The sequence below is a fragment of the Malus sylvestris genome, chromosome 8, assembly GCF_916048215.2.
Source record: "Malus sylvestris chromosome 8, drMalSylv7.2, whole genome shotgun sequence".
Taxonomy (NCBI): Eukaryota; Viridiplantae; Streptophyta; class Magnoliopsida; order Rosales; family Rosaceae; genus Malus; species Malus sylvestris.
The window spans coordinates 25,222,482-25,323,728 of NC_062267.1; the positions used below are offsets into that span (position 1 = coordinate 25,222,482).

The following is a 101,247-nucleotide window of genomic DNA, read 5'->3' on the forward strand; positions in this document are numbered from 1 at the left end:
TTAGGTGGACAGGCAAGCATATGGCGGCATGTATAATGAAATCACTTGAGTGAAACACATTAACCAAAACTTATGAGTGAATGAGTGTATGTCTTGTGAGAAGCTCACATGTTTGCATATGATGATTTAAAGGAGTTTGGAATTGCATTGACATGGCTAGCTCACACATGGTTTTTCAACGTTTTGTTTGAAGGAAATTTGGTTAATTATTGGATGATGTTTTGAGCTCTTGATTAATTCTTGGTTGTTTGTTTCATGATTAGCACTTATCTCTGAAATCGTAATTGAGAAGTTGCCTACTAAGTTGTTGAATCTAGTCTTATTTGAGTTTGTTTTGTTTTGTGTTTTGTTTTGCTAGAGAACTAGCAAAAATGCAAGTTTGGGGGTATTTGATCACAAATATATTTCGTACATTTATACCATCTATTTCTAAAGTCTTTGTGATGTTTTTGTGTTAAAATTGTGGCATTTTACCTTACCTTGTGTTATTGTGCAGTTAAATGTGTTTTAGGATCAATTTCAATTAAAATGAAGAAGAGTGAAGACACGGACAAAGAATAACAGAGAGGATGGCAGGAAACAAAATGGAAAAACAGCATGGAAGAATTCTGACAGAGTGGAGAGAGCATTGAGGCAGTGCGGAAAGGAAGCAGAAAAAAAAAAAAAGAATAAGTGACGCAGCAATGGGAAAGGGTACGGACTGGGTGAGAAGAAAAACAGAAAAAGAAACAAATAAAAAAAAGACAAACTGGCAGACAAAGAGGTGTGGAAAGAAAAGAAAAAAAAATAAACAAATAAAAAGATGAGCAAAGAGAGCAACACGGCATAAAGAAGAGCACAACAGAAAATAGAAAATAATAAAAGAAGAGGATAGTGGGATGATGGTTGGTTTCCAAATTACACAATTACATTCTTAAACAACAATATTTTCTATTTTCTATTTTTTTAAATAAAAATTGACTATTATTAGGGAAGGAGAAAGTTCGAAACTATTAAAAATACGGTCTAGCACACAAACTGTCATAATACAATTAAGTGATTTTTTTTCTTCAAATTTCCAACGAATTGTATTGTTATACTTAATGTATCAAACCTTGTTTTCGACGCACTAAAAATTTTCCCCATAAAGGGACCCTCATAAGAGCATTGGAATATTCGTGATGCCAAATCCATTGTGCTTCATTTCTCTCTCTGGTTTGCTTCTCTTATCTATTTCTTTGAAATTCAGTGCTAATATACCATGAATTGATTGTAATTTAGTTTTTGTTGGAACCCTTTCGAGCATTATCCTTAAAATCATGTGATGAATTTCTGTTTTTGTAGGCGGACTGGTTATCTTCCAAGAGTTTTGATGCTTGCACCTGCTCGGGAGTTGGCAAAGCAAGTCGAAAAGGAGATGGAAGAATCTGCGCCTTATCTTAACATAGCTGGAATCGGAGAGGATTTCGGCGACATCTTGGACGGCCTGGTGGGGGAGGGCGGATGAGAAAGAGAGGATTTCGAAGCAATTTTTGCTTTCGGTAGACCAAACAATAATCCAATTCACTCAACACACTAAAGGGAGAAAAAACCCTAACTTCCCCGTAAAATTCTCAGGAATTTCGTCAGGATCAGCTACTAGCTTCTCCAATTTTTCGGATTTTCCTCAGAAATCAAACAGAGATCAAATTCAGTGAAATTGCGTGTGCGTGAGTGAGAGAGAGGGAGGGACCTGGAGGCCGGCTTCAATGTCCAATTCGGCGGAGAATTGAGTGAAACTTCACCTGAACCTTCTCTCACCTACTGCTCAGCTCCTTGGCGTTTTACCGCAATGACGTCGTTTTCGGGATTAACACAGAATTTTGAAATCAAGGGAGACGCTAAGTTCTTGGAGCCGGAAGAAGAATTTCAGGAGTGGAGCAGCAGCGGTGGTGCTGATTGCCGAACTTTTTTAAAATTTTAATTGTCCACGTGCACTCACAGTGCCACTGTGCCAAGTGGATGCACAGTCAACAGGAAGAAGAATTTGGTTGTGACCGGAACACGGGATACACTACGTGTTTTTATATAAATTGTGGGAAAATTTATTTTTTATGTTATTACATTTTTAACACATATTTCACCATTTATATACTAACACGTGGTGTACCACCCCCGTGTACCGGTCACACTGAAAATTTTCTTGTGGTGTTGATTGCCAATTTTTTTTTAATTTTTAATTGTCCACGTGCACTCATAGTGTCACTGTGCCAAGTAGATGCACAACCAATGAGCCACGTCATTAGTTAACTATAAGTTCCTCACAGAAAGACTAACGTAAGTACTAAAACATTAAAAAAATTCCAATTTTTGGCATGAAAGCGGGTGAAAAAAATCTTTTAAATATGAAAGTTAGGATTTTAAAATGTTTAAAGGTGGGAAAGTGAAAAACTTTTTAAAAACTTTTCTTAGAGCTTTAAAAATATAGAACACATGACATTTTTTTTTTGTTAGGCTTCCCTTACCTAAGTATTATCCACCCTTGAGTAAGTGCTATTTAATTTACAAAGTAACCATTTATTTATTTATATGATTTGAACCTTATCGGTGTTGTCCAGGACTTGCCCAACTTGAAATATATCGAAATTCAAGAGTACCCAAGTCTTCCAAATCTTGTGGTGTTGGTTCTTCGGTATTGCAAGAATTTAGTTGAGATACAGTTGTGTGTTGTAGTCCTTAAAAGGACCAAAAGTTTTGGACCTTTTTGCCTATGAAAGCATTAAAAGCCTCCCAAATGAGGTTGAAATGGATTCTCTTGAATCTTTAGATCTTGCTTGCTGCTCAAATGTAAAAAAGATTCTAGAATTTGGGGAGCAGATGAAGAATGTGTGCAGGATTGACTTAGGTGGGATTGCGATCGAGAAAATACCTTCGTCAATTGGACATCTGGTTGGCCGTAAAGATTTGAGTCTATGGAATTGCAAAAGTCTCTTGAACCTTCCAAAGGCTATTTGTAATTTGAAGTCTCTTAGAAGCCTCATTGTGAAAGGATGCTCAAAAATTGACGAACTCCCAGGAGACATGGATCACTTAAGAGACACTTGAGCAGTGAGAGAGCCGCTTATGGGTATGAAAAATCTTCAACGTCTAGAAATTGTAAAGAGTAATCCTGATCCTCTTCCTTGTTGGCGTTTGCGGTTGTCTCTATAAATCATTTATGCTCTTTGACACACATAGTGATAAGAGACTGAACTCTATGAGGGGGATATCCCCGAAGATATTGGTTGCTTGTCCTTTTTGGAAAGTTTGGATCTTAGTGGAAATAATTTCGTCAGTGTACCTGAAAGCATTAGACGCCTTTCTAAGCTTTGTTCTCTTTATCTGCGGAGGTGCAAAAGCCTTCAAAAATTGCCACCTCTTCCATGACATAGCGAATTGTATGTATATGTGGAGGATTGTACTTCCTTACCAAGTTTGTCAGATCCATCCAAGTTGAGCCGCAGATTCACCATTTTGTATGATTTTGGGTTCACTTGCAAGAATTGAATTGCATTGGTTCCAGATGAAGGCTGGATTAACACAAAACTCTCAAGGATTCTAAGATTTTCCACTCGGTAATCTCTCTCTCTCTCTCAAAATAATTGATCTTTCTTCTGCTGTAGGACTACTCACTTTAAGATGGGATTTGTAATCCCTGGAAGTGAAATTCCCGAGTGGTTCAATAATCAAAAGTGTGGGACATTCAGTAAATGTGGAGCTTCCTCCACCATCATGAACCAACTGGCTGGGGATTGCCTTTTTGTCTTGTTTTTCAAGATCCTATGCAAACTTGGCCAATCCAATTGCCCTTCCTCATGATCATCATTTCCGTATTCAACTTATAGGGGATTTCCTTTTGCATTGGCATTGTGAAATAAGGTCTCTTGTGTCAGAACACCTTCGGGTATTTTATTCGAAAGTTACTTTGATGTGGGAGAAGTAAAAGCAGACTTGAACAAGGCCGAAGAAGTGTTGGGCTCGTTTGGTGTACAAGCAAGATTTGGAATAACTCAGCCAAACACTAAAAATCCTGAATGAACACATGAATATCGTGATGAGGCAGCTCCAAGTAGACCTAGAAGTGCTAGTTTCAACGACACAGAACAATTCTACAAAAGGCATTATTACTAGTCACCATCTTATAATAAATGCAGGTAAGTCGCCATCGATTTATCCCATCAACTTCAATGTCTTTCAAAATATTTATTTTTTATGCTTCGCCATCTTAGTCAATGGACTCAATCTCACAAGCTATATGTGGAGCCAAAAATATTCAATAGGCGACACGTGGACTTTTGGACAAAAGAGGACAAAAATACCCTCGAGGCATACCGGGTTTCCTACACGCGAGCAGTAGAGAATCATTTTTTCAACCAATTTAAAAGTGCCCAAAATAGGTATCAACTTAAAACCTAATTTATTCATATATTTCCCATTTCATTATTTAGCTAATCAATTAGCTAAATAATATACTTATTCCTTTCATATTTCATAAAATCATAATAATTGACTAATTAAGGGATTAATTACCTAATCAATCCCTTAATTGTCAATTTGAAACATCCACTCAAACCTAAAAACACAAGAGGGCCGGCTATCCCATTCAAAACCTAATCCATTACCTTTTTTCTACCTTTTCCCACCATTTCTTCCTTTTTATTAGCCAATTATACAAAAAACCACCAAAACATTCATTTTATGTTTAATAGCCAAATAAATTGGCTAATTAAACCTAAAAACCCTAGCCACCTCCTATCCCTATAAATATACTCCCATTCTCACCAAAAAGCTAATTCCAATACTTTGGCAAAAATCCCAAAATTCTCTAAACACTCTTTCTCTCTAAATTCTAACTTTGGCATGGGAGGTTCTTCGGCCAAAGCCCCCCCCATTCATCGTGGGCGCGTGAGGCTCTTGGCCTTAACCTAAGGTGTTAATTGTTTTGTAGGTGCAAAATCGTCCAAGATCGAGGAGGAAGAAATTTGCATCCACAAATTGGTGCTTTCATTGAGAGTTGAAATCCATACTCGTAGAAGACTCTCGCACAAAAAGGTTTTTTTCTTTATTTTCTAGTCCATTTGAATATTTTTCATACGTTCTTATTATTAGAATTTTTTACTTGCAAAGGTTCTTTGATAAAACGTATAAGCAAAATATAATGGCTAGAAATTTAGAAAATTCCATAAGTGAAAATTCTAATATACAAGAAATGAGATTGCGGAGATCCGTGAGGCAAAATACGACAATAATGGGAGCGGCATCACCACCATGAGTTTCCACCATGGGAACCACCGTGGTGGCTACCTCGGTAGCCACTCGCGGCGAGGTCCATGGTGCCTTCACCACGGCCACCATGGGAACCACCGCGGTGGCTACTTCGGTAGCCACTCGTGGCGAGGTCCATGGAGCCTTCACCACGGCCCGGAGATCCATGAGGCAAAATGCGACAATAAGGGGAGCGGCATCATCACCACAAGCTTCTACCATGGGAACCACCGTGGTGGCTACCTCGGTAGCCACCCGCAGCGAGGTCCATGGTCCCTTCACCACGGCCACCATGGGAACCACCGCGGTGGCTACTTCGTTAGCCACTCGTGGCGAGGTCCATGGAGCCTTCACCACGGCTCGAGCCGTGCCATCCAAGGCTCACGGTACCAAGACCACGATCCAAGCCGTGCCATCCAAGTTTACGTGGACCCAAGCCCAAGCCTCGCATTCACATGCACCGCGCATTGAGCAGCCTGCTCCCGTGATCCAGCCTGCTCCCGTCAAGCAACCCACTCTCACGGCCTAACCTGCTCCTGTCGAGCAGCCTGCTCTCGTGACCCAGCCTGCTCCCGACGAGCAGCCCACTCCCGTGGCCCAGCCTGCTTTCGTCAAGTAGCCCACTCCCGTGGCCCAGCCTGCTCCTGCTAAACAGCCTACTCTCGTGACCTAGCTTGCTCCCTACGAGCAGCCCACTCCCGTGGTCCAGCCTGCTTCAGTCGAGCAGCCCACTCTTATGGCCCAGCCTGCTCCTGCCAAGCAGCCTGCTCTCGTGACCCAGCCTGCTCCCGACGAGCAGCTCACTCCCGTGGTCCAACCTGCTTCCGTCGAGCAGCCCACTCTCACGGCCCAATCTGCTCCTGCCGAGCAGCCTGCTCTCGTGACCCAGCCTGCTCCCGACGAGCAGCCCACTCTCACGGCCCATCATGCTCCAGTGGCTTTCCAAGCAGCTCAAGTCGACCCAAGACTATCTCAACCATCCGGACCTACCATCGAGCTGGGGGCATTCTCACCATATTTTTTCGTGGATTTGACATTTCCCAATTCAAATCTCGTGCCCGGAGTCTACCACATTTCCACTGCCCAAGGAGGCGCATTCCTTCCAAGCTCTTCCAATCCAAATGGCGAACAACACTTGTCTCGACAAGTCATAGAGTTGACGAGCGCCCTTGCACAACAGACAACTTTGGTGAATCAACTTTTGCAACGCATCGGGATCCAACGTGCCCCTGACGAGGTATCCCGAAGTAGGACAAGGGCAGACGAACCTTTCCAGCAGCGTCCCGGCAAGCAGCCATTCGACCAGCCACGAGCCGAACGTTCAGGCAGTGTACATTCCCGATTGGGCCCCCGAGATAACGTATACTCCCGTCTTAGCGCGCGGAGGAGCGTGTACTCTTGACTAGGCCCACGGATGAGCATACATTCACGGTTGGGGTCATACTCCGATAGTCAACATGAGCAACCTTCCGGACAAAGTGTTCATTCGCGGCTAAGCCCACAAAGAGCATCATCCACCTCACATCCGAGTAGGCAGCACGACGGACGGAGAGAAGCATTCACTCAATCCAGCTCAAGTTCAACCAGCAGCCTGCGAAGAACTCGCTCGCCTGCTAGGAACGCACCACATGCACTGCATCTGCGGCGTAGACGAGCCAAACACATGGAAGAGCAGCCTAGACCAGCAAGTCATGGTTGGGGGCAGCCGAGAGCTCCGCTACCCCCAACAAAGGCAAATTCAGGAAGAAGTAGAGAGACTCTTGACCAAGCGATTGCATGATTTCCAACGCAACGAGGTCACCGACGAGGCACTACGACGGAACATGACCAACATAAGCAGGTCACCCTTCACGGACGAGATCGAGCAGGCAGAGCTTCCACGAGAGTTCAGCATGCCACATTTCACATCTTTCAAAGGGGATGAAGACCCGGAGAGACACTTAAAGCGCTACCGAAGCGCAACGATCCTTTATCGAAACAACGATGAGCTTATGTGCAAGATATTCGCCACCACTCTACAAGGCGAGGCGCAAGATTGGTTCTACACCCTGCCGCCACAATCCATCCGGAATTTCTACGAACTTTCTTTGGTTTTCACCAAAGAATATTCATCCTATCGCTCGATCAAAAAGAAATCTGATCATTTGTTCAACGTCAAGAAGAACCCAAAGGAGTCACTTCGCGACTATGTGAGGAGGTTCAAAGTAGAGAAGGCAAAAATAGTCGAATGCAACGACTCGATAGCTAGAGCAGCCTTCCAAAAAGGACTTCCAGCAGACCACTCGCTATTCGGAAAATTGATCATGAAAAAAGATCTAACTCAGGCAGACTCTTTTGCTTTGGCAGAGAAGTATGCACTTTGGGATGAGGCTCGCCAATGCACATTCAAGGACTTGAAGAAGTACCCGACATCACCTCCCTAGAAGCAGCGGAGGACTTATTCACATGTTTGACGGTATCTAAAGTAGCAATAAGCTCTACCATCATGCGAGAAGAGATGGAGGCCCGACTACTTGTATTCCACAATTACCTGTATTCTACAGTTCAAAAGCTCTCCTCGATGTTATTAAAAATTCAAAAGCTAACTTTGGCGATAGTTGTTGCAACCCAGAAGCACAAGTTTTACTTTCAAACGCATGCAATCATCCTAATGACGTACTATTCTGCCCAATCCAGACGCGCGATGATAAAGGCGTAGACCCTGGCAGATGTAAAGTTTTCTGACGAACGCAACACTGGAAGGACACACTCGAAAGCAAGTTTTGTCCTCGTCACCCTAAAAGATTCTACATATGAGCAACATGTACCGGCAGTTGAGTACCATTTCTTGCTGCACATCACACGGCCCTAGCCAACCTTTGCTCAATGATTCAACTCTAGAGTGGCCCAATACCGGCAGTTGAGCATCTCCTGTTGCGTATGACATGGCCCCATCTCCACAGCTCCGTACTGCGTCTTCACGCCGAGCCTAGGTGACGCAACAGAGCGGCCCAACGATGCCTCAAAAGTAGCCGAGCACACTCTAGCTGCGCCTACTCCACCCGATGGAGACTTCTGACATTTGCATGTCGACGACGCAGAAAAGCCTTCATCACTGCCGGCAGAGAAGGCTCCAAAAAGATGGATCCCATCTGGGAAGGTCCGTACAAGATCAGCAGAGTAGGGGGCAAGAGTAATTACACCCTCACCACCATGAAGCGGCAAAAAGATTGAAAAGAAATGGATGGCCTACAATCTGAAGAAGTACCATGTGTGACCTCCCGCTACATCAAAACTCGAAGACTCAATAAGCTCGACGGGCACCACCTCACAAGCTGAAGACTATCCAGTTGTTATGTAGTTCCTACCTTACAGCTAAAGTTCTCGTTCGTTTCACTGGTTTTTCAATGAGGAATTTAGAAGTAATCACAACTTGGCTTGGCTGTATGCTTACAACAACTAATCACTCATGCACTTCAAAAGAAGACTGCGCCCTTCTTAGGGACTCATCGCAGGAATTGCACCCCCTGAGGGACCAACCATGCTCTCCAGTGCGAGAGGGTAAACCAATTCTCCGACACCCATATGGGTCAACTCTCCAAGACGGGAGGATAAACTTTACACTCCGAATATCCAGACGTGGATGAGCCTGGCTGCCCTAGTCTAACTAGATCCACGATGGCTTGCGCCGGGATTCCTAGAAGTAGCCGCAATGGTCTTTTTCAAGGCTTAGCTAACTGAAGGATTTTGGGTCTCTTGGCCTAATCCGTGGGGAACCGAGCCCTAGAGACGGAGAGGGCACATTACGCAGTACAACCGATGGACTGCTGCCCTGGAATCCTAAAGCTGCTACCGAGTGCACTAAGGTAGCCTACGGATTCCGGAAGACTGCCTACGGCTTGCCCTTCGAGCAGTGAAGCCGCACTAGACTTATACAACCGCACATTCTTGTGAAAGGTTAAACAAGCTAGCGCGCATATACGAAGTTTTATCCACTGCCGACATGCTACGTAGTCGATAAGCTTCACCTCTGCCAAGCGCGGAACAACCTACACCAAGTCCTAAAATGTTGTGATACTTGCTACGCAACCTACGGAATTGAAGAAAGTCAAGGTTAACAGCCTAGTGGTTACGCGGACTTGTCTGCTTCTGTAAGTAAGGCATCCGGCTGCCAACCCTATGGCTAACAACTTTGCAAAGTTCTACACCAACATCTACGGCTGCATAGGCTACGCGAGTTTGTCTGCTTATAAAAAAGTAGCATGCCTGCCATTGGTCTATCAAGTCTAAAGGTTAGGGCATGAACAAAAGAAGTGAAGATGAAGAAAAACGAAGGAAAACATGTTTATAAACAACTAGCAAAGGCCGAAGGAGTTCAAGCAAAACAAAAGCTACAAGGAAAAACAAGGAAAATCCTAAAGGCTACCTAAAATACTACACTACAGTAGCTTGGACATTCCACGACTACTCGGTCGCCACACCTTCAACAGCCGTAACGCTCTTAGCAGCGGCATCATCCGGCGCTTCACCCCCGGCTGCCCCAGTCTGGGCACTAACTTCTCCAACTACTTCACCAATGGAAGCCTTAAAAGTAAAAGCAAGCAAGTCTTCCAGAGAAATAGAGAAGCTCATCCACTCTCTTCTTAGCATAAGTAGCGAAACGAAGCTCAGAAATTGCAAGCTTAAGATCTTGAATCTGAGGCGAATCAATCTCAGCAGCAAAGGGAGCAGGCTTTGGCGCCACTTTAGCAGCAGAGTCCACCTTACCACTCTTCATAATAGCAAGTCTCTACAAAGGTGAACATGACTTGGCTCCCAAAGAACGTCCTGGTACAGACTTCGGCACTGGGGGCATGATAAAACTTTTACGCTGAGTAATCTTATCCACAATTGTACTAGCCATTCTCAACATGGAAGACGCCACATGCTCAGATCTAGCAGCCTTACATTTCTTCCCATTGGAAAATCATGTCAATCACATACCTCTCGGTAGCAAACGGACCCTCATGAGCAGCAGAATAAGTCTTCAGTTTTTTCTTAACTGGCATCTCATGAGCAGGCGGGGAAGATCTCTTCTTTCCATCTTCATTCATAGTAAGCTCCATGACAGCGATCAGACGAGCCAATGCATCCGCCTTGATCCTCTTTACCTCCTCTTTCTGGAGCAGCCCACATTTCTTTCAGCAAAGAGGACTAAGCAGCCAACGACATTCATGGTACTCAGCAGGGGAGCTCAACCCAGCATTCCAGCAGGCAGGAGGCCTGCATGCCCAACATTCCAGCAGCCCATGAGACCCGCAATCTCCTTATTTCTCTCAATCACCAGCCTGGCCCGAGTCAGGTCCAAGAGCCCAAAGGACATGAGCCATGCGGCTCGCCTAGCACTGCGCCCCCGCGCCACAATCCGCGACCCTAGTTGCACAAGCTGCCTTTTGGCTCAAGCCAAGCCAAGCCAAGCTGCCCAAGCAGTGGTCCCTGCCACAACATCTCCTCGGCCCATGCCGAGCCAACTCCTGGCCCTTGCCAGCCGATGTGCCGCACCACCCCGACGGCTGCCCCGCAATAGCACTATCCAAGAATAAGGCAAGAAAAATTAAATTTTTCTTACATCGGTGCGGCACGAAGAAGACGAAGAAAGCAACGAAAGACGGTCCTTTGCACGGGCAAGATGTAGAAGATTACTAGAGGAGGGGGAACAAATATCCTCTAAGCTATCTCTCTCTTGTAGGGTAGAATAAATCGCTCTCCAAAGTTGATTTAATAACCCACTTAAGGTGGACTTAAATAGGCTTTGAGAGAAATTTATTTCCCTTTCCTAGAAGGATCTAATTTCCTATTAAAGAGAGAATCAACATCAAAATAGGAAGCAGTCTTAAGTTTCCTAAAGCAAGAAGATCTCTACACCTGCTGCCCTTTTTTGCGAGCAGCCCAACAGGTGTGGGGGCATTTGTGGAGCCAAAAATATTCAATAGGCGACACGTGGACTTTTGGACAAAAGAGGACAAAAATACCCTCGAGGCATACCGGGTTTCCTACACGCGAGCAGTAGAGAATCATTTTTTCAACCAAGTCAAAAGTGCCCAAAATAGGTATCAACTTAAAACCTAATTTATTCATATATTTCCCATTTCATTATTTAGCTAATCAATTAGCTAAATAATATACTTATTCCTTTCATATTTCATAAAATCATAATAATTGACTAATTAAGGGATTAATTACCTAATCAATCCCTTAATTGTCAATTTGAAACATCCACTCAAACCTAAAAACACAAGAGGGCCGGCTATCCCATTCAAAACCTAATCCATTACCTTTTTTCTACCTTTTCCCACCATTTCTTCCTTTTTATTAGCCAATTATACAAAAAACCACCAAAACATTCATTTTATGTTTAATAGCCAAATAAATTGGCTAATTAAACCTAAAAACCCTAGCCACCTCCTATCCCTATAAATATACTCCCATTCTCACCAAAAAGCTAATTCCAACACTTTGGCAAAAATCCCAAAAATCTCTAAACACTCTTTCTCTCTAAATTCTAACTTTGGCATCGGAGGTTCTTCGGCCAAAGCCCCCCCCCCATTCATCGTGGGCGCGTGAGGCTCTTGGCCTTAACCTAAGGTGTTAATTGTTTTGTAGGTGCAAAATCGTCCAAGATCGAGGAGGAAGAAATTTGCATCCACACTATATATATTAAGATGGTTATATTTATTGAAGGGCGAGGGGATACGAGTGTTGGTGTATAAACTCTTTTGCAGATTACTTGGGCATTAAGAAGATTGATTTGGTATTTGATATTAAACTTGTAGTATGGACCATTGGATCATAGTCTACGTGAACTCTCAGTTTCATAGTTGTCTTATTTGGATGTGTCATAGCTTATATAATGTGTAAGCATCTCATAAGATGACTTATTTGGATGGTTAGGATTATATCTTGCTGACCGGTCCCAAATCAACCATCATTGTGTGAAAGGAGAAATATAATTTCATCTGAAATTCTGTGTGCAATTCTCAGCCCTTCCCAGAAAATCCAAAAGCCAAAAATCCAATTCCAAATTCTTCCTCATTACCAAATCTAAAATATTATACATAAATCTAACACTAACAAAGAAAAATCTTCTCAATTTCTCACTGCATTAGTTTTTCATTTCAGTACACTGTAAAGTCAGTTGGATCATAAACTTGGAAAGAATTGGCAAAGGCGGACTTGAAGTACAACAAATACTATCCGAGCGCCGTGGAGTTGGCCTCTATGTTTCTTCCTGGTACAAGAATGAACCACAAGTTACTGAACACCAACGTGATTTATCTATGCTTAATGTCAGTGCTAATCTTCCCCACCCACTGGGAAAATTGTTTCTTGTTATCGTTGTTGTTGAGGTTCATTTTCTGAAAACACCATAAACGTTAACATCAGGGAGTTGAATTCAACTTTTTATAGAAAGGAAGAATTGTCTTATTCAGCTTCATGGAAACTGGACATGCCAATCCTATCTAGCTGCTGTACCAAATCGTGATTAAACAGACAAAATGCTTGAGACAATGCCAATCGTGATTAAACAGACAAGGAAAAGTTCTGTTAAACAAACTGAGCATTTCATTTCCAAACGACATCAAACAACGCAAGATTCCAAAACAACAAACCTAATTTCTCTGTTACAAACTGCACTGAAATCCTACTAATTGTGAGGTTACTTGATCTATTATGAGCTACTAATCCTTGCCAAAGTGGCTCTTATGGCAGTGAAATCTCTCTTCTTCACAAACACAAAACAAATGACACAAACAAATGCGAGTATGGAGACAACAAATGCAGCTAAACCTCCCAACCCAAGAGGCATCTCCACTTTGCTTTCATGGGAATGATTTTCCGGGCTGCTTTTGGTACTTGAAATCTCCACTTTGCTTTCATGGGAATGATTTTCCGGGCTGCTTGCTTTCATGGGAATGATTTTCCGGGCTGCTTGCTTTCATGGGAATGATTTTCCGGGCTGCTTTTGGTACTTGAATCCTCTGGTGGAGAGCACATGAAGCAGTCCCCTTTTTCAAAGGCATCCGCAGGAATCCCAGGTGGAAGAGACCTGAAAGTCTTGAATCTCCAATTGGTGACCCTGTGAATTGAAGCACCCTGTCCATTTGCGGCAGAGAAACCGACACGCATGAACTCCTTGAACTCGTTGGAGAGGTCAATCTGAGCAACAAGAAGAGGCGTTGGAGGCCTAGTTGACGAGTATGCGACCCAAACCCGAATCATCTTGACAGCATCTCTGTACTCAATCCAAGCAGTAATCTCCCTCCCACTTGTCAAATCAATCCCTCTAGAAACAACTCCAACAGTGGCAACAGACACAACTGTGTTCAAATCAATACCTATGTGGTTACCGTTTTTATCACCAACCATAGGATCAAACCTAGTATCGAATTCCACGGCGAAGAACGATTCTTTCGACACCGAGGATGGCTCCGGAAGTCCCATATACCCCCTCTGTATGACCCCAGAGAATCAACATCGGGGGTGATCACAAACGCAATGCCATCTCCAGAAGAACACAATCGGGAACTTAGGGTGATTGAAAAAGAGAATCGGCACAAGAAAGAGGCAGTTATGTTGGTTTTCGAGTCAAGAAACCGAATTGGGTAGGCGTAAAATGCTCTTCCAACGCCAGAAGAAGCAGAAGGGGAGGAGGGGCATGTGGTGAGTTCTTGAGTGAGACTAATGGAGTTGTTGGTGATTGAAGCGTCGCCTAAGAGGGTGAGGTTATTGTTCGTCGCAGGCAAGAACGGGACAGAAAGCGAAGGGAAACTGAGGTTGGAGACGAAAAAGAAAAGGACCCAGAAGAGAAATGGACGAGATGAATGCATTGCTGTAAACCCAAATGCAGAAACTTTCTCGGGAAAATGAAAGGCGTAAACTTTCTCGGGAAAATTACAGAAATAGTGATAAAGTAGTACCAGTATTTTCTTACCCTCTGGGTTTCTGCGGATGAGTATTTTCTTACCCTCTGGGATTTTGCGGATGTTTCTGCCAATCTTGATACTTGAAAGCTTGAATGAGAGAGAGGGACAGGGAGACGGAGCGATTTGAGAGGGAAAATTGCCCCATTTGATTGATTGACGGAAACCCAATTTTAGGTCCCAAGTTAAGAGTTTGCTATGTCGTACAAGAACTGGGTTGTCGACATCCTCGTTTCCAATTATAGAAAGCCCTCCGATCGAGTCTGAAGGTGGTTTGATTGTCGAAGGTCAAACGACCTATTTATATACCAAAATCATTGTTACAAGTCCTCTTTCTTCGCGTGAGCTACCTAAACTCAACCCTGTATATTCTTCCGTGAGCTACCTAAACCCTAATCAACCCTGCATAAATCGTTCTTTTTACAGCATGTTTACATGCTAAGTGCGTGAGCTACCTAAACCCTCGTCAACCATATTCTTCCCGTGAACAGTAACTTTGGTTGATGCCACAACTTCGATCGTCAATCAAAATTGCCAATGTGTGAAACTCTGCTCACTAGGTTGGGCAGAGCAATGGCAAGCTAAAAACAAAACAAAAACAAGCAGAATAATTACATGTAGTGCAGGATGTAGAATGTCTTTTCCTCATTGCAAATCCCAAGCGACCCAAATCTGGATGGTAAAATACTTGGAGTTGGAATTAATAGGATAGACTGAAACACGGATTTTTTTTATTAGATTGGTATATCTGACTTAGTTAAGAAGTAGTTTAAGACACAATCATTAGGAAATTTCTGCAATTGAACGTAGTTGTTTTATACCCCTAAAAAATACTATAATAATTATATATATTAATTTAACAATTTTATACCCCTAAAAACTATAATAATTATATATATATATATATATTTTTTTTTTTTTTAAAATTGGTGACCAATGGATTGGCTTAAATATACATATCATTCAATTTCTTAAGAGTTATACGTACAAATAAATAAATTTAAATATACTTAATAAATATATGGCTTTTTATTCAAAATTGTCCCTGAGATTTGCATAATCCATAATTTTGGTCCCTGAGATTTAAAATCAATAGAAGTAGTCTCTGAGATTGTCCACCATCCATGATTTTGGTCCTTCCGTTGAAGCTTTTGGCCGGAAGTTTGGGCAATTTTCAAAGCTTCATAACTCAATCGTTTCTCAACCAAATTTGACCCATAATATATCAAAATGAAGATAGGAAAGTGTAGAATAAGATTATATCTATTTGGAAGCCCAATAGTTGCCGGATATGGTCGGAAAATAGCCTCAAAGTTGACTGGTCCGAGAGAAATCTGGAAAACTCGCCGGAAATTGGGTAAACTTTAAACGTTCGTAACTTCTTCATTACTCAACGAAATCAAGTGATTTAAAAACAAACATCATACTTCTCGACAAGACGAAGATAATGGTACCTTTTTCAACAACTAAATTGTCGTGGTTTGGCCGGAAAACGGCTCGAAAGTTGCTGACTCGTTTTTCAACAGCCACTTTCGATCCATTTTCCGGCCAAAACACAGCGAGTTAGCCATTAAAAAAGGTACCATTATCTTCTTCTCGTCTATTGGTATGATTTTCGTTTTTGAATCACTTGATTTCGTTGAGTATTGAAGAAGTTATGAACGTTTAAAGTTTACCCAGTTTTCGGTGAGTTTCCGGCAAGTTTTTCAGTTTTCCCTCAGACCAGTCAACTTTGAGGCTATTTTCTGACCATCTCCGGAAATCATTGGGCTCCAAATAGATATAATCTTATTCTACACGTTCCTATCTTCCTAGCAATAATATGGTTCAAACTTGTTTGGGTGAGAATCGAACCTAAGATCTCTCACTTACAAGTGAAAAATAATATCAATATACCATAGTACTAAGTGACATATTAGTATGTGTTACTTAAGTGTTAACTAAATAATTTCCCATATTTATATAAATGTATGTATATTTCCTTTTTATATTTACTATTTTAGCTTTTGCATATTCAAATTTCCAGCACGTAGCGCTTGAAGCCCACTTCTCCTCTCATCAGCTTTCCTTATCTTCTTTGTGATCGAATTGATATAATAATAGAGCCATCCTAGTATTACTCCATGAACACCATGCATTTGTGGCAAAGAATCACAGGTTGTATTGTGTTGCAAGCTCAAAATTATTTTATTCTATCTTTTTCTTTATTTTAAACGTAATACGAAATTTTATTTTAAAAAAAAAGATAAGTACATATAAATATTAATTTTTTTGAGTGATTTCAAATTAGTCTCAATTTTTTAAAACATTCCAAATAATTACCTAATGTTTTAAAAATTAGACATTGAGTCAGGGTCACATACGTTAAATGAGGACTCTACCGACATTAAATGATGATGTTTCTAGCATTAAATGATAAGGTGGAATAAAGTTGCTCTCTACTAATCGTTGTCTTTGAAGCCCTAATTCCTCAAATAGACTAATTTTAGCCAAGTTAAGTCATAAATTTGCTTCACTTAACTGCGTCAATTTGAAGATTGAAAACACCAAAAATGACTTGAGGGTAAAAAACCGCTTCAATAATTGTCCACAACATCACTTAACGCAAGTGAGCCTAACAAATGTCTATTTTTCAAAATGTTATATAAATATCTAGAATATTTTAAAAGGTTATAACCAATCTGAAATCACTCCTAAAGATTGGATGGTTATCTGGATTTTTAAATAAACTTGGTAAAGTTTTTAAAAGTGTTCTATCGCTATATTTGGTAGCCAACAACCATGATTTTACTTTTGTTTAGAAACAACCATGATTTTATTAAAACACTATATAAAATAGAGGGGAGCAACGTGCATTCAATATTTAAATAAAAGAGAGTAGCAACAGGTTTCGAACTCAAGTGATTAATGAAGAAACATTCACCCGATTTGCGCACACACCCTACAAACTCAACGTCTATTCTTATTAGGTTAGTCACGAGAACAACGCCTATTCTTATTAGGTTAGTCATGAGAACAACGCCTATTCTTATTAGGTTAGTCACGAGAATCGATCCCTTCTTTGTTTATATAAGCCAAACATCCTGACAATCCCTTCTTTATTTATCATAAGCCAAACACTACTGACAATCAGGGCCGGCCCAGATCCAGTACGGACGACCGTCCAGGGTCTAAAAAAATTAGGGGCACCAAAATTATTAGGGTGATATATTTATATATGTTTTTATAAGAGTATAAATTTATAAAATTTGGTTCAAAGACACAAAAATTTAACTAGAAGTGGTGGTTTGTCATTTGAAAATAATGAGGAGGTCTTGGGTTCAAAACACCATGTGTGCTTATTTACTTTCCATTTTTTACAAATTTCTTTTTATAAGAGTATAAATTTATAAAATTTGGTTAAAGGATCAAGAAGTTTAATTAGAAACAATGATTTTTGTTGTTTAAAATTAACAAGAGGTCTTAAGTTCGAAATGCTATATGCATGTTTATTTTTTTCAATTTTTATTTACTTTCCATTTTTTACAAATATCTTTTTATAAGAGTATAAATTTATAAAATTTGGTTAAAGGATCAAGAAGTTTAATTAGAAACAATGATTTTTGTTGTTTAAAATTAACAAGAGGTCTTAAGTTCGAAATGCTATGTGCATGTTTATTTTTTTCAATTTTTACAACTTTTTGTTTGGTTGTTAATTTATTTTTAGTTACTATCTAGTAGCTATGTGGGTTGTTATTTTTAAATATTCGTTTTAATTCAAGTCTAATCTTCAACAAAGAATAATACGTAGACCAAATTTGCAAATTATGTGACGTGTCATTAAAATGTTTAATTTAGTGCCCATTCATTAATAATACATATCAATTAAAGACTTGAAAACATCATTATTTTTTAGTCCCATATTGACAAGGTTAGTAAATAAGAAAAAAACATCTCACGATTTATTCAAAAACACATTCAAAGTTCAGATGGAAAACAAAATTCATCATTTATCTACTTGTAAGCCCGAAGTTTTTTTGTTTCCCTCTCTCAATACAAAATAAATTAGTCTTTCTGTGTTTCTAAATTATTGAGTTTGAAGTGTTTTTCTACGTATAATTTTTTCGATGTCTTATGTGTGAAAATAAATAATTTTCTTACATGAAGTTAGGACACTTTTTTTGACCTCGTCCCGGGCCTCAAAAATCTCTGGACCGGCCCTGCTGACAATCCCTTCTATATTTATCATAAGCCAAACATCCTTCAATCTCCCAACCAATGTATAAATCAAGTCTACATGAAATATGCCAACCCCGAAAATGGCAATTTCCAGAATACAATACCACCAAGGTCGGTCCAGACCACTTACCTCAGTTTGTTTGCACTGTCATTGTAAATGGACAGAACTTCGAGACGGCCGAAATGTTTCGGTTCTTTAGACGACCAAAACATTTCGGCCGTCTCGAAGTTCTGTCCATTTACAATGACAGTGCAAACAAACTGAGGTAAGTGGTCTGGACCGACCTCGGTGGTATTGTATTCTGGAAATTGCCATTTTCGGCGTTGACGGTTTTTTTTTTCTCTATAGCTTTTATCCATCTTTATCAAGGGACTAAAATTAGATTTTGATCGTACTCATGATTTTAATCTAAAAGTCATCTATGTCAAGGATTAAAATGAAGTTTTCTAATTTTTTTATTAGATTTGTATATCTAACTTAGTTAAGAAGTAGTTTAAGATGCAGTCATTAGGGAATTTCTGTAACTGAATGTAGTTGTTTTCATGAGGTCGATAAATACAATGAGGTGCTTCTATATCAACAGGTACCTATTAACAACCCAATTAGTTGATTTGCCAACTCTAAACGGTACAAGATAAAGGTTTCCATGTGGGCAGGAAGTCATCCTTGTCAAAAAAAAAGGGTCCAAACTACACTTTACACCCTATATATTTGAGTTGGTTTTCAAAAATGAGTCTCGAGTTTCAAATTTGTTCACATTACACACCTTGAGGTTTTAGAATTATATTGATTTACACATTTGTTTATTTGAACATGTAACTCTCTGTTAAATTGATGAGTTTTTAATTAATGTGGTGTATAGTTTGCATTTTTTTTAAACAATTATTATTAATGGAAGAGAGTTTGAAACTATTATAACAATTTGGGAGAGAGTTTCAATCCTGGAACGGAATATGTTGACACTCAAGACCCTATCCAGTAGGAAAGGGGACTGCATGCAATGTAGCTTGCATATCAAACCTATTAGGAGTTCTATGCTCATCATGCCATCAATTTAATGAATATTCAAATACAAATGCATAAATTACAACAATTTCAAAACTTCATATTGCAATTTGAGAAAATTAAAACCGCATGACACATTTTAAAAAACCACCCCAAACTTAAAAGGATATAAATGTAGTTTAGAGATAACATAGAATTAAGGGAAAGACTGCCGACGGATAACGTTGGCTTAGTCACGGGAAGGCAATGGTTTAGGAGGGAGAGATTCTACGTTCATTTATTTCAAAATTTATATTTGAATCTATGTACAGATTTAGGGAAATTAACCGAGAGCTCTTCAAATTTAGGACCCTGTTTTCTTCAGCTCAACTTACAAAACTATACAACCAGCCCCTTGTGGCAAATAGTATTACATCCCGAGGCCGAAGACCATCAAGGCGTGAGAGATGGCTTCAACCCGCATTGCTCGAAGTTAGTCTGTCTTCTGCTGCACAAATGCACGGTCTCGAAGCGATACCAAGGGATGCATCAATCTTCCTCGTGCGTCCTTGGATGATGAACATGGCACCTGAAATCCTTCTTTCTATAGTGGCCACCCGACTAGAACAAATAATATTGTCTCATTTTACTCCCCTTCTCGACTGGGGTTTCTTAAAGCCGCCTTCAAGGAACCTCTCTGGAGGACAAAATGTTTCCCTCATTAAAATCTTCGTAGGGCGAGGATCCACTCGAAGAATCACTCTCGAATGCAGTGGTCTCCCTTGGCGAGGATGCGAGTGAATCTCTCTGTTGCGAGGATGAACCTTACAAAGACGAGAAAAAGTAGAAGTGATTTCAGTTTCAATGATAAAAATCATCAAAGCAGGCATCCAACATTGCCAGAAAAAGGGAGGTCGGACAGACAAAGACAGTTTCTATAGGATCACCTACTACCTACTTATCGTCTAACTAAATGGCATCCCTAAGAATGAACAGGCCATGCGCTATGTTATTTTCTACGTCCTTGGGGAAGAATAAAAAAGGACAAGTGGACAAAAAGAAGGCGATGAGGTGATTGATCATTTTACGAAAGTGAACAATTTGACAAACCTTTTCTTGAACGGAATTTTTTTGTATGCCGCCGGATAAGTCTCTTAGCTTTCGTTATAGTGAGCTGCCTAGCAAATGGAGAGAACTCTGCATCACTTTCACTCCAATCTCCTTGGAAATCATTCTCTGCTTCACCCCTCATGGTTCGCAGTACGAATGCCTTGGCCTTGCGACGTTGAGTATTAAAAAGGCCTCTGATGGAAGTGACAAATCCATCACCTGCTCCGTCACTTGGACGCTTGAGAAACGGTATAGGATTCTGGTCAGGCTGTTCTGGCTGACCTTCATTGTCACTGAAATTAAGGTCACTATCAGGAACACCCGATCCACTGGGTTCCCTCTGACTATTAGCCTTGTCCTTGAACTTCTTACCCTGAAAAAATTGATGGTGATCATTTAAAGCAGGTTAGAGATCGATGTTTTCATAACAATTTTCCTGCTGTTAAATTATAATAGTAGGGAAAATTCAACTAAACTGTGGTGTTAAAGAGGGAAGAAAGAGCCCTAGCTCATTGGATTTTTGTACGGATAATAAGCAGGGGTAAATATTAAAAGGTATAAATGCAGACCTGCATTCCCGTCACAGACTTCAAGACTCCCCAAATGATATGCTTCTTAACCCGCGAAAAGAGTCTCCGCCAAGTGCCGGTGAACTCAACACGGTGAAATGTATCCATCAGCAACTTAAGATCATTTACAACAAATCTAGATCCTTCGTAAGTAACACATAGCTCAACCTGTGAAAATACGATATTAGGCATTTGAGTAAAAATGGAAAATTAGAGGAATTTGGAATTGTAGATAATGAAACTGAACCTGGCTTATCTTGATATTGTGAAACTCCATCATCTTTCGCGGCCTAGATCTTTTCTCTTCTTGTGATTTTGTTACCTTCTTTTCTTCATGGGATGACCTACCAGATTTGACAGCTTTGGGGTCTTTCAATTTATTCTTTGAGGACTCATCTGGTTCAATAGAACCAAGTGGCCCAGTAATGCTCTGTAAGACAAGTTCTGTAGCAACTGATTCTGCCACAGTGTCTTCCCATGATCTGTCAAAGGAAGACGTTCTTCTTAACTCTCTGGTTGGACTACCGCCAACTGTTGTCTTTAGGTTTTGCAATTTTGATTCCTGCACAGATGAACCAGGTCAAACAAAAAGATCAACAAAAGGGCAGTGTGGCTTTAAGATCACATGGAAGAAAATAAACAAACACAATAATTTCTCTATATCCATTCTAGTATAACATCAAATGTTGATTTAAAGTAACCGTGCAATAAAAAATAAAATAAAAGGCATCCATTAATCTGTTATAATGATAATCTAGAAAATAAGGAAACGGTAATCATATTGTTTGATAAAAGAACTAGCCCAAAAAATTAAAGGAAAGAAGAGAAGGAATCTCACTTGCACAGGATCTGCATGAACGGAGGATTGACTGGTAGCAGGGGCAGAGGCACTTGCTTTGGATGAAGCCTCAGACTCTTTATTTGTTTGACCGCTTAATGCAGAAATCTCTGGGACTAATGAGCCTTTCTTCACACGTTTTGCACCAGCAGTTGTTGAAACCTTCCAAACTTCCTGCATGTGACCAATTGGACAACCATTTATACCTCTGAAAAGTTCTAGCAGTCACAAATTTCAAATCAGTAACATTTCCAATATACCTGCCGTCTTTGTGAATCTTGTTCTTCTTCTGGGAATAAATATCCCCACATCATTCTGTACATTGCCTCAGTTAAATGAATCTTGAGAGGATAGATCTCTACCTACAGTATTAAAAATAAATGTTGAGCAAGCAAATATTGGTTTCCCAAGGGAACATACACAAACCCAAGCCTCTTTATTACCAAACAAACGGTTGATATAAGGCAAGCTAGATTCCATGCACTGCATACATGCTCTTTTATGATAGTATTACTGGTCAAACACTCTAGGTTATGAAAGGAATTTGGGTGCCCATAACCCGACCTTCTCCCAAGTAACTCTCCTCCGCATATCTCTCTATCCAACCAAATTATGCAAAAGAAACATATACAACAGCACAATTATACAAAATTCTTGCCCTACTTCTGCCACTGAAAGAAGGATTACAGAAACGAAGAGTTTGTGTGGGTACATTCGTCCATCAAAAGAGAGCTTTTATAAATTGAGTATCTAAAACAAAGTGTGGTTGTGTGGTTGTGTGGTTGTTATTACATCCGCCAAAATGCTCACTCCACCCTCTTAAAAAAAAATTTAAATACAGTTTTATCCTCTTGCCAAGGAGAAGTTTGAGATTTAAAAGAAAACAAAACCATGGATTCTGTGAGAGCATCTGTGGCAGTCACCGACTCACCATAAAGATCAAACCCAAAATAATCAAAAGCAAATGGATTAGTATTTATAGTTAATTGACAATGACAGTGGATGCGAGAGAAAGAGAACCTATTACCTGAAAACGTTCAAGAGAAGAATTTCCATCCTTAGGAGCTCCTTGCTTTGCATCCACGCGAAGCAAAACCTTCCTGTAGCCAAAATCGTATATCTTTAATTTGTGAACAATTATAGAAAACATTTAAGGAACTACCAAATTCTTCATATTTAAATGATGTGATTCAGAGGGTGGACAATTTTTATTTACGCAATGCCTAACTAAGCAAATTTTTACCCAACAGGTTAATTACCATCATGTTATCACACCATATGCATACCTAGTTTCTTCCTAAGCATATCAGTCCACTGCTTTTGTAACATAAGAATGGCTGCATGTATTAATATATGACAACTACCAGTACAAACTACACATTTTTCGTCAGGAAACATAAACGTTTAATAAGCATATAAACAAGGTCACAACTATGAACTACACATATGCAAGGTATTGTTCTCATGACTGACATATGTTTGCCAGACTGGATTTGGAACACGTGTTCAAGCAGGAATCCCTCTGATGAAAGGTCCAGATTCACATCCTGGAAAGATAACATTTACGCATACTTTTTATATTGACATGAACATGAAAAACATGTGTATATTCAAAATTGTACCCGTTGACAGCAAAACTTCTCATACTAACCTTTAAAGCTTGTAACCGTTTATGGGACAATCATGAAGTCATCAACATGGGTTTATGCCTTACAAATATGAATCCAAACATACAATTTTTTACTAACTAGTACAAAAGATAAATACGGGGATCGTTAGGTAAAGTTTTGTTTTCTTTCATCCTTAAGATAATGATTTGCAAACAGTAGTTGGATCACCTAAGGGGAGAGGGAGAGGGGGGGTTGGCTTAGGATTCATATAAGTCTTGAGTTAGATTACCTCCAATGGAACCAGAAAAATTAAAGGTAGAGAAAAAGAAAGATTGAGCATTTCTCGATAAAGAAAACAGAAGAAATGGTGAAAAGATAGTGATAATAGTGCAAAATATAACGCAAGGGCAACAAGCTAGTAACAAATTTAAACAGGTTTTTTTATCCAGCTTTTATTTTATGTTTAGTCATTCATTTCTTCTTCACCTCATTTATTTCTCATTTCCTTCCTTTCTCCCTCCTACTCTTTATCCCAACAGCAGCATTGAACCCAAAATCAAACTGCTGCCAAATGAAATTATTATTTAAGTTGAAATATAGTCAATTTCAGGGAGAATACCCACACACACACAAATAAATAAATAAATAAAATACTGAGAAAAAAGGCACTGGAATGTTAAATGTCAAAACACTCAAAAACCAAACATCCTGAAATGTTATGAATGACATCCAGGGTAGAATATTGAGAAAACAATAAAGGAAATTTTTGTATAAGAGAGTATTCTTGAAATTTTCATGATTAAATCAAACAGTGGCTTAAAGTTTCCCTTTCCTACGTGACAGAAACCAAAGGTTGTGACAATTACAGCTAGTCTTTGGGGACCGTTATAGTCCTCTCCTTGCACTAAACTATGATGAGTGAAGGCAAAGGAAAAAAATTCATCTAAAACAGAATAAGCATCCATGTTGGGTGTATAAAGTAAGAAATATCAATTGTTACTCATAAACAATATTCAGGCGAATTTACTCAACTGAACCAAACAGAATCAAAATTAAAGATGGAGACATGAAAAATTTTTCCAGAACGAGAGCCAAAGAGAGTGCCTTAGGGCAGCTACCAACTAAAACGTAAAAACCAAATTTTAAAATCACTAAAATTTATTTGCATGATCTAATCTGAGTAACAACTTCTGAAACATTTTATTCAACAGTGTCACACAGGTGAAAGGAGGAACACAAGAATACTGTATGGTGGTTCACACTGTACACAGAGAAGAAAGCAGATATTAATGTGTGGAAAGAATAAGTGTGATAAAAGCAGAGTAGATTAATAGAATAAGCTATGCTTTAGGCAGGGAAAATGCGCATACTTTTCCCATTCAGTAGGAGGATTCCATGCTGATAAAAGCATATCTGATTTGGCATTTGGCAGGCAGTTTCTGACAACAAAATTTTTTGTTGTAAACTGAGCAACACCAACATCTTTGTAATCCCGGTCAAAGTCATAAATCTATGAGGAGGAAAGAGAAAATCGCATCAGCCTTCTTGTTGCAAATATAATGCTTAGAAAAACACAATAAATATATCATACATAGCATACATTTATGAAAGTTAACTGACGTGAACAAGCAACGACAGACAAAGAAGAATGGCATCAGATGAAAACAATGTGGGCAAGGAGCATCTTTACTTAATTTCTTAAAGAAACAATATGTCAAAATGGATACAAAGAAAAACAAAGACCAACCAATTACAAGAGAACTACAACCAAAAACTATAGCAACCAAAGTTATCCTATAGCAGCCTTCCAATAAGCAAACCAGAAGAGATTATTAGATCCCTAAACTCAAAAGCCCAGAGAGAACAAAAACATCATCTCTGCCAAACTACTTCTAAACACCCCCCCTTCAACCACTTCATCGATAACACCGACAAAACAGCCTTCTTACCCCTCCCAAAAGCAACAAGAGTTTCAGTGAACAACTCGCCAACCCCATCAAACCTCTTTGAATAATACAAATCATAAAGACATTATGCACACACCTGTAAACAGTACCTTGGAGTTTTAACATTTTGTTTAGTGCCATTTCAGTTGCCAAATATAAGCAACATGATCAATAGGAACCAGTGGCATGATAGTCCTCAAGCAAGTACACCAAACAAAGGAAGAAGAAAAGAACAAACTGGATATTTATCCTAGCCTTAGCATCCTTCATAAACAACACACCATACTACAAGGTTCCAATAAAAAATTGTGAAACCGTTCATTAATGCCAAGAAAAACAAGGCAAGCTTATCCCCCGCAACCCCAGTACTGAAATCATTTCTGTCATGACTCACCTACCTAGTACCTCCCTGTATTAATATTATTTTTCTTCCTGCTACTGGTGGCTTACTTGTCCACTTCACTGTACAGTGTTTGTTATTAAAAAAAAAAAAAAAAAAAAAAGGTTCCTAAACAAGAACAATAAGCTCTCTATGTTTCTACAACCATAGAATACAATGATGCTCAGTTCTCACCATGTCATTGATCTCAGCCTCGGCAAAAGATTTACCATCAACAATCATGCTCCAAACCACTTTGTTAATTTGCAAAGAAATGCGCATAGCATAGGATGGACTTTTGTTCTTCTCTTTTTCCATCAGGCGTAGCTGGGCAGCCTTATGTAGAGCCATTCTTAATGATGCATATGATGCTTTCCTTGACTTTTTGGAATTCACAAGCTCTCTTTTAAGTCCTTGCACCTGGAAAGAGAAAACCATGGTTTTTTAAATCTCTAATTATGTAATGAAGAACAAAAAACTAAAACAGCCATACAAGTACAATAATAAACAATATAAACGAGATGTTAAGACAGATTCTTTGCCAAAAAAGACCATATACTAGTGATGAAAGAAAATCAATTCAAAGTAGCAAGCTTCTGTGCAAAAAGGCCATCATCTAATGTTTGAAACTACACTAATCCTTATAAGCCTTAGAATAGAAACTTTTGAATAGGAAACTCATATTTGATGTTTATTAGTAAGAAACTGGGCAAAACTTTCCTTTAGAATAGCATGTGCAAGAAAAGTATCATTTATTAGTTATTATAAATTACGAGTCAAAAGGGAGAAGGAAAGGGGCGCTCCAATCAGGTGGAGAAGTTTAAAAGAGACATTCAGACCCTGCACATGAAACTGAAGCCTAAGATCTATGTCTAAACAAGTCAGACCCAAAGCACTTAAAAAGCATGGTGTGTTAGAAGAACAGAAAACATAATATTAGCATAGGATGGCAGATACCAAGTATTTTTAAGAAAAATCTGGCTACAATGATCATTCAAGTATAACACACATGATTGTAGCCTTGTAAGGAGGCTGATGCCATATACCTACAACTTGAAAATCAAATTGGACAAAAAAGAATCCTGCAATGGTGGAACCATTAACCACATGCAGAAGAAAATATCGGAATAAAAGGTCAATGATACCCAAATGCTGGTCACTTACTTATAGAAAAATTCATTTTACTATACTGTCAAATAGGAAATAGATTTTAGTAAAACTGAAATGCAGAAGTGCTTTTCTTATTTTTCAAAAAGAAAATACTATTCCATACCAACCACATAAAAATAAAATAAATAAAATTGGCGGGCTTGAGGAATAGTCGAAGCCATAACCAACCAAAAAAGGATGTTATCCAAATGCATTTCAAGTAAACTATTCCATGCCAAGTAAAAATAAAAAAAGTATAAACAATTACATTTTCCATTAACTTCAGAGTTTAAACAACTAAATGTAAGGCTACACAAGCAAAATCGACTAGCTTTGACACACCTTACCAAGTTATACATGTTGGAAAGCACTTTACCACTATTTAACACTATAACTTCAACCTAATTAGCAGATACAAAATTACAATCAGCACCCAGAGAACCCTAAAGAAAACCTATGATAAAAGGTATCAAATTTTGTCTAGAACTAGTTGTATAGTATATTCCATCCCTTTCTTATTATAGTTATTTTGATTATCCCCGCACATCAAACAAACATGACTTGAAAAAGGTAACATAAAAATGAAAAACTACACAATGCAATGCTTTGACCGACTAAATCACACTATTTAATGCTTTCACTGACTACCACAAGATCCAACTTCAGTGCAAAGTTTGTTTCTTACCAGAGTGGATCTTGTACAATTTATCATCCACAAGTCCCCTTCCTTTTCTGGATATAGGTCCCCAGTGGTATCACACCGAAGAGACAATTTCCTTATGTCACCAAGAACCAATTTCTGCTCCCGCTCTTTCTGCTCAAGGTCCACTTTTGCAAGCTCTACCTCTTCAACACCATCAGGAACAACCTCATCTGCCTCCTCCTCCACATCTTCATCATCTTCAGCAGGAAGAGACAGACTACTTTTTCTAGGCCTGAACCAAAAGCATAATTCAAATCAATCGAATATCTATAAAAAGTAAAAACACATAACCAACAAGCTTTTCACTGGAAGTTTCACATTTAATTTGAGATCTTTATAGGGAAAAGGCCATTGGAGCTGACTAACAAAGTACCAGTACTGAAACAAATCGTACTTATTAAAAATTCAGCCAACAACATTTTATTTGCTAACCAACAATGAGATCATAAAAAAGTGGACAAGAAGTAAACCACAAAGAAAACAGTGAAAATCAAAATGTGAGGGGAAAAGTACAAGAACTAACTAACTTCAACTCATGAAAATTAAATGAAGAAATCCTATACAATTTTCTATAATTATTGTCCATCTTTGTTTGCATAGTTTTCTAAATTTTTTTGTCTATTGTTGTTTATCCCAAAAATATATAATATGACACAATTTCAAAAGGAGAGAAATCAAATTAAAAATAAAAAGTATGCCAATCCTCACTTGGGAAGCCGTGCAAAGAGAAGATTTGTTAACACATCCAGCATAACCTGAAACTGGCGAGAAGTCATAGTTGCTGTAATATTACGGGAATTGAAAGTCAGCTCTTTCAAGGGCTTAACCTGCAAGAAAAAGATTCAAATGCGAGGAAAGTGCTTAATAAATGTGAACATTCACACACCAGGCTGGGATAACAGCATCAATATTGAAAGATGATCACTTGGATATGTACGTTATACCAGACATACACACCTCAATTTATGCAAATAAATATACATTCAAGCATACATTTACCTACGATATATATATAAAAGGTGACCAACATATGCACATAATGAAGGGCCAAATCACCTTTAACTCTGGAGTTCCACCTTTGTGCCTTGTGTACCGGAAGTACATATCGCAGGGCATAAAAACTCTCTCAAGTAATGCACCAGTACGTTTAACTTTTGGAGAACTTCTACGAATCTTTGGAAGCCACTGCAATCCAGCACCTGGATCAACATCTGTTGGCGCAACATGAGCTTGAACATGTTCCAACATAACAGAAAACTCCATGCGTTTCCATGTCATTTCAGGTTCACATTCTGGAATATTTACATTCCCAGTACCAAGTGCTTGCTCGAGCATCTCAGAGCCAACCTGAAGGACTGAATGAAAAGACCTAGCCAAGACCCGGCCACTAACAGCAGCAAGCAGAAATCTTCCCTGTTTAGGGAAAAGGCAGTCATCCTCGGATGGAAATAACATTTTTTTTATTTCTTGCATAGTTCAAACAATTGAAGAGTGCATAATGCATGAGCACATATTTCTCTCATGGCCTGGACCTCCCAAAAATTTAATGTTTTTCCAGTGAACTTTACGGACAACAATTTCTGATAATGTAATGACATACTGAAAATGACAAGATACTAACAATCTGACTTGTAACATTTTCTTGTTAAATTTAATAGAGAGAAAGATCTTTCTATCTAAAACATTATTTGATAAATATAGAAAGTAATAAGAATACCAAAACATAAGCGACGAAAATTCTAAACAACTCACATTTGCATCTTCTGAGTGAAGATTAAATTGGGGCTCAATAACATTCACCATGAAATGACGAGTCCCCTCCTCCTCAGAATCATTTGTGTCTCTATTCTTTGCTACAATCATGGGAAACAAATGCCACTTAGCAGAAATTTTGGTCTATAAAACAAATTAATGTCCATGACATTCATCACAATATAGTTAACAATATTTATTTAAAAAGTCCTGTTCCCTTTTGTTTTTTTCCCTATAAAAACAAAAAGAAAAGCTCAGGAAATCCAAAAGTACACTTCTAAAAACAAGTTTAACACATTCGCATATTGGACATAAAAATATAAGTAATTCAGATTTCATGGGGTGGAAAATTTACCAACTACAGCAGATGACGAGTTCCCAACCACAACAGATGGAGAGTTACCAGATGTCGCTGATGATGAGTTCCCAACTGCAACAGATGATGAGTTCTCGGTGGCTGATGATGAGTTTTCTAATTTAACGGGATGTGCTGGAGATGAAAGTGAACCAGAGGTCTCTGCATGCTCGACGGAAGAGGAAGTAACACCATGGCTGGTAGTAGAGGGTTTAGAGTTACCATCTTGTTGCATTTCACCACCAGTATGTGCCTGGTTCTCCTCGTGTAATTTCCTTTGGGCATACTGCCTAGAAGGAGAAGGTTTGGATGGCTGAAATGCTTTGGATAAACCACCAACAAAAGACCAAACAGCATCTCTATTCTCAATAGTCCACAGAAGCTTTAGCCCATAAACAAATATACGCTGACAATTGTCAGCTATTACCACATTGTATCCATCATCATCACTATGATCAGACCGTGTATGCTCATCACTCTCACTCCCATTTTCAAACTCAGACCTCACATATGTCATCTCAAGATTTTTTCTTCCAGCCTCTTGCCAAGCTAATAACCTGGCTGGGTCAGCTTTTGGCGCCTGCCTTCTTATTGTGAAATAATCAGATGACAATAGAAATCCATCATCACGATGCTTCTCTGTGCAACTACTCACATAGTTACTTTTCTCATTGGGACCTCTATCCGTAGATGCAGATTGTGAATTTTTTATTGTCATTTGAACCACTTTTGCAACACTAGTACTTTCTTTTTTATTTAAAAATGCCTTAGGCATATGAAGGTCAAAACCCTGGTAAACAAGATCAAGAGGCTCACGCTTGCATTCAAAAGTATACTTTTGCTTACCACGACTATAACACATTTCACATTTGAGCTTAGTCATATTAAATGTCAGTCCCTTAGCTGGATCATCATCATCTAGCGGCATATGTTTTAAACATGTAGGTGCAGCATCAATGCGGAGCATAAATTCTGTCATTACTCTGTCCAATGACAAGTTACCAGATCTAGGAACTCTTGGAACTCCAAAACGAGGCCAACGAGCAAAGGACCGCAATTTGTGAGGAGGAAGATAATTCATGTTCCAAAACTTTATCAACCATGCTAGATCATGAGCGCCAACATTTAGTGTCGGTGAAAGAACGGAAACATTGTCATCTTTATGAGGAGGACCATAAACAGTTCCATCTACATCACCATTACCTGCCTCGGTAGAAAAAGTGCTTTGCTTTTCAAGTGGAGAGGGCCTAAGAGAAAAGGTCCAGCGAAGGGATAGAGAGGTGGATCTGTATGGATCAAAAACCTTATCACGAGGTCTTCCTTCAGCAGGAAGTGCAAACAAATAATGATTCATGGGATTTCCAGATTCACATTCCCAACCTAATGTAACTTCAACTGTAAAGGCTGGAGCCTCTAGCAATGGACCGGATACACCTTTAGGAAGTTTTAAACCACGATTATTTGCCAAACTCTCCAAACTGCTTAAGAAAATCTTGAAAGCATTTGCTGATACATAAATACGGCCATCAGACTGCTGAATCTCCATAGAACCAGTTATTATTTGAAGTTTGTCAAGCTTTTCATAAGGATCGGTAGTCGCTAGTATATTAAATTTGGCTTCTGAAAATAATAAGGTGATGTTTCCATGAATATAATTTCTCATATCATCCCACCATGGTAAGCTCTTTTCCTTTTTGGGAGGAGTGGGAAGTGGATTAGGGTTCCTAACAGATAGATTAGCCCTGCGAAGGGCCACAGAAAAAGCATAAGTGACATCAGCAAAAGCAGGTTCATACCCCACCCCAAAGGACACTTCAGCTTTCTGAAAATGTAAGGATAAATCTGTAAATGTTTTCATAGGTGGAGTTGTGCCACTAGCCGAACGAAGCATGTTCACCTTTCTCCATCTCCCAATATAGACTTCTTTGTATACTTGAGGCTGAAAACTTGTTGCCTGATCCAAAGAAATAATTTCCAATTATACAGCATACGCGCACAAGTTTTGCATGTAAGGACATGAAAAAATCACATCAAGACCCAAATAATCAATCATGATATACATACAAAGGTTTGATACACTTTCAAATATCACTACAGGGTCTGATCACAGAAGACAGAAGAATGGTTTTTCATTTTGACAAGAAGAAGAACCTGGGAGTCATTTTATCCAGGAAAAGAAAAGGTGAAGGATATTCAGCACCTTTTGATGAATGATATTGCTAGGGTCTCTAGGCAATTATTTTTCATTAGTTTTCACTCTCTTTTTTCGGCCTTGGGCCTCAACTGGACCCCAACAAAAGGTGAAATACAGGCAATGCGTACAAGCAGTCTACAGAAGATATTAAGGCAGCTTATGTGAGCAAATCCAAAACAAGTATTTTAACCTAAGAAATATGCACACAAACTCCGTTTCTTTATTGTCCTTTAGCTATAAAAAAATGTCTCCTTTTCAGAAAAGGGAAAAAGAAATATGCTACTTAAAAAACAGGAAGGACCAGGTCATCTAAACCCCACAATGTCCTCTAAGACTTTTTATGTCAGCATGCATGCACATAGCAATAGATGCAAGTATTTAGTCCTTAATTATCCAAGAAGATGGATTGTATGAAATCAAATAAACTTATAATTCCACTTCACAAACAATATTCTTAGCGCATGACCAAAAGGAGATGCATTGATAAAAGGTGGGTAATATCCCCGCATTTGACATTTTACAAGAAATTTACACTGGTTCTTGTCCAAAGAGTGGGGACAACATTACTGACTACTTCAACATGACTAAATGAAATGGCATATTGGCACATTAACTAGCTCTTTAACTTTTTTTGAACCATATAATCACTAATCGACAATCACAATTGACGACTTGATGTTGGACCAGAAAAACCACTTTGAAAGTGTTGGTTAACCCAAAGGAATGATCTTTCCACATAGTAGATTATTTAAGCTGTAGAAAATTAGTAAATCTTTACTTTTATTTCATAAAGAGACATTACTAAAAAGAAAAGAGGAGAAATTAAGCTGGAGGATATGAGTATTTCTTCAGCTACTTTGTCAAACTATCTGACCAAACGTCAAGTTTTGCAGCACAGACGTTCATCACTTGCATTTCCAGTTTTGTTCTTTTTTTTCTTCTTTTTTTTTCTTATCATGGTAGGCTTGGCCAACAGAAAATAATTGGAAAAAACCAATGTTCCTGTAATCAAGAGGCGTCTAACGATTTTCTTTCTTTTAATATTTTCTGCCCAAAAATAGCAACTGGCAAAGCAAATTTACATATGCTAAACCCAAGAAATCAAAAGAAGGGTAACAAACGGAATGTCACTTTGCAAATTACCTGCTGTGCAAGTACAAGACGACCTTCACATTTACCAGAAGTACCACACAAAAGAGGAGATGCATAATCACGTAGCTGAACGACCAGAGAACCTGCGTGCAAGAGAATATTACTCCCATATAGTCGAGAAAATGGTATATCATTTTCACAACAAACCGGATCTAGCGTCTTTATGACCTCTATCATCCCATCATCTCCACCATCAATCCTTGTCAAGGTTACATCTAAGTCTCTTGCTGTTATGGAAAGAAGAGAAGTCCTAGAAGTACTTGGCTTAAAACCAGACTGAAACCCTTCCCTACAGGCACCTGAACCTTCAGATGGTGCTAGATTTTTGCATGCCCTGTAATAAGATTTGAATGATTGTTTATAAATTTCTCCTTTCATCTCATTAACTGCTGATGGATCTTGTACATCAATCTCAACTCCATTAAAGAAAGTTTTTCTTCCTTGAGTAGAATCTACTGTTTCGGTTGTTTTAGGAATCTGGTTGGCTTTGGAAACAAATTCATCAAGAAACTTCAACCTAACAGCTAACTCAGATGCCTCATTCTTCATCAGCTGATAATGTTCATCAAGCCAACCTTGCAGCGGCTCTTCTTCAATATCAGCAGTTAACTTTCGTATGCCAAACTTTAAACAGCCAACTTTCATTGAACCAGGCTTCTTAGGTTTTGAGGTATCTTTCTTCGTGGGAAAGATGAGGCTAGTTCTAGCAGCACTTACAAGCTTCAAAGCACGCAACATTTCTTCAACAGAATCATCAATGGCGCGCAATTCTAACCTATATGGCAAGCAAATATGAACATCAAGGCCTTGAATTACCCAATCCCATGTTGTAGCTACAGGTGTTTTTGCGTCGGAAGGGCATGAGGCACTAGGAACACGTGAAATTTGCATCCGGCTACTTTTTAATACTCTGGACCCATTAAAACTAAGCATAAGCCCTTCAAGAAGTACACCTATACGGGCATTCTCAGAAAAAATTGATTGTACCTGAACCATTGCATCAACCCCATCACCAGCCTCAGCAAATATGGACAGCATTTCCACATCTACAGCAAAAATAGATTCCCTCTTCTTGGGCTTGTCTAAATTCACTGGTTCTGCAATGACTTCTTTTTTCTGGTCAGAACCTTTCATGCCAGGGGCATCTTCACTACCATGTCTCTGAAGCTTCTGATTATGTACAAGTAACTTCAACTGTAGTCCAAGTTCAACTAGTGATAATTGTACATCAGGTTCCCACCTAACTGTAATATCAGTAGCACTGAAAAGAGAGCAAACAGCAACCTCTTTCAGACCACCAGAACGCCGTACAAATTTGGAATTCTGGATGTCAAACAAAGCCACTTTCGTTTCCGGTTTATCTTCCTCCAAGTGGTCCTGATAGATAGATCTGGCTCTTTCAAGTTCAATCTGTGTGGATTGTTTCTCCTTGTTCACGCGCAAACTTAAATGGAAGATGTCAAGAGAAATGGAATACCTCAGTTTCTTGCGTTCATCAGATGTTGTGGACATTATGTCTGCAACCCGGGGTGTGCCATCATCTGAGGTACTTATTACAACTCGACCACCTTGTGATCCATAGTTCACACGCTTAGGATCTGCAACAACAGTATTTTCTAAGCCTGCCTCACCACAAAATTTCACAGAACATCGTTCAAGATTTAACTTCAACAGCTGAGTCCCTTTCCCTGATGGTTTGGACGGACGCCCTCGGCTTTGTGATGCTCTTCTTTCAGAAGAAGACAAAGTTTTCAAAAGTGCTTGAAAGGACATTGCAGTTGATATAAGCGACTCAACACGCTTGAATGTAAAAAACACACCCATACCAGTCACATCAACAGATAAAACCAATTTACATTTCGGACCGTCTTCTTTGGATGATTCCATGTCCTTTTTGCCCCAGTCCAGACTAACCTTTCCAACATTAATTATAGAACCCGAATTTGATTCTACACCAAAAAGGCTCTCTTTCAAGCATTCTTGGTATTCATCTGCCATGTGCAAATTTAGCTCACCAAGTTCCATATGTACAGTGGTTCCCGTATTTGATATGTTATTCGCAAATATGTGCGATGATTGAGAGCAACCCTACACCAGAAACTCAAATGTTATGACTTGTAATTCATAATTTTATTTTTGAACTAAAAAAAAAAAAAAAGATTAACGGGAATAGGAATACATGATTAATGACAAATAAAGAAGCTGAAGCTAAAGAAGAGCAAGAGACACAATGGCTACTTCACCGGACAGTGAAAATTAGACGGCAAATCAACAAAAACAGAGCTCTATCACCTACATATATGCAAATGGTTTACATTATAATATGACTAAATATTAATTGCTTAAGAACTTAGAAGTGCACTTGGGAGAGAATGGTACTACAATGTTGTTTTCTTTGATCTAATACAACTTTTTTCTTAATCAAAACAGAAGGCCCTACTATGTATGACCTGCTGAGGGGTTTTAATATACACCACACTTTTACTCATTTTAAAGGAAATAGAATAAAAACCACTCTGAATTTTTGCAATGGCGAATGGATGGTTTCATATCCTTTCACCTATGAGTTCCCCATGTACATAAAATGATATTCAAGCAAGGACAAGAAGAGCGCTCAAAACTCTACAAATATCAGGAAATTCTAATAATAACCCATTTGCTTACTACACCTCTCATCTCCTTTAACAAATTAAAGATTTGCTCGATAACCAACCTAATCCCAAATGCCCCCAATTTGTATAAGGGATACTGATCCTTTTGGATTAGATCATGCCCCCAGGGTTAGATTGCTGGCTTCCCTTTGTCTCCTTGTCAAAGCACGCAAGGGATGTTTCTTTTAATTTGATCCATGTGTATTGGTCTGCCATTTTAGTCTAAGTGGGTCTATTTTCTCTAAGTCCGGAGTGGGGTTTGAGGGATGTTTGAAAAATCACTGCTTTTTAGGCGTTCGTTTCCAACGGTCTTTTCATTTTATTTTGTATTTCTCCTTTGCCCCTCCAATAAAAAGATTGGATTCTTAGGTCTTATCACACAAATAGCTACAACATCCTTTTACTCACTAAACCAACCTATGTAAACTTTTTACTCATTATATCCCTCATAACTCTCAAAACTCTTAACTATGAAGACATGAAAGCCACTGCCATCACAGCCCACCGCTGATCCACCGGGTCACTGGACTTGAAGAGCTACCACACATTTCATGAGACCTGCTCACCCACTCCCACATGACCACACATCTAAGCTTTTAGAAGCACCTTTTTGAATTTCATCTTCAGCGAAGACCTAGGGTGAATCTTAAATCTAAGCTCATTTGTGGTTTCTGTAACTATTTTCATTGCTTATGATCTTTTTTGGCCTTTGTCTGTTATGATTTATGTTGGAAAACATACTCCGTGTGTGATTTAAAATCATTTAATGGATTCAAGGTTTTTCAAACATCAAACACCCCTCCATGGCCCTTTTCCAGAGTGGCAACTAATAACTGAGTGGTATGTGATCAAATACGGGAAAATGAATAGAATTTACCCTAAATGATTTTAGGAAAGTTAAATCTAGAATGCACTTACATAAATTCACTACCACTGTAATCACTTGTTTGGTACCCCCACAGATTTTCCTCAAAATGTCTAATAAAATCACTCAAACTTATGGAAGTGCTGTTTAAGCATCTCTCCCACCGCAGTCATCATAACTGGGAAAGAAACTGTTGCGCATCACACATACCCTAATCATATAATATGAATCTACGAGGAATGGAGATGTGGGAAACTGTACCAGAATTGCTGCCCTGAACTTTCTTATGATTTGATACATTCCTGCTTTTATATTGTCTTTTCCTATGGTAAAATTTGCATAAAATGCTTGATAATTTATATAACTCAATTTGGCAAAATAAATGCCTTTCAGTGTTTGTTGTTCCTGGTTGGCTCTATAAATTTCACATTAGATAATTATATAACAGAAAAAAACTGATATTGTACAGGAAAATTTCACTTTTTCCAAAGTTTCTTACATGCACAGACAAGAATATCTTACTCTTTATACTTTTCCTGATTTTTATAACTAATTTTATATCATTGATTTCGATCCCATGGCTTGCACATATGGGTAAATGCCCTCTGGGCACAATTTTTTGATAAATTTACACATAAATAAAAAAACACAAAAATATAAGTTGTTCAGTGTAACCTCAAAAATATGATAGTGCTAACAGAGAGTCGTATCACTTACATGATACAATGGCAACCCACTGATGCTATAAACCACAATAGTCATCTCAGGGGCTGAAACAGTACATGTCCACATGATGGCTTTGGTATCATCGGTTGGCGGTGGCTTGTCAAGAGTGGAAGTTCCCTCCCGAAGCACCATTCGTTTCTTTTTTGAGAAGTGGAGGCGCAACCATGGCTTTAATCTATTCATTATAACGTTGCATTGTGTACCTCCAAGCTTTACATCCATTTCAGCTCTGACAGGCAAGGTTGGCTGAAAAGTTAAAAGAGTTCCAAGTCAATAAATGACCCCCACCACATCAAAAATGCAGTGCCTGTTTCCAATGAAATATTGCATAGGGAATTCCATGGGAAATTCCAGATTTGATTCTTTTCAAAAAAATATATATACATCGCATGGGAAATTCTAGATTTGTTGGAATGGACTGTAGCAGTGGCCCATGGATCTTATCATGTGCTTCGTTGCTTTTAGAAACATTGTTTTCATTTATTTAGAGACTATGTCCTCAGTTTCTTTCTTTATTTTCATCATATAAATACATTCCATATTAAACATGGAAAGCACTACTAGTAAGTATAAACCACAAACCTTCAGTGAAAAACCACAATCAAATAATCCTTGAATAGTGCTAAATCAATGATCCATCAATATATTCTTCTCAACAAAACATAAAAAAAAACAATCCATCAATATATTCAGTATCAAAATTAACTGTACATGATGATATGTTTAATTGGATATATTTACCCAACGTATGCAAGAAGTATAAAATATAAGCAGAAGGAAGAGATTAACTTTTAGGAGACACAGGTTGAACAACTTAAACTAAAAAAACTTACCTGTACTGGAATGTAAAAGAATGATGCAACATCAACTTTCAGTATCTCCAAAACAGAAATGCCAGCTTCTCTAAGCAACTGAAACATAATGTCAAAATCATCATCGAGAATAGACCAATATGCAACGAATGTGAAAAGTAAAACACTAAAATCATATTAACAGTGTCAAAGTTACATTCATACATGAATCTCACTGAAATCCAATTGAACATCAAGGCGTGTAGTCTCCCCCACATCTTCACTGGATTGTGATTTGGTGCTTTTTAATTGGATACCCATTATGTTATTCTCGACAGAAAAATCATATTCCCGATGCACAAATCTCACGTCCAGTTTTGGTAAACTGAAGGAAACCTATCAAAGAAGTAAAATATTAATTCTTATAAGGAACAATTTAATAAAAGAGAAGTTACACAAGTGGATGAACCAGACGTTGATGAAAGCACATAAACAAGAACAAGGAAAGATTCAATTGTAAATAATTGCATGATACTTAATATGATTCAAGAGGTTGACATGGAAAATGAATTGCTAATATCATCACATTCAGTGCAACAACTCTGAGTAATAGATATAGGGTAGAAAGATGCAAGAGAAGCTGTCAGAAGGAAATCACATTAGAGTCCGGTGACAAGCAAAACATGGCATAAAATAAAGGTTGGTCAGAGTTTTAAAATAATCTATAGCCCACTCACTCTACTTCAAAATAGGCACAAAAAAGTTCATGACTCCTCTACCCTTTATGACTCTTTCTGGACAGGGGAGATATCCTCCAAGGCACACTTCTGGCACTAGTTTAAACTTGTTTCAGCCTCTTAATACTGTACCCTAAATTACTGCTATCACATAACTATTCGGGATTTCACCTGACTGGTAAGGATAAAGGAACAGCCTGGGATATGGGTAGGTGTTAGTCCAAATCTTGGTAGGAGAAAATCTATACCATCATATCGCATGTAATTACACATACGTATAGTCCAACAACTAATTCTTTGAAAATCTGACAATAAACCTTGATGCTCAAGTAATTTCTTTGATGCCTGTGCAATTAAATTGAAGTGTGTGTGCGTGTGTCTTTGGAGTTTCATATTTTTTAGGAAATTATTTATCAAAAAGAAAAGAAAACATCTACAAAAATGAACATGGTATCAAAACCAACTGTGCAATCATAACTTACATTCACTAAAAAGGAATATCCCAAAATTCTTAAATAAAGATGCCCAATATAAAGAATATAATTCTGTCTAGAAGAAAACACTTAAGAAAATTCATGTTTAAAGGAATCTGAACAGAAAGAAAATGGCATTAGTAAAATTATGACAAACTGAAGGGGGGAAGAGACAGACAGATCATGTTGAAAGCCATATTAGTTGACAAACCTTTTCTGGAAATAGAGAGGTGTACTTTGAGAGTGCAACAATCATTTGTTGTTTTTTGTGTGGCTTTTTAGAAGCAACAGAATCAGTAGAGGACCCTAGAACGTTATCAGGTTGAAAAGAAGTTTGTGATGAACTTTTGCTTTTTGAAAGCAACTCCTCATTTAGGTTCACAGTAATCTCTCCACAGGCAATGTCCACATTCTTGATCATTACACCGACTTCCCTACATCCAAATCAAGTGAATAAAAAGATATTAGCTGGTTTACCTTGCCTTATCATTGGAAATTAAAAATTAAAAATAAAAAAAATCTAATGATAGAAGAGACACAAAAAGTAATATAAGAATGAAAGTCTCATACTCAAGAAATCATATGCCACATTAAAAGCAATTAACTATGCTTTTGCATCTACAGAAAGAAACATATTTCTCCAAAGATAATACCTATCATGACCAAATTCACAAGAGAGGATGAAATCTTCACAAATAAAAAGAGCAGATGTCCTTTCCATCATGGAGGATGATGTCTGGCTTGCAGAAATGGATCCTCCAGTGGAAAAATTGGATAAGTCACAACTAACCCGTGGGTCACTCCTCAGAACAACAATAGGTGATATCTGTAGCTTAACAATAAGATTTTGCTTGGATGCACCATCTTTAGATATGTCCACTTTCAGTTCCTTCACTTCTATGGATGCTTTGGGCATCTGTAACATTTCAAAAATTGTAACGACAAAATAAAGTCCATGGCACGAAAGATACAACTGAAAAATGAAATGAATAGACTACTAGTTAACGAAAAAAATTAAAAAGTACAGCCTCTTGAACTTGATTATTTCCAACCTAATATTTGTACACTATCAGATTCATCCCTTTTTCTTGTCGATGACACAAAATATGTCCAACTTATTGGAATAAAATTTTGGATCGCCTACATAAAACCTCACAACTATAGGGTCTATTTCAAGTTGGTATCCGATCTCCAGAGGTTGGATAAAATGGTAAACAAACTTAATAGTACCTACATATCCGATCTCCAAGTGGGTCAGTTAAATTCTTATGTAGCAAACGTGTCCCATGTTCTATGATTAATCGGACTCCAAATGTGTACCATGCATTTAGAATGACACGTGAAACACAAAACAATAGAAAACTAGAGAACATTTTGAAAAGTCATCAGAAGATGAAATTTAAATCAAAAAATAACATAAAAAACCATAAATCTAAAAGAAGGACTAAACCTCCTTCTCTTTTCTCTCCTCTATCTCTCCAACAGCTGCAGGTCGTGAGAGAGAGAACATAAGGGCATAGAGTGTCCAAGAGAGGGAGGTTTGTTCTTCCTTTTTATTTTTGTGCTTTGTTTTCTATCTTATTTATTCCACATCGCATTAGTAAATACACATGGCACACTCCAGATAACCATTAAAAATGAGACCCACATTTGCCATGCAAGCATTTAACAAGCATATTGAGGGATTAGTTGACTATATTTTCTTACTTACCAAATTGTGATCCTGTACCAACTTAAAAAACAATCCTATATTTTGAGGGGGTGGGAGGTATATAGTTTAATATATTTTTTTATTTTAAAAAAAAAATGGTGTTGCATATTCTTTCCACTTTTTTCAGATGAGTTAACCTTGAACCGGTTTTATTCTTCAAATGGCAACTACAAATATCCTTCAAAAAGTTATTCATGAACAAACTTCTACGCATTAAGAACGAGTAAAGCAAACAGAAGGTATTCTACAGATAAAAAGGGATAAAAATACTAGTACAATCCAGCATACCTTCAAAACCAAATCTGTGATGGAAACCGACAAATATCTTGCAATATTAGCCACAACCATCCACTTTCCCCTGCCTGAATTGGCCTTTGTCGTACGAGGTCTTCGAGGTTTAGCCTTTGCTGTACTTCTACTCGAAGGCCTCATCACAACTTCTAAGTCACATATTAACACTTGCAGCTTAGGGTCTTTAGAAATAAAACCAAACAGTTTGACCAAGGACTGACGTAAGCTGAGTTTAATTTCACCAACAGAAACAGATTCAACAGCGCCCTGCAAATTACCATAGTCATAAATAGAAGAATGTCAACATCTAATGGGCACTAATCTGCTGACCAAACAAAAATTTCCTAAAGCATTGACAATCATCCAACAAAATTCCAAACAGCATATGGAGGGCCCAGGGAGGGTTAAGAGTAATCCCTTCATTTTCTTTTAGGTAGACTATGATCCACTATAGATGAGTGTAGTAATCAAATTTGTAGACATAACTAAGGACTAGATCTACCACTCGGAGCACTCCAGAGAGATAAATCACAAAACCCCAATTAAACACATCTACAAACAACATACACACTTGCTTTGTAAACAGCTGCTTAGCTCTATATAAAAACCTCAAAACCATCCAGTAAAGGAAAAAGATCATAAAGAACTTCCCATTGGACCGAGAGCCTCAATTAGAAACTTCATTTTGCAGAACAACCACTGAGTTACATCACATGAGAAACATGAACAGAAATTTTCTGGCATGACTTATTAATGAGACTAGATTTATATGGAATTACTAATTAAAAGATGAATCCATTTTTCATTAGTAATTATTGTGAAGTCAGGATAACATAGGTCTCATAATACTTTTATTAGCTTTCAACTTAATATAAGGAACAAGAAAAACCCCTTTACTCAACCATGTCATGATAAATAAATAAGTAAACTGAACCACTGAAGGAAAAAGTGAAAACCTTTTTGAACTCCACCACGAGATCCCTTATACACTTCCATCCGCCAAACCGGAATCTGATAGATGCTCCCACTACGCGGCTCAAAATCCAAGCCAGCAACCTTGAAGAAAATCTGCCAAAGATGCTTAGTGCAAAAACTTGGCAACAATAACCTATCTAAATCACTTCAAGCCCGGAGAAAGAATGAAAAAGTTTATCCAAGTAATAATGAAAGAGTCCTATTTTGAACCCATAAAATAACTCATCTTAATAACTGATGCAATTATCATCGCCCCGGTCAGCCCTTTGTTTCTTTATTTCAATTTTCAACTAAGTTCCAGAATGGTTCCTTTCTGTATACTGTTCAAAACTTCAAACTATACACCTACACTCCATATACACAGAAACCCCTACCCACTTTCACACACACATTGTCTTCACTGGTTTCCAGGGCTGCTAAAATTGTCCCAGCATTGCAAATTCGATATCTAAAGCACGCCTGTATGACGAATTTCATTTCCAAAACTAGCAAATTCTTAAATTTATCCCATTTCTAATTCCACAGGCATTGCAATTGGCATCAAAAACTGAATTGCACCCAACAAAATTCATAAAAATAAAACCCGAGTTCAAAGCATTCACATACCATACATACATACATACACATATACATATAACTTATATGAATGGGTTGTGGAGATGGGGAAAAGAGGGACGTACATGAAGAGGAGCCATAACGTGATGCAAATGACCAAGAAACAGAAGAGGAAATTGACGGGCGAAGCCGCCATTGTCGTCTGCCGGCGACGAGATTGATGATGCGATGAATTTCAGTAAATTGCAGCAGAGAATCGAAAAGGGGAAAGCATTCTGCGCTCATAACTTGATCATGTCATCAAAACCCTAATGGAAAATCAAAGGGAACCCAGCGACAGAGAGACTGACAGTTTTCTTTTTCTTCCCTTCCGTCGCGATCGCTTTGTAATTTTGTATGAGAGAGAAACTTCAGAGGCAGAGCAGATCCGATCCCTGAGGCACAGATCGAGAGAGAAAGAGAGAGAGAGAGAGAGAGAGAGAGAGAGAGAGAGAGCGCGTGGGAAGGCCTGGGATCAGGTGCGTGGCGAGTGTACGGGCAAGTGTTCTTGAGGAGAAAATGGCGAACATGTCCTTTGGAGGTTGGGGCGGGTGAAATAAGTCAACGCGCGGTTTTGATGTACCCTCTAAGGATTGCCATGAAGAACTTCCCTTTCAATTATTATTACTCTCCGTTTACACGGGGAAAATAAAGTTGGAACTATAAATATAGAATTTTTAAATGAAAAAAGTTTTTCAATTGCCAGTTTAATTTCATGTAATTAGTTATTATTTTCAAATTTTCATGAATGAGAGTTTAAAATAAAAAATAAAATAAAATTCTTAATCATAAGTGGCCATCACAACAACTTCTATTAGCGTTGCCTCCACCATCATCATCGTCGTCACATCACCACCATAGTCACCGAGGCCATCTTGACCACCACCTACCGTCTGCACCACCACTTCCGCCTCTACTACTATTGTCACCACCACCTAGCATCACCACCGCTAGCACCCCACCATCATCGTCATCCTCTGTGTTAATAACGATGATAAGTGGGGTCCCTACCTACACTTCGTTAAGCATGGCACACTTTTTTACCTTGAAATCAAGGATCAAGACGTAGTACTATAGTGTGATATTCCTACTGCATTTCAAAAGATATATTGGATAATCATAACAATTCATCTTAAGGGTAGTGCAATCGGAGGTGATCAGAAAGTTGTTGTGGAGATATAACTTTGGAAGACAGTAGCGAGGGGAGGGCTTTCGAATGAACCAATGCTCAGGCTTGTTCTAGGCATGCTAGTGGGTGCACAGCTATAGGGTCTTTGGACGTTTGTGTTTTGAAGGGCTCGCTCAATTTACTAGCATGTCAAAGGTGAATTCATGCAATGATGATGAAGCTTGTCCCTCGTGATGGACATAAGCAAAGCGAGGTGAACTTTCTTCGTTCCCCATGTTGAAATGAAGGTAAGGTTTTGATAAAGATCGGTACTTAGCCTAGCTAAGTTGAAGATAGTGTATTTATCAAAGTGTTGTTTTTCTGGCAAATCCAAATACGTTGGTGCACAAAATCGAGTGGACTTTAAGTCAACGTAAAGTGGAGTGTGAGAACCTTTGTGAGGATGCTTCGGTCACTAAGTGATGGTGATATGTGAGAGTCCTATGATCCAAAAGAGCTTAATTGTGAGGGAGAAGTCTCCTTTCATATATGAGGAGAGTCCCACATTCTTGTATGTGATCGATGTGGGACTCTAAGAATGTTATTGTAGTTTTGCCACATGTCCTTGAGCAAGTGGGCTCCAAGTTAGAGGAATGGATAACTCATTTGATCAAGGTTGTTCATGTGCTTCTTTATAGGTGCCTCTAGTGGCTTATCATAGATATTTATCATGCAATTTCTATCAAATATTAATACATCGTCAAATAACCCATAAATAGTTAAGGATTATGAGTCTGACTATAGCATATGTGTCAACCTCTTTCTTGTGTCAACCAAAAATCTTCAATACAATCACAGGTTAGTGGCATCTATAGCGTGCATGCGCACAAGTACCACTTGCAATTCACATTCCAGTACAACTTCTTCTCAACTAACAGTCACTTTATTATGTAGATCATTTGTCGTAAAACCAATTTTCAGGTAACCCTCAACTTGGTTAACCATTTACTCGTACATATTGCAGGTTTCGACAAAAGTTTAAATGAACCCGTTATTGAAAGAAAAATAGTGTGAAATTAGAGGATTTATTGAATAACTCATGCTTAAGATCAAATTAAAGGCGGAAGCTAGATATGCATATATTAAAAAACTAAATCAATTTCTCAAAATCTTCAAGGCGTAAAGGTTGAAGAACCATTTTTTTTTTTTATAAAAAAAAAAGTTATAGAGATGAGATGATTACTCTTGAAGACTCTCTTTGGTTCCTAGAACCAAAGTTAAACATCTTTGAGGAAAGACTTTCAAATCTTCATGAATGTAGTTTTCCTTTGTTTTGACGAGGATTCTTCAAAACTACCAAAGAAGATGATTTTAACTCTCCACCCGAAACATGAACAAAAAAGAAGATGAAATAACCATAAAGCTCCTCCTTGTGGTGGCCAATTTGTTTTGGTGAAGGGAGAGGTAAAGGAATGCTAGCTCTACATCATTCTCTTTCATGCACTCAAAATCAGAGGCGGAGCTACTAAGGGACTAGAATAGTCCTGGGCCCATCGTGCCTTTTTTCTTGCTATAATAACATATTGTTGTTGCTGCTGCGTATCAGTGGAATACCATTAAATTCAAATGTGCCATTCTTAATCTAAACTCTTTTTTCCTTTTACATGCCTCGTTTTTCACTTCATCTCTCTTATTTCAATGCAAACTCCCCTTCCCCTCCTTTAGCTATCAACTTTTCTTTGTCATCTCTTTTGTCCTTTTGTTATATTTTCAAATCTTTCATGCTTAACTCTTACCTCGTATTCAAGTGTTTGAGTTTGAGTTTGTACCATGTTTTTTGTTCTCTATACTGAATTTGATTGGTTTTCCCAATGTGCAATTTACTACAACTTTTCATGTTGTGAGGCCCCTCCTCACATGAAATTCTGACTCCGCCATTGCTCAAAATCCTAAAATCTTTTGAACAACGATTAAAAGGACAAGTGGTGGGTTGTGAGTGTGAATAGACTTCTTCTTTAGCCAGTTGCATTTGGTGTGTAAACTTTTTTTTAATAAATATATGAGGTATCCATCACAAATCACACATTGATAACAACCTAATTTTTTTTCATACAATTTGGTATAACAAAAGACGATAGCGTACTTTTGACTTATGAGTTCAATAGTATGTCAGAGCAGGAACCGCAGCTCTAAAAACCATCTCTTATGTTAGTATAGAGTGAAATAGTATTATTGTTTGTAATAAATAAAACGATTATCTTGGTTTTATAAAAATAAATAAATAAAACACCTCAATCATTTCGATCATAAATAAATAAAACCTCTAAAAAATAGAAAAAGAAAACGAAACCTAAAACCTCAATAAAATAAAACGAAACCTAAAACCTCAATTGGAAAGTAAGGGTGCGTTTGGTACGTGGGACGGGACGGAACAGAGTGGGACGGACGTGTTCCGTTCCACGTTTGGTGCGCTTAAATTGTGTGGAACGCCTGTCCCACGGAACGAAAAAGGGTGAAATTTTGGTTCCACGTATCTCCCCTGGAACGGGTTGTTCCATCCCGTGGAACACAAAAATCATAAAATTTTAAGACAAAAATACCCCTTAACTTTTTTAATATTTACATCATCTATATCACACAACAAACCCTATAAGGCACCGGATAGTACTAATAATACGGTGTACGGTGTTTGGTGGTCGTTTGGATTAAATAGGCACCGGATTAAATAATCCGGGCCCACCTTTTTTACACGGCGTTCACCCGCTTGCTTATACCGTCCATATTCACGGTATAACTTAGGAGGGTGTATTCAATTAGGATTTTGAGGGATTTTAATTCTTTTAATGAATCTAGGGGTATTCAATCAGGAATTTAAGTGATTCTCTGAAATTCAATGTGTATTCAATCAGGATTTTAAGATAGTTTATAAAAATCCTTAGAAATCCGGGTGTATTCAATTAGAATTTTAAAGAAGTTTATAACATTCCAGTTGTATTCAATTAGAATTTAATTTTAAAGAATTTGAGAAAGTTGAGGAATTAGAGGGAATTGGAGAGATTTCGTAGTGTATTTTGAGCATTCACAAATCTCACCTCCCCCAAGAGATTTCGAGGGAATTGAATCAAAATTTTACATGGAATCTCTACAAATCAATTAAACTCCACAAAAATCCATGGATTTATAAATCCATTAAAATCTCTCAAATTCTCAATTGAATACACCCTCCTTAGTCGGCCTCGTCTCGATTCCTTTCCGCTCTCGCTGTCGCTCTCGCTCTCGCTCTCGCTTCCTCTCCGCTCGCTCTCGCTCTCGCTTCCTCTCCAGGCGCTCTCGCTTCCTCTCCAGACGCACTCTTCCACTCCAGGCGCTCTCTCTTCCTCTCCAGACGCACTCTTGCTCTCATCCCAGGTTTGTCTTCTCAAATTCTTCTTCTTCGTTTGAATCACAGTTCGTCTTTTCAGTTTTCTTCTTATGGGATTCCACCCCTCCCTCTATTCTTCCCCCTCCTATTTTTCTTGCAATTTTCTTTCAATTGATTGAAGCTAGTTATTATTCTCTCTAATTATGCAATTGATTATGTAATTTTGTGTTTTAATTAAAAATTTTTAATTTTAGGGTTTGCTATTGGGGTCGAATTTAGGGTTTGTTGTTGGTTGTCTCTGGCGCAGTTCCCGTTTCACTTGTTGTCTCGCAGCTGCAACGCAACCATACGGACGGTAAGCCAATTTCTCTTCGCTATTATTTTCTCTCTAATTTTGCACCTACTGGGATCAAATTTTGGTGGGTTTTGTGAATTGGGCATCGATTTCTGATGCTTTTAGAGAAATGGGTTGTCAGTGATGTTTTGATATTTCAATAGTTGGACTTGTGTGGCTGCATGCGTTTTTTTATTTTTGCTGGGTTTAGCTAACTGGGTTGTGCGGTTAATCTGTTTTTTCTCCAACTTTCTTACGATTTAAGTGCTTTTAGGTGAAGTACTTCCTGTGCCTATTTGTTCTGTCTTAGTAGCTCAGAGGTATGAAATTTGATAGTATTTCGTGTTAATTTTTAATTGAACTTGAAGAATGAGGAATGCATATCTTGCTTGTGATTGGGTAGAGTGGGAGTGGGAGTGTGCTTCCTGTGCCTATTTGATTGCGTGTTGAAGTATTGCTTTGTTATGATTTCCTTTTGGTCTGGCATTCTGTTGGATGGGTGTTGAAGTACTGCTTTGTTTTGGTTTCGTTAGCAGTTGTGGTTTACTGAATAGAATTGTTGATTGGATGTTGAAGTATTGCTCTGTTGATTGGGTGTTGAATAGAATTGTTCTGGTTTCGTCTAGTGAAGATGTTATCCTGACTCGTTTGACTGTGTTTCTTTGCTTGTTCTTATCCTTCCTGCTACTGTTTTTTCTTGCTGTTGGTGCAATTTTTAATCAGCTGGTGTGGTTTTCTTCTGTCCGCTGAGTTTCCTAGTTATCATTTCACCAAAGTTTTCAATGAAGAGAGCTGCTAATGACAATGATCTTGCTGTGACATTTAAAGAAATGCTTTCTGAATCAGTTGATAAGTTGGGTGAAGTTTTACAAGCTGCTTTTGGGAAGGAGTGGATCCAAAACTTGAGATTGCTTTAGAATTGTCAAAGATTGTAGTTGTTTTTTGTGTATCTTTTATGTTCCTGGAAAATATTTTGAATTTGATGTATGGAATTTACTTTTTTATTTTATTTTTTTGTTATTTGAAGATTTGTGTGGTTTTCAATAGGTATAAATATGAGAAAAGTTCAACAAACAAACAAAGATTTGTCAATTTTTTTTTTCCCTTGTCCTATCCGGTTCAATACCAAACACAGTATAAATAATACGGTCATTAGTCCGATACTGCACCAAACGCCCGACTAATTTAGTCAGTACTATCCGGTGGCTATTTATCCTATCCGACAGAAATAGTCAGTACAGTCCGAGCTGCCAAACGAGGCCTAAAACTACCATTTCTCTTCTCTCTGCCGTTTTGTGAACTTGTTCATCCCATCTCCCCTTCGCAACCTTCCTCCTCATCCTCTTCCGTGTAGCCTCTCCGTGAACTTTCAGCTTTGCATCTCCCTTCCAGGTTCGATCTAATTGTGATTGTGTAGCTTCTCAGTCTCTCTTTCTTTGTATTTTGTAGTACTTTCTCTCTTGGTTTGGTGTTTGCTGTACATTTGAAACTAAATCCCATATATTCTTACAAATCCTCCAATCTTATCTTTAATTAATTTTGATGTAAATTTGAAATGACATTATTATTCTTTTCTGATTTGCTTGTTTCGATTTCATTAACCAGTTCCTAATTCTGCTGAATTTCTTTGTATTCTTTTCTGATTTGCTTGTTTTGATTTCTTTGTATTTTGTAGTGCTTCGATCTGCCCAATACTGCATCTGCAACCAAAGATCCGCCTCTGTTTATCTCCTTCCACTCCCCCTATTGAGCAGTACTGCATTTAGAGGTATCTCTCTATCTGGATTCATTTTTTCAGTGTTCAAGTTTCGATTTTTATGTGCTGAAATCTATAAATCTGATGTCTTTGGGTTCTGTTGGATTGGATTGGGTTACATGTTTTGGATTTTCCTCTGTTGGATTGGGCTCTCTGTGTTGGATTTTCCTGTCAATCCCAATCTTAATGGTGTTTCTGTTAATTGGTGTTGTGTCTCACAGTTTTCATCTTCATCGACTATTGGGTTGGATTGTAGAGCTTCGCTGGTTCTCTAAAATTTGTGTGTAGCAATCGAAACTAATGCCCAATATCTAACTTCAAACATTTAGTTTTGTGCCATTGAAACTGCAGTCATATGTAATAAGTCGATGAATGTAGTTTTGTGCTATTGAAACTGATACTCTGTTCACCTGACTTGCTATCGGTGTAGCGGTATTACTGTAAAGAAACAAGTTCAAACTAGTGCTCTGTTATAGCAGTTGTTTCAAACTTCAAACTTTCGCGTTAAGTTTAACTTCACAACATCAAGAATTTGATTAAAAGTTGTAAATTCATGTCCTCATATTGAATTATCTAGTGATTTTTGTGTTCCTGTGGCAGGCAACGACTCAAGCTTCTCTCTTCCTCCTCTTCTTCTGATTCATCTTCTTTCTCTCCCATCGAGCTTTACGTTTTGACGATCTTTAGGGTTTTGAAATCTGAAGCTTCAAAACCATGGAAGACGCTTCAAATTCAAACCCAATCTCTGAAAATAGAGTAAAGCAGTGAGTTCAATTTCTCAATCTGCAATTATGCTGATTGGGTTTCGATATTCGAATTCGGTATGATATTTACATTCTGTTGCTTTTTGTTTTTTCAGAGAAGCTCCCCAGCTTGCTGCTTTGTTGAGAGAAATGAAGGAAGGATTAGATACAGTGAGGGCAAAAGTCCAAGCTTTAACTGCAAAGGTAAACGAGTTCCCTCTTCTGGGGTCGTTTTAGTTTCGCTATCAGTTTATTTCGGTCAAGAAATCTTGTTTCGAAATTGTTCTGCCAGTTTGTAGGCTGTAGGAAAACTGTTTCTGGATTGATAGTGTGCTTCCTTGAGGTTGAATATTAATTTGAGGGATAAAAACCGATTTGACTAGAAAGCTATGTTTTTTTTTCGAAATTTTCCATTTTTTAAAAGGCACTTGTTTCATTTGTTTTCTTCTCCATGTCAAATGTATCAGGTGAAAGCAAATAATTATCCGACAGCAGATGGGATAAGCTATCTTGAAGCCAAGCATTTGCTGCTTCTAAACTATTGCCAGTCACTTGTCTATTACTTACTTCGTAAGGCTAAAGGGTTTTCAATAAATGGGCATCCCGTTGTTCGTAGCCTTGTGGAGATAAGGTTGTTTCTGGAAAAGGTATGGGCCTCTGGTGATCTTTTTTTCCTTTTCTTTGTCGTTCTAGTAACCGTGTAGTCAGTTATCAATCAATTCTCACCCTTTTTGTGTGCAACAGATTCGACCCATTGACAAGAAGCTCCAGTACCAAGTTGAGAAGCTCACCAAGGTTACCACAAGCAAAACCGAAGATGTAGGGCCAAGTGGGAAGGAACCACAACCCAATGTGCCTCAGCAAACAGATGATTTGCTGAGATACCGCCCTAACCCTGACATGCTTGTTAGCAAAACAGATGTGAATTCTAAGGTGAAATGTGCATCAGTACAATGTTTGAATTCCTCTTTTGTCATCTGCCAAACAATACTCAAGGTTTCTTCTTCTATTTTGTATATTGTAGGCTGGTAAGGATGTGTATCGACCTCCCAAATTTGCCCCGACTTCGATGGATGAAGATAAGTTGTCAAAGCATGAAAAAAATGCATTGAGAAGGGATAAGAATACTTTACGACAAGCTAAGCAGAGTGCTTATGTGAGGGAACTGGTGGATGATTTGGAGGGGAGGCCTGAAGAGGTTTGTTGTGGCCTGTTTTTGTGGAGTTACCAGGCATGACTGCTGGATATACCGTTCTTGTAACTGCTGTTTTTTATGTCAATTACAGATTGTAGAAAGTGTCGGAGCTGAAAGCATAGAACTAGCGAGATACAGGGCAAAGAGGGATGAACGTGAACGGCAAGAAGAGGAACTTTTTACGCGTGCTCCTATTACAAAGAAGGAGAAACAGAGAGAAAAACACTTAAAGAAATCAAGAAATGGGTAATTGACATTTGAGAAATTATTTATGATTTTCCTTTTCAATTATTCCAAATTTATTTTTCTGTAAGATCTGTTGATGGATGGCTGTTCTGAATTGTTTCTATCAGGTTGCTTGGTTTGACGGAGAATTTCTATGATGAAATTAAGGGTTTACCCTTGGACAATGAGAATGATGAGCAGGTTGCAAGCTCCCGCAGTGCTAGGGGTGGAATGGGGAGGCATAAGAAGCGCAAGGTATATCATAATCTCTTAAAAAGGAATCAAGTTTAGTTTATGAAATATGTGTCCGTCTTTTGTTCTGAACCAACTGCATTTGTGAACCTCTGTTTCCCTAGGACATTTTCTAACGTGCAAATTCAACGTTAACTGTTTTATATTTCCATGAAGTTGTTCGTTTGTACTAAATATGTGGGTATAAATTTAGGACGCGAATGGCCGTGTTATAGAAGCCTATTGGAAAAACGGGACAGCATGTCCTGTTCTCACAGGAATATGCGTGTATAGACTTCTGTAGGCAGACCATTTAGTGATATATGCGTCTTTATATTGAATGCTCGAGCCTTTGTATAATGTGGAAAAGTACTGTTTTGGTATCTGAACTAAGACTCTGCCGATTACTGATTGTACCATCTTCATTAGAATATTTGATGGTGGGCTATAACTTGCCATGCTTATGCATTTCTTACCTAGTCGCAACTCATCTAGGAATGCCTGCATTTCTTTTTCTCGTTTATGTTTACTTATGGTCAGAGTATTGAAGTTGCACAAAACGACACCTATAAATTTACTGCAGAACACTTCCTATTGTTCTCCCTTCTATCAATCCATATCATGCATGTGAATTTTGCTTGGCATTTCATGTAATATCTTGATAGAGCAGCCCAGCTGGTGAATGTTACGTACGGTAAATCAGTCTAGAATCAAGACCTTCACTGAAATTAGTTACAAGATTGTTAGGGTTTTGTCGCAGCCGAGTGATCTCTAATGTGTATAATTACCGGGTGTACCAATTCCTGAGTGATTAATTGGGTGAATGTTTATCTTAATTCTCAAATCCTTTTAGCAAGCTGCTGGATTATTTCTGTTTTTGCCCGAACCAGTACCATCGAACCTTCTAAATTATCCAGCTGGCTACTCGGGTTTTCTTGTGTGCATGAGTTTCTAGTATTCAAATTTTTTCTTCTTCCATATTTGCTTTTATTTATTCATGGCTTCAGTCGGTTTTATGCTTTATTTGATTTTATGATATTATCGCAAAGACATTGACACTTTCGACTGATTGTGCAGATGAGGCGTTGAAGGAATAGCGTATGCCAAGCTTGACAACGCCCAACAATTTATTTGCCGGGCAAAGCTCCGATTGCTCCAGTAGCATGAAATAGCTTCCTACAAATCTCAAGTGTTTTTCTTTTGGCGGCAGACCAATTAGGGAACAAAATTTTGTTTGGACCGATTAGAGTTGTTTGTTTTAATCTTTTTGTTCTTGCATCTAACCCTACACCAAAGAAAATTTACTTGCTTTATCTCGTGTCGATCTTACATGCAATTACCAGTACGTAAATTACGATTGAAGCTCCATAATACGACCGCATCTGTACAAGTTTTTCTTTCGATTCTTGTTCAACATGACCCGTTTGAACGAGGGCGGAGCAAAATGAGTTATATTCCAGTTCTTAAAGAGAGCGTTAGGGAAAAGGTCATGCTCTTTACTGGGATTGAGTAGGATACAATGCTGGACTGGACGTGACTAGAGATACATTTTTTTTTTAGTATAACGATATATTTTACATATTAGACGAGGGGAAGAGTTAGGATAAGCCACACAATAAGCAATCTAGTGTGGTATCGAATTCGTCATCTACAAAATTCAGACCTTAAGTCTCTCACTTATGAGTGAAAGAATACTACTAGACCCTAATATTGAGTGACGACTCGAGATACAAATTGAATATCATGGATATATAACATCTTTCAACACTTGAGTTGGTATTGTAAACTAATTTCAAGGCACATCCTTGGCAGGCAGGGGTAATGTCAAGTTGTCAATTTATGCGCTTGATGTGGTCATATTATCAGGTAATATGACCCTCCCTCTTCCTTGGGAGTCCTCCTCTCCTTTTTATTTATTTATTTTTTATTTATTTATTTATATAAACTCCTATTTAACTATCTAAATCAAACTTGAAACGTCTGTAACTTCTTTGTCATCGCCTGGATTTGCAAACGATTTCGCATACGCACTCGTGTGATCGCATTCTATTCGAAAACACTAGGGGTGATCCCCTTCATCTACGGATTTTATATGATTATTTTCAAAAAATCACTTTGTAATTAAGTAATTAAAATCTAAAATAAATTAAATTAGATTAAATTCACATAATAATATAAAAGCCCGTAAATATGAAATATGTAAATTACAATAGTGAAATCCAGGAATAAGTTTTCACATTGAGGGTGTTTGATGAGCCGATATTATACTATATATTTTACCGTATGTTTTGGTATTTATTTTGGTTGAATTTTTATAAATTGATTTATATTTCTAATATAGGACATTCAACTTCCTCTTGAGAAAAAAGTATTCAAATGGATGAATTTTGGAGTGATTTCAATAGAAGGATGTTTCTAAGTCTCTTAGCTTGTTCGTGTCAAAGTTACAAATTTTTCTACCCAGGAATTTATTTATAGTGATGAAATCAAAAGAAGCATCGTGCAATGCTGTTAAAGTGATATTTTGGGCTTATTTGGGCTTTGTGGTGTCTAAGATTGTGTCTTTTGCTATTGGTTTCATCTTGGAACTTGGTGAGGACGTCCTAAGCTTTAATTCAATTAGTTTTGGGCTTGATATGTAGCCTTGAGATCCAGAAACATGGCTAATTTTTGGCTGGGCAAATTTCCATATTTGATTAGAATTATGTTTGTTAGTTTCTCTTATTCCATTTTGTTTCCTAGGTTTTGAAAGATCTGTTCTAGGCAGGATTTTATTTTGTAGGAGTATAGATAAGGTTGTTTAGCCATTAGGGTTCTGAACGCATCAATTTGGAGAACTAGGCTAGGCTTTGACGATTTGTATTCTCAAGATGTTTTCTATCCTTTTTCTAGTTCAATAAAATTCCTTTTGTTTTATGATTTTTTGTAACTAATTTTCTTTTGTAACGAAGTCATGAGCCTTATCATGAATATGTTGTCTTTTATTTAATTATCTATGATATTATGCATGCATACTTTGAATTATTAATCACCATATTTAAACTGTCTCTATATCTTAATGATCAACTACCATTAAGATGTTTCGATAAGTAATCGTATGCAATTCGATCGGAATATCATCTTAGGATTGAGTATTGCTTCTTGTGATTGATAATTGTAATTTCACATATTCGTAAGGGTTGCATGTTTTTTCAAAGCGTTTTTACCTAACTTAATGAGTTTTGCATGTTCACATTTGATCTAAATACCACATACGTATTGCATGTTAGATATACGTTCTTACTTGAATATGATATATCACGAGGAGAATATGTATAAGAAAAACCTAACATTCAAAATTGCATGTTTAATTCATAAGTAATTGGTAAAATTACATAGGATTATTAAAGTGACTACGGAACCCTAATACTTTTACAACTTAATTTTTAAAAATTGTTTACTTTTACTTTCCTTACTTTGACGCTTTCTCTACTTGTTTTAATTTAAATTTGTTTTTAATATTTTAAATTCCAAAATCAACGTTTTCTAAACTTTGTTTTCAAATAATTAATTAAAGATTATTTTAAATACAAATTATTCATTCAATTCCTGTGAAGGACGACATTGCTTAAGCTGCTATATTATGCTAAGCTTCGTATATTTATGTAAATTGCTACCGCCGGCTTTAATATGGTGTCGTGTTGTTTCAGGTACAACACTAAGCACATGAACGGGTTTTTAGGTGGACACTGCTCTATTTCTTAAGATTTTAATTATGACAAACAATTTTATTTTAATTTCATATTTGGTTTGCAATTTTAACAAAAATTATGCATAGTTCAACAAAATTAAATTTAAAATTACAAACCAAATATGAAATTAAAATAAAACCGTTTGTCATAATTAAAATCTTAAGAAATAGAACAACGGGTATCCACCTCAAAACACGTTCTTCTGCTTAGTGTTGTACCTAACACAACACTACACCATATTAGAGCCAGCAGAAGCAATTTCCAAGAACAAAATATACAAATCAAAATATGTTAAAAATAATAGGGACACTTGGTTTAGGTCCTTCAACACTAAAATCATGCCTCTCCTAATTGTAGTCACACCGAATGTTCTGGTCCTAAATGCCTAAAATTAGAGCATATTTTGGTGAAGCCTAAAATGGCTTTTTTTTTATTTTTTATTTTTTTTTAAATTATAAAATTTTTAAAGAATACAATTTAATTATAAAAAAAAAAAGAAAACTGTAAAAATACAAACGCAAACGCGTTTGAAACAATTTGAATTGCTTAGTACCCGAGCTGCCAAGGGTGATGTTTGACATATTAACCCACATGTCAATTTCAACTACCACATAAAAAAAGGATGATGATTCATTTATGCAATTTGGTGCGTGCACACTTTTTTATGTGGTCGTTGGGATTGGCATGTGGGTTAATATATCAAACATCACCCTTGGTAGCTCGTGTAATAAGCGGTTCAAATTGTTTCAAGCGCGTTCGTATTTGTATTTTTATAATTTTTTTTAATTAAATTGTCTTCTTTAAAAAAAATTGAGAAAAGAGCCATTTTAGGCTTCACCAAAAGTGGGCTCTACATTTAGGTGAGGCATGGTTCCTTCCTTCGTTGTGGATCCTTCTCCCTTTCTTATTTATAATAACTCTTTGGCTACCAACTCAAAGAGTAAATCGGTGGTGGTGTTGTAAACCCTACTGCCAGTCTTCCAAAAGCAAAAGTAAAATGTATAAGTCACGGCTAAACAAAATTTGACAAAGCTGCAAATGGCAGTTGCCTGTAAGACCACTACGGTCGGTCCCAATCACATGCTCCAGTTCTTCTTCACTGTAACTGTCAATGGGAGCAACTTCCAGATGGTCGAAATATTTAGGTCGTCAAAAGAAGCTCAGCATGAGGTTGCCAAGGTCACTATCGAACACCTCTCATGTTGAGCTTGGCAACCTCATGCTAAGCTTCTTTTGACGACCTAAACATTTTGACCGTCAGGAAGTTACGCCCATTGATAGTTACAGTGGAGAAGAACTAGGGCATGTGGTCAGGATCGACTTAGTGTTCTTACAGTTAGGCAACTGCCATTTACAGTGTTGGCAAATTTCATTTAGCTGTGACTTATACATTTTACTTTTTCTTTTGGGACATTGACAGGTGTTTTTGTTCAGTTTTGGGATTTTCGGTTTGAGATTTTTTCAGTTCAATTTTGGGATTTCTTTTGTTCGGTTTGGAATTTTCGTTTTTTTTTCCATTCCTACCTAAATGTAGAGCACACTTTTGGTGAAGCCTAAAATGCCTATTTTATCTTTTGTTTTTTAATTTAAAAAATTTAAAGAATACAATTTAATTAAAAAAAAAGAAAAAAGAAAAATGTAAAAATACAAACGGAAACGCACTTGAAACAATTTGAACTGCTTATTTCCCAAGCTGCAATTTTCAAGCCAAAGTTATCACATAAAATATGTAGCTATAATCATTTTTGTCCACTTCATCATAATTTATCAAAATAAGTTATGTTGGAATGATCATTGCTACAATTGGAGTCCCTTACCTTATCAAAACGTGCAGTTATGATCATTTTTATCAACTTCGTTAGAATTTTGTCAAAATAAGTTAGGTTGAAATGATCATTGCTACAATTAGATTAAAAGTTGAGGGACCATTGCTCCAATTAAGTTAAAGTTGAAAAAAACATTTCTCCAGTTGGATTAGAGTTGAGAGACCAATGATAATAATTTTTTAGTTGAAAGACCATAGTTCCACGTTTTGATGAATTGAGAGATCAATGGTAATGAATTAGAACTTTGGAGGGTTCCAAGTAGGCAACAAAATTTTGTTTGTTTTAAATCTTCTGTTCTTCTGTCTAACCCAAGACCAAAGGACACCTTACGATGATATTTACTTGATTTATCTTGCGTCAATCTTATATGCATTTCCCAGTACGTAAATTACGATTGAAACTCCATAACCTGACCGCATCTGTACAAGTTTTTCGTTCGAATTCTGGTTCAACATGACCTGTTTGAACGAGGACGGAACAAAATGAGTTGTATTCCAGTTCTTAACGTGACCCGAAATATATATATATATATATATATATATTTTTTTTTTTTAGTACAAATATTATTTTACACTAAGGGGAGGGGGTAGAGTTCGGTTAAGCTACACAATGAAAAACCTAATGTAGTATCACATTCGCCATCTACAAGATTCGAACCTAAAATAAAAACTCACTTACGAGTGAAGAGAATACCATCAAACCTTAATATTGAGTGGCGACTCGATATACAATTTGAATATCTAGAATATATAACATCTTTCAACACCGGAGTTGGTAATGTCAACTAATTTCAAAGCACATCCTTGGCACCCAACACAAGAACCGCACTACCGAACAGGAAAAAGGGGCTCAAAGTTGAACCTCCTTCCATATACGGCAAGGGAAGGGAAAGAACATAAATTGATATTGGCACTGCAACATAAACGAAAGCTTATGTTACAAAAACTTCATTAAAAAACATAGGTTAGTTGCACATTCTTGCATACATCAATGACCACGAAGCACATAAGTGCTTATGCGCACGGGCACATATTGCGTGGCAGTGAATATCTTTTTAGTTCTCTACGCTTAAGCATCCAATTGAAAAGCCAAAACTGTTAAAGTGCAGAACCAAATCAGTGATAACATCGCTCTACTAACTACTTAACCAACGAATGTGGGATAGTACTATAAAAATCTCATGTGGGACCCTTCTTTTAGGTGGTCATCCATGTGGACAAGTTACGAGTGGTTCTCATGTCATGTGCGGTCCCTTTAAAGGTTTAAGGTTAAACTGTTGGGTAACCGGTGGTCATCCATCCCAAAATCTTAACCTTTAGGGGTGGAAAGGTCAACTAAGTATATGTAGACTCTACAGATATACCAGGTACTTGGCATAACCACAACAGGGCTAGCGCTTAACAATGAGTACGTACATACAAGTGTAAAAGAGAACGAACCTGACAGCATCACGATGAGAGAAGCAACAACCGCAGAGGAAATCTTTACTACATTCAGCAATGAAATGTTGAAAAACAGATTGGTAGCTATATACAGCAATGGTAGTAACGGAGCCCCATTGCAACCTGACACAAGTGACAAATGTGCTGGTAAGAATTTGAACCCGAGAAAACCTTAAGAAGCTTTTAACATCTTGAATAGAATTATCACATCAGAATAACCACTTCAACCAATTGAAATTGAATTACATGACAGAAAAAATTTGTTCTTTTTTACTGCCAGCATTCAAACTGAGATTTTATGTGAAGTGCATGATTTCCCTGTAGAAACAGAAAACTTCAACAGTAAGTTTTCTTGATTGTATTTACTTGACTGAGAACTTTACACATTGTGTAGGAATATATATAGCCTTTGGCTATTTACATAGATACCCCTAACTACTTTATAACTATCTTAACTAATCACAACTAATACAATCAGTTAATTTACAGTAACAGAATTATTAACAGTAGCAGACTTGGATGACTTGTCATTCTCCCTAATACACCCCCTCAAGCGAGAAGGGGGATCAGAAATGAGGCCAATGGGAAGCTTGGAACACAGATAATTAAATCTGGTTTTAGACAGAGACTTGGTGTGAAGATCAGCTAATTGGTCTTCACTGCAGATGAACTTGACTTTGAGAAGTTGAGCCAAAACCAATTCTCTAATATAGTGATAATCGATCTCAACATGCTTTGTTCGAGCATGAAAGACAGGATTAGATGCTAAAGATATTGCTGATATGTTGTCACACCAAAGAGTAGGGAATGTAGAGAGAGGATAGTGCAGATCTTTGAGAATCTTGCAAACCCAAGTTATCTCAGCAGCTGTGTGAGCTAAGGAGCGATATTCAGCCTCTGTAGAGGACCTTGCAACAGTACTTTGCTTCTTGGCACTCCAGCTGATAAGATTGGAACCCAAAAATACACAATAACCAGTGGTTGATCTCCTGTCAATTGTGCAACCAGCCCAGTCGGCATCCGAGTAGGCAGAAAGATGGACAGGGCCTTTAGTGAACCACACACCATGTGAGATAGAGCCTTTGAGAAATCTGAGAACCCTTTTTGCTGCCTGGAGATGTTGTTCCCTGGGAGCATGCATGAATTGGCAGATTTGGTTCACAGCAAAAGCAAGGTCGGGCCTAGTCCAAATAAGATATTGTAAACCACCAACAATGGAGCGATATTCAGTAGGATTGGACAGAAGAGGGCCACTGTGATCTAATTTCTTAGAGCCAAGGGGAGTGCAACAAGGTTTTGCACCCTCCATATTTGTTTTCTTGAGAAGATCCAATAAGTACTTTGTTTGATGGAGAAATATACCCTGGGAAGATCGATGTACTTCTAATCCCAAGAAATAATGAAGAGGACCAAGGTCTTTTACTGGAAATTGAGCCCCAAGTTGCTGAATGAAGTGTTGACAGAGGTGAGGATAGGGTCCGGTGACAAGAATGTCATCAACATAGACAAGGACAATGACTAACTGAGGACCATTGAGAACAAATAAAGAAGCATCTGAGGATGATTGGGTGAATCCAAGAGAGTGAAGAGCTTGGAACAGTTTATCAAACCAAGCTCGAGGAGCTTGTTTGAGACCATACAACGATTTCCTCAACTTACAAACAGATGTAGGGTGTAAGGGATCAACAAAACCAGGGGGTTGTTGCATGTAGACATCCTCCTTTAAGTCTCCATGAAGAAAGGCATTACTAATGTCCAATTGATTGAGAAACCAATTATATTGCACAGCAAGGGTAAGAAGGATCCGAATTGTAACCGGTTTGGCAACTGGACTGAAGGTTTCTTGAAAGTCAATACCTTCTTGTTGATGAAAACCCTTGGCCACAAGCCGGGCTTTATATCTGTCAACAGTGCCATCGGGCTTCTTCTTAATCCGGAAAACCCACTTGCAGCCCACTAAGTTTTGAGAATGGTGAGAAGGAACAAGAGACCAAGTACCAGTGGTTAGCAAGGCATTAAATTCATCTTGCATAGCTTGCCTCCAATGAGCATGCTTAGAAGCTTGCAAGTATGTTGTAGGAACATAATCCATATCAACTGGAAGTGGGTGCTTAGTTGCTGCACAGGCTCTCGACGTGAGTATACCAGCCTTGGATCTAGTAATCATTGGATGAGAATTAACAGGGGCAGGAGGATGACTCTGTTGATTTTGGGAGAAAGATGAATGTGCTGAAGGAGGAACAAAACTGGAAGAAGAGCCAACTGAGACAGGTGCAGGGGAAGATGAAGATGAAGAAATAGGAACAGGCACAGAAGCACATAATGGTGATGTAGATGGCTGACTGAAAACAGGAGGAATGTGTTTGCTAAAATGAAGATCCAGAGAGGATGAAATTGTTGGTGAGGAAGATGGAGGACTTGGAACAGGAAAAGAGTGTTGATTGTGGGACAACTGAAATGGATAAGTACTTTCATCGAATACAACATGACGAGAGATGTAGATGCGATTGGTGATAGGATCAAGGCACCTATAGCCTTTGTGTTGAAGACTATACCCCAAGAAAACACACTTTTTGCTCTTGGGATCCAATTTGCTATGAAAGTAAGGTTTGAGCCAAGGAAAGCATTGGCAACCAAATACTTTGAGCTTAGAGTAGTCTGGATGGTTGTGAAATAGCAACTGCCAAGGGGACTGTGAAATGCCAGAAATAGGAAGGCGATTAATAAGATAGATAGCAGTGGAGAATGCTTCTACCCAGAAAATATGAGGGACATGAGATGCAAGAAGCAAAGTGCGAGCTGTTTCAACAAGGTGCCTGTGCTTTCTTTCTGCACAACCATTTTGCTCAGGGGTGTGGGGACAACTGAACTGATGAAGAATGCCATGTTTGCTGAGATATGATGCAAAAGAGTGACTAGTAAATTCACCCCCTGAATCGGAACGCAGAACCTTTATTTTATTTCCAAGTGAATTTTCTACATATGATTTGAAGACAACAAATGTAGAAAATACATCTGACTTAGATTTCAAAGGAAAGAACCAACTATATTTGCTATAGTCATCAACAATGAGCAAATAATATTGAAAACCACTACTTGATGTGATTGAGGCAGGTCCCCACAGATCACAGTGCAGTAGTTGAAGGCTGTGAGTTGTTGATGAAGTAGCAGCTTTAAATGGAAGCTTATGATTCTTGGCAAGAGCACAATCCGAACAGAAAAAGTCCACAGTAGACTTGCCTTGTAAAGCAAGATTATTGGATGAAAGGAGCCTTCTGAAAATGGAGGAGGAAGGGTGACCCAAACGCTTGTGCCAAATTGTAACTGGAGCTTTAATACTAAGTAAAGCTGTAGGTGAAAGAGGATGAAGATTGCTGGAACTTTGAAGAGGATGAAGCCATCTCTAACCGGTCCCCGTAAAAGCATCTTCCCCGAAATACGATCCTTGACATAGGATCCATAAGGGTCAAGTGTCAATGAACAATTATTATCATTAACAAACTGATAAGCAGATAAGAGATTATGGGTTATGTGGGGAACATGTAAAACATTTCGCAATTGAAAAGAGTTATGAGAGGTGTGCAGAGTAGATGAACCAACATTGAGGATGGATAAACCTTTACCATCTCCAATATACACTTTATCCTCGCCAGTGTAGGGAGTAGGAGAGGTGAGGTTAGCAACATCATTAGTGATATGAGAGGTTGCCCCTGAATCAATTAACCAAGGCTGAGATGGTTTAGCAGAATGTTGTGCACACATGGCAGCAAGCTTAGCTGGAGGAATACGACCACAGATGTCAGGATTCATACGATCAAAGCAGTCAATAGCCTCATGACTGGTAGAACCACAGATTTGACAAAGCACTTTGAAGTGAGAAGAGCCTTGATTGCTGCGAAAGCCTTGATAACCTTGATTGCCACGGTTATTAGGAAAATTACCACGATTACCTCGATTGGAAAAGAACTGGCCCTTAGTGTTCCTGCCACGATTTGAGTTGAACCGAGATGCAGATTGAAGAGGGAGATTCTGAGCAGCAAAAGCAGATGGAGTAGGAAGGAGAGGAGGCTAAGACTGCACCGAGAAAGCCTGAAAAGATTCAGGGACAGGAGATGAACTGACAGTTTTGCGTCTGGCCATAGACAATTCCTTTGTGAGAAGGAGGCCATGAAGTTCATCAAGAGAGGTAGAGGACAATCGGAGCATGATACAGTCGATGAAAGACTCAAATTCATCAGGCAAGCCATGTAGTGTGGCGGCGATAAGATCTCGATCAGAGGCAGAAGCACCAGCAGCTTGCAGAGAATCTGAAATTTCCTTGAGTTCTTGAAGATAGTCAGAGATAGAACACGATCCTTTCTGAACAGATTGAAGGCGCGATTGCAGCTGATGGATATGAGCCTCTGAAATTCCACCAAAGCGCTGTTCAAGCTTTACCCAAAGTTCTCGAGAGGATGAAACCCCAACCGTGAACGGGATGATTTCCTCAGAAAGTGTGGAATTCAACCAGATCAAAAGATTTTGATCTTTCTCATACCAGTCCTCAAAAGCAGGATTGATGCTACGATTAGGCAGAAATGGCGATGGACAGACGTCAGTACCATCGATTACTCCAAGAAGCTTGTATCTCCGGAAAATCGGGCCAAACAGGGCGCGCCATGGTAGGTAATTGGATCTTTTGAGCTTGATCGGCACCATGCTGCCGATGTTATGAATTGTGAGAGAAGTGTAGGAAGTCAGAGGACTCGGATTTCCAGAGGAATTAGGGTTTCCAGAGAAATTAGGGTTTGGGCTCGAGGGGGAGATGACCGGAGAAGATGAACCAGTCGATTGAGCCGCCATTACTGACAGAAATCAAGAAATACTACAAGATCGGAAGGGAAGAAGTGACGATCAGAGAAGAAAAATCGATCAAGAGTCGATCGATGCAGCAAGCGAAGAGAAAGATCGAAGCTGTGAAGCAGAATGGCGTGATACCATGTAGAAACAGAAAACTTCAACAGTAAGTTTTCTTGATTGTATTTACTTGACTGAGAACTTTACACATTGTGTAGGAATATATATAGCCTTTGGCTATTTACATAGATACCCCTAACTACTTTATAACTATCTTAACTAATCACAACTAATACAATCAGTTAATTTACAGTAACAGAATTATTAACAGTAGCAGACTTGGATGACTTGTCATTCTCCCTAATATTCCCATCATTCCTAAATGTTATGCAACCGTGTAAGTAGATTTTCTCATCACCACCTAAAGTTCCCTTGTAATGTTCACATGAGTTCATAATATACACTGTTCAGATGTAACTTGGTGTCAAAAGCTTTTACCATTCTTGGGATGCTATTTTAAGCTTTGCTCTTACTAGTCGATGTTTCCCGTTCGTAATGCAATAAAAGTCTTGTTCATTCATTGCAGTCATCCATTTAAAAGTAAGAACAGGTTAGAGAAAATCATTCTGCACATGCTTGATATGACAATAGGTGTTTTCAGATTATGAACAATAACTTTCAGCTCACTTATGGGCTGGAAAGTAGATACTCAAAACAATCCAGGTATTTTAAAAGACTACAGACAAAAAGAAAAAAAATGATATGACAGCTTGCCTGTTGTATAGGCTCCAATATTCAGAAAGCAACAGGCACCATCTTTTAGATATGAAGGAAGTTGCGCAAATGGTATGCCTCTCAGGTTTGACAAGAAAGGTAGAAACAGAAGAACAAAAAGAGCCTACAAGTCACAGGAAATAAAGAATAATTTCAGCAAAACCAGTCACCAACCAGTATCCTGTCAGTTAAATTGAAATTTTATGTGCAGGACTTTACGGTTAACCTGAGTAAGCAGATGTAAGGTGTGGATACATATGATAACAGTGAGGGAACCCCAGGCATTTGAACGAATATAAATAATCCCATATCGATGTCCACTTTCAAATTAAATGGACCTTCATCACCTCTAAAAATCTAGTTAAAGATCGGCGCAAATCTTTCTTGTTCTGGTAGGGTCTTGTGGTATAATTAACAGGGTCCACCATACTAAGGTGCATCAAGATTACAAACAAGATAAAAACTATCTTATAAAAATATAGCAGTCACCTGAAATCCAGATCCAAAAGAATTGACAACAAATATGTCAAGTGATTTTTCCTGCAATGTAAAATGGTTTATGACTTAGAAAGTATGCACGAGTAGTTATGTCAACCATAAAGTTTAGAAGGCTAGATAACCATTTGAAAAGATGAGGAAATAGCCATACCTTAAGGTGGGCTGCAGCATCAACAAAGACAAACTCCTGTTTGAAGACAAAAATTCAAGATTGATTATTTTGCTATAAAGGGCACCACTGAACTTTTAACAAATGTTCATTGCTTTAACCTTGATTATAGATGCACCGGCTTGAAAAGCACTTGAAGCAATCATTAGTGCTGGCCATATAGACTCAACTCCAGATAGCATCTGACCAGAATCAGAGCCACTGCAATTTCATAAAATACATATAACTATCAGGAGCCTTACTTTATAACATGTCACAATGAAACTCCAAGAGTGCATGATACTCTAGTTTATGACACTGCAAATTTACTTTCTAAGAATATGAAATTTACCAACAACGTTCGCCATCTCAAGATAAAATTCAGAGAAAGTGTCCAGTTAAAGCATTGCTAAAGTTGGATAATAAAGAAATTGGCACTTGACAGACTTTATTAACCAAGAAGAAAGAACAAAACCCGATAAAAAATAGTAAGAATAGAGGAGGGTCATGAAATACATGCAGCCGTAGAAATATTTCAGTTTATTCAGAAAAAACTTCATTCGTAATCAAAATCACCACTAAGTGAAGACAGAATATTGGTAGCCATTATCACATAAAATGATAAGGTTGTTCGTATCCTAGGCAGTGCATTAAAGATAAAAGGATGCCAAAAAGAAAAAAAGGTGATATCTAACAAACTCTCAAGTAAAGTGCAGAGCAGGCATGCTTGTTAGAAGTACAATCTTCAGGCAGACATTCAAAACAGGGTGTTAAACTAATCATCAGCAGAATAAAAATAAGTTATTTTGCCTTTCTTTTCAACAAAAAAATTCGGGAAAAAGAAATATGCTACTGAAAAAACAGGAAGGACCTGGTCATCTAAACCCCACAATGTCCTCTAAGACTTTTTATGTCAGCATGCATGCACGTAGCAATAGATGCAAGTATTTAGTCCTTAATTATCCAAGATGAATTGTATGAAATCAAATAAACTTACAATTCCACTTCACAAACAATATTCTTAGCGCATGACCAAAAGGAGATGCATTGATAAAAGGTGGGTAATATCCCCGCATTTGACATTTTACAAGAAATTTACACTGGTTCTTGTCCAAAGAGTGGGGACAACATTACTGATTACTTCAAGATGACTAGATGAAATGACATATTGGCACATTAACTAGCTCTTTAACTTTTTTCGAACCATATAATCACTAATCGACAATCACAATTGACGACTTGATGTTGGACCAGAAAAACCACTTTGAAAGTGTTGGTTAACCCAAAGGAATGACCTTTCCACATAGCAGATTATTTAAGCCGTAGAAAATTAGTAAATCTTTACTTTTATTTCATAAAGAGACATTACTAAAAAGAAAAGAGGAGAAATTAAGCTGGAGGATATGAGTAATTCTTCAGCTACTTTGTCGAACTATCTGACCAAACATCAAGTTTTGCAGCACAGACGTTCATCACTTGTATTTCCAGTTTTGTTCTTTTTTTTTTTTTTAATTATCATGGTAGGCTTGGCCAACAGAAAATAATTGGAAAAAACAATGTTCCTGTAATGAAGAGGCGTCTAACGATTTTCTTTCTTTTAATATTTTCTCCCCAAAAATAGCAACTGGCAAAGCAAATTTACATATGCTAAACCCAAGAAATCAAAAGAAGGGTAACAAACCGAATATGTCACTTTGCAAATTACCTGCTGTGCAAGTACAAGACGACCTTCACATTTACCAGAAGTACCACACAATAGAGGAGATGCATAATCACGTAGCTGAACGACAAGAGAACCTGCGTGCAAGAGAATATTACTCCCATATAGTCGAGAAAATGGTATATCATTTTCACAACAAACCGGATCTAGCGTCTTTATGACCTCTATCATCCCATCATCTCCACCATCAATCCTGTAATACGATTTGAATGATTGTTTATAAATTTCTCCTTTCATCTCACTGACTGCTGATGGATCTTGTACATCAATCTCAACTCCATTAAAGAAAGTTTTTCTTCCTTGAGTAGAATCTACTGTTTCGGTTGTTTTAGGAATCTGGTTGGCTTTGGAGACAAATTCATCAAGAAACTTCAACCTAACAGCTATCTCAGATGCCTCATTCTTCATCAGCCGATAATGTTCATCAAACCAACCTTGCACCGGCTCTTCTTCAATATCAGCAGTTAACTTTCGTATGCCAAACTTTAAACAGCCAACTTTCATTGAACCAGGCTTCTTAGGTTTTGAGGTATCTTTCTTCGTGGGAAAGATGAGACTAGTTCTAGCAGCACTTACAAGCTTCAAAGCGCGCAACATTTCTTCAACAGAATCATCAATGGCGCGCAATTCTAACCTATATGGCAAGCAAATATGAACATCAAGGCCTTGAATTACCCAATCCCATGTTGTAGCTACAGGTGTTTTTGCGTCGGAAGGGCATGAGGCACTAGGAATACGTGAAATTTGCATCCGGCTACTTTTTAATACTCTGGACCCATTAAAACTAAGCATAAGCCCTTCAAGAAGTACACCTATACGGGCATTCTCAGAAAAAATTGATTGTACCTGAACCATTGCATCAACCCCATCACCAGCCTCAGCAAATATGGACAGCATTTCCACATCTACAGCAAAAATAGATTCCCTCTTCTTGGGCTTGTCTAAATTCACTGGTTCTGCAATGACTTCTTTTTTCTGGTCAGAACCTTTCATGCCAGGGGCATCTTCACTACCATGTCTCTGAAGCTTCTGATTATGTACAAGTAACTTCAACTGTAGTCCAAGTTCAACTAGTGATAATTGTACGTCAGGTTCCCACCTAACTGTAATATCAGTAGCACTGAAAAGAGAGCAAACAGCAACCTCTTTCAGACCACCAGAACGCCGTACAAATTTGGAATTCTGGATGTCAAACAAAGCCACTTTCGCTTCCGGCTTATCTTCCTCCAAGTGGTCCTGATAGATAGATCTGGCTCTTTCAAGTTCAATCTGTGTGGATTGTTTCTCCTTGTTCACGCACAAACTTAAATGGAAGATGTCAAGAGAAATGGAATACCTCAGTTTCTTGCGTTCATCAGATGTTGTGGACATTATGTCTGCAACCCGGGGTGTGCCATCATCTGAGGTACTTATTACAACTTGACCACCTTGTGATCCATAGTTCACACGCTTAGGATCTGCAACAACAGTATTTTCTAAGCCTGCCTCACCACAAAATTTCACAGAACATCGTTCAAGATTTAACTTCAACAGCTGAGTCCCTTTCCCTGATGGTTTGGACGGACGTCCTCGGCTTTGTGATGCTCTTCTTTCAGAAGAAGACAAAGTTTTCAAAAGTGCTTGAAAGGACATTGCAGTTGATATAAGCGACTCAACACGCTTGAATGTAAAAAACACACCCATACCAGTCACATCAACAGATAAAACCAATTTACATTTCGGACTGTCTTCTTTGGATGATTCCATGTCCTTTTTGCCCCAGTCCAGACTAACCTTTGCAACATTAATTATAGAACCTGAATTTGATTCTACACCAAAAAGGCTCTCTTTCAAGCATTCTTGGTATTCATCTGCCATGTGCAAATTTAGCTCACCAAGTTCCATATGTACAGTGGTTCCCGTATTTGATATGTTATTCGCAAATATGTGCGATGATTGAGAGCAACCCTACACCAGAAACTCAAATGTTATGACTTGTAATTCATAATTTTATTTTTGAACTAAAAAAAAAAAAAAAAAAAGAGATTAACGGGAATAGGAATACATGATTAATGACAAATAAAGAAGCTGAAGCTAAAGAAGAGCAAGAGACACAATGGCTACTTCACCGGACAGTGAAAATTAGACGGCAAATCAACAAAAATAGAGCTCTATCACCTACATATATGCAAATGTTTTACATTATAATATGACTAAATATTAATTGCTTAAGAACTTAGAAGTGCACTTGGTAGAGAATGGTACTACAATGTTGTTTTCTTTGATCTAATACAACTTTTTTCTTAATCAAAACAGAAGGCCCTACTATGTATGACCTGCTTAGGGGTTTTAATATACACCTCACTTTTACTCATTTTAAAGGAAATAGAACAAAAACCACTCTGAATTTTTGCAATGGCGAATGGATAGTTTCATATCCTATCACCTATGAGTTCCCCATGTACATAAAATGATATTCAAGCAAGGACAAGAAGAGCGTTCAAAACTCTACAAATAACACAAAATTCTAATAATAACGTTGCATTGTGTACCTCCTAGCTTTACATCCATTTCAGCTCTGACAGGCAAGGTTGGCTGAAAAGTTAAAAGAGTTCCAAGTCAATAAATGACCCCCACCATATCAAAAATGCAGTGCCTGTTTCCAATGAAATATTGCATAGGGAATTCCATGGGAAATTCCAGATTTGATTCTTTTCAAAATATATATATATATATATATAAATTTGATTCTTTTCAAAAAAAAAAAATATATATATATATATATATATATATCGCATGGGAAATTCTGTATTTGTTGGAATGGACTGTAGCAGTGGCCCGTGGATCTTATCATGTGCTTCGTTGCTTTTAGAAACATTGTTTTCATTTATTTAGAGACTATGTCCTCAGTTTCTTTCCTTATTTTCATCATATAAATACATTCCATATTAAACATGGAAAGCACTACTAGTAAGTATAAACCACAAACCTTCAGTGAAAAACCACAATCAAATAATCCTTGAATAGTGCTAAATCAATGATCCATCAATATATTCTTCTCAACAAAATAAAACAAAAAAAAAAAAAAACGATCCATCAATATATTCAGTATCAGAATTAACTGTACATGATGATATGTTTAATTGGATATATTTACCCAACGTATGCAAGAAGTATAAAATATAAGCAGAAGGAAGAGGATTAACTTTTAAGAGACACAGGACTTAAACTGAAAAAACTTACCTGTACTGGAATGTAAAATAATGATACAACATCAACTTTCAGTATCTCCAAAACAGAAATGCCAGCTTCTCTAAGCAACTGAAACATAATGTCAAAAATCATCATCGAGAATAGACCAATATGCAACGAATGTGAAAAGTAAAACACTAAAATCATATTAACAGTGTCGAAGTTCCATTCATACATGAATCTCACTGAAATCCAATTGAACATCAAGGCGTGTAGTCTCCCCCACATCTTCACTGGATTGTGATTTGGTGCTTTTTAATTGGATGCCCATTATGTTATTCTCGACAGAAAAATCATATTCCCGATGCGCAAATCTCACGTCCAGTTTTGGTAAACTGAAGGAAACCTATCAAAGAAGTAAAATATTAATTCTTATAAGGAACAATTTAATAAAAGAGAAGTTACACAAGTGGATGAACCAGACGTTGATGAAAGCACATAAACAAGAACAAGGAAAGATTCAATCGTAAATAATTGCATGATACTTAATATGATTCAAGAGGTTGACATGGAAAATGAATTGCTAATATCATCACATTCAGTGCAACAACTCTGAGTAATAGATATAGGGTAGAAAGATGCAAGAGAAGCTGTCAGAAAGAAATCACATTAGAGTCCGGTGCCAAGCAAAACATCGCATAAAATAAAGGTTGGTCAGAGTTTTAAAATAATCTATAGCCCACTCACTCAACTTCAAAATAGGCACAAAAAAGTTCATGACTCCTCTACCCTTTATGACTCTTTCTGGACAGGGGAGATATCCTCCAAGGCACACTTCTGGCACTAGTTTAAACTTGTTTCAGCCTCTTAATACTGTATACTAAATTATTGCTATCACATAACTATTCAGGATTTCACCTGACTGGTAAGGATTTTAAGGAACAGCCTGGGATATGGGTAGGTGTTAGTCCAAATCTTGGTAGGAGAAAATCTATACCATCATATCGCATGTAATTACACATACGTATAGTCCAACAACTAATTCTTTGAAAATCTGACAATAAAGCTTGATGCTCAAGTAATTATTTATCAACAAGAAAAGAAAACATCTACAAAAATGAACAAGGTATCAAAACCAACTGTGCAATCATAACTTACATTCACTAAAAAGGAATATCCCAAAATTCTTTAATAAAGATGCCCAATATAATCCCTTTCAAAAAAAAAAGATGCCCAATATAAAGAATATAATTCTGTCTAGAAGAAAACACTTAACAAAATTCATGTTTAAAGGAATCTGAACAGAAAGAAAATGGCATTAGTAAAAATATGACAAACTGAAGGGGGGAAGAGACGGACAGATCATGTTGAAAGCCATATTAGTTGACAAACCTTTTCTGGAAATAGAGAGGTGTACTTTGAGAGTGCAACAATCATTTGTTGTTTTTTGTGTGGCTTTTTAGAAGCAACAGAATCCGTAGCAGACCCTAGAAAATTATCAGGTTGAGAAGAAGTTTGTGATGAACTTTTGCTTTTTGAAAGCATCTCCTCATTTAGGTTCACAGTAATCTCTCCACAGGCAATGTCCACATTCTTGATCATTACACCGACTTCCCTACATCCAAATCAAGTGAATAAAAAGATATTAGCTGGTTTACCTTGCCTTATCATTGGAAATTAAAAAAAAAAAAAACAAATCTAATGATAGAAGGGACACAAAAAGTAATATAAGAATGAAAGTCTCATACTCAAGAAATCATATTGAAGCCACGTTAAAAGCAATTAACTAGGCTTTTGCATCTACAGAAAGAAACATATTTCTCCAAAGATAATACCTATCATAACCAAATTCACAGGAGAGGATGAAATCTTCACAAATAAAAAGAGCAGATGTCCTTTCCATCATGGAGGATGATGACTGGCTTGCAGAAATGGATCCTCCAGTGGAAAAATTGGATAAGTCACAACTAACCCGTGGGTCACTCCTCAGAACAACAATAGGTGATATCTGTAGCTTAACAATAAGATTTTGCTTGGATGCACCATCTTTAGACATGTCCACTTTCAGTTCCTTCACTTCTATGGATGCTTTGGGCATCTGTAACATTTCAAAAATTGTAACGACAAAATAAAGTCCATGGCACGAAAGATACAACTGAAAAATGAAATGAATAGACTACTAGTTAACGAAAAAAATTAAAAAGCACAGCCTCTTGAACTTGATTATTTCCAACCTAATATTTGTACACTATCAGATTCATCCCTTTTTCTTGTCGATGACACAAAATATGTCCAACTTATTGGAATAAAATTTTGGATCACCTACAAAAAACCTCACAACTATAGGGTCTATTTCAAGTTGGTATCCAATCTCCAGAGGTTGGATAAAATGGTAAACAAACTTAATAGTACCTACATATCCGATCTCCGAGTGGGTCAGTTAAATTCTTATGTAGCAAACGTGTCCCATGTTCTATGATTAATTGGACTCCAAAAGTGTACCGTGCATTTAGAATGTCACGTGAAACACAAAACAATAGAAAACTAGAGAACATTTTGAAAAGTCATCAGAAGATGAAATTTAAATAAAAAAATAACATAAAAAACCATAAATCTAAAAGAAGGACTAAACCTCCTTCTCTTTTCTCTCCCTCCCTCTCTACCATCTATCTCTCCAACAGCTGCAGGTAGTGAGAGAGAGAACGTAAGGGCATAGAGTGTCCAAGAGAGGGAGGTTTGTTCTTCCTTTTTATTTTTGTGCTTTGTTTTCTATCTTATTTATTCCACATCGCATTAGTAAATACACATGACACACTCCAGATAACCATTAAAAATGAGACCCACATTTGCCATGCAAGCATTTAACAAGCATATTGAGGGATTAGTTGACCATATTTTCTTACTTACCAAATTGTGATCCTGTACCAACTTAAAAAATAATCCTATATTTTGAGGGGGTGGGAGGTATGTAGTTTGATATATTTTCTTATTTTAAAAAAAAAAAATTGGTGTTGCATATTCTTTCCACTTATTTCAGATGAGTTAACCTTGAACCGGTTTTATTCTTCAAATGGCAACTACAAATATCCTTCAAAAAGTTATTCATGAACAAACTTCTACGCATTAAGAACGAGTAAAGCAAACAGAAGGTATTCTACAGATAAAAAGGGATAAAAATACTAGTACAATCCAGCATACCTTCAAAACCAAATCTGTGATGGAAACCGACAAATATCTTGCAATATTAGCCACAACCATCCACTTTCCCCTGCCTGAATTGGCCTTTGTCGTACGAGGTCTTCGAGGTTTAGCCTTTGCTGTACTTCTACTCGAAGGCCTCATCACAACTTCTAAGTCACATATTAACACTTGCAGCTTAGGGTCTTTAGAAATAAAACCAAACAGTTTGACCAAGGACTGACGTAAGCTGAGTTTAATTTCACCAACAGAAACAGATTCAACAGCGCCCTGCAAAATTACCATAGTCGTAAATAAAAGAATGTCAACATCTAATGGGCACTAATCTGCTGACAAAACAAAAATTTCCTAAAGCATTGACAATCATCCAACAAAATTCCAAACAGCATATGGAGGGCCCAGGGAGGGTTAGAGTAATCCCTTCATTTTCTTTTAGGTAGACTATGATCCATTATAGATGAGTAGTAATCAAATTTGTAGACATAACTAAGGACTAGATCTACCACTTGGAGCACTCCAGAGAGATAAATCACAAAGCCCCAATTAAACACATCTACAAACAACATACACACTTGCTTTGTAAACAGCTGCTTAGCTCTATATAAAAACCTCAAAACCATCCAGGAAAGGAGAAAGATCATAAAGAACTTCCCATTGGACCGAGAGCCTCAATTAGTAACTCCATGTTGCAGAACAACCACTGAGTTATATCACATGAGAAACATGAACAGAAATTTTCTGGCATGACTTATTAATGAGAAGAGATTTATATGGAATTACTGATTAAAAGATGAAATCCATTTTTCATTAGTAATTATTGTGAAGTCATGCTAACATAGGTCTCATAATACTTTTATTAGCTTTCAACTTAATATAAGGAACAAGAAAAACCCCATTACTCAACCATGTCATGATAAATAAATAAGTAAACTGAACCACTGAAGAAAAAGTGAAAACCTTTTTGAACTCCACCACGAGATCCCTTATACACTTCCATCCGCCAAACCGGAATCTGATAGATGCTCCCACTACGCGGCTCAAAATCCAAGCCAGCAACCTTGAAGAAAATCTGCCAAAGATGCTTAGTGCAAAAACTTGGCAACAATAACCTATCTAAATCACTTCAAGCCCGGAGAAAGAATGAAAAAGTTTATCAAAGTAATAATGAAAGAGTCCTATTTTGAACCCATAAAATAACTCATCTTAATAACTGATGCTATTATCATCACCCTGGTCAGTCATTTGTTTCTTTATTTCAATTTTCAACTAAGTTCCAGAATGGTTCCTTTCTGTATACTGTTCAAAACTTCAAATTAATACACCTACACTACATATACGCAGACACCCACCCACTTTCGCACACACATTGTCTTCACTGGTTTCCAGGGCTGCTAAAATTGTCCCAACATTGCAAATTTGATATCTCAAGCACGCCTGTATGACGAATTTCGTTCCCAAAACTAGCAAATTTATCCCATTTCTAATTCCACAGGCATTGCAATTGGCATCAAAACTGAATTGCACCCAACAAAATTCATAAAAATAAAATCCAAATAAAACCCGAGTTTGAAGCATTCACATACCATACATACATACATACATACATACACGTATACATATATCTTATATGAATGGGTGGTGGAGATGGGGAAAAGAGGGACGTACATGAAGAGGAGCCATAACGTGATGCAAATGACCAAGAAACAGAAGAGGAAATTGACGGGCGAAGCTGCCATTGTCATCTGCCCGCGACGAGATTGATGATGCGATGAATTTCAGTAAATTGCTGAAGAGAATCGAAAAGGGGAAAGCATTCTGCGCTCATAACTTGATCATGTCATCAAAACTTGATTATTTTGGTTTTATAAAAATAAATAAATAAAACCTCTCAATCATTTCGACCATAAATAAATAAAACCTCTAAAAAAAAGAAAAAGAAAACGAAACCTAAAACCTCAATAAAATAAAACGAAACCTAAAACCTCGATTGGAAAGTAAGGTATCCCCAGTCCAGCCTCTCTTCCTCTCGCAGGCAACAACTCAAGCTTCTCTCTTCCTCCTCTTCATCTTCTGATTCATCTTCTTTCTCTCCCATCGAGCTTTAAGTTTTGACGGTCTTTAGGGTTTTGAAATCTGAAGCTTCAAAACCATGGAAGACGCTTCAAATTCAAACCCAATCTCTGAAAATAGAGTAAAGCAGTGAGTTCAATTTCTCAATCTGCAATTATGCTGATTGGGTTTCGATATTCGAATTCGGTATGATGTTTACATTCTGTTGCTTTTTGTTTTTTCAGGGAAGCTCCCCAGCTTGCTGCTTTGTTGAGAGAAATGAAGGAAGGATTAGATACAGTGAGGGCAAAAGTCCAAGCTTTAACTGCAAAGGTAAACGAGTTCCCTCTTCTGGGGTCGTTTTAGTTTCGCTATCGGTTTATTTCGGTCAAGAAATCTTGTTTCGAAATTGTTCTGCCAGTTTGTAGGCTGTAGGAAAACTGTTTCTGGATTGATAGTGTGCTTCCTTGAGGTTTAATATTAATTTGAGGGATAAAAACTGATTTGACTAGAAAGCTATGTTTTTTTTTTCTTCGAAATTTTCCATTTTTTGCAGCAATCTTTTAATACTTGGAGATCATAGGAGTCCCATTGGCGTGTTAGTATAACAAGTATGATTTGCATCAAAAGGCACTTGTTTCATTTGTTTTCTTCTCCATGTCAAATGTATCAGGTGAAAGCAAATAATTATCCTACAGCAGATGGGATAAGCTATCTTGAAGCCAAGCATTTGCTGCTTCTAAACTATTGCCAGTCACTTGTCTATTACTTACTTCGTAAGGCTAAAGGGTTTTCAATAAATGGGCATCCCGTTGTTCGTAGCCTTGTGGAGATAAGGTTGTTTCTGGAAAAGGTCTGGGCCTCTGGTGATCTTTTTTTCTTTTTCTTTGTCGTTCTAGTAACCGTGTAGTCAGTTATCAATCAATTCTCACCCTTTTTGTGTGCAACAGATTTGACCCATTGACAAGAAGCTCCAGTACCAAGTTGAGAAGCTCACCAAGGTTACTACAAGCACAACCGAAGATGTAGGGCAAAGTGGGAAGGAACCACAACCCAATGTGCCTCAGCAAACAGATGATTTGCTGAGATACCGCCCTAACCCTGACTTGCTTGTTAGCAAAACAGATGTGAATTTTAAGGTGAAATGCGCATCAGTACTATGTTTGAATTCCTCTTTTGTCATCTGCCAAACAATACTCGAGGTTTCTTCTTCTATTTTGTATATTGTAGGATGGCAAGGATGTGTATCGACCTCCCAAATTTGCCCCGACTTCGATGGAGGAAGATAAGTTGTCAAAGCAGGAAAAAAATGCGTTGAGAAGGGATAAGAATACTTTACGACAAGCTAAGCAGAGTGCTTATGTGAGGGAACTGGTGGATGATTTGGAGGGGAGAGGCCTGAAGAGGTTTGTTGTGGCCTGTTTTTGTGGAGTTACCAGGCATGACTGCTGGATATACTGTTCTTGTAACTGCTGTTTTTTTATGTCAATTACAGATTGTAGAAAGTGTTGGAGCTGAAAGCATAGAACTAGCGAGATACAGGGCAAAGAGGGATGAACGTGAACGGCAAGAAGAGGAACTTTTTACGCGTGCTCCTATTACAAAGAAGGAGAAACAGAGAGAAAAACACTTAAAGAAATCAAGAAATGGGTAATTGACATTTGAGAAATTATTTATGATTTTCCTTTTCAATTATTCCAAATTTATTTTTCTGTAAGATCTGTTGATGGATGGCCGTTCTGAATCGTTTCTATCAGGTTGCTTGGTTTGACGGAGAATTTCTATGATGAAATTAAGGGTTTACCCTTGGACGATGAGAATGATGAGCAGGTTGCAAGCTCCCGCAGTGCTAGGGGTGGAATGGGGAGGCATAAGAAGCGCAAGGTATATCATAATCTCTTAAAAAGGAATCAAGTTTAGTTTATGAAATATGTGTCCCTCTTTTGTTCTGAACCAACTGCATTTGTGAACCTCTGTTTCCCTTGGACTTTTTCTAATGTGCAAATTCAACGTGAACTGTTTTATATTTCCATGAAGTTGTTCGTTTGTACTAAATATGTGGGTATAAATTTAGGACGTGAATGGCCATGTTATAGAAGCCTATTGGAAAAATTGGAAAGCATGTCCTGTTCTCACAGGAATATGCGCGTGTAGACTTCTGTAGGCAGACCATTTAGTGATACATGCGTCTTTATATTGAATACTCGAGCCTCTGTATAATGTGGAAAAGTACTGTTTTGGTATCTGAACTAAGACTCTGCCGATTACTGATTGTACCATCTTCATTAGAATATTTGATGGTGGGCTATAACTTGCCATGCTTATGCATTTCTTACCTAGTCGCAACTCATCTAGGAATGCCTGCATTTCTTTTTCTCGTTTATGTTTACGTATGGTCAGAGTCTTGAAGCTGCACAAAACGACACCTATAAATTTACTGCAGAACACTTCCTATTGTTCTCCCTCCTATCAATCCATATCATGCGTGTGAATTTTTCTTGGCATTTCATGTAATATCTTGATAGAGCAGCCCAGCTGGTGAATGTTACGTATGATAAATCTGTCTAGAATCAAAACCTGCACTGAAATTAGTTACAAGATTGTTAGGGTTTTGTCGCAGCCGAGTTATCTCTAATGTGCATAATTACCCGATGTACCCATTCCTGAGTGATTAATTGGGTGAATGTTTATCTTAATTCTCAAATCCTTTTAGCAAGCTGCTGGATTATTTCTGTTTTTGCCCGAACCAGTACCATCGAACCTTCTAAATTATCCAGCTGGCTACTCGGGTTTTCTTGTGTGCATGAGTTTCCAGTATTCAAAATTTTTCTTCTTCCATATTTGCGTATATTTATTCATGGCTTCGGTCGGTTTTATGCTTTATTTGATTTTATGATATTATCGCAAAGGCATTGACACTTTCGACTGATTGTGCAGATGAGGCGTTGAAGGAATAGCGTATGCCAAACTTGACAACGCCCAACAATTTATTTGCCGGGCCAAGCTCCGATTGCTCCAGTAGCATGAAATAGCTTCCCACAAATCTTAAGTGTTTTTCTTTTGGCGGCAGACCAAGTAGGGAACAAAATTTTGTTTGGACCGATTAGATTGTTTGTTTTAATCTTTTTGTTCTTGCATCTAACCCTACACCAAAGAAAATTTACTTGCTTTATCTCGTGTCAATCTTACATGCAATTACCAGTACGTAAATTACGATTGAAGCTCCATAGTACGACCGCATCTGTACAAGTTTTTCTTTCGATTCTTGTTCAACATCACCCGTTTGAACGAGGGCGGAGCAAAATGAGTTATATTCCAGTTCTTAAAGAGAGAGCGTTAGGGAAAAGGTCATGCTCTTTACTGGGATTGAGTAGGATACAATGCTGGACTGGACGTGACTCGAGATACATTTTTTTTTTGGAGTATAACGATATATTTTACATATTAGACGAGGGTGAGAGTTAGGCTAAGCTACACAATAAGCAACTAATGTGGTATCGACTTCGTCATCTACGAGATTCAAACCTTAGACCTCTCACTTACGAGTGAAGAAGAATACTACTAGACCCAAATATTGAGTGACGACTCGAGATACAAATTGAATATCATGGATATATAACATCTTTCAACACTTGAGTTGGTATTGTAAACTAATTTCAAGGCACATCCTTGGCAGGCAGGGGTAATGTCAAGTTGTCAATTTATGCGCATGGGAGCAACTTCCAGACGGTCGAAATGTTTAGGTCGTCAAAAGAAGCTCAACATGAGGCTACTAAGGTCGCTGTCGACCACCTCTCATGTTGAGCTTGGCAGCCTCATGCTAACTTCTTTTGACGACCTAAACATTTCGACCGTCGGGAAGTTACGCCCATTGACAGTTACAATGGAGAAGAACTGGGGCATGTGGTCAGGATCTACCTTAGTGGTCTTATAGTCAGGCAATTGCCATTTGCGGTGTTGGCAAATTTTGTTTAGCCGTGACTTATACATTTTACTTTTGCTTTTTGGACATAGACAGTTTTTTTTTTGTTCAGTTTTGGGATTTTCGGTATGAGATTTTTTCGGTTCGGTTTTGGAATTTTTTTTGTTCGGTTTGGAATTTTCGGTTTTATTTTTTTTTTTTGCATCCGTACCTAAATGTAGAGCACACTAAAATGCCTATTTTCTCATTTTTTTTTAATTTTAAATTTTTTTAAAGAATACAATTTAATTTAAAAAAATGTAAAAATACAAACTGAAACGCGCTTGAAACAATTTGAATTGCTTATTACCCAAGCTGCAATTTTCAAGCCAAGGGTGATGTTTGACATAGGGTGATGTTTGACATATTAACCCACATGTCTATTCCAACTATCACATAAAATGTGTAGCTATAATCCTTTGCATCAACTTCATTAGAATTTTATCAAAATAAATTATGTTGGAAGGACCTTTGTTACAATTGGAGTCCCTCATCTTATCAAAACGTGTAGTTATGGTCATTTTTGTCAACTTTGTAAGAATTTTGTCAAAATAAGTTAGGCTGAAAAGACTATTGCTACAATTGGATTAAAAGTTGAGGAATCATTGTTCCAATTAAGTTAAAGTTGAGGAACTATTTTGCCAGTTGGATTAGAGTTGAGGGACCAATGGTAATAAATTTTTAGTTGAGAGATCATAACTACACGTTTTGATGAGTTGAGAGACCAATGGTAATGGATTAGAACTTTGGAGGGTTCCAGGTAGGCAACAAAATTTTGTTTGTTTTAAATCTTCTGTTCTACTATCTAACCCTAGACCAAAGGACACCTTACGATGATATTTACTTGATTTATCTTGCGTCAATCTTTTATGCTATTCCCAGTACGTAAATTACGATTGAAACTCCATAACCTGACTGCATCTGTACAAGTTTTTCGTTTGAATTCTGGTTCAACATGACCCGTTTGAACGAGGACGGAACAAAATGAGTTATATTCCAGTTCTTAATGAGAGAGAGTTGGGGAAAAGGTCATGCTCTTACTGGGATTGAGTAGAAAACAACACTGGACGTGACTCGCGATATACAACAACAACACTGAACGTGACCCAAAATATATATATATATATATATATATATATATATATATATATATATATATATTTATTTTTTTTAGTACAAAGATTATTTTACACTAAGGGGAGGGGGAAAGTTCGGCTAAGCCACACAATGAACAACCTAATGTGGTATCAAATTCGCCATCTACGAGATTCGAACCTAAAACCTCTCACTTACGAGTGAAGAGGAACACCAACAGACCTTAATAATGAGTGGCGACTCGGTATACAAATTCAATATCTAGAATATATAACATCTTTCAACACCGGAGTTGGTAATGTCAACTAATTTCAAAGCAGATCCTTGGCGGGCTGGGGTATGCTGTACAGAATAAGACCCAACACGAGAACCGCACTACCGAAGAGGAAAAAGGGGCTCAAAGTTGAACCTCCTTCCATATACGGCAAGGGAAGGGAAAGAACATAAATTGATATTGGCACTGCAACATAAACGAAAGCTTATGTTATAAAAACTTCATTCAAAAACATAGGTTAGTTGCACATTCTTGCATACATCAATGACCACGAAGCGCATAAGTGCTTATGCGCGCGGGCACATATTGCGTGGCAGTGAATATCTTTTTAGTCCTCTATGCTAAAGCATCCAATTGAAAAGCCAAAACTGTTAAAGTGCAGAACCAAATCAGAGATATATATCGCTCTACTAACTACTTAACCAACGAATGTGGGATAGTACTATAAAAATTTCATGTGGGACCCTTCTTTTAGGTGGCCATCCACGTGGACAAGTTACGAGTGGTTCTCATGTCATGTGCGGTCCCTTTAAAGGTTTAAGGTTAAACTGTTGTGTAACCGGTGGTCATCCAACCCAAAATCTTAACCTTTAGGGGTGGAAAGGTCAACTAAGTATATGTAGACTATACAGATATACCAGGTACTTGGCATAACCACAACAGGGCTAGCGCTTAACAATGCGTACGTACATACAAGTGTAAAAGAGAACGAACCTGACAACATCACGATGAGAGAAGCAACAATCGCAGAGGAAATCTTTACTACATTCAGCAATGAAATGTTGAAAAACAGATTGGTAGCTATATACAGCAATGGTAGTAACGGAGCCCCATTGCAACCTGACACAAGTGACAAATGTGCTGGTAAGAATTTGAACCCGAGAAAACCTTAAGAAGCTTTTAACATCTTGAATAGAATTATCACATCAGAATAACCACTTCAACCAATTGAAATTGAATTACATGACAGAAAAAATTTGTTCTTTTTTACTGCCAGCATTCAAACTGAGATTTTATGTGAAGTGCATGATTTCCCATCATTCCTAAATGTTATGCAACCGTGTAAGTAGATTTTCTCATCACCACCTAAAGTTCCCTTGTAATGTTCACATGAGTTCATAATATACACTGTTCAGATGTAACTTGGTGTCAAAAGCTTTTACCATTCTTGGGATGCTATTTTAAGCTTTGCTCTTACTAGTCGATGTTTCCCGTTCGTAATGCAATAAAAGTCTTGTTCATTCATTGCAGTCATCCATTTAAAAGTAAGAACAGGTTAGAGAAAATCATTCTGCACATGCTTGATATGACAATAGGTGTTTTCAGATTATGAACAATAACTTTCAGCTCACTTATGGGCTGGAAAGTAGATACTCAAAACAATCCAGGTATTTTAAAAGACTACAGACAAAAAGAAAAAAAATGATATGACAGCTTGCCTGTTGTATAGGCTCCAATATTCAGAAAGCAACAGGCACCATCTTTTAGATATGAAGGAAGTTGCGCAAATGGTATGCCTCTCAGGTTTGACAAGAAAGGTAGAAACAGAAGAACAAAAAGAGCCTACAAGTCACAGGAAATAAAGAATAATTTCAGCAAAACCAGTCACCAACCAGTATCCTGTCAGTTAAATTGAAATTTTATGTGCAGGACTTTACGGTTAACCTGAGTAAGCAGATGTAAGGTGTGGATACATATGATAACAGTGAGGGAACCCCAGGCATTTGAACGAATATAAATAATCCCATATCGATGTCCACTTTCAAATTAAATGGACCTTCATCACCTCTAAAAATCTAGTTAAAGATCGGCGCAAATCTTTCTTGTTCTGGTAGGGTCTTGTGGTATAATTAACAGGGTCCACCATACTAAGGTGCATCAAGATTACAAACAAGATAAAAACTATCTTATAAAAATATAGCAGTCACCTGAAATCCAGATCCAAAAGAATTGACAACAAATATGTCAAGTGATTTTTCCTGCAATGTAAAATGGTTTATGACTTAGAAAGTATGCACGAGTAGTTATGTCAACCATAAAGTTTAGAAGGCTAGATAACCATTTGAAAAGATGAGGAAATAGCCATACCTTAAGGTGGGCTGCAGCATCAACAAAGACAAACTCCTGTTTGAAGACAAAAATTCAAGATTGATTATTTTGCTATAAAGGGCACCACTGAACTTTTAACAAATGTTCATTGCTTTAACCTTGATTATAGATGCACCGGCTTGAAAAGCACTTGAAGCAATCATTAGTGCTGGCCATATAGACTCAACTCCAGATAGCATCTGACCAGAATCAGAGCCACTGCAATTTCATAAAATACATATAACTATCAGGAGCCTTACTTTATAACATGTCACAATGAAACTCCAAGAGTGCATGATACTCTAGTTTATGACACTGCAAATTTACTTTCTAAGAATATGAAATTTACCAACAACGTTCGCCATCTCAAGATAAAATTCAGAGAAAGTGTCCAGTTAAAGCATTGCTAAAGTTGGATAATAAAGAAATTGGCACTTGACAGACTTTATTAACCAAGAAGAAAGAACAAAACCCGATAAAAAATAGTAAGAATAGAGGAGGGTCATGAAATACATGCAGCCGTAGAAATATTTCAGTTTATTCAGAAAAAACTTCATTCGTAATCAAAATCACCACTAAGTGAAGACAGAATATTGGTAGCCATTATCACATAAAATGATAAGGTTGTTCGTATCCTAGGCAGTGCATTAAAGATAAAAGGATGCCAAAAAGAAAAAAAGGTGATATCTAACAAACTCTCAAGTAAAGTGCAGAGCAGGCATGCTTGTTAGAAGTACAATCTTCAGGCAGACATTCAAAACAGGGTGTTAAACTAATCATCAGCAGAATAAAAATGAGTTATTTTGCCTTTCTTTTCAACAAAAAAATTCGGGCATTTGATCTAAAATTGCATTTGTCAGCGAGATGAAAAACACAGAACAGATGTCAAACTGTTCAAACATTGGGCACAGTTCTTTCTTCAGAACTGTTTTCTTCAAGTTTATAAATGTAATCAGTATATCGTTGAGCCCTTTCAACTTTTCTGATCTTTGCTTTGTTATTATCTGGAACACAATGTATAAGTATGCAGTTAACATTTGTAGACATGGCATGAGTTTAAAGTACACCACATCCAAGTGACTACTAGTAATGACCTTGAAAAGTTCTGTATCACAGATCCTTCACCTTTCCTGACAGAAGAAATGGACAATATTAAAGATAACCAAACACAGTAGCAGCTCTTTAATCTGTGGAAGAATGGATCAAGGTACCTTGAAACAGCCGCTGCTACACCTGTAGCTACGAGTATGCAGCCAACAATCTGATTAAATGTGTATGTTCTCCCCAAGAGAAGGGCAGAAAAACTCAGCTGCCACACCAAAAACGTCTGCACAATGTGGAGACAGTAAAAGCTGAGAAGAGGAAATGCCAAATATAGGTATTAAAAGCTGAGAAGAGGAAATGCCAAATATAGGTATAAGAAGAAAACAAGATTCAAAGTAATAGACCCATTATGCCTTTTGTTATGAATCTGGACTAAAATAAATGTTCGATATACCCTTTGATTTTCACATTTTATTTTCATATTTCTACTGCACTGTATTATAAGTTATAACCAGAGAAACCATTCTCCAATTATTTGAGGAGAGCAGAACAAAATTCTGCAGCCCTGCTGAGTTCTTATCTTCTATTTGATCAACAAGTAAAGGAAAGTAAAAGGTAAACAGAACTTCTAGCCCCCAAATATTTAATAATTATTCATGCAATAAATTGGTTCAGTCCAACCTGAAAGAATCTACGATCCTTGACCAAATTAAGCCTGGCTTATGCTAAAAAAAAAAAGGCTCAGCTGCTAGACATCCAATTGGCAGTTACAGAATCACAACCAACACAATAATGCATTATAAGAGAGTTTAGACTTATTTTCCTCTTTCTATAAATCTTTCAGGAAACTAAATGGTAAGGAAAGTTCCTTATACTTCACTTCTCTAGAGTAATATTTTACCGCAAAATTATCTTGACCTCAAATGAAGCAACAATAACCCCAATAAAACCCTTGGCCATCCCATATGGGGCATGCTTGGTATCTATTCATCCACCTATTATCCTTCAAGCACCTTCATCATAAACACTGCTCTCATTGTTTATATATTATATTCTCTCACGAAATAGATTATACTTCTAATTACATATGGTATGCCTCCATGCTGCTGATGTCGATGGGGAAGCCCTCCAATACCGAACTCCCATACAGGATGGGTCTAATTTCCTATTCCAGGGCATACACATCCAAAACAGTTAATATGTTCTTAAGCACATCAATCCATAGTAGGTGAAATTGTGGACGAATTCCCATCAGGCAAAACCTAGTTTGTATACCATGCATAGTCCTAATTCTTCTTTTTCTTATCTTACTACTTTTTTCTGGGATATCAGAAAATACCTGACTCAATATGGGTATGGCCGGTCCGGGAAGCATGGCTGTCGAGGACAAGTAAAATTCAGAAAAGCAAACACCAAAATCATCACTAATAACATACACTTCCAGCTTCATTTCTCACCACAAACAAAAACCACGAAGATCTAGCTTAAATTCTAAAACACCATTCAACCATTTTCTTTTTTTATGGGGATGGAACCACTCAACCAATTAAACAGGATAAAATAACTCACAAAACACAAATTTTGACATTACCAAAACCAAAACAAGAGAGAAAAAAGAATGGTACCTGCAGCAGCCATTCCAGAAGCAACTCCAAGGGCTTCTAGGGCACCAATGGCGGCAAACCGTGACTTGGGAAGACCTATCATTTCGTCAGTAACAACCCCAGAACGGTACCGTACGACCAATATCGAAAAATAAATCACCACGTAGCTGTAACCAAAACAAACCCACTATTCTTCTCACATCACAAAAGCAATAATTCCCAGTAAATTCGAAAATTAAATTAAAAATTAACAAGGATTAAAGAGAAATGGTTGGATTTTTATACCCGAAGGTTGTGAATTGGGCCAAGAAGAAAGGGTGGTTTTTCATGGGGACGAGGGCCAGCTTGTAGAACACGCGGTTGGCGACGGCCAGAGCTATGGTCAATGCGGAGCTCAAAACGACGCGTTTTGTAAAGGTGGAGGTGGAGGAGGTGGAGGAGGGCGGCTCTGGGAGCGATGCTCGGGCCTTTACATCGCGAGTTGTCGGTGAGGGTCTGCAGGAGGAGCGTTCAGAGGTGTGGTGAAGCGGTGCGTTTTGAGGGAGGCGGAGAAGAGAGAGTCGAGGGCTTTGAAGGAGCGGCATTGCGGAGGAGGAGAGAGAAGGGAAGGGGATCGCGCCATTTTTGACGGTGCAGTGCCGGGCGTGAAAAGGGGCGGAGAAGTGGTGAAACGGCGACGTGGTGGACATTGAATATCCCATCAGAGGGTTTGGACTTCTGGGTTGTGACGTGGTGTTTTATTGGGGAAATATAGAGAGAATTTTTTTTGGAAAACGTGCAACTACCAACCAAAATATTAAAGTGCCCATATCAAAACATTACGTCTGAATTTAACAACTATGGGAGATTTTTTGTGCTGAAAAAAAGACTCAGTACATGAAGTGTTGTAATATAAGTAGTTAAATATTTAATTTTCTTATTTTCTTTTAAAAAAGCACAACAATATGAAACTAACCCTAACACCGTCATCACACTGCGAACAAGACAAAGCATCATGCGATATAAGGATGTGGATTGGCTAAGCAAATATCTTAAACATCAAATAGGAATTAAACGCAAGGAATTACATGATAGAAGAACGAGGCATTAATCGCAATTACACAACTCCCTCTAATGGTTGAGCTTCTAGCATAATCGGTTCGGTTTGAAATTCCTGAATTGAACAACCATGTAAAACCGATCTCCATACCGAATGTTTCAAGGTTTGAAATTTTGTGGATCAATTTGTTTTAGGTATTTTCAGTTTAGATAGAATCGGGTTGGGTCAGGATTTTTCCGTTTGCGATTTCAGGAGAAAAATCTCAACCCACCATTTACCGTTTATCATTTTTCGAATTGACCTTTAGGGCTGTGTTCGGTTGGCAAATTGTGCCAAATTCCTTGTCCCACCTGCCAACCACATATACATAATTATGGAAAATCAATTACCACTAGCCAACTGACACACCCTGACTCGGAATGTCCACTAGGACTTCGAATCGAGCTGTGCTGGGCGACACTTAGAAGGTGACGAAGCCATAAAATATAGTGATGTGGGAAATGTGAATAAATTTAAACCTAAAAGTGCCTAAAGAGTACGCTGTGAGCGGGAATGAACTCATTTCACACGCAACGTTAGAGCATAAGTATAGTATAGTAGTGTGGGTAAGGATTATACCCTCAGAGGCAGCCACCTATACAGAGATTTCGCCAAGAATTCTCGTCGATACAAACCTTCAGTAGCTAAAACCTGGAGGGGCGAAAAACAGAAGGGTGAATGGGCAAAAACAAAGCTTTAGAAAACACATTTCTCTTTTCTGAAAATAATAACCCCTCACTGTAAAACCTGTATAGTTTCTAGAAAATAATACTACGTATATATGAAAACCAATGCACAAGGCCGATAAAAACTGAAATATGCCATGTCATAGCGTTTCAGCACTAAAAGATGTAAGTTAGGTGATATAAATCAATGTAAAAATGATATGTCAGCTGGAGTCACCTAATGTGAGCTATACGGTTGAACATATTGCTCGTCAATCCAGACACAGTCACCTAATGTGACTTGTATGGCTCTAAACCTGCACACGAGTCGGAATCACCTAATGTGGTCTGTACGACAGACTGGATGTAAATAAATACGCTTAAGTGCTACGATCACGTGAAGGTTGTGCGACGAATCACAGGTCACCTACAAGTTGGAACCATCTACTGTGGTCTGTACGACAGGCTGACACCTGACTTGGATCCAAGCTGAGCGTGCGGTGTGGGAGGTGAACGATCACGTGAAGGCTAGGCATTGGCCATGGGTAGAGCACTAACACCGGGGTGCAGGACAATGAGCTCTACGTGCATCAACTCATAACCAACTACCATGCAACCATGCCATCAATATGTACTCACCTGAACTTACCTGGGCCTCCGCAGTATCATGCAATATTATACACAGCTATACTAATGCATATGCTAAAATGTAAAGCAATTATGACATGGCATTTTAAACGAAATTCCATTTAAAACAGTTTTTGGGAAACGTGTGTATATATATATATATATAGAAAAATCTCAACCCACCATTTACCGTTTATCATTTTTCGAATTGACCTCTAGGGTTGTGTTCGGTTGGCAAATTGTGCATAATTCCTTGTGCCACCTGCCAACCACATATACAATTATTGAAAATCAATTACCATTAGCCAACCGTCTTCATGTTGTTGCCAAAAATCAGTTCAACCAAAATTATTCGCTGGTTCTTTTGGTAAATGGTACAATCGATGGTTTGCAGATAAGCTACAAAAACAACAGCTCAAGACCATGCACCAACCCATAAACAACAAACCAAAAAAGAGAAAAAGAAGTTCCTGCTGCAATTTTTCAATTGATGATAAGCCAACACAATCATGACTTTACAAATTAAAATGGAAATCAAATCAAAACTTAATAAGCCAACAACAATGTCAGCAAACATAATCCAAATAGTTATAAGTTCACAAACTCAAAAGTCTAACTAATATAATTGTCTAAATTAAATTGTAGCAACTAATGCATAAACAAAAAACTCAAAACTCAAAAGTATGGTTTTGGTTATAAGATCCTCTTATTATAATTCCAAAACAAATAACTTGTTGTTTTGATAATACAACGTCACTGAAGTAGCAACAACCAATGCATGTGAAATCATCCATGAATCAATTCTTTGAAGCACTTGGAATTGATGTTCCTGCTTGAGATGTAGAACCATCAACTATTTCAATTCAAATGTTACATAAAAAAAATTATGATTAGAATAAGAAGTAATATTGAATAATAAATAAAAAATATCAATAAACATTGGATTGAAGTACTATAATTAGACTTAGAAAAAATATAGTAATACTTACATTTTTTCAGTTCTTTACATGTCAAGCATGTAAAAAACACCTAAAATATTTAAATAGAAAAAGAAAAATATATATATTGGTAGGTATGGCATACCGCCATAATACAAAATTCAATACCAAAACCAGACCATTAATTGTTTGCCAACCAATTAGAAAAAAATACCAAAACTATACCATACTATTATAAACCGACCGATATGGTTCGGTCGGTAAATCGATTTATGGCAAAGTTTCCCACCCCTGGCATCTATGATGAAAAAACTGTTGGTCATGCATGTGGTTAAGTCTGTTAGCAATGTTGATCAAAATTGCAATTTTCATTTTCTTCCGTTAAGTTTAAGGGCAAAAAGTTCTTTCAAACCCATTAATTTACTCAACCAATTATAAAGCAACAGATAAACATGAAATTTTTACTTTTGTTCTTTTTTTTTTTTCAGAATAGAGGGAAAAAGAAACCCAGATTTCCCCACCCTATCTTCTTCCCCCATCCTCTCTTATGATCTTACCACCGCCGTTAAATACAGACCCACCACCGTAGCCACTCCGTAACCATGTTAGCATGCTGTCTAGATCACGATCAATACTGAGGCAAATAGACTTGCATGTTGAAGGCATGGCCGTCGTAAAAGAAATGGCGGTTGTAAAAGAAGACATGGCCGTCGTAAAAGAAATGGCGGTTGTAAAAGAACTCTTCTACTCACTTAAAGACTTATATTCTAATGGTGATAGCCTCAGTGACGTAGAACATATTCTCTATGAACAGGGAATTCATTTATATATACATACAATGGCAGCCAACTTTTATCTATCGTGGGGGTTGCTTGTTCATCCGTTGCATCAAATATCGGTTGTGTATTTTTTTTGTTCAACGATAAATTTGTTAGATTAGATGTTAGGTTATGGAGCCGACGATCGTGTTTTGAGCAGCTATGAGTAGTGCTAGGTTTCAGAGGCACGTTGAATGTACTTCCTCAATTATAGGATATCGTTTTTACACGTATGCAAACCTTAAAACTGATTTATATTTTACAACATATTAATTCACCTTTATCATAACTAGTTCAGTTCAAATAGGATTCTTACAATCTCCCACATGAACATTAACTAGTTATGGTTTGAAAAAATATCCTCATGACAAAATCATTCTTTAATGATCACCGTGAGTTTCACCCAATCTACATCTTATACACATCTTCCAGCATTCATTTGAAAATTGAACTCCAAAAAATTATGCATGTATCAATACTGCATTCACCCCGGAATCACAATATCCAAAAATCATACAATATGATGCTATGATATATATACATGTATATACATTCCAAACAATTAACTGTTGATAAAGATCACACATGTCAGCAGAATCAAAACTATCATGGACACTCATATTTTCGACATGCCCTTGAAAGTTCCCACAATCAGTGGCTTTGTCAAATGATCAGCTAGCATCAGTTTCGTATCATTTTCGACATGCCCTTGAAAGTTCCCACAATCAGTGGCTTTGTCAAATGATCAGCTAGCATCAGTTTCGTATCATTGTGCTCAATCAACACCGACAATTTTCTCTCTTCCTTCACAGAGAAATCTTTCATGTATGTTTATGTTACACCTTTGGGCAATAAACATAAACAACTACCATTTGATAATCAATTATGTAACCTTATTATATAACAACCATGTAAAAAAATAAGAAAACAACCAAGATTTCAAGTCTTTGGACAAGTAAACACTAAACAGTCAACTTAATTCTCTTAAAAATGCTATACCCCAAAAACACTCATACATTTCTCTCTTTGGAAAAGAATATTGACATGTTCTGAGTTTTAAAAACCATAATTTACACAAGTCTGCATTACAAAATCTTGCTAAGAAGTATTCCTGAAGAAGTGAAGGTGAGTGCAGAAAATATTATCATAAAAGACTATTGTTGCCAAGAAACATTAGGCAAAGAAGTCATCCATCATAAAATGATTATTTGGTCAAATACCAATTAAGTAATTTTTAACTCAAAACTGAAGTGGCCGTGAAAACAAGTTATTTAGCATGTATGTTTATATCAATTGAGGAAGAGACATAAACTGCCTTAATTCTTTACTATATAGGTATCACACAATAGATAGAATAATGCTTTAATAAACTAATGCCCAAAACTTTCTAAACAATATGATTAGAATAAAATTTATACACTTATTAATGAGTGTGAAGCCCAATTTTTTTCACTAATTCTCTCAATTGGGCAAGCACTCATTAATATATTCTTTCAAAGAATGTACTAAATAATATTGCTTCATATTTTCTACATAATAGGAAATATATCACCACCAACATAAAGTTGTGAAACTGAATTCCAACAATAAGTATACTTACTTTAGAATTTACTATAATTAATTCATAAGTTTGATTATTACCAAAAATATACAGGTCAAACTAGATATACTAATCTTCATAGAATAAAAATATAGAGCCGTTTTAGGTTAAAAAAATAAAAAATCTAAAATGACGTCTCAAAAGACCAACGTAATCTGGCCTATACTGGATCGGTTCATGCTTTGGCGAGCAAGCGCTAAAGCCCGCTTTTGGATGACATTGAGTGGTATCATGGCGCAAAACGATTTCACATATCGAGGTCATAATGGGATTGAGTTTTTTTTTTTAAAAAAAATGGCCCCTGCTTCTCTGCCAAAGCCGTTTTGTCGATTTGCCGATCAATTAATCCGAGCTATCCTTGTAAAGTGCAGTGGTTACTAGTAAATTCACCATAATTATAAGGGAACTTTAACGAAAAACACCCGGTACTGTTCACTTTAACGAAAAACCACATTTTTACACTAAAAAGTCAATCCTGATACTATTCACTTTATCCTTTATTTTGTCCTTATCATTAAAACTCAAAGTTTTCAAACCCTTTTCATTAGTTTTCCTTAATTATTCATGGCAAAAATTACGCAAATTTGTAGAAACCTAGTAGATGTAGATACAGCATGTCGAAGTATCTGACACTTTAGGATGTGGACTGTTTGTGCAACCTAAGATTTATGAGGTGATTTTTGGTACATAAATAGGTGTTTTGGCCTGTGACAATTAAACCACCTACAAACTCAGAGGCGTACATTATACTATTCCCAACTCACACACCTCTCAAGTTCCTTTTTTTTACATTTCAAGTAAAAAAGTAAATCAACAATGACAATGCACCATGATTATGAACTACTACTCTTTTTCATTTTAAATGTCACCCCGGGAGCGGCGGGTCTTGACCTCCATCTAAGTGGAGCCAATGATGACACTGAGCAAAATGTTGACCGTGCTGCAGCTTACAGAAATTTCATCGAAGCTCTGATGTATTGGCCGGTCCAGATGCGCGCAGAGTATATATGGATTTCGTGTGCTTCGTGATGCATCAACGTTGCAATAATGATAACGCATCCACAAGTCTGGATTTTCAACTACAACGAAGATTTTACCATCGTAATTATTGATATTGTCAATGTTTACGTGATGAGATTCATCACTGACAATGTACCGTCAAAGTGGCGACGTACGCTGTCGGCAATAAATCCCATCATGCAAACATTGACAATATCAATTATCACGGTGGTGACATCTCCATTGTAGTTGAAAAGCCGGACTTGTAAGAAGAGTTGTCGATATTGCAATGTTGATGCATCATGAAGCACATGAAATATATGTACCCTGCACGTATCCAGACATACCAATACATCTCGAAGAGCTCCAATGAAATTTCTGTAAGCTGCAGCACGATCATCATTATGGTCGGTGGCATCATTGGCTCCACTTAGATGGAAGTCAAGACCATTTGCTTCCGGGGTGGCAGCCACGTATATAGCAACATTTAGAATGAAAAAAAAAAGGAAGTTGAGGGGGGTGTGTAAGCTGGGAATAAGTAAGTGTAAGCCTTCGAGTCTGAAAGTGGTTTGATTGTCACGGGGCTAAAAACCTATTTATATACCAAAAATCATCCCATAAATTCTAGGTTGCACGTACACTCTAAACCCCGAAGTGTCGGACACTTCGACACGTTGTATTACTAGGTTTCTACAATTTTTCGTAATTTTTTGCTTTGTGTTGTAATTATGGTGAATTTACTATTAACCCATGCTCTTATAGGCAATTATGCTGGCAGATTGCGTTGGTTTTTGAGATGTCATTTTAGATTATTATTTTTTACCTAAAACGACTATATATTTTTAGGGGTGTACTATCCACACATCTCTTTTTACTTCTTACACATCTCTTGTTAATTTCTGTCATTTGATCTTCTTTAATTCATCTGATTCGACGGTCGAAAATTAGAAGATTGTGTGAGAAGTAAAAAGAGATGTGTGGATATCACACCCCATATTTTTATTCTATGAAGATTTGTATATCTAGTTTGATCTCTATAATTTTTTGTAACACCCTTAAACTGGAGAGAGACAAGGAATTTAAGAGAACAGCAGGTAGTTGTGGGAGATTGCTGGGAAAGTAGAAAATTCATTCATATGTTGTGCAAGAGATACACAGTTACAAACCACGTTTTTTTTTTTTTTTTACCACTTAGTATTACAATCTGATGACATTTCTCTTCATTTGTAAGTGAGAGATATTATGTTCGATTTTCGCCAAAGGTGAATTTAAAGCAAATATTCCTAACCCATTGTGAGACTAAGTCAACCACCTCTTCTTTAGTGTAGATAATATCGTTTGTTCAAAAGAAACAAAAAATTTGTTTTTTTCATTTATTTTTGTGACAAAATTACCCTTGTTAATTTGCTTTTTTTTTGTTTTTTTGTGTTAGAGCTGTTATTGTTTAAAATTTGGGTGGAGCCTTAGGTCACCAAAATTGACACATCCCGATCCGAAATGTCCACCCGGACACTCAAATTAAGTTGTGTTGGCCATCACCTAGAAGGTGACAAAACCATAAAGTGATGGTGATGTGGAAAGGCTACTAATTTAAACCCAAAATAACTAATTCTAGAGTGCACACGTGAATAGGGTTGAACTCTTATCACACAAGTGATGTCAGAGCATAAGTAAATTGCAGTAAAAGATAAGGAAAGAACATTTATACTAGACGGAGGAATCCTCATACATGTCAACTTTTGCCAGGCATCCTTGTTGACACAAGAGCTCTTCCATTAAAAATCCTGTAGGGGTGAAAAACAAGCGTGAGTCACTATAAGAAATATGGGCATTGCACACGAAAAATTAATTGTGCCCTAAGAGGCTTAAGGGCACCAACATATGTGCTCATAGACCAATAGCAACAGGCAGCAACTAAAATGTTATATGTGTCCTCTATCGGCGCGCCTTTGATCATTGGGCCTACTATGTTGTTTTGTGCTAAAAAATGAGCACCAATAGAAGCCTATTTGATCCTTAATTCTGACAGGTTAGACACCAATTTAATTGATAGGGCACCATTTTGAAATTGTGCACAATGATGTGTTTATTACAAAAAATTTTATGGACTAAAACTTTTTGATTTTAACTCAAGAATTAGAAATGGTATAAAAAAATTTAAAATTTATTTGAAATGTTTGCACAAGGCATGCAAAAAAATAATAAATAATAAAAAATAAAAAATAATGAAAGTAAAGAAAACAACAAACATTTTTGGACATCACCTTCCTCAAAAGACTTGCACCTCATCCCAGACTTGCTGCTCACAAGCGAACTGATAATGGCATCTTTTGTTATCTCAACTCCTTGTAAAATACCATGAACCCAAAATACATTAAGAACAGCTCCAGCGGGAGCGTTTGCTCGGGCCACAGGCGACGACAAAGGGCCCTCGGGCCGGTGGGTGGATCTCCAGCGGGAACGGGCCCGAGTGAGGGTGGGGGCCCGAGTGGGAGGCCCGTGGAAAATCGACCGGCCTGACTCCCGAGCTGGCGTGACGTCACGCTGACGCAAGGGCTGGGTCCGGCCTATTTTTTTATTTTTTTTGTGTCAGGCGCGTGCCCCTCACTCGCGAGTGGGGGCGCGTCGCCCGACAAGATTGCAGCGCAAGTGGCCGAGCTCAGTGACCGTTGGGAAGCCACGTGGCTTCCCACGGTCCGTTGGATCCTAACGGATCTTTAATAACAACCGTCCGATTTCCAACGGTAAAAAAAAAAAAAACTGATTTAATATCAACCGTTCGATCTGAGATCAACGGTTGATATTAATCTGCTTTATAAATTAAAAAAAAAAGAAAAAATAGTTTTAAAATTAAGAAAAGTTACCGTTGTGACACGTGGCACAATCTGGAGTGTTGGAATTCAAATTTTTTAAATCCAACGGTAGAGATTAATTATTTGAATAAAAATTTAAAAAAAATGTAAAAAATCCAAAAAAAATGTAAAAAATATGAAAAAAAAATTGTAAAAATTTGTTTTTACTTTTCTATAAATACCACTTCTTCTCCATCTACCTTACACCACAATTTCATATTTTCTCAACTACTTTCAATTAAATTCCTATCTTTCTCTCAAAGTTTCAATCCAATTTTTTTCCACAAAATGGCTACTGATGCAGGTTCGAATTGGTCGCTTCTTGAAGATGTTGCGTTGTGCACTAGCTGGGTTGAAGTTACTCATAATTCCCTTACGGGTAATGAGATGCAATTGCGAGAAATGTGGAGTTTAATTCATACCAAATTTGTTGAGCAAATGAGTGGGAAAAGAACCAAAGAATCGATATCCAGTCGTTGGAAAATACTTAGTCATTCCTTTACTACGTGGAGAGATGCCTTGACACAAGCTAGTAATAATGTTCGAAGTGGGGCAAATTATGCGGATGAGGTAAGAATATATTATAATTATTTGTTTGTATTATTATTTTGTTACCTAATTTGATTATAATTATTTGTTTGTTTCATTTATTTGTTACCTAATTGTTTGTATTATTTATTTGTTTGCAATATTTATTTGTGACCTAATTTCATTATTATTATTTGTTTGTATTATTTATTTGTGACCTAATAATTTCATTATTATTATTTGTTTGTATTATTTATTTGTGACCTAATAATTTCATTATTATTATTTGTTTGTATTATTTATTTGTGACCTAATAATTTCATTATTATTATTTGTTTGTATTATTTATTTGTGACCTAATAATTTCATTATTATTATTTGTTTGTATTATTTAATTGTTACCTAATAATTTCATTATTATTATTTGTTTGTATTATTTAATTGTTACCTAATAATTTCATTATTATTCATTTGTTTGTATTATTTATTTGTTACCTAATAATTTCATTATTATTCATTTGTTTGTATTATTTATTTGTGACCTAATAATTTCATTATTAATCATTTGTAGCAACTTCAAGCACAAGCATGGTATGGTGCCAAAATCAAATCAAGAAACAAATCATTCACCCGGTGGGAATGTTGGAATATCGTTAAAGATTGTCCTAAATTCAAAGTTGTGCCTGTTGGTCCAGAAGTATGCATGAATAGCATCCCTCTACACAGCACCCCTCCACACTCTACACCCGATCATGGCCCCCATGTTGATGAAGAAGATGGAGAAGAAGTGTCTGAAACGCCCATTCCTGAACAAGCGTCGGGGTCGGCCCGTTATCCAATTAGGCCTCTAGGTAAGAAGGCTTCAAAGAGGAAAGGGAGTGCTTCCAAGAATGATTATGGAAAGTACATGCAAGAACTTGCTCGTCAAGGTGAATTGACGTTGGCGCGGGAATTGGCGAAATTTGAAGCTGACAAGGCTAGAGATGAGGCAAAAGCTGCAGCTATTGAACAAGCATTTCAAGCTGAACAGAGGGAAAGAGACCTACTTAGGCAAGAAAGGGAGTTGCTTAGAGAAGAAAGAATTGCACAACGAGATCGTGACATTATGAACACGCGTTTAGAAGGGATGTCTCCAAATTCTAAATATTTTTGGCAGTCGGAGAAGCGAGATGTGGTGCAAAGGAGGCGTGCAAGAGAAGCGAGATCAAGACAAGATGATCCTAGCACCACAGATTGGTTAAGTGGTGAGGAATAGGGTACTTTTGTAATCGGAGCCCATAGTTTTCCAATCACTTTGGGTTGTAATTTATTATTTATGTTGTTTCCATGTAATCGGAATAGGATACTTATGTAATTTATTATTTATGTTGTTTCCATTTTATTGAAGTTAGTACTTTATTAAAAGTGAGAGTACATGTATTTAATTTCGTAATATATTTATCCTAATAAAATTACATAAACACACCAAACAATTCACACCAAATAAAATTACATAAACATACGAAATAATAAAAAACTCACTACAAAAAACACACCAAATAAAATTACATAAACACACCAAACAATTCACACCAAATAAAATTACATAAACATACGAAATAATAAAAAACTCACTACAAAAAACACACCAAATAAAATTACATAAACACACCAAACAATTCACACCAAATAAAATTACATAAACACACCAAATACAAACAAACATACTAAATAAACTTAAGTATCTTCAACTTGTTTCAATGCCCACTGGTGCTCTATCAAGTCAATTTGTCGATCAATGTGCATAGATGACCTTTGAAGTGCAGTATATCGTTGAATGACCCTTTCATTGTAACGTCCATCCCTTTCTAATGGGTCGTGTTGCACGGGTTCTTCGGTGGCATCATGCGCAAAATATATCCGTGTTCTTGAATTGTTCATCGTGTCTGCCTCTGGCTCATATTCATCAACCGCATCATAATCGTACTCATCTTCCACAATCATGTTGTGAAGAATGACGCACGTCATCATGATGGATCGAAGTGACTCTACATCGAACATTTTGGCAGCACCCCTGACGATCGCCCAACGAGCTTGAAGGATACCAAAACAACGCTCCACATCCTTCCTGCACCCCTCTTGACAGGTTGCAAAGTGTTTTTCCTTTGCACTTCGCGGACGTGGCACTGTTTTGACAAATGTTTCCCACCGTGGGTAAATGCCGTCAGCTAGGTAGTATGCCCCTTCGTACCTACGTCCGTTGACGACGTACGTGACTTTTGGTGCCTTTCCTTGCAGGACGTCGTTGAACACTGGGGATTGGGCAAGGACGTTGAGATCATTTTGAGCCCCCGGAACCCCGAAAAAGGCGTGCCAGATCCATGTATCAAAAGATGCCACTGCCTCCAAAATGATAGATTTTGATCATTTTCTGTCCCCATATGCGCCTTGCCATGCACTTGGACAGTTTTTCCACGTCCAGTGCATACAATCGATGCTTCCTATCATCCCAGGAAAACCTCGCATCTCGCCCTTCTTCAGAAGCCTTTGCAAGTCCCAGCGAGTAGGTTTTCGGAGGTACTCTGCGGTGTACAAAGATTCGACTGCTCTGCAAAACCTCATCAGGGCCTCAAGAATGGTTGATTTCCCCATCCTCGTTATCTCATCCACTTGGTCTGCAGATGCTCCATACGCAAGCATCCGCAACGCAGCAGTGATTTTTTGCTCAGGCAGGAGACCCATAACACCACAAGCATCCTTCTTTTGAACAAAGTAAGAATCATGGTTGCAAACATCAATCATGATTCTGTTGAACAAATGTCGTTCCATTCTAAAACGGTGTCTGAAGTACGTATCAGGAAATGCACTGTTATAGACAAAGTAATCGTCCAACAGCTCTTCACCCCGTCGTTGCCTGCTTCTATCAAGGTTTCTTGAACGGTTGGGCCTGCATATCTGAGCAACAGTCTGGATGACTCGCCGGGAATGTGAGGCTCTGGCCATTCTTGTTTCGTCATCTCTCCTTCTACGCTCCTCATCCTCTTCCATCTCATTATCGACTATCTGAAGGTTGAACATTCCTTTAGATTGGTTAAACAATTCTTCCTCTTGCTGATCGATTTCCCACATCATCCTTGATGAAGAAGAAGACATTGTAATGATGGATGGTGAAGAAGAAGCAGAAACTATGATTAATGAGATAGAGATGTTGAGAAAATTGGTGTGAGATTTGTGAGGATGGATGGTGGATTATATGGACGATTCAGAAAGGATTGGATTGTAGATAAGGCCACGTGGCATGCCGTCATTCGTTAAAAATCTGATCGAAATCTATCCTCAAAGATTCTGAAAAGATAATGACACGTGGCACGATCGTATTGGATAAAAATCTTATCGAAATCGATCTCCAATAATTATATTTTCGGATAATGACACGTGGCGCAATTTTGAACGAGTTAAAATCTAATCGAAATCTATCGTCAAAGATTCTCAAAAGATAACGACACGTGGCACGATGACATTGGGTAAAAATCTTATCGAAATCCATCGCTAAAAATAATTGTTTTTTTTATAAAATGACACGTGACGCAACGAGAACGATTTAAAAAATCTTATCCGAAATTACAAATAATTTTATTTTCTATTATTTAAACAAACAAAAAAAACTATATTTTATTGCCTATTGCCAGGGGGGAGGGTTCCAAGGGTGGAGATGCAAATGTCAATTACTGTTCATTTATGGCAGTTACTATTCATTAAAGGCAGTTACTGTTCAAAAGGGTGGATTCAATAGTGGATTGTCTGGGGGAAGGGCTCCATGGGTGGAATTGCTCTAATCCAAGGACTGCATTAAACAGACCCATGTCGAAAGTAGTTTTCTGGGTTGGAAATTTCTACCTTTCACTCAAGATTTAAGGTTTTTAAGACGTCTGCTGGTTTCCCTTGGGATTTGAGCACTGCCGCCATTTTCGTCTCTGCATCTCTTCTCTGCACTCCCGAATGGGATCTGCGCCATAAATAAACAGCGTGCATGAAGATTTTGGTAGATTAGGGATCGGAATCAAAATGATTCCAATATAAATACTAACATTATGTTTGAATGAAGAAATTTAAGATTACTAAGGAATTTTAAAATAACGGAAATGAAATGACGAGATTTTATTTCCTAAAATTTGTGAATTTTCTTGTTTGATTAACAAAAAAAAAAAAAAAAAACAATGGAATTGAATACAGAATTTGTTATTTTTAAACTCTCAAACATAGAAATTGGAAAGTTACACATATTTACATGAAATTTAAACTTGGAAATTGGAGGTCCAAATTCTAAGTTTTTTTCTACGTGAAAATTCTAAATTTCTATATTTATGAATTCAAACAAGGGAATTGATGCATGTTAATTTATAAATTATGACTTTAATTCAAATTTCAACTTTATTTCCCTCGTCCAAACATAGTGTAAGGTTCCTGCAAACCCTAGATACACTGTAGTTATATTCGGTTAGATGCTTTGTAAAAACTTTGGTAGGTAAAATGAGTGGGTAGAGAGAGTAGGATGAGTGTACATTTTTACATTGCATAGTGCACATCCTAGGTAGGTAGAGAGAGAGAGAGAGAGAGAGAGAGAGAGAGAGAGAGAGAGAGAGAGAGAGAGAGAGAGAGAGAGAGAGAGAGAGAGAGAGAGAGAGAGAGATGTGAGGTAGTGGGAGAGGGACTTGGATCCTCTCCTGAGCCCAAGGAGAGGATCCTTCTGATCAAAGGACTTGGACCGTTAGATGAAAATCCAACGTCTATAATTATTATAACTTTAAAGATACCCTCTATTTGTAGCCGTTGGATGAATCCAACGGCCTAAGTCCTTTGATCAGGATGATCATCTCCTTGGGCTCAAGAGAGGATCCAAGTCTGTGGGAGAGAGAGTATTAAACAGTCACCACATGCATGTTTTTACACTGCACACCCTAGGTAAAACCAATGCAGTGGTGCTGCTAGTGCACGCTGCACATAGGTCTTCGAATTTTGAATTTGCCTTGGGTAATTTTAACACAGTTTGGGACATAATTCGTTCATTATAATTCTAAATTGAGTTTCATCTGTGGTCACGTGTTCGTATCGTTGAGTACTACAATAATATGTATGTGAGTGTCTTTGGGTCAAGCCCAATAAATAATTAATTAGGCACGAGACCTAAATAATAAAATACTAACGAAAACGGCTTACTTACCTACTTGCTTAATGAACTTAATGAATAAGTTATCGATATTAGAGTCTTTAGCCCGCAATTTCGACAACTCGTTGTTTTCTCAATAAACAACAAGTAGTGGAATCACGAGAGTTAATAACTATTCTACCCCTCATTGGAAAAAGTGTCCCTAATTATTTTAAAACTCATTCAATGTCATATGTCAACAAAATTATTAAATTATCTACCAAATTTAACAAATCTAATTATTTTAATTATTAATATTATTTTTATACAAATTTTTGCCCTTTTGATTTTAGGCTCCCGTGGAGGACTACAAAATTTTTGGAGATGGCGTTTCGTTTGATACGACATATACCACAAATAAATAAATAAAATGCCATCGGCTCCTTTTATCATTTACAATTTATTTTGCTTGAATGTGCACTTCATGCGGACGAAACTACTCCAACATTAATTTGGTTAATGGAGACACGGGTTAAAGCAATGGGTGGAAGACTTTCTTCTACAATATTTCTACTAATTAATAAAATATTCATTGTTAATCAAAATTTTATAAAATTACCAGTTTAACTT

At 37.6% G+C, this 101,247-nt stretch overlaps 4 protein-coding genes and 2 pseudogenes across 37 annotated transcripts; 3 read left to right on the plus strand and 3 right to left on the minus strand.

The window, feature by feature from the left end:
* The first annotated feature begins 3,952 nt into the window (after positions 1–3,952).
* On the plus strand, positions 3,953–13,023 carry LOC126632275 (uncharacterized). The gene is made up of 2 exons (XM_050302626.1): positions 3,953–4,151; positions 12,400–13,023. Exons 1-2 carry the CDS (start codon positions 4,040–4,042, stop codon positions 12,648–12,650), a joined length of 363 nt encoding a protein of 120 aa, XP_050158583.1. The 5' UTR covers positions 3,953–4,039; the 3' UTR covers positions 12,651–13,023.
* Positions 13,024–13,147: 124 nt separating this feature from the next.
* Positions 13,148–14,549, minus strand: LOC126632272 (L-type lectin-domain containing receptor kinase S.6-like; annotated as a pseudogene).
* Positions 14,550–19,675: 5,126 nt separating this feature from the next.
* On the minus strand, positions 19,676–75,351 carry LOC126632265 (protein SABRE-like). 22 transcript variants are annotated; one of them, XM_050302586.1, is made up of 25 exons: positions 75,255–75,351; positions 74,938–75,087; positions 74,230–74,341; positions 73,273–73,542; positions 71,910–72,172; positions 71,467–71,689; positions 70,310–70,480; positions 70,126–70,203; positions 69,435–69,477; positions 37,395–37,606; positions 33,153–35,249; positions 29,816–31,769; positions 29,461–29,561; positions 28,765–29,121; positions 28,417–28,535; positions 27,691–27,940; positions 26,052–26,276; positions 24,902–25,041; positions 22,949–23,021; positions 22,182–22,283; positions 21,922–22,095; positions 21,331–21,645; positions 21,084–21,251; positions 20,515–20,887; positions 19,676–20,228 (listed from the first exon to the last, which is right to left on the minus strand). In XM_050302586.1, the coding sequence occupies exons 2-25, from the start codon at positions 75,012–75,014 to the stop codon at positions 20,089–20,091; spliced, it is 8,037 nt and encodes a 2,678-aa protein (XP_050158543.1). In that variant the 5' UTR covers positions 75,015–75,087; positions 75,255–75,351; the 3' UTR covers positions 19,676–20,088. The 22 variants fall into 22 exon arrangements, with proteins under 22 accessions (XP_050158543.1, XP_050158551.1, XP_050158555.1 ...); XM_050302594.1 differs by having other exon boundaries at positions 74,230–74,329; positions 74,938–75,258; XM_050302598.1 differs by having other exon boundaries at positions 28,417–28,469; positions 74,938–75,258.
* LOC126632271 (uncharacterized) lies at positions 47,309–53,241 on the plus strand. 2 transcript variants are annotated; one of them, XM_050302621.1, is made up of 11 exons: positions 47,309–47,491; positions 47,699–47,799; positions 49,454–49,546; positions 50,135–50,298; positions 50,394–50,481; positions 50,745–50,924; positions 51,022–51,210; positions 51,302–51,475; positions 51,564–51,718; positions 51,826–51,952; positions 53,006–53,241. In XM_050302621.1, the coding sequence occupies exons 4-11, from the start codon at positions 50,249–50,251 to the stop codon at positions 53,015–53,017; spliced, it is 975 nt and encodes a 324-aa protein (XP_050158578.1). In that variant the 5' UTR covers positions 47,309–47,491; positions 47,699–47,799; positions 49,454–49,546; positions 50,135–50,248; the 3' UTR covers positions 53,018–53,241. The 2 variants fall into 2 exon arrangements, with proteins under 2 accessions (XP_050158578.1, XP_050158579.1); XM_050302622.1 differs by lacking the exon at positions 47,699–47,799 and adding an exon at positions 48,914–49,170.
* LOC126632269 (protein CLT2, chloroplastic) lies at positions 58,096–86,154 on the minus strand. 12 transcript variants are annotated; one of them, XM_050302613.1, is made up of 11 exons: positions 85,673–86,154; positions 85,409–85,554; positions 85,123–85,160; positions 83,951–84,066; positions 83,834–83,869; positions 82,859–82,958; positions 82,740–82,775; positions 82,580–82,630; positions 82,091–82,214; positions 81,366–81,491; positions 58,096–58,397 (listed from the first exon to the last, which is right to left on the minus strand). In XM_050302613.1, exons 1-11 carry the CDS (start codon positions 86,086–86,088, stop codon positions 58,276–58,278), a joined length of 1,311 nt encoding a protein of 436 aa, XP_050158570.1. In that variant the 5' UTR covers positions 86,089–86,154; the 3' UTR covers positions 58,096–58,275. The 12 variants fall into 12 exon arrangements, with proteins under 12 accessions (XP_050158570.1, XP_050158567.1, XP_050158569.1 ...); XM_050302610.1 differs by lacking the exon at positions 81,366–81,491 and adding an exon at positions 58,925–59,050 and having other exon boundaries at positions 85,673–86,153; XM_050302612.1 differs by lacking the exons at positions 81,366–81,491; positions 82,091–82,214; positions 82,580–82,630; positions 82,740–82,775 and adding exons at positions 58,925–59,050; positions 64,538–64,661; positions 65,027–65,077; positions 65,187–65,222 and having other exon boundaries at positions 85,673–86,152.
* LOC126632274 (uncharacterized) lies at positions 75,573–78,493 on the plus strand (annotated as a pseudogene).
* Positions 86,155–101,247: the final 15,093 nt, after the last annotated feature.

What these genes read in the sequence shown, in the direction of transcription:
- LOC126632275 (XM_050302626.1), top strand. Translation starts at nt 4,040, where the DNA reads ATGAATATCGTGATGAGGCAGCTCCAAGTAGACCTAGAAGTGCTAGTT. An exon ending in CCATCTTATAATAAATGCAG is followed by an intron (nt 4,152 to 12,399) that starts GTAAGTCGCCAT and finishes TTTTCATTTCAG; the next exon opens with TACACTGTAAAGTCAGTTGG.
- LOC126632265 (XM_050302586.1), bottom strand. Translation starts at nt 75,014, where the DNA reads ATGACAATGGCAGCTTCGCCCGTCAATTTCCTCTTCTGTTTCTTGGTC. An exon ending in ACAATATCAAGATAAGCCAG is followed by an intron (nt 21,252 to 21,330) that starts GTTCAGTTTCAT and finishes GTATTTTCACAG; the next exon opens with GTTGAGCTATGTGTTACTTA. An exon ending in AGTCTGTGACGGGAATGCAG is followed by an intron (nt 20,888 to 21,083) that starts GTCTGCATTTAT and finishes CAATTTTTTCAG; the next exon opens with GGTAAGAAGTTCAAGGACAA.
- LOC126632271 (XM_050302621.1), top strand. Translation starts at nt 50,249, where the DNA reads ATGGAAGACGCTTCAAATTCAAACCCAATCTCTGAAAATAGAGTAAAG. An exon ending in TCCAAGCTTTAACTGCAAAG is followed by an intron (nt 50,482 to 50,744) that starts GTAAACGAGTTC and finishes CAAATGTATCAG; the next exon opens with GTGAAAGCAAATAATTATCC. An exon ending in TTAAAGAAATCAAGAAATGG is followed by an intron (nt 51,719 to 51,825) that starts GTAATTGACATT and finishes TGTTTCTATCAG; the next exon opens with GTTGCTTGGTTTGACGGAGA.
- LOC126632269 (XM_050302609.1), bottom strand. Translation starts at nt 86,088, where the DNA reads ATGGGATATTCAATGTCCACCACGTCGCCGTTTCACCACTTCTCCGCC. An exon ending in CCGGTGCATCTATAATCAAG is followed by an intron (nt 82,776 to 82,858) that starts GTTAAAGCAATG and finishes GTCTTCAAACAG; the next exon opens with GAGTTTGTCTTTGTTGATGC. An exon ending in CTTTTGGATCTGGATTTCAG is followed by an intron (nt 82,215 to 82,579) that starts GTGACTGCTATA and finishes TGTGACTTGTAG; the next exon opens with GCTCTTTTTGTTCTTCTGTT.